The following is a 127,129-nucleotide window of genomic DNA, read 5'->3' as shown; positions in this document are numbered from 1 at the left end:
GAGAAAGCACAGTTACCAAGTTTGCCTGCCAGTTTATGCCAAAGCCTGCTGGAGCCAGTTTATGCCAAAGCCTAAATGTAAGAAAAGCCTGAATATTGTCTGGAATCAAGTTTACCCAAGTAAAGCTGCTGTTAAAGTTTACCAAGGTCTGGACTTAAGTTATTCTTCATCCCTCAACTATCCCCCCTTTTAATGCTTCGGACCCTAGGCTTGGAGTCCCGCCGTATCCAGGTAGGAGCACGATGACACATACAGGCTGCACCAAACCACTCAGCATTCCACTAAACCTGGGATGCGATAGGGCCCTGGGGAGCGGCGCGTTGCAGATGCACTCTGAGCTCCTACCTGTCTTCATTCCTGTGAAGCATCAATAATATTAAGGACTAATAACAGTTACCCCATCCAAACATGAGATTTATTTGTGAGACAGACATCAGCTCATACAACCCTGGTCTGGGATAGAGTGAGTGGCTCCACTGCGAGCCGTCAGATACACATATTTATCTCATTATCTGACATTCTAGCACATAACAGTGTACTATTGATTAGCATAAGTTGTCTTTTCTGCCTCATTTTACATCATAAAGTGAATGATTTTTTTTACAGTCAGTGTGTGCCATGATTTAAGACACCGCTGTATTTGATGTCTCTATGTGGTTTTGTGTTGTTTTGTCCACTCTGCCCTCGTGCCTATATTTATAGGTAGTCTTTTACATGGATTGCCCTCTGATGAATCTGGTATAAGAGGAAACGCGTCAGGTCGTTCTCAGGAATTAGTGAGGGGTAACGGTAATTAGTCCTTTATATTATTGATGCTTCAAAGGCCGTCTCAGGGACAATTGAGGACAGGGTTTAGGATGAGGGATAGATATATACAAACCCTTTCTCCCTCCCCCACCCTGCCCAGCTCTTTATTCTTTTATCACCATTTTAGTTTTTGATATCTTTGGGCCTAATGTTTGTTAATACTTTGACTCATATTTTAGAAAAGGTTCATTTTTATGGCACTATCAGTGAATCCAGTAAAATTTAGCAGTGTCTAAACTTGGATCAGCATATTAGCTATACTTCAGTGCTTTGTAGCTGGATAGACAGAGATAGCTCCTGGTCTCCGACATCATTGTATATACCGTAGCATGGAGTCTCAGTGCATGCGCTCTACTTACAGAGATCTTATGTAGCAAAAGAGCTGGTGGTCCCCCAGATAAAGGGTCCGGAGTGATTATGAGCTCTTCAGCCCCTATTGCTACTCTATTAGAGGTGGGGATTTAACTACATGAAACATCTGCACCCATCAAACTTTTTTTCCAGCAGAACTGCAGGACATTGGTGTGTGCAGTGTAACATTTTCTCTCTGTGTACCCCCTCCTCGCTCCTTACCTGTCTCTGGGGGAACCAGGGATGTGGTCATACTTCATGTGTATGTAGTAGATGTATCCACAGTAAAGAAGGAAACAGAGGACAACCAGGATCAGGAGCAGAATAAGAGCCCCGGTTAAAAAGGTCCACAGCCCCATATCTTCTTCTATCAGCACAGGTCAGAGGATGCAGCTTGTGACATCTACTGTAAAGCAAAAGGCAGACTACACAAAAAGTCACAGGGTTCCTCCTCCAGGAGCACAATGAGGCGTTTCCTAAATTCTTGGGCTGATGTCCTATGCATGAAGGCGGTTAAATACTAAGGATGGGCACCTGCTGGAGGAAGATTCCACCAATTTACATCGTCCACTGCTCATCATAATTTCTCTTTGAACATTTGTAGTTACAGCTGGTATTTTTACCACTGACCAGCCGCAAGAAAATCTGAAGGGAATCTGCAATTCATAAAATGCGGATCCCCAAAAATATTTAAAATGTCTGCATTCCAGGATTTAACTTTAAAACAGGTAAAACATGGGGACTGAACTCAGTGAACATAAATGATCTTTACTGGAGCTGATGGAGGTGATGAGCAGTGGGGGAGCAGAAAAAGGGCAGACATAGGGGCAGGAACAGGGAGTAGTGAGGAGGCTCAGGGAATCTTTAGACATGTGGGAACTACAGCACAGAAGGCATAGAGGAAGAGAGAGGACAGCGTAAAGGAGAGTCAAGGAGAAGAGTCATGGGTGCTGGAGCATACTTTAGAAAGAAAGGTTAGATGGAAGTGAGCCGGGAGGGCCACAATATATCTGCGGGATACAAAGGGTCATGATAAAATTGCTCAATCCCCTATTCTTATCAGTGACTGACAGGTACAATTCACCTGAGACACTGAATCTCTTGCGTACCCTGCAGGTCTTTAGAGTTGTAGAGGGCAAAGTAAAATGTATTGGTGGATGGTGATGTGCCCCTAGTCCAGGGATGGCCAAACTCCTGAGGCTCTCCAGCTGTTGCAAAACTACAACTCCCATCATGCCCAGACTGCCAGCAGCTTACAGCAGGGCATTGGGGGAGTTGTAGTTTTACAACAGCTGGAGAGCTGCAGGTTGGCCATGCCTGCCCTAGTCCATTAGATTTGACATATTTGGGCCATATTACCTAGTGTTTTTTATGCAGTATAGTAGGCCGGTCCTGGGATGGTTGTATCACCCGTTCACTGGTGCTCAGTATCTTCAGTGTTTGTGTCAGTACATAATTAGGAAGGTACTCTCCTCACTCCTTTGCTTTCTGTCTCCTTTAAATACATTTTCTGCCCATTTCTCATAGAAGTCTGGTTTTCTAAACCTCTTTGACAAAAGCCTGCTTCCATGGAATATACTTCATATCACACAAAAATAGAAGATAATGGCTGTGGTGTGTTAACTAACTAAATCACTGCCTGGTAGAACATATTAAACAAAAATAACAAAAGTTTTTAATAAATATTCAAATATAAACAACGGGGCAAGCATGCCCTATGAGATCTGGGCAGGCAAGAGAGGTGCTATAAATGTGAGTAAAACCATATATACCTTACACAACTAGTGCACATCCTCAAAAATCAAAGCCTGGGGATCACATCCTCATGAGGCGCGGACCTGTGGTAGCTATACGCTGCCAAGACCAACAGACCTTAATCCCTGCCTGACACACTGGTAGCACTAAGGATGTCTAATGTGCTGACCAGTAGTAAAGAAATTGCCTTCTCGACGTGTTTCCACGTGGGTGAGACCCCACGCTTCATCAGGAGCAGAACTACATTAGGTGGCTAAAAATGTAGATTTTTCCACCACTGATAATGTGCAGGACGCCCTAGCCCTGGCGTTGTGATGGATGTGCATTGACGGCTGATGCCGGGCAATTGGCAGCGTAATTGGTCTTGGCAGCGTATAGCTACCACTGGTGATCCCCAGGCAGCAGTATATTATTAAGGTCCCACTGAAACATGAGTGTGGACACTGCGATGGTATACCTGGCAGAAATGTTCTCATATGGTGCCTTCCAGACCTAAACTAACATGTGATTATACATTGATAAGGTCATCATTCCTGGTGTCCTCTGCTTAAATGATGATGTCTTCATTCCAGAGATCTGGTTCTCCAATTTGTTCTATCCAAAATGCGTCTGGAGCCTTAGACTTTCTGATGGCACTGTTTTCATAAAGTCTAAACATGTCCTCCTCCACTGTCCAGGGATGAACCCATGCTGATGCCTGCAGCGGAAGACACAGATTTAATGGACACAGCGCTGATATCATCGACATCAGTTCATCCAAAGGCAGTGGACTTAGTTAGAACAGCTCCATTGGGAAGCCTAAGACTCTGGCGGTGAGTCTACATAGAAGCTATTTTTACCCACATTTAGTTATTACTGGGGACTTCCATAGGGTGGGAAACCCCCTTTAATACTACACAATTCCATGAATACAATGCAAAATATGATTCCTTCAGTAGTATTAATACAGTCCATGGATTTAAAAGAGCAGAAGTCAATTTTAGGAACCAAACTTTGTGATAGTGTGTTTACAGTGCAATACCGATGCTAATTTTAACCTGGGGTGGGGTTTATAAAATTATGTGTGTACCTGCTGTTCCACTCCCTGTAATTTTGACTTGCAAAAGAGACTGTCAAGAGAAAATTTCTTGCTGCCAATGTCTATTTCCTAATATTCTGAAATATAAACCTTATCACACCACAAATACACACACAGACAGCATGACATGCACAGAATATACATAAAAATTATATATCAGATATGAAGGGTGCAGTGCCCGGAGAGGTGACAACCAGCCACTCTGCCAAGGTATTAAAGTACAGGCCTGGCGCTCTTAAGGCTAAGGTCAAATGTGGCAGATCATTTTCTGTGCAGAATCAGCGGCAAATCCATGTCAATTCCACAAAGAATCCATGAAATATGCTTGTGCTACACGCAGATGCTGTCACTGATTTAGTCGTGTATTCACAGCTGATCTCACTCCACTGTTTTGCAAAATATGAAGTCCATGGGAAGATCTGCAGCTTTTCTGCACAGGACTGAACATGCTCTGATCTTCATGCATAATTTTTCTATTGCACGAGGATGCAGCAAATTCTCAATCCAACCATTCCCCACTCAGCCTTCCTGCTAAAGACATATGTGGATGAACACACGTGTAAACACATATAAACTACATTTACATTTATGATTTGTAGCTATTAAAAGCTTTAAAAAAAAAACTAAAAGGTATGTTCATTAGTCATAACATTTACATATTGTAAAATAGTCAAACAGGGCGGCGGTGACAGATTTCTTGTCAGACAACAGAATCAAAGTCCAAACTGATGCTTTATTTTATGACACTCCGGCAATTTACAGGCAACTCCAGTTATAATTCACTGGGTACGGTGTAGATCCAGCATCACAAAACAGAAAATCAAAGAAAATCAACTCCGGCGTCTCTAGCCAGCAAGGCAGCCAGCTTCCCAGACGTCTTCCAGGCATAGCTCCCCCTGACTGACAGCCTGGGATGTACCTTTATTTCCCCCCTAACGATCCTACAACTGAGGATCCCTCAAGTTAGGGGAAAACCTGCCCTGGAATGGCGGTGGACTGGGACGGTCCCACTACCAAACCTACCTTCATAGTCCAAATAAAATCCAGCCCTTCAACATTTAACAAAACTGTCTCAGCAACCTACACCTTGCTGAAACTACTTTATCTTTTCTGGATTTGCTTACCTCACCCAGTTGAGGAACCTGGGTGAGATATACAACCATTCCAAGACTTTTCCATACACTTTACAACAATATATTTCTGTTAAAGTCGCTTTTAATTAAAGCATTTAAGATACACTCTGGTGCTCTAAATCGAGGTACCCCAAGGGGTTAATATCCACGCGTGTTAGAGACATACGCTGACACAAAAGCAGACAAGGTCTTTTTTACAATTAGTAAGGCAGTTTATACATATTCGGGGGGGGGGGGGGGGGGCTTTCCCCTCTGAAGCTCAGGCCATTATTTAAGAAGGAAATGAAAATAAGATAAGACTTGGGTTCTGCTCAGTATGCACTTACTTTGGTATGTGAACTTAATGTAAACATCTGTGTGTTAGTGCCATCTTGCAATGGCGTCTAAGACCTGTCCTAGGTTTCTAATATAGCTTGTGTGTTTATACAGCTAGACCTGCCAATAACCTTAATACAGTTCCTATGTTTGTGTGTTAAAGACAAAAGCAGAGTTATTTACAGTGACTTCATGTTTGAATGTCATGTAATAGTTATATTTTGTGTCCACAGAAGCAGAAAAAGATAATGTGCCTTTAAGTTTCATTATGTAATGTAAGGTAAGCTCAATGACACAGCAGACACAACAGAAAGCATAGAGTTAAACTTTTGTTGCTAATCAGGAGTCTTGACCAATCCTAGCTAGCCTCACACAGCCCAGGAGTTTTGACCAAACACAGCCAGTCTCACACACATCCTGTGTGGGAAATCCCCCTCGCAGGAGCTGCTGGAATCATTATTCACCAGAGAGAGGAGCTGAACAGATACACACTCCACTAAGAGCTGTGTTTTATGGAAGCAAGAGTCCAAAATAGGTATTTAAAACAGTTATATAATGTTCCTACTGTTAATATAGTGATTAGAACTGTATACTGAACTGTTTATATGTATGTTTACTTACAGTTCCACCAATTGCATAAAAACAAACTATTGAGCCATAAAATCATACAATCCAAACAAATTGCATACAAATGCGAACTGCTCATACCAGATCATAAGCAATTGTATAGAGCAAACTGCAAACCAAGTACAGCAAGTGAACTATTGTTTAACCTCAGATATACCTCTCAGAGATATCATAAAGTGCTTAAATAACTTAAATTGAGAGTACAGATACTCGAGAGAAATATATCCAACATTTTATGTTGAATGACAAGATTGAACAGTTGAACCACCATCTTATGCCTACCGCCATTTTATGAATCTTTATTCAACACGAGTTTTGTACATGGACTATCTGCTGCAGAGGCGGCAGTGTTATATGAAGAAAAGTTGAAGTTATTTCAAGCATTTGGTGTGCTCTTTAAACCTACTGTTTCCATAGAATGGTGCTAGAGGAATTACAGAGTAACAGACAGTCTGGTTAGACAAAAAAAAAAAAAAGTAGGTGCTCTCTTATAGGCAATAAGTTTACATGGGTATCATCTAACTACGTAATTGGCTTAAGCATTGTTATACAGTCCATACATCATATTGACACATCTTCATCATTGTTTAAACAGGCAGACTGAAGCAAAGGGAGGAGGGGAAGCGCTTGAAATAAGGAACAAGCAGGTTAAAGCAGCTACTTAAAAAAAATCATCTAGTTACACAGTCCTAAAGATACAAAATATAGAATGATATTCACATCTCTATCATTACCATACCTACATTCAGTATTTCTTTAGACCTTGGAATCTATACAATATGAACAACTTGCTGATTGGGTTTTTACTCATATAAAGTCGTAATACACTTTTATAGGCTCAAAAGTTAAAAACTATATATTTTTTTCCAGGCGGTGATCCTTTGCTCCATATTTAGAGCGGTCATATAATAAAGAACAAATCTAATGTCTGACTTCTGATGTCTTCATTTTTATTTTTATTTTCTGGATTTGTGCTCTGCTCGGGGTCTCAGTCTGCAGATCACACCATCCATAGGGCGCAGGGTCCCAGTGTCCAAGATCCTGAAGCTCTGTCCTTCCACCAGCTCAAACTCAAATCTTTGCAGGAGCTTGGCCATGACAACCTTTGCCTCCATCTGTACAGAGAGAACACAGACATGACATGGGGCAGGTTTTCACATTTGCACATCACTAGATTATAAAATGCATTTCTTCCCAATGATAATGCTTTGGTGACCTCCGCCCTCTGAGATTCTAGATGTGGAGTCTCCGCTATTTGTGGTACTTAGGATCTTGTCCTAACATAATGATATAAATCCCCAAATATTATTTGTGTTGAGCTCCAGGATATCATTCCCTTTTCCTGATACAGATCCCTCAAAAAGGATTACTTTTATAAAAATAGATAAATGGGTTAGAAGATGCCATTGGTGAATGTCCATGGGCTCCATAGAGCTCTTAGCCCTCATCTTTTTACTTGCCACTATCATTGGAAAATTCGAAAGCAATATCTGAAAAGAGCCCGGTATAGGACAGCGGTCAGAGACCAGCACTCCTGCGGAAGAAACTACCACTCCCAGCATGCAACTTGCTCGGCTGTTCTCATAACTCTCATAGAAGTGAATGGAGCGTGTTTGGAATTTCACAACAGGTGCAGTGCTGGAGGTTGCTTATCCCGGCATAGGAGATTTCATATATTGTGTATATGGTGTTTGTGTGCCCAGAGCATTCTTTTTATTCTTTGGTTGTGCCAGCATTACATGTTATTTTAATATAATTCAGTGTGAGAAATGAGTAACTTTTGTCATTTATTTTTTGCAATAAAAATTCTCCAATTGTGAGATATTCTCTTTAATCCATGGCAGAACGAGGGGTTTTAAATATAGCGCCCATTTGCGAGCTCAGCAGGCACCATAGCCGCTGGGTATTTGCTGATTGATCACAGACATGTAACTCTCTAGATGTTGTGGTCAAACGTGTCATAAATGTTGTCAGGGATTGGCCCCCCCATGCGGTGATCGGGGGAGCCATTCCTTCGCTGTGATGCACTGGGTCTCTCTGAAGAGACCCAGTGTATTAAAGCTATAGTTTATATGGACCTGGATTACTGGCCCTTCCCGAGGGTTGCGCTGTGTGTGCACCGCTACTCTGCCTGTGGACTACTCTCCATGGTGCTGGTGTTCCCCTCTCAAGACCTGAGGATTAGCTGGACATACTTACCTACATCCTAGTTGTGTGTCCTTGTAGCCTCCAAGGCAGTTGTTTGTGCCATTTTTGTTTCCAACAGGCTGGATGGCTGGCCGGAGATCACCACAGTGCCAGCTGGCATCCCTTCTCTACCTGGAGGCTGAAGGGGCGCACCGATGGGCAGGTCCTTTACATAGTGAAGCAGGGAGCCGTTCTCCCCCTGCTTCACCACTCAGCTGATCTTCATCACTACCCTACAGGCCTCACATTACGCAGCAGTGCCATGTGTGTGTGAGTGCGTCGGTCGTGCCGCTGCTGGGAACGACCAGATGGATGTGCCAATCATCGGGGAAGCAGGTAAGTATTTGTGTTTTGTTTTTTTCATGGACCTGGAGAGGACACTAGTGGCGAAAGGGGCACACAGAGAGAACATAACTACTGTGAGGGGCCATAAGGAGGACATAACTACTGTGAAGGGGCCACAATGTGGGCTTTAGTACTGTGTGGTAGCACTAAAGGGAAATGCCCTAGATTACCCTGTTATACATTGGCATGGCTCAGTCTTACAGGGCCAGCACAGTGCCCCCCTTCCTTATGAGATTATTTTTTTTGCTCTATCACCACATCGACCTTGTTCCGGATCCAGCGGACATCACGCCGAGTCCAGCAACACCCTGGATGAAGTAGGGCCAGTTGGTTCTTTCATTTATTGCAAGGTGTATTGGTACCACTGTGTACCCTATGATAGATTTTATTAGGGACTGGGTGAGTATAGTTATGCATTGGGCAGAGTTAGCGGAGTGGCTTAGTGTACAAAGAAATTTGGCGTCGCTGAGCTTTTCCCTCTATGTGAATTTGAGTGGCAATTGTACAGAACGAAGGGGGCACAATGCTGAATCCTTGCCGCGGGTGCAGGAAAGCCTAGCTACACTTCTGACTATATTATGTCTGATCTTCCTTTTTGTAAACAACCAAAGCATAACCCTTAAATTATTCCTTATGTTGCACTTACCTGAGCAAATACTTGCCCAATACATGATCGTGGTCCAAGAGAAAATGGAAAGTAGGCATAGCTAGGCCTGTATGTATAAAAGAAATAGTGATATATTCACAGGATTATATGACAGTGTGGATTATATTACGGTATGTATTATGTAACAGTATAGACGCTGCACTTACTTAGGAGCATCAGGGTGAAATCTGTCAGGATTGAAGACCAAGGGATCTTGATAATATTTCTCCATCCGACCCATGATGTAAGTATTTAACTGCAGGTAGAAGAAATCCTGGACATTATGAGAAGTCCTAATACTTTGTATGAAATCAGAAGTTCTTTATATTTCTTGAGCTTCGGTATAACAAAGACATTATTTTTTAGCTATTTAGCACAATTTGCAATTTTTTTTTCAATGAGATGAATTATCTATGTGACCCCTCCACCACTACTATCAGAAAGGCATGAAGAATTGTAATATTAGATCCTCAGTAAAATTAAGGAAACCTTGTCACTCCTTGATGACGTCATGTCAGTCCACCACCTACCATAAGAGTTGTTCCAGGAGGAATCCTCACCCCTTCGATGACCATTTCCTTCTCTAGGACTCTTGATGTCCCAGGGGCTATTGGGTACAACCTTAAGGTTTCCTTTAAGACCTGTAGGAAAAAGAAAATTCAGTTTTGTTTGAAATATATAAAGTAGGTTTGGTCTTCATTCTTGTTAGTGAGAACTTGACAGCAGTTGCATGCTGGACAAAACCCAGTCAGGCAACTCGAAGGAATTTGTGTTCTTCCTGGGATTTGTGTGCTAATTGTGTTCCAAGGAAACTAGATGGTACTTTGTGTAGAGCAGCCATAAATCTATAAAAGCTATTCTATTGTTAGCAGGACCTGGGACAGATACTGTAGTTTTCCAAGATCTTCATATTCAATGTCTCTTTTGGAGCCAAGAACTTCATCCACTTCAGTCTGGACTCTGAGGAATGAGGAATATTATCAGAATGGCTATTAATATAATGGTAGAAATATAAGGGTCTGGATTGATAAATGAAGTTGTTTTACCTTGTCAGGATCTCCGGGTTTCGTGCTAATTCCATCACAGCGAAGGATAACTGGTTGGCCGTTGTTTCTTGACCTGAAACAATTTGCAGATAGAGGTAAGAGAGGGACAGACAGACGCAGGCAGACAGACGGACAGAGATAGATTACTAACCTGCAACAAAGAATGTGACAAAATTATCTATTAAATTCTCTAGACTGCAGCCATCTTCTATCTCTGGAAACAAAAATGGAAAGAGATGATGAGACTCTAGAAAAAATTCACATTGGATGTATGTCAGCCAAACCCAAGACAAGCTGGCCATCTAGTGTGAATGGGGCTACCAGATTTCAACAGCCCCCCACATGTGCACACAGAACAGAGTCACGAATGAATGTGTATAAGGGGATCTGGAATAATAAAGGTCGGCTGAACGCTTGTGTCTGGCCAGCCTTAGAACGTTCTTCTTTATACAGTATTTGTCTATCTTGCTAGTGCAGCATCACTGTATTCTGAGGCTCCCAACAGCTGGAGTCTCCTGCATGATCAGTAAGAACTTATGGGGTCATTTATTGAGACTGGTGTTTTAGATGCCGGTCTTAAGACCCCTTGCGCTGGCGCATAATGTGTCTAAGTTATGTAGAGGTGCCGGCTTCTACATAAGTCAGGCGCATCCACCGCCAGCCTAAATCTACCCCCTTGATTTAGATAAATTTCTATGCCTAAAACAGGCATAGAAAATGATAAATGAGACGGGCCAGCTGAGCCGCCCCCTTCTCTGACCCTTTTTTTAGACCAGTTGCAGATTCGGTCGAAAATCCCCTTTGTGACAGAATCTACGACAGACATACACGCACAATCCTTAATTTCTACACAACCGTCTTCATATAGTGGACATACCGGCTCCTTTAAGGATCTGTGTGAGGATATCCATAGGAATGTCTTCTCCATCCTGAATCGCCTTCCTTCTTTGTAAAATACATTCTCGTCCGGTTTCCCTGAGGAGTTTGACACTCTCTTTGACTTCTCTGATAAAAGCCTGCTTTCCTGGCATATACTATAAAAAGGACCACAAGTAACTAAGCGTGTGGTCTGCACAAAGTATCGTCAGCTGGAGTATGGTTATATCTGTTCATCATATCATCCTCGATTCCAATTATACATGCTTATTACACCCCAGGAGGTGTCCCCCTGCAATCAATCTGTGGCTGAATCTGCAGATGTTTAATTTCTCTGCAGCGCCACCACAGGGGAAAGTAAGTATTACACATTGAGTATTGAATTCAGTGGGCTGACTATGTAAAGCGCATACACACTGGGTCCCGCAGAGTGCGAAACGCTCTTGGTATTAACAAATAAGAGTCCTGAACAAGGACCCACTCTATTAACCCTTTGTTTTAATATGGGTCTTTTAAATAAGGCAACCCCTTTAATGACCATATATGTTTGTCTCCTCACTGACCTTTGCAGTAGTGACACTGGAGAATACATACCTGCACTAAAGGATTCCGTGTCTCAACCATTCCTCTCATTACAGTTGTGATGGCTTTGGTGAATGGTGTCTGATCATCGTGAAGGGAGTTCAGCTCCATCCCAAAAGCAGCCTGGTCAATGCAATAATAATCAATCATATTAAACATTTCCAAAGATCCATGTGTATTACGAGAGGTTTCCCGCTTTTATATAAGTAACTGTAATTCACAATAGTGTATAATGAAAGGGTCAATGCACGTGGTGCCTGTAGGGTGCACTGCCTATTACCTTGGCTATGACGTCCAGTGTGACCCTACCCATCATATCGTGCATCCCAACCTGACATTTTCCATCTGCCTTATCTCCCAGTATGTCCATCAGGTCTTCTGCTGTTTCATTGAACGTTCCCATTAATCCGATCAGATAGCTGCAAAATAGAGGAACATCATTGAATTCTGAAGTCATTGAAACTTTAGACCCTGATGAGTTACTTAAGGGGAATGTGTCACCTATATTTTATTCTTACCAGTTACCAGATGGTGATAAATATTCCTATTTTTTTATTTATTCTGTTGTTATTTTCAAATTTTTTAGTCTGAGGTCTGGAGATGACTTTGTTGACTTCTACGAGAGAATGTTGTGGACATGCTCTGTGACCTGTGCAGAGGTCATTGTGCAGGGAGGGAGAGAAGGTTAGCTGTGACATCACCTACTGTGAAATGTAAAAACAATATCAGATATGAAGGGTGCAGTGCCCGGAGAGGTGACAACCAGCCACTCTGCCAAGGTATTAAAGTACAGGCCTGGCGCTCTTAAGGCTAAGGTCAAATGTGGCAGATCATTTTCTGTGCAGAATCAGCGGCAAATCCATGTCAATTCCACAAAGAATCCATGAAATATGCTTGTGCTACACGCAGATGCTGTCACTGATTTAGTCGTGTATTCACAGCTGATCTCACTCCACTGTTTTGCAAAATATGAAGTCCATGGGAAGATCTGCAGCTTTTCTGCACAGGACTGAACATGCTCTGATCTTCATGCATAATTTTTCTATTGCACGAGGATGCAGCAAATTCTCAATCCAACCATTCCCCACTCAGCCTTCCTGCTAAAGACATATGTGGATGAACACACGTGTAAACACATATAAACTACATTTACATTTATGATTTGTAGCTATTAAAAGCTTTAAAAAAAAAACTAAAAGGTATGTTCATTAGTCATAACATTTACATATTGTAAAATAGTCAAACAGGGCGGCGGTGACAGATTTCTTGTCAGACAACAGAATCAAAGTCCAAACTGATGCTTTATTTTATGACACTCCGGCAATTTACAGGCAACTCCAGTTATAATTCACTGGGTACGGTGTAGATCCAGCATCACAAAACAGAAAATCAAAGAAAATCAACTCCGGCGTCTCTAGCCAGCAAGGCAGCCAGCTTCCCAGACGTCTTCCAGGCATAGCTCCCCCTGACTGACAGCCTGGGATGTACCTTTATTTCCCCCCTAACGATCCTACAACTGAGGATCCCTCAAGTTAGGGGAAAACCTGCCCTGGAATGGCGGTGGACTGGGACGGTCCCACTACCAAACCTACCTTCATAGTCCAAATAAAATCCAGCCCTTCAACATTTAACAAAACTGTCTCAGCAACCTACACCTTGCTGAAACTACTTTATCTTTTCTGGATTTGCTTACCTCACCCAGTTGAGGAACCTGGGTGAGATATACAACCATTCCAAGACTTTTCCATACACTTTACAACAATATATTTCTGTTAAAGTCGCTTTTAATTAAAGCATTTAAGATACACTCTGGTGCTCTAAATCGAGGTACCCCAAGGGGTTAATATCCACGCGTGTTAGAGACATACGCTGACACAAAAGCAGACAAGGTCTTTTTTACAATTAGTAAGGCAGTTTATACATATTCGGGGGGGGGGGGGGGGGCTTTCCCCCCTGAAGCTCAGGCCATTATTTAAGAAGGAAATGAAAAAAAGATAAGACTTGGGTTCTGCTCAGTATGCACTTACTTTGGTATGTGAACTTAATGTAAACATCTGTGTGTTAGTGCCATCTTGCAATGGCGTCTAAGACCTGTCCTAGGTTTCTAATATAGCTTGTGTGTTTATACAGCTAGACCTGCCAATAACCTTAATACAGTTCCTATGTTTGTGTGTTAAAGACAAAAGCAGAGTTATTTACAGTGACTTCATGTTTGAATGTCATGTAATAGTTATATTTTGTGTCCACAGAAGCAGAAAAAGATAATGTGCCTTTAAGTTTCATTATGTAATGTAAGGTAAGCTCAATGACACAGCAGACACAACAGAAAGCATAGAGTTAAACTTTTGTTGCTAATCAGGAGTCTTGACCAATCCTAGCTAGCCTCACACAGCCCAGGAGTTTTGACCAAACACAGCCAGTCTCACACACATCCTGTGTGGGAAATCCCCCTCGCAGGAGCTGCTGGAATCATTATTCACCAGAGAGAGGAGCTGAACAGATACACACTCCACTAAGAGCTGTGTTTTATGGAAGCAAGAGTCCAAAATAGGTATTTAAAACAGTTATATAATGTTCCTACTGTTAATATAGTGATTAGAACTGTATACTGAACTGTTTATATGTATGTTTACTTACAGTTCCACCAATTGCATAAAAACAAACTATTGAGCCATAAAATCATACAATCCAAACAAATTGCATACAAATGCGAACTGCTCATACCAGATCATAAGCAATTGTATAGAGCAAACTGCAAACCAAGTACAGCAAGTGAACTATTGTTTAACCTCAGATATACCTCTCAGAGATATCATAAAGTGCTTAAATAACTTAAATTGAGAGTACAGATACTCGAGAGAAATATATCCAACATTTTATGTTGAATGACAAGATTGAACAGTTGAACCACCATCTTATGCCTACCGCCATTTTATGAATCTTTATTCAACACGAGTTTTGTACATGGACTATCTGCTGCAGAGGCGGCAGTGTTATATGAAGAAAAGTTGAAGTTATTTCAAGCATTTGGTGTGCTCTTTAAACCTACTGTTTCCATAGAATGGTGCTAGAGGAATTACAGAGTAACAGACAGTCTGGTTAGACAAAAAAAAAAAAAAGTAGGTGCTCTCTTATAGGCAATAAGTTTACATGGGTATCATCTAACTACGTAATTGGCTTAAGCATTGTTATACAGTCCATACATCATATTGACACATCTTCATCATTGTTTAAACAGGCAGACTGAAGCAAAGGGAGGAGGGGAAGCGCTTGAAATAAGGAACAAGCAGGTTAAAGCAGCTACTTAAAAAAAATCATCTAGTTACACAGTCCTAAAGATACAAAATATAGAATGATATTCACATCTCTATCATTACCATACCTACATTCAGTATTTCTTTAGACCTTGGAATCTATACAATATGAACAACTTGCTGATTGGGTTTTTACTCATATAAAGTCGTAATACACTTTTATAGGCTCAAAAGTTAAAAACTATATATTTTTTTCCAGGCGGTGATCCTTTGCTCCATATTTAGAGCGGTCATATAATAAAGAACAAATCTAATGTCTGACTTCTGATGTCTTCATTTTTATTTTTATTTTCTGGATTTGTGCTCTGCTCGGGGTCTCAGTCTGCAGATCACACCATCCATAGGGCGCAGGGTCCCAGTGTCCAAGATCCTGAAGCTCTGTCCTTCCACCAGCTCAAACTCAAATCTTTGCAGGAGCTTGGCCATGACAACCTTTGCCTCCATCTGTACAGAGAGAACACAGACATGACATGGGGCAGGTTTTCACATTTGCACATCACTAGATTATAAAATGCATTTCTTCCCAATGATAATGCTTTGGTGACCTCCGCCCTCTGAGATTCTAGATGTGGAGTCTCCGCTATTTGTGGTACTTAGGATCTTGTCCTAACATAATGATATAAATCCCCAAATATTATTTGTGTTGAGCTCCAGGATATCATTCCCTTTTCCTGATACAGATCCCTCAAAAAGGATTACTTTTATAAAAATAGATAAATGGGTTAGAAGATGCCATTGGTGAATGTCCATGGGCTCCATAGAGCTCTTAGCCCTCATCTTTTTACTTGCCACTATCATTGGAAAATTCGAAAGCAATATCTGAAAAGAGCCCGGTATAGGACAGCGGTCAGAGACCAGCACTCCTGCGGAAGAAACTACCACTCCCAGCATGCAACTTGCTCGGCTGTTCTCATAACTCTCATAGAAGTGAATGGAGCGTGTTTGGAATTTCACAACAGGTGCAGTGCTGGAGGTTGCTTATCCCGGCATAGGAGATTTCATATATTGTGTATATGGTGTTTGTGTGCCCAGAGCATTCTTTTTATTCTTTGGTTGTGCCAGCATTACATGTTATTTTAATATAATTCAGTGTGAGAAATGAGTAACTTTTGTCATTTATTTTTTGCAATAAAAATTCTCCAATTGTGAGATATTCTCTTTAATCCATGGCAGAACGAGGGGTTTTAAATATAGCGCCCATTTGCGAGCTCAGCAGGCACCATAGCCGCTGGGTATTTGCTGATTGATCACAGACATGTAACTCTCTAGATGTTGTGGTCAAACGTGTCATAAATGTTGTCAGGGATTGGCCCCCCCATGCGGTGATCGGGGGAGCCATTCCTTCGCTGTGATGCACTGGGTCTCTCTGAAGAGACCCAGTGTATTAAAGCTATAGTTTATATGGACCTGGATTACTGGCCCTTCCCGAGGGTTGCGCTGTGTGTGCACCGCTACTCTGCCTGTGGACTACTCTCCATGGTGCTGGTGTTCCCCTCTCAAGACCTGAGGATTAGCTGGACATACTTACCTACATCCTAGTTGTGTGTCCTTGTAGCCTCCAAGGCAGTTGTTTGTGCCATTTTTGTTTCCAACAGGCTGGATGGCTGGCCGGAGATCACCACAGTGCCAGCTGGCATCCCTTCTCTACCTGGAGGCTGAAGGGGCGCACCGATGGGCAGGTCCTTTACATAGTGAAGCAGGGAGCCGTTCTCCCCCTGCTTCACCACTCAGCTGATCTTCATCACTACCCTACAGGCCTCACATTACGCAGCAGTGCCATGTGTGTGTGAGTGCGTCGGTCGTGCCGCTGCTGGGAACGACCAGATGGATGTGCCAATCATCGGGGAAGCAGGTAAGTATTTGTGTTTTGTTTTTTTCATGGACCTGGAGAGGACACTAGTGGCGAAAGGGGCACACAGAGAGAACATAACTACTGTGAGGGGCCATAAGGAGGACATAACTACTGTGAAGGGGCCACAATGTGGGCTTTAGTACTGTGTGGTAGCACTAAAGGGAAATGCCCTAGATTACCCTGTTATACATTGGCATGGCTCAGTCTTACAGGGCCAGCACAGTGCCCCCCTTCCTTATGAGATTATTTTTTTTGCTCTATCACCACATCGACCTTGTTCCGGATCCAGCGGACATCACGCCGAGTCCAGCAACACCCTGGATGAAGTAGGGCCAGTTGGTTCTTTCATTTATTGCAAGGTGTATTGGTACCACTGTGTACCCTATGATAGATTTTATTAGGGACTGGGTGAGTATAGTTATGCATTGGGCAGAGTTAGCGGAGTGGCTTAGTGTACAAAGAAATTTGGCGTCGCTGAGCTTTTCCCTCTATGTGAATTTGAGTGGCAATTGTACAGAACGAAGGGGGCACAATGCTGAATCCTTGCCGCGGGTGCAGGAAAGCCTAGCTACACTTCTGACTATATTATGTCTGATCTTCCTTTTTGTAAACAACCAAAGCATAACCCTTAAATTATTCCTTATGTTGCACTTACCTGAGCAAATACTTGCCCAATACATGATCGTGGTCCAAGAGAAAATGGAAAGTAGGCATAGCTAGGCCTGTATGTATAAAAGAAATAGTGATATATTCACAGGATTATATGACAGTGTGGATTATATTACGGTATGTATTATGTAACAGTATAGACGCTGCACTTACTTAGGAGCATCAGGGTGAAATCTGTCAGGATTGAAGACCAAGGGATCTTGATAATATTTCTCCATCCGACCCATGATGTAAGTATTTAACTGCAGGTAGAAGAAATCCTGGACATTATGAGAAGTCCTAATACTTTGTATGAAATCAGAAGTTCTTTATATTTCTTGAGCTTCGGTATAACAAAGACATTATTTTTTAGCTATTTAGCACAATTTGCAATTTTTTTTTCAATGAGATGAATTATCTATGTGACCCCTCCACCACTACTATCAGAAAGGCATGAAGAATTGTAATATTAGATCCTCAGTAAAATTAAGGAAACCTTGTCACTCCTTGATGACGTCATGTCAGTCCACCACCTACCATAAGAGTTGTTCCAGGAGGAATCCTCACCCCTTCGATGACCATTTCCTTCTCTAGGACTCTTGATGTCCCAGGGGCTATTGGGTACAACCTTAAGGTTTCCTTTAAGACCTGTAGGAAAAAGAAAATTCAGTTTTGTTTGAAATATATAAAGTAGGTTTGGTCTTCATTCTTGTTAGTGAGAACTTGACAGCAGTTGCATGCTGGACAAAACCCAGTCAGGCAACTCGAAGGAATTTGTGTTCTTCCTGGGATTTGTGTGCTAATTGTGTTCCAAGGAAACTAGATGGTACTTTGTGTAGAGCAGCCATAAATCTATAAAAGCTATTCTATTGTTAGCAGGACCTGGGACAGATACTGTAGTTTTCCAAGATCTTCATATTCAATGTCTCTTTTGGAGCCAAGAACTTCATCCACTTCAGTCTGGACTCTGAGGAATGAGGAATATTATCAGAATGGCTATTAATATAATGGTAGAAATATAAGGGTCTGGATTGATAAATGAAGTTGTTTTACCTTGTCAGGATCTCCGGGTTTCGTGCTAATTCCATCACAGCGAAGGATAACTGGTTGGCCGTTGTTTCTTGACCTGAAACAATTTGCAGATAGAGGTAAGAGAGGGACAGACAGACGCAGGCAGACAGACGGACAGAGATAGATTACTAACCTGCAACAAAGAATGTGACAAAATTATCTATTAAATTCTCTAGACTGCAGCCATCTTCTATCTCTGGAAACAAAAATGGAAAGAGATGATGAGACTCTAGAAAAAATTCACATTGGATGTATGTCAGCCAAACCCAAGACAAGCTGGCCATCTAGTGTGAATGGGGCTACCAGATTTCAACAGCCCCCCACATGTGCACACAGAACAGAGTCACGAATGAATGTGTATAAGGGGATCTGGAATAATAAAGGTCGGCTGAACGCTTGTGTCTGGCCAGCCTTAGAACGTTCTTCTTTATACAGTATTTGTCTATCTTGCTAGTGCAGCATCACTGTATTCTGAGGCTCCCAACAGCTGGAGTCTCCTGCATGATCAGTAAGAACTTATGGGGTCATTTATTGAGACTGGTGTTTTAGATGCCGGTCTTAAGACCCCTTGCGCTGGCGCATAATGTGTCTAAGTTATGTAGAGGTGCCGGCTTCTACATAAGTCAGGCGCATCCACCGCCAGCCTAAATCTACCCCCTTGATTTAGATAAATTTCTATGCCTAAAACAGGCATAGAAAATGATAAATGAGACGGGCCAGCTGAGCCGCCCCCTTCTCTGACCCTTTTTTTAGACCAGTTGCAGATTCGGTCGAAAATCCCCTTTGTGACAGAATCTACGACAGACATACACGCACAATCCTTAATTTCTACACAACCGTCTTCATATAGTGGACATACCGGCTCCTTTAAGGATCTGTGTGAGGATATCCATAGGAATGTCTTCTCCATCCTGAATCGCCTTCCTTCTTTGTAAAATACATTCTCGTCCGGTTTCCCTGAGGAGTTTGACACTCTCTTTGACTTCTCTGATAAAAGCCTGCTTTCCTGGCATATACTATAAAAAGGACCACAAGTAACTAAGCGTGTGGTCTGCACAAAGTATCGTCAGCTGGAGTATGGTTATATCTGTTCATCATATCATCCTCGATTCCAATTATACATGCTTATTACACCCCAGGAGGTGTCCCCCTGCAATCAATCTGTGGCTGAATCTGCAGATGTTTAATTTCTCTGCAGCGCCACCACAGGGGAAAGTAAGTATTACACATTGAGTATTGAATTCAGTGGGCTGACTATGTAAAGCGCATACACACTGGGTCCCGCAGAGTGCGAAACGCTCTTGGTATTAACAAATAAGAGTCCTGAACAAGGACCCACTCTATTAACCCTTTGTTTTAATATGGGTCTTTTAAATAAGGCAACCCCTTTAATGACCATATATGTTTGTCTCCTCACTGACCTTTGCAGTAGTGACACTGGAGAATACATACCTGCACTAAAGGATTCCGTGTCTCAACCATTCCTCTCATTACAGTTGTGATGGCTTTGGTGAATGGTGTCTGATCATCGTGAAGGGAGTTCAGCTCCATCCCAAAAGCAGCCTGGTCAATGCAATAATAATCAATCATATTAAACATTTCCAAAGATCCATGTGTATTACGAGAGGTTTCCCGCTTTTATATAAGTAACTGTAATTCACAATAGTGTATAATGAAAGGGTCAATGCACGTGGTGCCTGTAGGGTGCACTGCCTATTACCTTGGCTATGACGTCCAGTGTGACCCTACCCATCATATCGTGCATCCCAACCTGACATTTTCCATCTGCCTTATCTCCCAGTATGTCCATCAGGTCTTCTGCTGTTTCATTGAACGTTCCCATTAATCCGATCAGATAGCTGCAAAATAGAGGAACATCATTGAATTCTGAAGTCATTGAAACTTTAGACCCTGATGAGTTACTTAAGGGGAATGTGTCACCTATATTTTATTCTTACCAGTTACCAGATGGTGATAAATATTCCTATTTTTTTATTTATTCTGTTGTTATTTTCAAATTTTTTAGTCTGAGGTCTGGAGATGACTTTGTTGACTTCTACGAGAGAATGTTGTGGACATGCTCTGTGACCTGTGCAGAGGTCATTGTGCAGGGAGGGAGAGAAGGTTAGCTGTGACATCACCTACTGTGAAATGTAAAAACAATATCAGATATGAAGGGTGCAGTGCCCGGAGAGGTGACAACCAGCCACTCTGCCAAGGTATTAAAGTACAGGCCTGGCGCTCTTAAGGCTAAGGTCAAATGTGGCAGATCATTTTCTGTGCAGAATCAGCGGCAAATCCATGTCAATTCCACAAAGAATCCATGAAATATGCTTGTGCTACACGCAGATGCTGTCACTGATTTAGTCGTGTATTCACAGCTGATCTCACTCCACTGTTTTGCAAAATATGAAGTCCATGGGAAGATCTGCAGCTTTTCTGCACAGGACTGAACATGCTCTGATCTTCATGCATAATTTTTCTATTGCACGAGGATGCAGCAAATTCTCAATCCAACCATTCCCCACTCAGCCTTCCTGCTAAAGACATATGTGGATGAACACACGTGTAAACACATATAAACTACATTTACATTTATGATTTGTAGCTATTAAAAGCTTTAAAAAAAAAACTAAAAGGTATGTTCATTAGTCATAACATTTACATATTGTAAAATAGTCAAACAGGGCGGCGGTGACAGATTTCTTGTCAGACAACAGAATCAAAGTCCAAACTGATGCTTTATTTTATGACACTCCGGCAATTTACAGGCAACTCCAGTTATAATTCACTGGGTACGGTGTAGATCCAGCATCACAAAACAGAAAATCAAAGAAAATCAACTCCGGCGTCTCTAGCCAGCAAGGCAGCCAGCTTCCCAGACGTCTTCCAGGCATAGCTCCCCCTGACTGACAGCCTGGGATGTACCTTTATTTCCCCCCTAACGATCCTACAACTGAGGATCCCTCAAGTTAGGGGAAAACCTGCCCTGGAATGGCGGTGGACTGGGACGGTCCCACTACCAAACCTACCTTCATAGTCCAAATAAAATCCAGCCCTTCAACATTTAACAAAACTGTCTCAGCAACCTACACCTTGCTGAAACTACTTTATCTTTTCTGGATTTGCTTACCTCACCCAGTTGAGGAACCTGGGTGAGATATACAACCATTCCAAGACTTTTCCATACACTTTACAACAATATATTTCTGTTAAAGTCGCTTTTAATTAAAGCATTTAAGATACACTCTGGTGCTCTAAATCGAGGTACCCCAAGGGGTTAATATCCACGCGTGTTAGAGACATACGCTGACACAAAAGCAGACAAGGTCTTTTTTACAATTAGTAAGGCAGTTTATACATATTCGGGGGGGGGGGGGGGCTTTCCCCTCTGAAGCTCAGGCCATTATTTAAGAAGGAAATGAAAATAAGATAAGACTTGGGTTCTGCTCAGTATGCACTTACTTTGGTATGTGAACTTAATGTAAACATCTGTGTGTTAGTGCCATCTTGCAATGGCGTCTAAGACCTGTCCTAGGTTTCTAATATAGCTTGTGTGTTTATACAGCTAGACCTGCCAATAACCTTAATACAGTTCCTATGTTTGTGTGTTAAAGACAAAAGCAGAGTTATTTACAGTGACTTCATGTTTGAATGTCATGTAATAGTTATATTTTGTGTCCACAGAAGCAGAAAAAGATAATGTGCCTTTAAGTTTCATTATGTAATGTAAGGTAAGCTCAATGACACAGCAGACACAACAGAAAGCATAGAGTTAAACTTTTGTTGCTAATCAGGAGTCTTGACCAATCCTAGCTAGCCTCACACAGCCCAGGAGTTTTGACCAAACACAGCCAGTCTCACACACATCCTGTGTGGGAAATCCCCCTCGCAGGAGCTGCTGGAATCATTATTCACCAGAGAGAGGAGCTGAACAGATACACACTCCACTAAGAGCTGTGTTTTATGGAAGCAAGAGTCCAAAATAGGTATTTAAAACAGTTATATAATGTTCCTACTGTTAATATAGTGATTAGAACTGTATACTGAACTGTTTATATGTATGTTTACTTACAGTTCCACCAATTGCATAAAAACAAACTATTGAGCCATAAAATCATACAATCCAAACAAATTGCATACAAATGCGAACTGCTCATACCAGATCATAAGCAATTGTATAGAGCAAACTGCAAACCAAGTACAGCAAGTGAACTATTGTTTAACCTCAGATATACCTCTCAGAGATATCATAAAGTGCTTAAATAACTTAAATTGAGAGTACAGATACTCGAGAGAAATATATCCAACATTTTATGTTGAATGACAAGATTGAACAGTTGAACCACCATCTTATGCCTACCGCCATTTTATGAATCTTTATTCAACACGAGTTTTGTACATGGACTATCTGCTGCAGAGGCGGCAGTGTTATATGAAGAAAAGTTGAAGTTATTTCAAGCATTTGGTGTGCTCTTTAAACCTACTGTTTCCATAGAATGGTGCTAGAGGAATTACAGAGTAACAGACAGTCTGGTTAGACAAAAAAAAAAAAAAGTAGGTGCTCTCTTATAGGCAATAAGTTTACATGGGTATCATCTAACTACGTAATTGGCTTAAGCATTGTTATACAGTCCATACATCATATTGACACATCTTCATCATTGTTTAAACAGGCAGACTGAAGCAAAGGGAGGAGGGGAAGCGCTTGAAATAAGGAACAAGCAGGTTAAAGCAGCTACTTAAAAAAAATCATCTAGTTACACAGTCCTAAAGATACAAAATATAGAATGATATTCACATCTCTATCATTACCATACCTACATTCAGTATTTCTTTAGACCTTGGAATCTATACAATATGAACAACTTGCTGATTGGGTTTTTACTCATATAAAGTCGTAATACACTTTTATAGGCTCAAAAGTTAAAAACTATATATTTTTTTCCAGGCGGTGATCCTTTGCTCCATATTTAGAGCGGTCATATAATAAAGAACAAATCTAATGTCTGACTTCTGATGTCTTCATTTTTATTTTTATTTTCTGGATTTGTGCTCTGCTCGGGGTCTCAGTCTGCAGATCACACCATCCATAGGACGCAGGGTCCCAGTGTCCAAGATCCTGAAGCTCTGTCCTTCCACCAGCTCAAACTCAAATCTTTGCAGGAGCTTGGCCATGACAACCTTTGCCTCCATCTGTACAGAGAGAACACAGACATGACATGGGGCAGGTTTTCACATTTGCACATCACTAGATTATAAAATGCATTTCTTCCCAATGATAATGCTTTGGTGACCTCCGCCCTCTGAGATTCTAGATGTGGAGTCTCCGCTATTTGTGGTACTTAGGATCTTGTCCTAACATAATGATATAAATCCCCAAATATTATTTGTGTTGAGCTCCAGGATATCATTCCCTTTTCCTGATACAGATCCCTCAAAAAGGATTACTTTTATAAAAATAGATAAATGGGTTAGAAGATGCCATTGGTGAATGTCCATGGGCTCCATAGAGCTCTTAGCCCTCATCTTTTTACTTGCCACTATCATTGGAAAATTCGAAAGCAATATCTGAAAAGAGCCCGGTATAGGACAGCGGTCAGAGACCAGCACTCCTGCGGAAGAAACTACCACTCCCAGCATGCAACTTGCTCGGCTGTTCTCATAACTCTCATAGAAGTGAATGGAGCGTGTTTGGAATTTCACAACAGGTGCAGTGCTGGAGGTTGCTTATCCCGGCATAGGAGATTTCATATATTGTGTATATGGTGTTTGTGTGCCCAGAGCATTCTTTTTATTCTTTGGTTGTGCCAGCATTACATGTTATTTTAATATAATTCAGTGTGAGAAATGAGTAACTTTTGTCATTTATTTTTTGCAATAAAAATTCTCCAATTGTGAGATATTCTCTTTAATCCATGGCAGAACGAGGGGTTTTAAATATAGCGCCCATTTGCGAGCTCAGCAGGCACCATAGCCGCTGGGTATTTGCTGATTGATCACAGACATGTAACTCTCTAGATGTTGTGGTCAAACGTGTCATAAATGTTGTCAGGGATTGGCCCCCCCATGCGGTGATCGGGGGAGCCATTCCTTCGCTGTGATGCACTGGGTCTCTCTGAAGAGACCCAGTGTATTAAAGCTATAGTTTATATGGACCTGGATTACTGGCCCTTCCCGAGGGTTGCGCTGTGTGTGCACCGCTACTCTGCCTGTGGACTACTCTCCATGGTGCTGGTGTTCCCCTCTCAAGACCTGAGGATTAGCTGGACATACTTACCTACATCCTAGTTGTGTGTCCTTGTAGCCTCCAAGGCAGTTGTTTGTGCCATTTTTGTTTCCAACAGGCTGGATGGCTGGCCGGAGATCACCACAGTGCCAGCTGGCATCCCTTCTCTACCTGGAGGCTGAAGGGGCGCACCGATGGGCAGGTCCTTTACATAGTGAAGCAGGGAGCCGTTCTCCCCCTGCTTCACCACTCAGCTGATCTTCATCACTACCCTACAGGCCTCACATTACGCAGCAGTGCCATGTGTGTGTGAGTGCGTCGGTCGTGCCGCTGCTGGGAACGACCAGATGGATGTGCCAATCATCGGGGAAGCAGGTAAGTATTTGTGTTTTGTTTTTTTCATGGACCTGGAGAGGACACTAGTGGCGAAAGGGGCACACAGAGAGAACATAACTACTGTGAGGGGCCATAAGGAGGACATAACTACTGTGAAGGGGCCACAATGTGGGCTTTAGTACTGTGTGGTAGCACTAAAGGGAAATGCCCTAGATTACCCTGTTATACATTGGCATGGCTCAGTCTTACAGGGCCAGCACAGTGCCCACCTTCCTTATGAGATTATTTTTTTTGCTCTATCACCACATCGACCTTGTTCCGGATCCAGCGGACATCACGCCGAGTCCAGCAACACCCTGGATGAAGTAGGGCCAGTTGGTTCTTTCATTTATTGCAAGGTGTATTGGTACCACTGTGTACCCTATGATAGATTTTATTAGGGACTGGGTGAGTATAGTTATGCATTGGGCAGAGTTAGCGGAGTGGCTTAGTGTACAAAGAAATTTGGCGTCGCTGAGCTTTTCCCTCTATGTGAATTTGAGTGGCAATTGTACAGAACGAAGGGGGCACAATGCTGAATCCTTGCCGCGGGTGCAGGAAAGCCTAGCTACACTTCTGACTATATTATGTCTGATCTTCCTTTTTGTAAACAACCAAAGCATAACCCTTAAATTATTCCTTATGTTGCACTTACCTGAGCAAATACTTGCCCAATACATGATCGTGGTCCAAGAGAAAATGGAAAGTAGGCATAGCTAGGCCTGTATGTATAAAAGAAATAGTGATATATTCACAGGATTATATGACAGTGTGGATTATATTACGGTATGTATTATGTAACAGTATAGACGCTGCACTTACTTAGGAGCATCAGGGTGAAATCTGTCAGGATTGAAGACCAAGGGATCTTGATAATATTTCTCCATCCGACCCATGATGTAAGTATTTAACTGCAGGTAGAAGAAATCCTGGACATTATGAGAAGTCCTAATACTTTGTATGAAATCAGAAGTTCTTTATATTTCTTGAGCTTCGGTATAACAAAGACATTATTTTTTAGCTATTTAGCACAATTTGCAATTTTTTTTTCAATGAGATGAATTATCTATGTGACCCCTCCACCACTACTATCAGAAAGGCATGAAGAATTGTAATATTAGATCCTCAGTAAAATTAAGGAAACCTTGTCACTCCTTGATGACGTCATGTCAGTCCACCACCTACCATAAGAGTTGTTCCAGGAGGAATCCTCACCCCTTCGATGACCATTTCCTTCTCTAGGACTCTTGATGTCCCAGGGGCTATTGGGTACAACCTTAAGGTTTCCTTTAAGACCTGTAGGAAAAAGAAAATTCAGTTTTGTTTGAAATATATAAAGTAGGTTTGGTCTTCATTCTTGTTAGTGAGAACTTGACAGCAGTTGCATGCTGGACAAAACCCAGTCAGGCAACTCGAAGGAATTTGTGTTCTTCCTGGGATTTGTGTGCTAATTGTGTTCCAAGGAAACTAGATGGTACTTTGTGTAGAGCAGCCATAAATCTATAAAAGCTATTCTATTGTTAGCAGGACCTGGGACAGATACTGTAGTTTTCCAAGATCTTCATATTCAATGTCTCTTTTGGAGCCAAGAACTTCATCCACTTCAGTCTGGACTCTGAGGAATGAGGAATATTATCAGAATGGCTATTAATATAATGGTAGAAATATAAGGGTCTGGATTGATAAATGAAGTTGTTTTACCTTGTCAGGATCTCCGGGTTTCGTGCTAATTCCATCACAGCGAAGGATAACTGGTTGGCCGTTGTTTCTTGACCTGAAACAATTTGCAGATAGAGGTAAGAGAGGGACAGACAGACGCAGGCAGACAGACGGACAGAGATAGATTACTAACCTGCAACAAAGAATGTGACAAAATTATCTATTAAATTCTCTAGACTGCAGCCATCTTCTATCTCTGGAAACAAAAATGGAAAGAGATGATGAGACTCTAGAAAAAATTCACATTGGATGTATGTCAGCCAAACCCAAGACAAGCTGGCCATCTAGTGTGAATGGGGCTACCAGATTTCAACAGCCCCCCACATGTGCACACAGAACAGAGTCACGAATGAATGTGTATAAGGGGATCTGGAATAATAAAGGTCGGCTGAACGCTTGTGTCTGGCCAGCCTTAGAACGTTCTTCTTTATACAGTATTTGTCTATCTTGCTAGTGCAGCATCACTGTATTCTGAGGCTCCCAACAGCTGGAGTCTCCTGCATGATCAGTAAGAACTTATGGGGTCATTTATTGAGACTGGTGTTTTAGATGCCGGTCTTAAGACCCCTTGCGCTGGCGCATAATGTGTCTAAGTTATGTAGAGGTGCCGGCTTCTACATAAGTCAGGCGCATCCACCGCCAGCCTAAATCTACCCCCTTGATTTAGATAAATTTCTATGCCTAAAACAGGCATAGAAAATGATAAATGAGACGGGCCAGCTGAGCCGCCCCCTTCTCTGACCCTTTTTTTAGACCAGTTGCAGATTCGGTCGAAAATCCCCTTTGTGACAGAATCTACGACAGACATACACGCACAATCCTTAATTTCTACACAACCGTCTTCATATAGTGGACATACCGGCTCCTTTAAGGATCTGTGTGAGGATATCCATAGGAATGTCTTCTCCATCCTGAATCGCCTTCCTTCTTTGTAAAATACATTCTCGTCCGGTTTCCCTGAGGAGTTTGACACTCTCTTTGACTTCTCTGATAAAAGCCTGCTTTCCTGGCATATACTATAAAAAGGACCACAAGTAACTAAGCGTGTGGTCTGCACAAAGTATCGTCAGCTGGAGTATGGTTATATCTGTTCATCATATCATCCTCGATTCCAATTATACATGCTTATTACACCCCAGGAGGTGTCCCCCTGCAATCAATCTGTGGCTGAATCTGCAGATGTTTAATTTCTCTGCAGCGCCACCACAGGGGAAAGTAAGTATTACACATTGAGTATTGAATTCAGTGGGCTGACTATGTAAAGCGCATACACACTGGGTCCCGCAGAGTGCGAAACGCTCTTGGTATTAACAAATAAGAGTCCTGAACAAGGACCCACTCTATTAACCCTTTGTTTTAATATGGGTCTTTTAAATAAGGCAACCCCTTTAATGACCATATATGTTTGTCTCCTCACTGACCTTTGCAGTAGTGACACTGGAGAATACATACCTGCACTAAAGGATTCCGTGTCTCAACCATTCCTCTCATTACAGTTGTGATGGCTTTGGTGAATGGTGTCTGATCATCGTGAAGGGAGTTCAGCTCCATCCCAAAAGCAGCCTGGTCAATGCAATAATAATCAATCATATTAAACATTTCCAAAGATCCATGTGTATTACGAGAGGTTTCCCGCTTTTATATAAGTAACTGTAATTCACAATAGTGTATAATGAAAGGGTCAATGCACGTGGTGCCTGTAGGGTGCACTGCCTATTACCTTGGCTATGACGTCCAGTGTGACCCTACCCATCATATCGTGCATCCCAACCTGACATTTTCCATCTGCCTTATCTCCCAGTATGTCCATCAGGTCTTCTGCTGTTTCATTGAACGTTCCCATTAATCCGATCAGATAGCTGCAAAATAGAGGAACATCATTGAATTCTGAAGTCATTGAAACTTTAGACCCTGATGAGTTACTTAAGGGGAATGTGTCACCTATATTTTATTCTTACCAGTTACCAGATGGTGATAAATATTCCTATTTTTTTATTTATTCTGTTGTTATTTTCAAATTTTTTAGTCTGAGGTCTGGAGATGACTTTGTTGACTTCTACGAGAGAATGTTGTGGACATGCTCTGTGACCTGTGCAGAGGTCATTGTGCAGGGAGGGAGAGAAGGTTAGCTGTGACATCACCTACTGTGAAATGTAAAAACAAAGCAAAAAAAGAACCAGTATTCCAGCACTGTCAGTAGGGACATCGATCATAGTAAGTATAGTAGAAATATATTTATTAATGTCAACGCTTTTCGAGGGCTAAAAGTCCTGAAGAAGAGGGCTTTTTGCCCTCGAAACGCGTTGACATTAATAAATATATTTCTACTATACTTACTACGATCATTGTCCCTACTGACAGTGCTGAATTAGTGCTTCCTTTTTTGCTTCTTCTTCACGTTTGATGTTACCCCGGTATTCGTTCTATCAGTGCGGGCAGGAACCCAGGCAGCAGTGCAGTAACCCGGTCTGCTGGTCAGACAAACCAGCGAAGTTCTTATGGTTGTTGTGACTCCTCACAACAACTTCTGGTAAGCGTAATATATTACTGAAATATCATATACTCTGAGACAACACCACACATGAGGCGCTGCCTCTTGTCTCTTTCTTTCTTTTGTGCGTCACCTACTCTAAATGATCCTGTGTTATCTGTACAGAGCTGTCCCCTGTCGTTATAATCCTGCCTGTGATGATAATGAGATGATTGATGAGAAGTGATCTTAAAGGGCTTCTGTCACCCCATTAAACCGTTTTTTTTTTTCTTTACTAATAATCCCTACACTGCGATCTCATCATACATAAGCTAATTAATGATTTTCGTTCAGTAGAATTTGTTAAAAATCGATTTTTATAATATGTAAATTACCTTGCTACCAGCAAGTAGGGTGGCTACTTGCTGGTAGCAGCCGCATCCTCCGATGGTAATGACGCCCCCTCTGCTTGTTGATTGACAGGGCCAGGGAACGGAATAGTTCTCTGCTGGCCCTGCCTGTTTTGATTCAATATCTGGCGCCTGCGCCGCGGCCGTACCGCTCTTCAATCTGCGCAGGCGCACTGAGAGGCGGCCACTCGCTCGGCCGCTCCATCCTCAATGCGCCTGCGCCGATGACGTCACATCTACACCCGGCGCAGGCGCATTGAGGAGCGAGCGCCGAGTGAGTGGCCGCCTCTCAGTGCACGTGCGCAGATTGAAGAGAGGTACGGCCGCGGCGCAGGCGCCAGATATTGAATCAAAACAGGCAGGGCCAGCAGAGAACGATTCCGTTCCCTGGCCCTGTCAATCAACAAGCAGAGGGGGCGTCATTACCATCGGAGGATGCGGCTGCTACCAGCAAGTAGCCTCCCTACTTGCTGGTAGCAAGGTAATTTACATATTATAAAAATCGATTTTTAACAAATTCTACTGAGCGAAAATCATTAATTAGCTTATGTATGCTGAGATCGCAGTGTAGGGATTATTAGTAAAGAAAAAAAAAAAACGGTTTAATGGGGTGACAGAAGCCCTTTAACAAAACAGGAAGAGTCAGACTATTATGAGGCGCAGTGGGAAAAAGGCAGGATTTCAGGATTTAAAAAAAAAATAAAAAATGCTGTAAATAGTAACATGGAAAATTAAAAATAAATACTTAAAATTCTTTAAAGAAATATGTTTAGAAAGGTTGATTTAAACAATCGGTCATTTTCCAATTATACCTACTCTTTAAATGGGTATTCTGATTTAGGGAACCCATTTTCCTTGATTAGGGGCCCTCATTTGCTATTATTTTCCAGAGTGAAAAATGGCTATACAAAAACGTCTCTCACTCCGGAAGGGATGCAAGGTAATTGAACACTTGCTGATAGTTTCCCAATTAATCACAGCTGATTACTGCCAGACCCAGCAGCAGAATGTCCTATGAGGGTCCCCTGCAACAATAATTGTCCAAAAAGTACAAACCCTTTAAGTAACCAAACACCACATAATCTTTATTGAAGGGTATTAGAAGTTATCTTAGCTTTTCAAAATGTTTTGCCAATAGTACAAATGCTTAACCCTCTGCCATATATACAGTCATATTTTTATTTGTCCTTTCTTCTCCCTATCCTGGTTCTCCCATTTTATACAGGACCCTGCACCATCTTGTCACTTGATTAGTTACACAGCTTCTTACGTTCTGCTGAATGCTGGATCCATCATCCTCCTCTGTTTGTGCCAGTGGTCATAGTCTCGATCTGTCACTAAACCCTTTCCCAGGAACCTATAAAGGGAATAAAAATACTAAAAAACCTGTAAATCTCTGCACCAAATACTATTACAGTTCAGAAACAAATTGTAAAATCGATTTACAGCCATATACAATGTATTCAGAAAGTCTGCAGAATCTTTGACAAAGAGACTTAATTTTTTTTTTTACTTAAGTACAAGCAGGAACATGAAAAAAAAATTGACAAAAAGTGAAAGGCTCTGAAGACTTACTAAATGCGCTGTATCTAGAGAGATATTGTAGAATTCTAAAGTCTTAGAGATTCTCTTAGCAAAAAGTTAATAGGTGGCACCAATGACTGTCCACAGCATCCCATACCTCCTCCACAGCTTTCAGCTGAATGCTTATTTGTGTTTTTTGTTTGTTTTTTGGCTACATTGAAGCCGCTGGTTTTCTCAGATATTTTAATGGAGGATCAATAAAGGTGAACATTTTATCAAGAAAAGACAGCTTCAGAGCTGGATCTTTGTTTGTTGTACTAAATATAAAAAATGGTTGCAAAGGTGAGCATCCCCTTTAAGCCATTGTTACCTTGTTCCAAACAAAGTTTCAACACGTTCATAGAATTTATCTTTGGCATATTTTGGTGACATCAAGAATTCCTGTGGAAAAAAGCCAAAAAATAAAATGAACGTGATTAAAAGATGAGAGAAGAAAAATATCAAGTCAGATCTGTTCTGTGTGATGATTCTCTATTATGAGGATCAGGCCCTGCTAGTCATAAAGGAGCAAAACATACCGTATCCAGTTCTTGTGCCCTAGGTACAGTGGTGCAGAGAGAACTAGCTGTGTATATATTTACAGTCAGGTCCATAAATATCGGGACATGGACACAATTCTAACATTTTTGGCTCTATACACCACCACAATGGATTTGAAATAAAACAAACAAGATGTGCTTTACCTGCAGACTGTCAGCTGTAATTTGAGGGTATTTACATGCAAATCAGGTGAACGGTGTAGGAATTACAGCAGTTTCCATATGTGCCTCCCACTTGTTAAGGGACCAAATGTAATGGGACATAATAATAATCATAAATCAAACTTTAACTTTTTAATACTTGGTTGCAAATCCTTTGCAGTCAATTACAGCCTGAAGTCTGGAACGCATAGACATCACCAGACGTTGGGTCTCATCCCTGGTGATGCTCTGCCAGGCCTCTACTGCAACTGTCTTCAGTTCCTGCTTGTTCTTGGGGCATTTTCCCTTCAGTTTTGTCTTCAGCAAGTGAAATGCAGCTCAATCGGATTCAGGTCCGGTGAGTGATTTGGCCATTGCAGAACATTTCACTTCTTTCCCTTAAAAATCTCTTTGGTTGCTTTTGCAGTATGCTTTGGGTCATTGTCCATCTGCACTGTGAAGCGCCGTCCAATGAGTTCTGAAGCATTTGGCTGAATATGAGCAGATAATATTGCCCGAAACACTTCAGAATTCATCCTGCTGCTTTTGTCAGCAGTCACATCATCAATAAATACAAGAGAAGCAGTTCCATTGGCAGCCATACATGCCCACGCCATGACACTACCACCACCATGCTTCACTGATGAGGTGGTATGCTTAGGATCATGAGCAGCTCCTTTCCTTCTCCATACTCTTCTCTTCCCATCGCTCTGGTACAAGTTGATCTTGGTCTCATCTGTCCATAGGATGTTGTTCCAGAACTGTGAAGGCTTTTTTAGATGTCGTTTGGCAAACTCTAATCTGGCCTTCCTGTGTTTGAGGCTCACCAATGGTTTCCATCTTGTGGTGAACCCTCTGTATTCACTCTGGTGAAGTCTTCTCTTGATTGTTGACTTTGACACACGGACACCTACCTCCTGGAGAGTGTTCTTGATCTGGGAAGGGTGTTTTCTTCACCAGGGAAAGAATTCTTCTGCATCCACCACAGGTGTTTTCTGTGGTCTTCCGGGTCTTTTGGTGTTGCTGAGCTCACCGATGCATTCCTTCTTTTTAAGAATGTTCCAAACAGTTGTTTTGGCCACACCTTATGTTTTTGCTATCTCTCTGATGGGTTTGTTGTGTTTTTCAGCCCAATGATGGCTTCACTGATAGTGACAGCTCTTTGGATCTCATCTTGGGAGTTGACAGCAACAGATTCCAAATGCAGATAGCAGACTGGAAATTAACTCCGGACCTTTTATCTGCTCATTGTAATTGGGATAATGAGGGATGAACACACACCCGGCCATGGAACAGCTGAGAAGCCAATTGTCCCATTACTTCTGGTCCCTTAACAAGTTGGAGGCACATATGCAAACTGTTGTAATTCCTGCACCGTTCACCTGATTTGGATGTAAATGCCCTCTAATTAAAGCTGACAGTCTGCAGGTAAAGCACATCTTGTTCGTTTCATTTCAAATCCATTGTGATGGTGTATAAAGCCAAAAATGTCTGAATTGTGTCCATGTCCCAATATTTATGGACCTGACTGTATGTATACATTTGTGTATATACAGTGCCTTGAAAAAGTATTCATACCGCTTGAACTTTTCCACATTATTTCAAGTTGCACCCACAAACTTAAATGTACAATTATGTGTGAAGAGAAAAGAAAATTATACATGGTTTTCAAAATTGTTAATAAATAAAAATCTGAAAAATGTGGCGTGCATTTGTATTCAGCCCCCTGTACTCTGATACCCCTAAATATAATCCAGTGTGACCAACTGCCTTCAGAAGTCACTTAAAGGGGTTCTCGGGGAATTAAGAAAATGAAAATACTTAAATATTACTTTAGTGTAAACATATACTAAACAAATACATTGCATTAGCTATAATGATTCATTTTGTCTAGGGATCAATCATTAGGAGAAATAAAATGGCCGCCGTCCTATTAGTTCACACAAAACCTGTTCTAATTACACAGCAGGACAAGTTACTTTACAACACTGAGCTAAAGAGCTGCCTCATCCTGCTCACTGCTCTGCCTGTCAGGGATTATGATCCTGAATACAGCTAATAAGATCTTCAGCTGAATCTCTGTAGGAATGGAGTTAATGAGGAGACATGAAGTGCAGAGAGGACGGACAGGACAGGTAATGTGGGACTGTGGTAATGGAGACTGCATACAAGAGCTGCTGCTACACCCCCACTATACTCTCTGTGCTTCATGTCTCCTAATGAACTCCATTCCTACAGAGATTCATCTGAAGATCATATTAAACTATATTCAGGATCATAATCCCTGACAAGAGAGGAAGATGGTGCAGCTCTTTAACTTATCCTCACATGTAATTAGGACAGGTTTTGTGTGGACTACTAGAATGGCGGCCATTTTATTTTTCCTAATGACTACTCCCCTGACAAAACGAGCCATTATAACTAATGAAAGGTATTTGGTAATATACACTGCTCAAAAAAATAAAGGGAACACTTAAACAACACAATGTAACTCCAAGTCAATCACACTTCTGTGAAATCAAACTGTCCACTTAGGAAGCAACACTGAGTGACAATCAATTTCACATGTTGTTGTGCAAATGGGATAGACAACAGGTGTAAATTATAGGCAATTAGCAAGACACCCCCAATAAAGGAGTGGTTCTGCAGGTGGTGACCACAGACCACTTCTCAGTTCCTATGCTTCCTGGCTGATGTTTTGGTCACTTTTGAATGCTGGCGGTGCTTTCACTCTAGTAGTAGCATGAGACGGAGTCTACAACCCACACAAATGGCTCAGGTAGTGCAGCTTATCCAGGATGGCACATCAATGCGAGCTGTGGCAAGAAGGTTTGCTGTGTCTATCAGCGTAGTGTCCAGAACATGGAGGCGCTTCCAGGAGACAGGCCAGTACATCAGGAGACGTGGAGGAGGCCGTAGGAGGGCAACAACCCAGCAGCAGGACCGCTACCTCCGCCTTTGTGCAAGGAGGAACAGGAGGAGCACTGCCAGAGCCCTGCAAAATGACCTCCAGCAGGCCACAAATTCGCATGTGTCTGCTCAAACGGTCAGAAACAGACTCCATGAGGGTGATATGGGGGCCCGAAGTCCACAGGTGGGGGTTGTGCTTACAGCCCAACACCGTGCAGGACGTTTGGCATTTTCCAGAGAACACCAATATTGGCAAATTCGCCACTGGCGCCCTGTGCTCTTCACAGATGAAAGCAGGTTCACACTGAGCACATGTGACAGACGTGACAGAGTCTTGAGACGCCGTGGAGAACGTTCTGCTGCCTGCAACATCCTCCAGCATGACCGGTTTGGCATTGGGTCAGTAATGGTGTGGGGTGGCATTTCTTTGGAGGGCCGCACAGCCCTCCATGTGCTCGCCAGAGGTAGCCTGACTGCCATTTGGTACCGAGATGAGATCCTCAGACCCCTTGTGAGACCATATGCTGGTGCGGTTGGCCCTGGGTTCCTTCTAATGCAAGACAATGCTAGACCTCATGTGGCTGGAGTGTGTCAGCAGTTCCTGCAAGACGAAGGCATTGATGCTATGGACTGGCCCGCCCGTTCCCCAGACCTGAATCCAATTGAGCACATCTGGGACATCATGTCTCGCTCTATCCACCAACGTCACATTGCACCACAGACTGTCCAGGAGTTGGCAGATGCTTTAGTCCAGGTCTGGGAAGAGATCCCTCAGGAGACCGTCCGCCACCTCATCAGGAGCATGCACAGGCGTTGTAGGGAGGTCATACAGGCACGTGGAGGCCACACACACTACTGAGCCTCATTTTGACTTGTTTTAAGGACATTACATCAAAGTTGGATCAGCCTGTAGTGTGTTTTTCCACTTTAATTTTGAGGGTGACTGCAAATCCAGACCTCCATGGGTTGAAAAATTTGATTTCCATTTTTTAATTTTTGTGTGATTTTGTTGTCAGCACATTCAACTATGTAAAGAACAAAGTATTTCAGAAGAATATTTAATTAATTCAGATCTAGGATGTGTTATTTTTGTGTTCCCTTTATTTTTTTGAGCAGTGTATTTATAATGAAGTAATATTTGAGTATTTTCATTTTCTTAATTCCCGGAGAACCCCTTAGTAAATAGAGTCCATCTATGTGTAATGTATTCTTGGTATAAGTCCAGCTGCTCTGTGAAGGGCTCAGAGGTTTGTTAGAGAACATTAGTGATCAAACAGCATCATGAAAACCAAGGAACACAACAGACAGGTTAGGGAAAAAGTTGTGGAGAAGAGTAAAGCAGAGTTAGGTTATAAAAAGAATATCCCAAGCTTTGAACATCTTATGGAGCACACGGAGCACCTAAACTGACAGCCCAGGCAAGGAGAGCATTAATTAGTAGCCAAGAAGCCTATGGTCACTCTGGAGGTGCTGCAGAGATCCACAGCTTAGGTGGGAGAATCTGTCCACTAGACCAGTGTTTCCCAACCAGTGTGCCTCCAGCTGTTGCAAAACTACAACTCCCAGCATGCCCGCACAGCCAAAGGCTGTCCGGGAATGCTGGGAGTTGTAGTTTTGCAACAGCTGGAGGCACACTGGTTGGGAAACACTGCACTAGACAACTATTAGTTGTGGACTCCACAAATCTGGCCTTTATGGAACAGTGGCAAGAAGAAAGCCATTTATGAAAGCAAGCCATAAGAAGTCATGTGGAAAAAAGGTGCTCTGGTCAGATGAGACCAAAGTGGAACTTGGCCAAAATATAAAATGCTATGTGTGGCGAAAAACTCACCCTACACATCACCCTGAACACACCATCCCCACTGTGAAACATGGTGGTGGCAGCATCATGCTGTGGGGAGGCTTTTCTTCAGCAGGGACAGGAAAGCTGGTCAGAGTTGATGGAAAGATGGATGGAGCTAAATACAGGGCAATCTGTAAGAACAACCTGGCTCCAAAAGACTTGAGACTAGGATGGAGGTTCATCGTCCAGCAGGACAACAACCCCAAACATCCAGCCAGAGCTACAATGGAATGGTCAAGCATATTTATGTGCTAGAATGGACCAGTCACAGTCCAGACCTAAATCCCATTGAGAATCTGTAGCAAGACTTGAAAATTGCTGTTCACAGATGCTCTCCATCCAATCTGACCCAGGTTTTTTGCAAAGAAGAATGAGCAAAAAGTTCAGCCTGTAGATGTGAAAAGCTGGTAAAGACAGACCCTAAAAGACTTGCCACTGTAATTGAAAGTGAAAGGTGGCCCTACAATGTATTTACTCAGAGGGGTTGAATACACTTCCCAGTTAAATTTTTCTTCACACATACTTAATACTTTGTGTTGGTCTATCACATAAAATACCAATAAAATACATTTAAGTTTGTGGATGTAACATGAAAAAATGTAGAAAAGTTCAAGGTGAATGGATGCTTTTTCAAGGCACTGTATTTCTGTATATATTTGTGCATGTGATGCATTTCTGATATATTGTTGCCTTGTTAATTGCACACTCAGTATATGTAGATCAGGAGAATTCAAGAATATAGAGGAATCTGACTAAATAGATATACAGTATGATTGGTTACTTGCCTTAACCCATTCTGGACTGATAACAATGACAAATGTACCGTGTAACATATTAACACGTACCACTGGACCGTACTTCTCAACCCTAGAAAATAAATGTTATCATGACAATACAGAAACCTTAGTGGATAACGACCCCTCCCCCTGATCAGCTGTTTGAAGAGAAGGCAGCGCTCATATATGAGAGTTGCTTTCTCTGCTCTGTTTACCTGCTCATTTGCAGTGGTGAGCAGAGTAACTACAAGTATAGTGTTGTCATGGACGTTCCCGTGACAGGTGGCAGGAGATCGGTGAGACTGGCAAAACGTGGTTTGGTCTGACATGTTTTCCGTTTTGGATCAAATGACGTCTGTGTTGTTTCTGGTGCTTGCCGCACCTTCTTTCCCCAGATGTGGCTATTATGGTAATTTAACCTTCTCTATTTATTGTTGTTTCTCCCACAATGCTGTGCGGTTTATAACTTCTGAGTTGTGGATTGCTGGTGTGTGGATCTCAGCTGAGTTCCTGGTGCTGCCATAGCCACTTGAAGGTAAGTGTTTTCTTTCCCTTTTGTATTTTGTTTGGGTTATTTTGTGTGTTGCATTTCCCTGTCATTTGTATTAAGGCCTGAGGGAGACTCCTGTTCGTCCTTCCTTTTGGAGGAACAGGTTGTCTCAGTCCTGACATTAGTACCAGGGTCCTTTAGGGTGAGTTAGGACACTAGGTATTCCTGTGTATGAACTCACCTACCTCTGGGGTCTGTTCATACTGGTAGTCAGGACTTTGATTAGGGGTTTACTAGGAGGTGTCCATCTCCTTTCCCTAGTTTCCAGGCCTTATTCCCTCACCCCTTTCCCTCCTATGTTTGGTGTGGTGTTTCCCTCCCACACCCAAACGTGGCAGGCGTCCCCTTTCACTTCTATGGGACAGCTTAGTCTGGGACGCCATACTTATCATTTCCCTGCTCACCACTGCAATTGCTGCGACAAGCAGGTAAACAGAGCAGAGAAGGCATCGCTCGGTGAGGGTGCCAGGAGGCAGACCGCCGCTGATCTGATATTGATGACCTATACTCAGGATAGGTCATCAACAGTAAAAAGCAGACAACCCCTTTAAATACATACTTGAAAAACATTACATACAGTGCTACAGAACATACAGGGTCATACAGGGTACCTCCTACATCCAGTAACGTCTCCTGATGTAGACGTTCTCTTTCTCCTTTCAGATCAGACCGCCATGATGATTTCTTTTAGCAATCTCTTCTCTCAGAGTTTAACAAACAGAAATCTTAGTTTCCTACTTTTCCATCATCCTCCCACCCCCAATACTGTACCCACTCTGCTCCCCAATATTATACTGCAGAAATAGTTACCCTGAAAATACTGGTACCACACCGATAGTGCCCCCTCAATAATTATTGGCACACAAAAATAACTGCCCCCAGCAAATAGTGTCCAACATTAATTAGACCTCCATGTCAGACCCCCCAATATCAGACCTCAGCTTAGATTCCCTTTAAACCTGCATATCAGACCTCACACCAGACCCCCATTAGTCCTCTCAGACCCCCCTATATCAGAAATTAGATCAGACCACCATTAGGCCTCCATGTCAGGTGCCCCCCATTATCAGACCTCAGATTAGACCCCCATTAGACCTCCAGACCACCCCCATATCAGACAAGACCCTCATTAGACCTCTCAAACCCCCCATATAAGACTTTAGATAAGACTTTAAAATAAATTAATTAATTTAGCTCTCCTGCTCTGCCGCCATTCTCAAGGTCTGGCGGTCTTCCAGGCTCTCTTGTCTTTTTGAGGCCTGACACACCAGAGCGTCCCCAAGAAGAGCAAGTGTAACACCCCAGAGTGGTGTTACCACTTCTGCACCTTGCTACTGTCTTTATTGGTCTAACCTCATGTCATCTTATGCATTTATTCCAGATCCTCCACACTGTGCATATCTGATGTTATGTAACTGTTCATGTGTTGTAATGTGCCTGGTTCACCAGTAGGTGGCAGCAAACATGGCAGAGCTATACTTAGATAGAATGGAACTTACCATTCCATTCTAACACCCCTCTGTGGAGAAGTGGTCTAGTCCCACTTCCTGCAGGAAGGGTGGGGACCAGTTTCTAGATTAGTCTAGCTTACTCCCAGCTAGGGGAAGGGTGTACCGGGGCAAGTCTCTGCTGGACGTGCCAAAGCCAGCCAGAGCACCCTTTGCTGGCCATGGAGGCCAAAGCTTAGAGCCTCAGGAGCCAAGAGAAAGGTTCCCTAGCCTGATCTAGAGATAGACCATACAAAGAGAAGTGCACCATACAAGAAGAAGCAAAGTTATACAGTCAGCCTGTCAGTACAGCAGAGCCAGAGAGAAACAGATATAGCAGAGTGGAGTTTGCCTGCCAGTTTCATGCTAAAGCCTGCTGGGACCAAGACAGAGTCTGTAAACCGTTTTGGAGAACGTTTATGCAAAGTAAAGCTGCTGTTCTACAAGGTCTGGACTCAATCTTTCTTTCAAATCCCTCAATTATTCCCCCTATTTATTGCTTCGGAGCCAAAGCCTGGGGTCCAGAAGTATCCAGGTAGGAGCACCGTGACACACATAAAGGGACATTTTAGGCCGCACTATACCACTAGAAAAATACAACGCCACTGGCAACCTGGTTTAGGGACTCGGTTGCAACTGCAACCACTGCAATCTCTATAGCTACACCAGTGCTATTGGGGTACTATAGGGCTCCTTACTGAAGGGAAACTGAACAATTGCTTTGATCACTGGAGGTCACATAATGAGATTCTGGCATCATCTTTCTATGTAGATCCAATCCCTTCTGCAAAAACTTATGTTCGAATAGCAGTCTCCACAAAAACATTTGCAACAGTAATAGTAAATGATATATTATAGTAGCCAGTGATGACTGGTGACCACTTACCATTCCAGGAAGGTGTCATACATAACCATATTATTCTTCATCAGCTTCATTATTGTTGGTGAGTGTCCAAAGAGAAAACTGCAGAATAAACACAATCTACATTGTATCGAATCTCATTAATTGTTTCCTTGGAGCAGTTATAGGGGTCGATAGGACACGGCTACAGGTAGAATTACATGTGGTGATTTTGTGGCACTTTTGCTTTTCGTGACATGCCATGCTCTAAATGTATGGAGCAGATGAAGGACGTTGTGTAACGCCTCTTCTTCCTAACGTGTGCGGCAGATGGTGAGAGTCGCTGCAACCAGGAGGACGAGTTTAACTGTTGTAAAAACAGGAATAACTGAAAAATAATGACTTTGCAGAAACTGAGCGGACCTGTTACACCCAATGTATATACAATGACAGTACTGGAGCACTATGATCACGAGACAGAGACATACATGTACTGAAAAATCTGAGGGCAAAAGTCTCATTCTTGGTAGCCATTCTGTGTATGGGACATTAGACTGCCAGGACGTACACATTAAAGGGGGCTTCTGTAAGTAGAGTTTAATATTTCTATAATGAAACATTCTGCTACTTTCTAATATACTTTGTAACACAACAAGGTTTCTCCTTGCTCCTGGTCCCCGTCTCACCGGTATGCTGTATCTGATGACATCATTGTATATAGCATGCTATATCAGTGCATGTGCTCCACTTACAGAGATTTTATTTAGCAAAAGAGCTTGTGGTCCCCCAGATAAAGGGTCCGGTGTGATTATGAGCTCTTCACCCCCTATTGCTACTCAATTAAAAGTGGGGATTTAACTAAATGAAACATCTGCACCCCTCAAACTTTCTTTTCCAGCAGAACTGCAAGACATTGTTGTGTGCAGAGTAATATTTTCTCTCTGTCTACCCCCTCCTCGCTCCTTACCTGTCTCTGGGGGAACCAGGGATGTGGTCATACTTCATATGTATGTAGTAGATGTATCCACAGTAAAGAAGGAAACAGAGGACAACCAGGATCAGGAGCAGAATAAGAGCCGCAGTCATAAAAGTCCACAACCCCATGTTTTCTTCTTGTATCAGCACAGGTCAGGGGCTGCAGCTTGTGACATCTACTGAGACACAAAGCAAGAGGCAGGCTGCACAATAAGTCACAGCGTCCCTCCCTCCTCCAGGAGCACAAGGAGGCGCTTATCACATTCTTTGGCTGAGGCCTTATGCATTGGTGAAGTCGGTGTATCATATACTAAAGACTGCCATGTGTAAAGCATCGGACTGGCCCACCAGATACCATATCTGCTAACATAGTGGGCCCCAAAGATCCAGGAGAAAAAAAAAATGATTTGGAGTTGTCTTTGAAAACAGTAACTTGCCACTATGATGTATTTCTTTAAATCAAAACCAATTAGACTTTATTGATGATGATTTCCTCTGGTAGGCCCTAAGAACCCAGTCTTATCCTGAATGTGTAAAAAGCCTGCTGATGGTTAACCTCACCAGTTTACACCATTAACGTGTCATCACAATTTTGTTCATTTGTAGTTAAAGCCGGTATTTATACCACTCTCACCAGCAGTGCGGAAATCCGAGGAGAAGCTGCAATTCACAACAGTCAGCAAACCATAATATATTTAAAATTTCTGTATTCCAGGTGTGGACTGTTCTAGTTACCGTAGCTAACTGGTCTGAGCAAGTCCAATGCTATGGAGACCCAGACATCTTTAAAGGGCTTCTGTCACCCCCAAAACCCTTATTTTTTTTTGGGCTTGTTAAAATCCTTATTTAACTACTATTCCCTATATAGGGATCTTACCTTTGTCTGTGGCTTCTGTTCCTTAAAAAACGATCTTTTAAAATATGCAAATCACTTCACTACCAGCAAGTAGGGCGTCTGCTTGCTGGTAGCCGCCGCAAAAAAACGCCCCCTCCTCCTGTTGATTGACAGGGCCAGCGAGCGCTCTCCTCCTCCGGCAGGCCCTGTCATAATTTTAAATCCCGCGCCTGTCTTCATTCGGCGCAGGCGCTCTGTGAGAAGAAGGCTCGCCTCCTCAGCACTCCCTCAGTGCGCCTACGCCGATGACGTCACCGAAAGAGAAGACGTCATCGGCGCAGGCGCACTGAGGGAGTGCTGAGGAGGCGAGCGTCCTTCTCTCAGAGCGCCTGCGCCGAATGAAGACAGGCGCGGGATTTGAAATGATGACAGGGCCAGCCGGAGGAGGAGAGCGCTCGCTGGCCCTGTCAATCAACAGGAGGAGGGGGCGGGTTTTTTTTACTTCAAAATGTTTTTATTGTTTCATATAAATATGAATATACACCGATAGGCGAGAGAAGATTAACAATGACAAGATCATAGATACAGTACAGACCAAAAGTTTGGACACACCTTCTCATTCAAAGAGTTTTCTTTATTTTCATGACTATGAAGGCATCAAAACTATGAATTAACACATGTGGAATTATATACATAACAAACAAGTGTGAAACAACTGAAAATAGGTCATATTCTAGGTTCTTCAAAGTAGCCACCTTTTGCTTTGATTACTGCTTTGCACACTCTTGGCATTCTCTTGATGAGCTTCAAGAGGTAGTCCCCTGAAATGGTCTTCCAACAGTCTTGAAGGAGTTCCCAGAGATGCTTAGAACTTGTTGGCCCTTTTGCCTTCACTCTGCGGTCAAGCTCACCCCAAACCATCTAGATTGGGTTCAGGTCCGGTGACTGTGGAGGCCAGGTCATCTGGCGCAGCACCCCATCACTCTCCTTCATGGTCAAATAGCCCTTACTTTCAAAGTTTTCCCAATTTTTCGGCTGACTGACTGACTGACCTTCATTTCTTAAAGTAATGATGGCCACTCGTTTTTCTTTACTTAGCTGCTTTTTTCTTGCCATAATACAAATTCTAACAGTCTATTCAGTAGGACTATCAGCTGTGTATCCACCTGACTTCTCCTCAACGCAACTGATGGTCCCAACACCATTTATAAGGCAAGAAATCCCACTTATTAAACCTGGCAGGGCACACCTGTGAAGTGAAAACCATTTCAGGGGACTACCTCTTGAAGCTCATCAAGAGAATGCCAAGAGTGTGCAAAGCAGTAATCAAAGCAAAAGGTGGCTACTTTGAAGAACCTAGAATATGACATATTTTCAGTTGTTTCACACTTGTTTGTTATGTATATAATTCCACATGCGTTAATTCATAGTTTTGATGCCTTCAGTGTGAATCTACAATTTTCATAGTCATGAAAATAAAGAAAACTCTTTGAATGAGAAGGTGTGTCCAAACTTTTGGTCTGTACTGTATATCGGCATGCTTATACAACAACCAATACATTAGTTATACAGATATTGCTATAATCGGTATATCGCATTGTCTGGTAGAACATGAACTTGGGGAAACATTTCAAAAGGGGGAGAAAGGAGGGGGGGGAGACTAAGGGGATGAGGGTATAGGATATTATGAGTCATGATGTCTTACATTCCCTCTCAACATGAACTATTACTAGAGAACAGAGGGGGGTAGGGCGTTTTTTTGCGGCGGCTACCAGCAAGTAGACGCCCTACTTGCTGGTAGTGAAGCGATTTGCATATTTTAAAAGATCGTTTTTTTAAGGAAAAGAAGCCACAGACAAAGGTAAGATCCCTATATAGGGATTAGTAGTTAAATAAGGATTTTAACAAGCCCAAAATAAAAAAAAAAGGGTTTAAGGGGTGACAGAAGCCCTTTAACCACCTCAGCTCCCCTAACTTAAACCACCTTAATGACCAGACCACTTTTTACAATTCTGCACTACACTACTTTCACGGTTTATTGCTTGGTCATGCAACTTACCACCCAAATGAATTTTACCTCCTTTTCTTCTCACTAATAGAGCTTTCATTTGGTGGTATTTCATTGCTGCTGACATTTTTACTTTTTTTGTTATTAATTGAAATTGACCGAAATTTTAGCAAAAAAATGACATTTTTCACTTTCAGTTGTAAAATTTTTCAAATAAAACTAAATCTCCATATGAATTTTTCTCTAAATTTATTGTTCTACATGTCTTTAATAAAAAAATGCAATAAGTGTATATTTATTGGTTTGCGCAAAAGTTATAGCGTTTACAAACTATGGTACAAAAATGTGAATTTCCGCATTTTGAAGCAGCTCTGACTTTCTGAGCACCTGTCATGTTTCCTGAGGTTTTACAATGCCCAGACAGTAGAAACACCACACAAATGACCCCATTTAGGAAAGTAGACACCCTAAGGTATTCGCTGATGGGAATAGTGAGTTCATGGAAGTTTTTATTTTTTGTCACAAGTTAGCGGAAAATGATTTATTTTTAATTATTTTTATTTTTTTTACAAAGTCTCATATTCCACTAACTTGTGACAAAAAATAAAATTTTACATGAACTCACCATACCCCTAACGGAATACCTTGGGGTGTCTTCTTTCCAAAATGGGGTCACTTGTGGGGTATTTATACTTCCCTTGCATTTTAGGGGCCCTAAAGCGTGAGAAGAAGTCTGGAATCCAAATGCGTAAAAAATGCCCTGTGAAATCCTAAAGGTGCTCTTTGGAATTTGGGCCCCTTTGCCCACCTAGGCTGCAAAAAAGTGTCACACATGTGGTATCGCCGTACTCAGGAGAAGTAGGGCAATGTGTTTTGGGGTGTATTTTTACATATACCCATGCTGGGTGAGAGAAATATCTCTCTAAAAGTCAACTTTTCCCATTTTTTTATACAAAGTTGTCATTTTAGAGAGATATTTATCTCACCCAACATGGGTATATGTAAAAAGACACCCCAAAACACATTGCCCAACTTCTCCTGAGTACGGCGATACCACATGTGTGACACTTTTTTGCAGCCTAGGTGCCCAAAGGGGCCCAAATTCCTTTTAGGAGGGCATTTTTAGACATTTGGATTCCAGGCTTCTTCTCACGCTTTAGGGCCCCTAAAATGCCAGGGCAGTATAAATACCCCACATGTGACCCTATTTTAGAAAAAAGACACCCCAAGGTATTCCGTGAGGGGCATGGCGAGTTCATAGAAGATTATTTTTCTTCGCACAAGTTAGCGGAAATAGATTTTTTTTAGTTTTTTCTCACAAAGTCTCCCTTTCCGCTAACTTGGGACAAAAAGTTCAATCTTTCATGGACTCAATATGCCCCTCAGCGAATACCTTGGGGTGTCTTCTTTCCAAAATGGGGTCATTTGTGGGGTGTTTGTACTGCCCTGGCATTTGAGGGTCTCCGCAATCATTACATGTATGGCCAGCATTAGGAGTTTCTGCTATTCTCCTTATATTGAGCATACGGGTAATGAGATTTTTTTTTTTCATTCAGCCTCTGGGCTGAAAGAAAAAATGAAGGGCACAGATTTCTTCATTCGCATCGATCAATGTGGATGAAAAAAATCTCTGCCAGGACATAGGAGCTCCGCCCCAACATCCAAACCCACTCAGCCCGTATGCCCTGGCAAACCCGATTTCTCCATTCACATCAATCGATGTGGATGAATAAATCATTGCAGGGATTTTTTTTTTTTATATATATATACAAAGTGTTTGCCAAAGCATATGAACACCGCCCCTCAGCTCATAAGCCTCGACAAACGTATCTTTTTTACTGCAGAGGAGAAATCTCATCTTGCAGCGCCGCATACACCAACTTTTGTGTAATCGGACAGCAGCGCAATGCTTCTGTCAGAATGCACATCAGTGCTGCAGCTGGTTCATCGGTTGGTCCACCTAGAAGGTAAAAAAACCAACAAAAAAAAACAGGCCGCAACGCAATAAATTTATTAACATTAACTTTATATAACATTTGAACAGAACATTAACTTTTATAAACTTTATTGAACTTTTGGAACAGAACATTAACTTTTTTGCTTACCAATGATTTTTTATTTTTATTTTTTTTACCTTTATAGGACAAACCTCTCCTTCCCCATGGGACAATGTGCAAAGCGCAAAGCGCCCAGAGATGTGGCGAAGTACATTATGCACTTTGTCCCAGGTGAAAGGAGAGGTTTGCAGCAGCTGTGAGTGAAAGGGCCCTAAGAGCCCTATGTGCCTGTCCTGTGTCACGCAATCCCTATGCTAATAGTGTACCTACTTCCGGAAACACTCACCAAAGCATAGGGCAGGGTGGTCAGAGCAGTCAGGACAGAAATAGCGGGTGTCACGCCTTATTCCACTCCTGCTAAAGACACGACATTTTTTCGGGGTGGCGGTTGGTTTGAAGTACCAGCAAACACATTGTGGAAATGTTGCTCGTGTAGACGGCTCACTACACTGGTGGTTGGGGCCACGGAACCTCCTGGATACAGGAGGTTCTCGATGATCTCCTCCTGAAATTTGAGGAAGGATCCTGTTCTCCCAGCCTTACTGTAGAGAACAAAACTATTATATGCAGCCAATTGAATCAAATACCTTCTTATACCAGCGTCTGGTGCAGCGGGACACTAAATAAGGAGCCAACATCTGGTCATTGAAGTCCACCCCTCCCATGAGCAAATCATAGTTGTGGACACAGAGGGGCTTTTCAATGACACTGGTTGCACGTTCTATTTGTATTGTCGTGTCTGCGTGAATGGTGGAGAGCATGTAAACGTCACGCTTGTCTCTCCATTTCACCGCGAGCAGTTCTTCGTTACACAAGGCAACCCTCTCCCCCCCTTGCAAGACGGGTGGTAACGAGCCGTTGGGGGAAGCCCCGGCGACTAGGTCGCGCGGTGCCACAGCAGCCAATCTGTTCTAAAAACAAATGCCTGAAGAGGGGCACACTTGTATAGAAATTGTCCACATAAAGATGGTACCCCTTGCCAAATAAGTGTGACACCAAGTCCCAGACTGTCTTCCCACTGCTCCCCAGATAGTCAGGACAACCGACCGGCTCCAGGGTCTGATCTTTACCCTCATAGACTCGAAATTTGTGCGTATAGCCTGTGGCCCTTTCACAGAGCTCATACAATTTGACCCCATACCGGGCGCGCTTGCTTGGGATGTATTGTTTGAAGCCAAGGCGCCCGGTAAAATGTATAAGGGACTCGTCTATGCAGATGTTTTGCTCAGGGATATACAAATCTGCAAATTTGGTGTTAAAGTGGTCTATGAGGGACCGAATTTTGTGGAACCGGTCAAAAGCTGGGTGGCCTCTGGGACGAGAGGTGCTGTTGTCACTAAAGTGCAGGAAACGCAGGATGGTCTCAAATCGTGTCCTGGACATAGCAGCAGAGAACATGGGCATGTGATGAATTGAGTTTGTGGACCAATATGACCGCAATTCATGCTTTTTTGTCAGGCCCATGTTGAGGAGAAGGCCCAGAAAAGTTTTAAATTCAGAAACTTGGACGGGTTTCCACCGGAAAAGCTGGGCATAAAAGCTTCCCGGGTTGGCGGCTATAAATTGAGTGGCATATCGGTTTGTTTCTGCCACGACTAAGTCCAAGAGCTCCGCAGTCAAGAACAGCTCAAAAAACCCCAGTGCCGATCCGATCTGAGCTGGCTCAACCCGAACTCCAGACTGGGCGGTGAAAGGGGGAACTACTGGTGCGGCTGAAGTTGGGGGCTGCCAATCAGGGTTTGCCAGCACCTCAGGGACTCTAAGGGCTCTACGGGCCTGTCTGTGCGGTGGCTGCGGCGGGGGAACTAATGCACGTGCCACCGTACCAGATTCAACTGCCCTTCTGGTGCTCGCCACTTCACCATGTTCTACGGCAGTGCTGGTACTAGGTCCAGGATGGGCTGGTGTATGCCTCACCACGTAATACGACAGCGCCAGCCCCACTCTGCTGCCCTTGAAGCGGATCCTGCGCAACCTGTGGTCTAGCAACACGGGACCGGGTACGCCTGGTGGTATCAAGGACCTCAACCTCATCGTCCGAACTTTGGGTCAGACTGCCACTGCTTTCTACAGGTTCGTATTCTGACCCACTGGATTTGTCAGATGAGGGTTCCCATTCCTCATCCGACTGGGTCAGAATCCTGTAGGCCTCTTCAGAAGAATACCCCCTGTTTGACATTTGGACTACTAAATTTAGGGGTATTCCCTGAGACTACCCAAGAAAAAAAGCAAGCCTGTCTTACAAATGGGAGGCTAGCGAAGTACCGGAGGCCGCTGCGATTGATAAAAAATAACAAAACGGATTTTTTTTTTATCGCCGCAGCGCTTGTGAAGTGATTGTGCAGTGATAAAAAAAATATATAATTTTTGTCACTGCGGCGGGGCGGGCGTGGGTGAACGCACGTGTGGGCGACCGATCAGGCCTGATCGGGCAAACACTGCGTTTTGGGTGGAGGGCGAGCTAAGGTGACACTAATACTATTATAGATCTGACTCTGATCAGTTCTGATCACTTACAGATACTATAAAAGTACCAGTGACTGCGGTGCGGTGGGCTGGGCGCTAACCGACGCTAACTACCTACCAAAGGGGCCTAAACTATCCTAAACCTAATAGTCAATACTGGTGGAAAAAAATAGTGACAGTTTACACTGATCACTTTTTTACCTTTCCCTAGTGATTGACAGGGGTGATCAAGGGGTTAATTGGGGTGATGGGGGGTGATCTGGGGCTAAGTGTGAAGTGTTTGGTGTACTCACAGTGATGTGTGCTCCTCTGCTGGGACCAACCGACAAAAAGGGCCCAACAGAGAGCACAGAAGCCATTTAACACACTATATTTATAAATATAATGTGTTATATGGCTTCTGATTCGATTTTTCAAAAGTCACCAGCCTGCCAGCGATGATCATTGGCTGGCAGGCTGGTGACGAACTTCTCCTGCGTCGATTCCCGGCCCGCACTGCGCATGTGCGGGCAGGCTATGCTCGAAATCTCGCGTCTCGCGAGAGGACGCATCAGCGGGTCCAGGAGGAATAACAGGGCCGCCGCCAGGACGCAATCCTGCGTATGGCGGTCCTGAGGTGGTTAAAAAGTGGGTTTTGGAAATTTTCTGAAAAATTTCAAGATTTGCTTCTAAGCCTTCTAACGTCCCCAAAAAATAAAATGGCATTTATAAAATGATCCAAACATGTAGTAGACATATGGGGAATGTAAAGTAACAACTATTTTTGGAGGTATTACCATCTATTAAAAAAGTTGAGAAATTTGAAAATTTGCTAATTTTTCAACATTTTTGGTAAATTTATAAATAAAAATAAATTTTTTTGACTCAATTTTACCACTGTCATGAAGTACAATATGTGATGAGAAAACAATCTCAGAATGACCTGGATAAATAAAAGCGTTTTAAAGTTATCACCACACAAAGTGACACATGTCAGATTTGCAAAAAATGGCCTGGTCCTTAAGTGAAATATGGCAGGGTCCTTAAAGGGTTAATATTTAGCTCATTGTGAACGTGAACATCTACTATAGATGAGTCATCACCCCACTAGATAAAGAATAGGTCCTCTATATATATTTTTATCAAATATGTTTTTATTGAGTTTTCACAAACAAGATATTTCCAAACCAGGTATTGCAAATTTAGTAAATTATTGAACATGGGAAGTAGAATGGTAAGAGCTACTTACGGCTGGAAGGTTAGGATCGCTCCCCTTCGGGTGAAGGGGGGGGGGGTGTAAGTAGGAGATGGACACCTATCCGCAGTTACATATACTTGTAGTTACTCAATTACCAAAATTCAAGGTAACTGTTATGTACCACGTAGTGGAATGTTATGTGGATCAAAGTCGCAAGGGATAAAACATTCGTCTCTTATCACCTGTCGCTCTCGGGATTATTCTGTAATTGTAAACGGCCACACATATGTGGCAACGTAGCTAACACATCATATCAAGTCCAATTACTGCATACCACCTTACTTCATACCATGGCAGTTGATGTTTGACACCTAACGTGTGTTAATTAAGAAATCATAAGGGTGAAGTAGGCAGTATTGTAGTGCATGTTGTCATAGTATATAATGGTGTATTATACTATATTTTGTCGCAGTATGACATGTCAGAGTGTTCCTGAGTAAGTTCATTCCGTGAGGGTCAAGCAGGATAGCCATTTAAGTGCTGGAGCATCTGTAACTTTTCCATGGTGTCCAGATGCGCAGGAAATTGGGATGGGATCTGTTCGCACAGCTCGCCAGCTCCTCCAAAAGGTAAATTTGATCAACTTTCTCATGCCATTGTTCTAAGGTCGGAGGCTCCGGATTGAGCCATTGGAGGGGAATTAGCGATCTGGCGGACTGGACTAGCCATCTAGGAAGATCAAACGCCTTCGGGGTCTAGCCTGGCGTAGGTAGCCACAATAGTACTGAGGTAGGTGAAAGTTTAATGGAGAAACTACAAATGTGGTTTATTTTGCTTTCTATTTGGTCCCAAAATCTTTTAATACTGGGACATGACCAGAATATGTGGCTCAACGAATCCACACCTAGTGAACATCTCCAGCAAGCACTTGTTTCCCGTAGTCCCATTTTATGTAATTTATCTGGACCGTTATACAATCTCAACATAGTCTTATACGAATGTTCTTGATTTCTAACGTATCTGGAGAAACCATGTAATCTTAGGTGTATTTGATCTACTTCAGCAGGAGTGAAAGATAGCCCCAGGTCCTTTTCCCAATGTTTGATGTAGGCAGGAGTACTTCCACAAGACATGGACTGCAAGCTCCTGTATAGTAGAGAAATGACGTGTTTGGGAGTCGATGGATTAGCCATTAGTTTCTCAAACCAGGTCATCTCTGCAGCCATGTCATATTTGGACTGCAATTGTATACAGGCTGATCTGAACTTCATTTGAGCAAGGAAGTTACCCTTTTTATATATAGGGAGCAAATTCTGTCCATGCCAGTGGGGGTTTGAATATTGGATATTAGCTCTTTTATGCTTATTAAATTAAAAAGGCACCAAAAGGATGAAGGAAGGGCGGCTTTATCTGGGTAAAATATATATGGGAGTAAGTGAGAAGGCATGTAACTTGAAGGGCTGGATTTGTAGCAGTTTAAAAGTGGTGTGAACACCTTTTGTTAGACCTTCTGGCGGAGAGTATGATCCGACTCCTACAGCAGAACTAACTAGTAGCCCCTAATAAATATGCAAATAATGTTGTATAAAATATAACAAAATGCTAATTAGTAATATAAATACATACACATAGGTGAAACATGGGGAGGGGGGGGGGGGGAGGCCCGTAGGACCCCTCCACCACAAAACCCCTGGTAATAGAGACCACCCGAGAGCAACTACAGGTCACGACCCATGGGATATATAATAAATAGTGCCAGTAAACAATTCACATATATGCAGCCTGGTTAAATGCAAAGTGTAAACATAATTGGAGGAATGCTGTACTTATAAGCAAAAATATCCTACAATCCTGCATTGTGTAGAGACCATTGAAAAAAGGGAACCAGTGCCCAATATCAAGGATGCATGGTAACAAGTCTACACAGTAGGGCATAGATACACAAACTGCATGGCAAATATAATGACACTGGCAGCTATAACTCATATCGGACAGGTGACCCGAGGCTCCCGGTGTACTGATGCCTCAACACGCGTTTCGCCAACCCACTGGCTTCGTCCTGACTTGGTTTTTATACTTTTTATATATTGGGAATCTTTCTGCTGTTTGATAAGGTGAGTCATTAATTTGTTACCTTTATCCCTGTGAGAGATCTGACAGATATAGATGTTGAAACCGGAGCATGGTCCGAAATCGTTATAGAACCTATAACGGATCTTTTGAGCAGATCTAGGTGATTATCGGAAATGAAAACATAGTCCAGTCTCTGATACGTGTGATGTACTGGTGAATAGAATGTAAAATCTTTAGTGGAGATATTTAAGGTTCTCCATGAGTCTACCAGATGATTTTCCTTTAGTGTTTTTTGGATTTTCCCTATGGATTTTTAAGAAATATTTGAGGTTCCCCTAGATGTGTCTATTTTGGGACCTAGAGAGACATCTCCACCCACCACGCGGATGCCTTCGGCAAAGGCTTAGAATTTGGCTAACGTGCTTTAAATCCAAATGTGCTGGCTACTGTTGGGGGCATAAAGGTTAGCTAGCGAGATCATAACATGTCCAATTTTCCCCTTTACGAAAACATACCTCCCTTCTGGGTCAGCTTGTGTAAGGATGTGTTCGAATGGTATTTGTTTAGCTATAGCTATACTGGTCCCTCTCGCCGCTGATTTGTATGTGGAGTGAAACCAATGCTTATAATGTGTAAGTGGAACCTTAGGGATTCTGCTGTCTTTCAGGTGAGTTTCTTGTAGGAAGCAGATATCAGATTTGTATTTCTTCAGAAGTGTAAATACCTGAGACCTCTTTTGTGGTGTGTTGAAACCTCTGACATTGAATGAAGTAAATGTTAAAGTTGCCATGGCAGTGAAGCAGGATCACGAATGTGTTTCAAGGTGAAGAATTTCCCGAGAACAACCTGTGGAAAGGTATAGAACAAGAACTTAACTTGGAAACTATAAAACAAAAAACATACACTCAGGCAACTGTGAACCAGAAGGCATGGTGAACCAGAAGGCACCCCGTGCCATGGAAAACACGAGATGGAGAATAGCGCTCCTCATGTGAGGCCGAGAAATGTGGAGGCAGAGGGTAGTAAGCAAACCTGCTGATCTGGCACCACAGAGCCATGCCTTTTAGAAAGATGTAGATGCTGCCCTCCAAGATTGTGATTGTATACGAAATAGAGCCCCCAGTAAGGTTTCCCCTCGAGGGGATGCCCCACAGAAAACGTTTGGGGGATGCGTGCTCAGCCCACACACAATTTTTTTTTTTTTTTTTTTTTTTTTATATAATGTGGAGGGAAATACCAGAGTATTAGAGTGCAAAGACTCGAAAGGTGAGTCTGATATAAGTAGAGCATCTTAGTTTAGATACATCACAGTAGCTATTGAGGAGCCCTTTTCTGTACTGTACACAGGTTGATGTGTATTGCAGACCCCTTCTTGTATTATTCAAATACTAGGTGGTTTCAAAGTGGGGTTGATTTTTCAACAGCTTATACAGTAGAGCACATTAGGTTCCTCCAATTAAGGTTACTGAGTTAGTGGAGATAACTGGAAGAGATACTGGTGTAGGAAACTGAGAAAAGAACATAAAGTGAAAAAACGCACATGTGTAAGAACATGAGAGGCATAAAGGACATAGAGAACTAAGGAGAAAAGGAGAGAGAGCAGGCACTTAGTGTCTGTGCTTGATGGTAATGATGGGGTCGATGCTCTCAGTCCTTTCCCCTCCTATAGGTTGGTGACTTGGACTTGGTGACCGCAGACCATGGTTCTGTCTTCGGTAGTGGCGGTAGATTCAGTGTTGCCAAGACTCTATGCGTATCGGGCCAGTCCCAAGATGAGACCTGAGTGTTGGAAGATCTGACAGTGAGTGAATTATGAATCTTCTCCCCCCTTTGCTGAAGGTGAGGCCGAATGGATAACGCCAACGATACATTATTATTTGGTTCCTCTGGAATTCCGTAAGAGGCTTAAGAATGCGTCTTTTGTTTAGCGTAGAGGGGGCTATCTCTTGGTACATGTGGACAGCTACCCCATCATGAAGGAGATCTTTCTTATCCTTTGCAGCTTGAAGCAGAGCTGCAGCGTCTCTGTAGCTAAGTAGGCCGCAGATCACGTCCCACGGTGGTTCACCCTTTCCTGGGACAGAGCACAGTGACCTGTGGATCCTTTCTATAGTGACCAGCAAACACCCAAAAGGGCAGAGAAGATTTGTGAACCTACTTCAGGTAAGACGTTGGGCTAAATAGTTTCTGGGAGGCCCTTCAGTCGTAAATTCTTTCTTCTGCTTCTATTCTCTTGATCCTCAATCAAGAGGAGAGCGTTATTGAAGGAATCAAGCTGGGTCTCCATGTGCTTAGCTATGGCCGCACTGTGTTCTGTGAGCTGTGCCTGTTTGTGTTCTAGAGTTTCTACTCTCTGGCCCATTGATCGCATGTCATGGCGCATATCTCTCACTTCTTTTAGCAGTGGAGCTATTGCTTGTGAGAGTGACTTCTTCAGGAAGGATTTCATGAGTACCTCGCTATCTTCTGTTTGTGGATTCTCTGTCACCTCTTTTCCGCCGCTAGCTCCGGCGTCTCTCTCGTCTTCCTCCGCATCAGATTCAGGCATATGGGAGAGCGGCGCCATCCTGGCCGCGCGCGCTGGTGAGAACGCCAGCTCTTTTTTTATATACTAGTCCATCTCCGTCTGCCCCTTTTTATGTTTGGGAGTTGCAGAGTGTTCCCTCGATCTTTCCCTCCCGATCTTCACCATTTTTACTTGATATGTGGTGTCTTTTTGTCGCTAAGCACAGATCACTGGAGCAGGAGCTCTTTCTCAATGCTCCATCTCGCTCAGCGGTCAGGCTCCGCCCCATCTATATATCTTTTTAAACAATACAATGTTGACATAGAAAAGAGAATTATTTGTAATGTGCATAGACTCAAAGCTGCCCATAAATAAATTGGCATAGGTAGGTGCTACCCGGCTACCCATCACGGTCCCAAGTACCTGATGGTATATCTTATTTCCATTTTGAAAAAAAATATTGTGTGTCAGTAGTAACTTCAAATTGTTCAGTATAAAGATCTTCTGTTCTTGGGACATATGGGAATCAGCTGTTAGAAAGCCGCCCATACACTGGATGCCCAACGTATGCCTAATATTAAAATAGAGTGATGTCACATCCATTGCTACTAACATAAAGTCATCTTCCCAGGTGATATATTGCTAATCACAGGTAAGCTGTCTGGAGTCCGGTAGGTAAACTAGGAAGGCTATGCACATATTTGTAATAGATCAGTGCATGTGAACCAATCTCCTCTGAGGGTGGTCTAAGTGCACCCCTTGTTTTTAACAATACCTCTGATGGTGACGATAGACTTTCCTGAGGAGTACACCAGGTGCTACCTCTGAGATGGATTCGAACATGAGGGAAACGGAACCTGGGTGTGGACCTACTGGAATGACCTCCAGATAGTACGAGACACCCAGAGGAGAGCAGAGGCTGATTTGAAGGGTTGGGACAAGTGTAAGTAAGGCAATGTCTGTGTACAAGGTCTGAGGTCAGGGCTGGTGGCAATATAGCAAAGTCTGTAAACAAGATCCGAGGTAAGGGGCAGGCGGCAAGATGGCAAAGTCCGTTAAACGTAATCTGAGGTCTGGTGCACAGTAATAGCAAGAGCAATGGAACCCATTACACTGGAATTAGATGAGTCAGGGACCAATATTGTTCAGGAGCCTTCCTGGTGAAGAAGGCGCCTATTTATACATACTGATCCTCAGCCATTGGCTGGGAAAGATTGAGGGTGCGCGCGCGCTGCCACAAATAAGGAAGAGAAGGACGCACGCGCGTGCACCCTATACACAGTCAGGAAGCTCTAAGCATGGAGTGCAAGCTCCAGCCAGAGCAGGAAGATGATGCCGGCGGCAGGAACTACATGAGGGCAGGGGCAGGAGCCGCTGTGGATCAGAGGACCAGCATCCATGCCGGCAGGAGAGAAGGGAAGCTGGCACGGTACAGAGGCAGGTGAGAAGCCCAGCATCTGTGCCAGCATGTGGTAGCAGGGGTGCTGTGCTAACAATATTGCTATAGTATTATATCTAGATATTAGGAAAAATTACTGGTGGCAGAGTGTGTATTGGCAAAGATAGGATGACCAGGGAGATTAGTTATACCCTTGTGTGCCTTGGAAAGGTGATAAAAGTAAGGGATGGCTGGGAAGGGCCTTACCATTACCAAAAAAAAGTATTTTGAATCCTTGATAATATTCATGCAGAGTGCTTCATCAACAAGGGTGGTAAGCTTATCCCTAATCTGCAGAAATGGGTTGGTAGTAACAGGCCGGTAGTATAGTTTGATAGTTTGTTGTCGGCAACTTAAAGACAGAGAAGCAATAAAATGTTCTTTCCCTTCTACAAACACAGTGAACACTGCTATTGAGAATTTACTTTTGAAATAATGGAATATTGGTGCCAGTAAGATTTCTGTATTCTGTGATATGTGACTTTAAACACGTAGATTCCAAAAAGACATTGCTAGTGTAAAAAAGATGTTGTTAATCTGGAATGAAATTATTGCCCCCTTCACCCACAACAGCAATATAATGATGCAGTAAAAATAGTAATATTTCTGTCTACGGCATAATTTGCATTTCATTTCACTTGTTTAAAAATGGTGTCATTGCTGTAAAATGATTTTGCTACAATGCAACATATTTAATAACACTGGACAGATATATGCACTGAAAAAAGTGCAATTGCTCAGCAGCAGAATGGTATCAGGGTGCTGGGTGCTGTGCTGGCAATAATAATATGCAAAAACTTGAGGTTTTGGAGGGAAAAACAGCTATCTGTTCAAATAAGAAACAAGTACCGTATGTAGTTTTCTTGACGGTAACTGGCTTTGTAGAGCAGAACAGCAAGAATAAACAGGTGTATTATTAAGCACTTTGGACCTATACTGCCCTTGTTACACTAGAAGAGATGTCAGCTTGTGGTTTGTTATTCTGTCTAAGATCATTTTCTGCCAGACACTATTCTCCTCCCCCACCACCAATATAACGATGCAGGAAAGGTCAACGTAAGATTTGATTACTGTGTTTTTGAGTTACAAAATGTACTTTCAGAAAATACATTTCTCTACTGTAAAACGTACCTTGCAAGCTTGTTATGCGATTATTTCCCTCCCCCACACACACTAACAATATAACGATGCAATAAAGGCAGTAATATTTCTGTCTGTTGTGTAATTTGCATTTAATTTCACTTTTCTAAAAATTGCGTTATTGCTATAAAATGCTTTTGCTATAATAAAACCATTTAATAATGTGATATTGATCAGCAGCAAAATGATATTGGGGTGCTGTACTAGCAATAATAGTAGGTAGAAACTGGAAATTTGGGGGACAAAAACAACTCTCTCAGTTCAAATGGAAAAAATGAATAAATTAACATGAAATATGATAGGAGACCGTACGGAGAGTATAAGGATGGAATGCATGTTAGAAGGTAAATAGAGATGAGTAAGTGCAGGACACTGCATGCCCTTTTCTTATCAGTGACTGACCTTTGCAGGTAAAGTTGACCTCTGACATTGATTCTCTTCCATAATGTGCAGATTTTTACAGTTTTAGAGAGCAAATTAAAATGTATTGGTGGATTGTGATGTGACCTTGGTCCATTAGATTTGGCATTTTCCATTTTTACGTTTAGGTTTTTTACTCCCTGCATTCCTGGAGCCATAACTTTTTTCATTCACATACAGGTGAAACTCGAAAAATTAGAATATCGTGCAAAAGTCCATTTATTTCAGTAATGCAAATTAAAATTAATTGCATTAATGCAGCTTAAAATTAGAGTTTTGTGAAAAGGTTCAATATTCTCGGCTCAAAGTGTCACCCTCTAGTCAGCTAATTAATCCATACCCCCTGAGCAAAGGGGACCTGAGATTGTGACTTTGGGGTTTTCATAAGCTGTAAGCCATAATTATCCAAATTATACCAAATAAAGGCTTGAAATATCTCGCTTTGCATATAATGAGTCTCATATATTAGTTTCATCTTTCAAGTTGCATTACTGAAATAAATGAACTTTGCATGATATTCTAATTTTTCAAGTTTCACCTGTAGCTGAATTAGGACTTGTTTTTTGCAAGTTGCACTTTTTAATGTTACCATTTAATATTGCAAATGATGTAGTGGGAAAGCCGAAAAGAAATTCCAAATGGGGTAAAACTGTATAAAACTCAATAAAAGCACTTTCTCACATTTCTATGTATATTCACTATTAGTATATTGCAAGTTCTCACCTGTCTCTAATGTTCAAAGAACCATTGGTGTTCTGGTGCAGGTAATTTTCTTGTTCCCTCAAAAGTGCTGATGTTAAATCACTTGCTCTTCTTGCTTCCCCTCTCCTGCATGCGCCGCTCTGGCCGGTAGCTGGCGTGCGCGCGGGGAAGCCGGCAAAAGTTAGTCCGAGAACGTTCCCGCAGGACGTCACACTTGTAAGTACGGATACCTCCAAGGGTAAAAAAAAAACATCCAACACGTTTCGGAATACATTCGTCAGGGATAGGTAAGTATCTTAGTCCTCCTGGTTAAATAGGCATCCCGTTCCCATGACAACTCTTGCATATTTCAATGAGAATTAACCATTTACCTGCCTCACTTTATTTGTTATTCCAACCATCTTTCCAACATTCAGTTTTAAGGTTCTTTGCAACAGCTCCTTATGAATGAGTTCTTCATTACCGGAAAGCAAATAATTATTATTGGAAAGCAAATAATTCAATTTCTTCATTTAAGCCTCTGGGTGCCAGGCTATTAACCCTATAGATCCACCTACTTTCACACAGTGACATTTGTTTTATATAGTCACCACCCCTCACCTCCATTTTTACTTTCTCGATCCCTCCAAATGATGAGCCTAGAAATTGTCCTTCATGGTATTCAATGTAGTGACGTGATAGGGGATGGCCATTATATTTTTTCTGTATGTTTTTTATATGTTCTCTTAATTCTTATTTTTAGAGCCCTTTTTGTTTGCCCTACATATATTATCTCACAGGGGCATTTTATATAATATACTACCCCTTTTATATTGCATGTAATATAATCCTCAATTTTATGCAGGTCTGGGCCATCCCTAATTTCTGTAATAAAACTTTTATTCTTCACTAGTCTGCATTTATTACTCATTTTACAGGGAAAAAAGCCTTTTTTATTATTTTTATTTTCATTTTTTGATGTTTGACTTGGCCCTAAAGAGGGGGCTACTAAACTAGCCAGATTACATGCTTTTTTTAAAGTGAAAATTGGATGTATAGTTATTTTTTCCCTTATGATTTTATCCTGTTGGAGGACATCCCAATGTCGTTTGAAGGCCCCTTCTTTTTCACTATATTGTGTTATGATTGGTACTCTAATGGTTCCTCCGTCTTCTTTATGTACTGCTTTTATCTCATGTGTTTTATTCTGCAGTAGAATGTCACGGTTCATTGTCTTTATTTCTTCTTTTATGGGCTCTAATTTGTTAATTTCATATCCCTTTTCCTCAAAGGTTCGCACCCAGGACGCCCTGAGGGTATATCACTAGTTCCTCCCACCTCCCCATATACAGGTTAGTGAAGCTATTTATATTAATAACCAAAATCCCAGAATCCCAATGTTTTATTATCTCCCAAAAATACATAAATGTAAAATTAATCCACCGGGGAGACCAATAATATCAGGGATTGGGGGTCTTTCCTCTAATCTATCAAAATATGTAGATGTATTTCTACAAGACTATGTACAGAAACTTCCAGCGTATCTGAAAGATACAAAACATATCCTACAACTATTAAGTGATATAGAATGGCAGGATGACTACATTCTAGGGACCCTTGTCGTCACTTCTTTATATACTATAATAGAAAACAAGAAAAGGAGAAAAGCTACGGAATTTTTCCTGGAAAAAGAAAATCGGATGCCTAAAGAACAGATACATTTCCTAGGGGAATGTATTACGTTTATTTTAACCCACAATTATTTAAAATATAAAAATGAGTTTTATCTTTAGACGTGGGGGACTGCGATGGGGACTAGGTTCGCACCGAGTTTGGCTAACCTGTATATGGGGAGGTGGGAGGAACTAGTGATATACCCTCAGGGCGTCCTGGGTGCGAACCTGCTCCTCTGGAAAAGATTTATCTACGATGTTGTTTTTATTTGGAAAGGGGACAAGGCCTCACTGACACAATTTTTAACTAATAAAAATAAAAATGACTTTTATTTGCACTTTACTCCAAATTGGAGTCACCAAGAAATACACTTTTTAGATCTCACTATTTTTATTAAGGATGGCCAGATTCAAACTAAAACCTATCATAAACCCACTGACACTAATAGCTTTATTTCATTAAATAGCTGTCATTTACCAATATGGCTGACAAATATTCCTCGCAGTCATTAGACTGCGGAGAAATTGTAGTACAACTGAATAGTTTGAAGAGGAAGCAAATAAATTACACAAGAATTTTGAGGAAAGGGGATATGAAATTAACAAATTAGAGCCCATAAAAGAAGAAATAAAGACAATGAACCGTGACATGCTACTGCAGAATAAAACACATGAGATAAAAGCAGAACATAAAGAGGACGGAGGAACCATTAGAGTACCAATTATAACACAATATAGTGAAAAAAAGGTGCCTTCAAACGAATTGTCAAACGACATTGGGATGTCTTCAAACAGGATAAAATCATAGGGGAAAAAATAACTACACATCCAATTTTCACTTTTTTTTAAAAAGCACGTAATCTGGCTAGTTTAGTAGCCCCCTCTATAGGGCCAAGTCAAACATCAAAAAATGAAAATAAAAATAATAAAAAAGGCTTTTTCCCCAGCAAAATGTGTAATAACTGCAGACTAGTGAAGAATAAAAGTTTTATTACAGAAATTAGGGATGCACCAGACCTGCATAAAATTGAGGATTTTATTACATGCAATGCAAAAGGGGGAGTACATTATATAAAATGTTCGTATGGAGGGCGAACAAAAAGGGCTCTAAAAATAAGAATAAGAGAACATATAAAAAACATGCAGAAAAAATATAATGGCCATCCCCTATCACGTCACTACATTGAATACCATGAAGGACAACTTCTAGGCTCATCATTTGGAGGGATCGAGAAAGTGAAAATGGAGGTGAGGGGTGGTGACTATATAAAACAAATGTCACGGTGTGAAAGTAGGTGGATCTATAGGGTTAATAGCCTGGCACCCAGAGGCTTAAATGAAGAAATTGAATTATTTGCTTTCCAATAATAATTATTTGCTTTCCGGTAATGAAGAATTCATTCAAAAGGAGCTGTTGCAAAGAACCTTAAAACTGAATGTTGGAAAGATGGTGGGAGTAACAAATAAAGTGAGGCAGGTAAATGGTTAATCCTCATTGAAATATGCAAGAGTTGTCATGGGAACGGGACGCCTATTTAACCAGGAGGACTAAGATACTTACCTATCCCTGACGAAGGAATACATGTATTCCAAAATATACTAGTTTTGACTTTATACACAGATAGAAGAAAGTGTCTTTATCAGCGCGGGAACCCAACTAACCTTTGATTATCTGTATTTTTATACTGTTGTAAGTCTGGGCAGGAGACTCTATTTGGAGAACCAGCAGCGACTCCCCTGATTGATATCAGGGAAGAAAGACACAGAAAATAGCGGCAGCGCAGGTGTACATTTACTATTATCATATTTTTTATATTTATGTCTACGTGCAGTGTGGGGCTGATTTTTGCGAGGCAATATTTTGTTTTTAGTGATACCATTTTGGAGTGTTTATAACCTTTTGATAATTTTTCAATGACATTTTTTGTGGGGAGGTGAAGTGACAAAAAAACTGAATATCAGCTTTTTTTTTTTTTTTTTTATTTAACGCAGTTCACCATACAGGATAAATATAGGGGTGATTTGAATTTTTCTATATTAATATTTGTAAAAAAAATAATAATAATATATATATATATATATATATATATTATTTTATCATTCAAAACGTTTATTTTTCCAGAAAAAGTATTGACAAGGTTACAAGGTAAATACAAGATTCTTACTGGTGAGTGTAGAATACATAAGGCAACAATAGTTTTTCAATACAATTGGGAGCCTATCCCAATAACAATAATAACCGCAAAAGAGGAATAGTACCAAAAAAAAATAATAAAAAAAAATAAAAAAATTCAACAATTACAAGGGACGAAAAAACAAGACATGGACAAGAGAGAGAGAAACTACAAGGGAGAAAGGAGGGGAGGAAAGGAGGGAACCCTATACGAACACTTGCTGCAGACACGCTTCCCGGAATTCGTCAGAAGTGCGAAACAGCTCCCAGGGACTCCATACTTTAGTAAAACGAGCAACATCTGGAGGGGTAACACAGATCAGGTCCTCCATTCTTTGGTGGAGAGCAATTTCCTCAAACCACTCCTTGAGTACAGGGGGGGAAGATGACTTCCAATGACGAGGGATGACCGTTCTAGCGGCTTGAAGCATATATTTCAGGAGGGAGGCTTTGTAGGCTGGGATAGTCAGGTCAAATATGGACAGTAAGAGGGATTCAGGCGTATTGGGAATAGGAATCCCTGTCACGCTCCGCGTGACTTTATGCACTGAGTCCCAAAAAGGTCGCAGGAGGGGGCATTGCCACCAGACATGAAGCATGGTGCCTTCTTCCGACAGACATCTCCAACAGTTATTGGAAACAGTCGGGAACCATTTATGTAGGAGAGCAGGAACTCTGTACCATCTAGACAGGACCTTATAATTTGTCTCCTGCGCCCTTGTGGGAATCAGCGCCTTATGAGTCAGGAGGAAGGCTCTCCTCCACTGAGAAGGGGTGAGCTGCACATCCAAGTCACGTTCCCAGGCTGAACAGAAAGGGGGGAGTTGGGTAGAGTGTTGGAGGGTGAGTAGGTTGTAGATGGTGGAAATATCCCTGAACACTGCCGAAGGGGCCAGACACATTTGTTCGAATGACGTTAGGGATCTAGACAGAGCGTGGGTTTTGCGCATGGACGAGTAAAAGTGTTGGAGCTGGAGATATTGAAAAGTGTGACCGGGGCGAGTAGTAGAAGGCTCTATTAGCTGATTAAGAGGTTTCAACGAGGACCCATGTAGGACATGACAGAATCGGAGAGGGCGCAAGCTCGTGCCTGTCAGGAAAGAACGGGCGGAGCTGCCAGGTGGAAAATTAGGATGATCTGTAATTGGGGTTAAAGGGCCCTTGACGTCAATAAGAGAAAGGCTGCTGTGTATGGAGGCAAGTGTTGCAAGGGTGTGGGTAGTCGTGAAGGAGGGGCTAGGGGCAGAGACACTAGATGACCCAATAACCCAAGGGAGAACCAAGAGCGAGGTAGGGGAAGAACCCCGCGCCATATGCACCCATTGCTTTGCTGAGTCCACTCTCAGCAAGTCCAGAAGTCTGGCGTACGCCGTTGAGTAATAGTATAATCTACAATCCGGCAGACCTACTCCCCCTGACTCCTTGGGCTGAGTTAAAATATCATACTTCGTCCGCGGCTTGCCCGGGGCCCACACGAACCGCGTAAAGCAGCGTCTCAACTGTATCCAAAAGGGTGCCGGTATTCGGATAGGGATGGTCTGCAGGAGGTAGAGTAATTTAGGCAGCAAGTTCATTTTCAATATATTGACCCTGCCAAACCAAGAGAAATCTCGGCGATATTAGGAGTCCAGGTCCGCCTGGAACCGCCGAAGAAGCGGAGAAAAGTTTATCTGAAAGAGCTGAGAGAGGTCCGCCGATAATTTTATGCCCAGATATTTTATACCGGTAGATGGCCAAGCGAAAGAGAACGAGGATTTAAGGGAGGAGACTAGGTCCTGAGGTAAAGAGATATTAAGGGCTTCGGACTTGGACGCGTTTATTTTAAAGTTCGACCATTCACCGAATGTAGCAAGTTCGCGGAGCAAGGACGGGAGTGAAATACGCGGATTGGTTATGTATAACAAAAGGTCATCCGCAAAGGCCGCGCATTTATGCTCTACGTCACCTATCCGTACCCCAGTAATATCCGGATTAGCGCGGATAGAGGTGAGGAGATGCTCCATAACCAATACATAAAGGAGGGGGGATAGCGGACAGCCTTGACGCGTGCCATTGCGGATGAGGATATATATATATTATTTTAAAAACTTTTTTAGATATTAATATTTGTAAAAAAAATTATATATTAATATTTTTAAAGACTTTTTTTATATATGAATATATATTTTTTTTAAATCTACTTTTTTCAGCCACCTATAGGGTTTGACTATGCACTACATTGTGAGCCCCATTCATATTTTTTTTCTTATGGAGCCCTTTCACCTGCAGGCCTCCATAGGAACTACAGCTCAAATACAATGGGCTTCTTCAGAGAGACCCAGAGTATTAGGCCTCATGCACACAACCGTATGTATTTTGCATCTGCAACATATGGATGACGTGTGATTTCCACGTCTGTATGTCTGTTACACAAAAGATAGAACATGTTCTATTCCTGGCCGCCAGAGGACAGGCCATCAGTAGGGAATGCTTTACCACAAACCTTCACCAGCGTATTAAACGCTTCCTTCAGACCCTTTATAACCAGCACAAAATATGTAGTATATACATCAGGGATTTAGATATGGGGGGGTCGGGGCCAAGAGAGGTGACATCTAGACATTCTGCCAAGATATTAAAGTACAGGCCAAGGCTTTAAGGCTTTGGACGTACGAGGCAGATCCTTTTCAGTGCGGATTCGGCTACAAATCCTTGGCAATTACACAAACAATCTGTGACAAAATTTTCTTGTGTTACACACAGATGTTGTCACAGATTCACAGCTGATCTCACCCGACTGCATTGCAAGGAGTGAAGTCGGTGGTGAAAATCAGCAGCTTTACTACAAAAGAGTGAGCACGCTCTGATCTTTATGCAGAATTTTTCCGCTTTATGAGGGTTTCTGAAAACCCAATCCACTTGTATTGTGCTGTAAATACCTGCACATTTGCAGTGTGGGATTCACCATGTGTATGCTTACCCCGAGACTATGACAAATATAAAAAAAAAAATCTTTTTTTTAACTTGTTTTTATTAAATTTTCAGGAAAAAAAAACACAAATAGGCACAGAAGTGGTAATGTACAGGTACATGGGATGCATAAGGCTACTTTCACACTGGCGTTTTGGCTTTCCGTTTGTGAGATCTATTCAGGGCTCAGTGGTCCAAAACGGATCAGTTTTGCCCTAATGCATTCTGAATGGATAAGGATCCGCTCAGAAAGCATCAGTTCGCCTCCGATCCGTCTCCATTCCGCTCTGGAGGCGGACACCAAAACGCTGCCTGCAACTGAGCCAAACGGATCCGTCCTGGCACACAATGTAAGTCAATGTTACTGATCATACAAACGGATCCGTCCTGGCACACAATGTAAGTCAATGTTACTGATCATACAAACGGATCCGTCCTGGCACACAATGTAAGTCAATGTTACTGATCATACAAACGGATCCGTCCTGGCACACAATGTAAGTCAATGTTACTGATCATACAAACGGATCCGTCCTGGCACACAATGTAAGTCAATGTTACTGATCATACAAACGGATCCGTTCATGACGGATGCATGCGGTTGCATTATTGTAACGGATCAGTTTTTGCAGATCCATGACGGATCCGTCCAAAACGCGAGTCTGAAAGTAGCCTGATATATGTGTCATAAACATATACATTTAGCAGTTGGTCCAAATCTTTTTGATCATTCTAAGCGATATGTGCCTAGACTCTATAGAGGAGAAAATATAATCCTTAAGAGAATAAACAAAAAAAAAAGACAAATGTAATATTATTATTATACTAGACATTAAGCCCGTTACAATAACGGCGCTAGAACAGTAGTGCATAAACATTAGTAGGAACAGTCTATATTAAATGGCAAGGGAACTTGACCACACTGACTGGTGGCCGAGACTGGTGGCTGTGGCTGAGACTGCTGGCACTGACTGGTGGCTGTGGCTGAGATTGCTGGCACTGACTGGTGGCTGTGGCTGAGATTGCTGGCTGTGGCTTGTGGCTGAGACTGCTGACACTCACTGGTGGCTGCGGCTGAGATTGCTGGCTGTGGCTTGTGGCTGAGACTGCTGACACTCACTGGTGGCTGCGGCTGAGATTGCTGGCTGTGGCTTGTGGCTGAGACTGCTGGCACTGAGTGCTGGCTGTGGCTGAAACTGCTGACTGCGGCTGGTGGCTGAAACTGCTGGCACTGACTGGTGGCTATGACTGCTGGCTGCGGCTTGTGGCTGAGACTGCTGACACTGACTGGTGGCACTGACTGATGGTTGAGATGGCTGGCACTGTGACTGGTGGCTGTATGACTGGCACTGACTGCTGGTGCTGAGACTGCTGGTAGCGACCGGTGGGTCAGACTGCTGACAGCGGCCCCTCTCTATATGGCTGATAGTGCTGTCACTGACGAACAGAAATGGCGGCTGGGACTAACGAACAGACATGGTGGCGCTCCGACCTGCTTGCCGTCATGCAGGTGTGGGCAGTGCAGGCAGCATGTGGAGCACCGTGTCCTGATTGGTTGGCGGCGCGCTGGTGTGAGCGGTGCGGGGGGCGTGTTATTATTAGGGTTATTCCTGCAGTATAGAAATCTTTTGCTAGAGGTAGTTGTGCATTGTGTGTGTGTATATATATATATATATATTACTCTTTTTATGGGGCAAGGTAACCAAAAAATGGCTGATCTGGCACAGTTTTTATTATTATTATTTTTTATAATGTTCACCTGACAGAGTAGATAATGTGATATTTTTATAGAGCAGGTCGTAACGATGCAGCAATACCTAAAAAATCTATTTTTTTTTTATTTTGGATTTACACAATAAAACTTTTTTTGAAAAAAATCATGTTTTTGTGTTTCCATTTTCTGAAAGCCATACATTATATATATTTTTTGAGGCGATTGTCTTAGGTAGGGTCTAATTTTCTGCGAGAGGAGATGATGGTTTGATTGGTACCATTTTGGGGCACATATGAATTTTTGATCGCTTGGTATTACACTTTTTGTGATGTAAGGTGATAAAAAATGTTTTTTTAGAACATTTTTTATTTTATCTTTTTACAACATTAACCAGACGGGTTGGATTACATACTATTTTTATAGAGCAGGTCGTAACGGACACAGCTATGCCTAATATATGCATTTTATTATTTTAGTTTACACAATAAAAGCATTTTTGAGAAAAAAATCATATTTTTGTGTTTCCATTTTCTGAAAGCCATATATTTTTTTTTTCTTGGGCGATTGTCTAAGGTAGGGTCTCATTTTTTGTGGGATGAGGTGACGGTTTGATTGGTACCATTATGGGGCACATATTACTTTTTGATTGCTTGGTATTACACTTTTTGTGATGTAAGGTGATAAAAAATATAGATTTTTTTGGGCACTTTTTTTTATGGTGTTCATCAGATCGGTTGGATCACATGCTATTTGTAGCAGGTCGTTGTAGCAGGTCATTTGTAGCGACCTGCTGTAGCAGGTCGTTGCGGACATGACGATACCTAATATGTGCATTTTTTTTACTTTATTTTATTCAATAAACTAGTACATGGATTGCAGGATAAAACTTACCAGGAAAGATTAAAGGACCTTAACATGTATAGCTTGGAAGAAAGACGAGGCAGAGGGGAGATGAGAGAAACTTTTAAATACATAAAGGGAATCAACAAGGTAAAAGAGGAGAGAATATTTAAAAGAAGAAAAACTGCTACAAGAGGACATAGTTTTAAATTAGAGGGACAAAGGTTTAAAAGTAATATAAGGAAGTATTACTTTACTGAGAGAGTAGTGGATGCATGGAATAGCCTTCCTGCAGAAGTGGTAGCTGCAAATACAGTGAAGGAGTTTAAGCATGCATGGGATAGGCATAAGGCCATCCTTCATATAAGATAGGGACGGGGGCTATCCATAGTACTCAGTATATTGGGCAGACTAGATGGGCCAAATGGTTCTTATCTGCCGACACATTCTATGTTTCTATGTTTCTATGTTTAATAAAAGCATGTTTGAAAAAAAATAGTTTTTGTGTCATTTTCTGAAAGCCATATTTTTATTATTTTTTGAACGATTGGCTTATGTACGGGCTGATTTTTTGTGGGATGAGGTCACAATTTAATTGGTGCTAATTTTGGATACATATGACATTTTTGATCACTTTTTATACCATTTTTTGGGAAGTGCGGGGGCAAAATTGCAATTCCATCATACAGTATTTTTTTTTTTTATAGTGTTCACCATGCGGTAAAAGTAACATGATCCTTTTATAGATCAGGTCCTTACGGACACGGCGATACCTAACATGTTTATTATTATATTTTTACCAATTATGTGTGGATATAGGAAGGTTTTCTTCTTATTTTTTTTTTACATTTTTTTTTACATTTTTTGGACCCTGACCCACTTGGGTTTTGAAGATCCACTGGGTCGGATGGCTTACAATACACTGCAGTACACTTTATAGTGTACTGCAGTGTATTGAACTCACACTAACGGTCCATTCACACGTCCGCAGAATGGGTCCGCATCCGTTCCGCAAATTCATTCTCTATGGGCAGGAATGGATGCGGACAGCACACAGTGTGTTGTCTGCATCCGCATTTCCGGAGCACGCCCCCGATCATCCGGTCCGCGGCTCTGGAAAAAAATAGAACATGTCCTATTCTTGTCCGCAATTCCGGACAAGAATAGGCAGTTCTATAGGGGTGTCGGTCGGGTGTATTGCAGATCCGTAATACACTATGAACGTGTATATGGACCCTAAGGCCTCTTGCACACGAACGTTTTTTTTTACGTTCCGTTTTTTGCGTTCCGTATACGGTCTGTATACGGAACCATTCATTTCAATGGGTCCGCAAAAAAAACGGAATGTACTTCTTATGCATTCCATTTCCGTATTTCCGTTCCGTTCAAAGATAGAACATTTCCTATTATTGTCCGCATAACAGACAAAGATAGTACTATTGTATCAGGGGCCAGCTGTTCTGTTCCGCAAAAAACGGAAATCACATGGACGTCATCCATATTTTTTGCGGATTCGTTTTTTGCGGACCGCAAAATACTGAAAAAGCCATACGGTAGTGTGCAATAGGCCTAAGCCTGATCAGGCTCCTGTCTTTAGCAGGAGCCTGATCAGGCTTAGATATACCACAGCAAGCCAGATGCCTGTGAAGGTGTACGGTTGCCATGGTAACCATTGGGACGCTGCCACAGCGCAGCGGCCTGATGGGGGAGAGAGCGAACCCCCTCAGTTTACCCTTCAAGCATCGGGCCGCTGTCGGCCTGTTTTAAGCAGAGTGTAAGCTGGACATTACAGTTAACACTCTGCCCGCTGCCGCTCTGCATCTTGAAAGGGGGGGGCAGGGGTGTTGTGTGCGGGGGGCATTAACCCTTCAAGCATCGGGCCGCTGCCAGAGCAGTGGCCCAATGATTATCCCCTTCCAGACAGCGGTCCCTAAGGACCGCGGCATAGAGGTTAAACAGCCGACATCGGTGCCACCGATGTCGGCCATTTCAAGCAGAGTGTTAGCTGGACATTACAGCTAACACTGCCCACTACCGCTGCAGGGAAACTTGTGAGTAGCGTTGTGTCCTGATTGGACGCCGCGCATGCCCAGTGCAAAACTGGTGACTTACACGCGGACACAGCGCACAGGCACAGGGATTTTATTATTATAGATAATGCTTGGAGCACTTTTGAGTAGAATACTTGTAAATCGCATCCATGACCATTGACTCTATACACATCTCTTAGTTATTAATAATAAATAATACATTTTATATAGCGCTAACATATTCCGCAGTGCTTTACAAACCTTGCCATGCTTCATGTCAGTATAATCCAAAATGAAATTTGTAAAAAATTTATCTATGAAACCATTATATAAAACAACACTGTAGAACTTTTTCCTGCAAACTGCAATTCCCCTCGCTGCCATCAGATGGCGGTCTCTTGCAACACAAAACTGCAATCTATAAATACGTTTCCGAATCTGAATTTTCCGGTTTGCACAGCTGCCCCTGCCATGAGTCCTTCCGAAACCGCCCGGTGGGGTTATACCGCTCCTCCTGAGCTCCCCATGGACGGCGTGTGGAATTTGAAATCCAGAAAACACTATCAGCTCCGACATGCATACGGGGTCACAACTATTCTCCTAATCTAATCATTCACCAGGGAGTCTGCTTAGCAGGTCTGAGGCCGATTTTAGGCCTTCAGGACTGCCCAAGGTTTCAGGGTATGCTTCCGCGTTGCGTCAACGCTGCAGATTTGCTTGTGTCTAATCTGCAGCGTTGTATGGTAGCGGTGAATTATCTTGTCCTGTACCAGAATCCACTGCTATATCGATATATGATGTGGATATCTGCCACGGATTTCATCCTTTCATCTGCAGTAAATCGTGGTGTTTCTGCAGGTAAATCTGCAGCAAAATCCCTAGATAAGTGCTGCCCAGGTTATCATAGATCAGGTATGGAGAGGAGGACGATGTAACATGGAGACTTCACTGATGGCTTTGGTGTGACTAATCCGACGCCGTGATACGAAGGCTGGTAAATGTCTGGGTCGGGGCGCCAATAAAACTGCCTAATTAGGTGCAGAGGGGATTAGATGGCGAGCTGAAAAAAAGCCCCCTATATGTAACAATCAGAGCAGGTATCCGAGGATCTGTCAGGAGCCTCCATTGCAGATTCCGTCAAAAATACCGGACAAATTAGCGCAGCACGCTGCTATATCTTGTCCAGTAAAAGGTCAGGTTTTTCTAATGGAAACCAGATCCCATTAAGTCCGTGCAGACCGTCCGGTGATTTTATCATTTGATGGAAACGCCGTACTTTGTTTGGCTCCTATAAAACAGCAACACGGCGAAGTGTTGCATGTAAGGTTGTCAACCAGAATTTTTCATTTTCCTGGACAATTTATCCAAAAATCACGGACAACCAATATTTTAAATGATAAAGATGAAGAGTAATCCAAGTCTATATCTCTGAGATAAGAACTCATTACCAGCATTTAGCGCTCACGCACACAAGCGTATTTTTGGTTCGCATCCAATCCGCATTTTTTGCGGGTCAGATGCGGACCTATTCATTTCAATAGGGCTACAAAAGATGCGCGTGTGCCGTCCGCATCCGTATGCCTGCTGACCCACAAAAAAGTAGAACATGTCCTGTACGTGTCTGTTTTACGCACAAGGATAGGACAGTTCTATAGAGGCCAGGACGTTCCCTTCAGCAAAATGCAGAACACGTGTTTTGCAAACCGCAATTTGCAGAACGCAAAACAGGCAACGGTCGTGTGTACGAGCCCTTACTGTGAGCTGTAAAATGCTAATTACTACCAAAATAATCTAGTCAAGTGCCACCAGCCTCAAAAAAGTTCCTGGACAAGTCTATTTTTTTTCACAGGAAAAAAAGTTGTCTATTTTTACGGACTGTCCAGAAATTTGTAAAAGTGGAAAAGTCATGTGCGAATTGCAACCTGCAACAGAATCCATCAGGTCTGGATGAAATCTTACAATGTACCGGCATATCGCGGGTGCAATGCGTGATGCGAACGCATTGCGACCGCACGGAATCTGGACCCATTCGTTTCAATGGGTATGTGAACATGAGCGCTGTTTTTCACGCATCACTTGTGCGTTGCGTGAAAATCGCAGCCTGTTCTATATTCTGCGTTTTTCACTCAGCCCTGGCCCCATACAAGTGAATGGGGCTGCGTGAAAAACGCATCGCATCCGCAAGCAAGTGCGGATGCAATGTGTTTTTCACTGATGGTTGCTAAGAGATGTTGTTTGCAAACATTCCGTTTTTTATCACGCGCTTGAAAAACGCATCAATGCGCATTTCACCAGCGCAATAAAAACTGAACTGAATGCAATCGCAGACAAAACTGACCGCAATTGCTTGCGAAATGGTGCGAGTTTTCCTGAACGCACCCGGATCTAATCCGGATCGTTCGTGTGCAAGGGGCCTTAGGGCACCACATAAGGCGGTCCGCAGGGCGAAATCTGCGGGAACAAAATCCACACCAAACACTGGATTTCAGTGCAGATTGGCCTCTGATTTCACCCTCTCCATTGCAAAGGGTGAAATCTGTGACAGAAATACGCTCAGTACGTTGACGGGATGCACATATGCAATCCACACTTTATTCCTTTGGGGGGGAAAAAACTTTCCTGTGTGGTAGACAAGTCAGTTTAAATTGTTTTTTTGGGGTTCACTGCCATCAATAACAATGCAGCCCTCTCAGACGAGTCGTTGGGGTCTGCCAGAGCTCACTGGTATCTGTCTGACCACAGATCTGGCATCGCGTTTAGCACGGTAAAAAGAAGCCATGACGCTCATGTGAAAAGAGCTCTGGAATCAGAAAATATCTTGGGGGCTGATGACCTATGGGAACATTTTATATGACTTTTTTTTTATTTGAATTTCCCTCAGAATTGTGTGAGAAACATTGGTTTTCTAATCAAGTCACAATTTGTGTATTTAGCCAAAATGGCGGCCCCTATCCAATCCTCTTACGGTAACCCACTGCTAAGAATCACTTCAGTCTGAGATTTCTGGACATCGCTAACAATAAGAGATGCCATTTTACTTGTCCTGTTATATCAGTGATTAATTTAACATTTTTACTCAGAATTAACACTTGGAGCTGAAGGTAAGTGGCCAATTTTATTTAATTTCTCTTTATTTGCTGTACGGTTGAATACACCCGATTATCCGCTGTGAGGAGAGGCTGACTCATTTTCAGTAAAGGGATTACTGTCCCCCTGTTTTCTTCAGCACATTTTCATCACTCATTTCTGTGAGCTTTGGAAGACATTTACATTCACTGTGACTGACATTAGACTCTTTCTGTTCTATGTTTTATACTTTGGGTTATAACTTATAACCGCTCTATGCCACTAACACAAGGTGTTTTTGCTAATGGGTCGCATCAGAATTCTGAGGTAACACAGCACTTCCCGCCCAAAGTTGAAGTGACTTTCTCAGGCGCGCGCGTTTATTTTGAATCCAGCACGTCCCGCCCCGCCTCAGACGCGCCGCCGTCACGTGACCTCCCTCCCTCGTTTGAAGCCTGGGCGTGTCGCCTCGACGACTGCGCCTGCGTCTAAGGCAGCCTCTGCCGGGCAACAGCGCAGGCGCCAGTGGGCGGAGCCGGCACCGGCTCATTCGAGTGACTCGGAAGCGGCCCCTCCTAGCCAGTGGCGGCCGCCGGGATTCAGGCCCCTCCTTTTACCCGCCGCCCGTCCTCCTCCACCTCGTCAGTCCAGCACCGGAAGCTAGTGACTGGCGATATCCGGCCGGAGTGAGAGCGCTGAGGGACCGGCCTGCTCGTCCCGGGCACCTTCTCATGTGGTAACTGCCCTCCCCAGAGCGGTGCTGTAAGTCTCAGCATTACCTCAGTGCCCGCCTAACGGACTGTCCGGTGTGGTGAGACCGAGGAAACTTGGGACTGAGGCGGCGCAGAGGGATATCCTGACTTTCCAGGACCCCCAACCTGACAGAGGGGTAACCAGAGGTCTCCAGCACCCTCACCTCACACAAGGGTCCGACACCATTCAGGACTGTGCCTCACCCTCTGGAATCGAGGACCTCACCCAGGGCACCCAACATATTCTGGGACATCCAGGGTTCACTCACAAATCTGTGTGACTGGGACCATCTGCAAGGGGCACCCAGCACCCTCTAAGCCCCAGGATCTCAAACAGGGGGCACCCTCTAAGCCCCAGAATCTCCTACAAGGGGCACCCTCTTGGACTCTGCACCTTTACCAGAGGGCATTTACCTTTTTTTTTGATTTCCTTAAAGGGTTAATTACGAACCCAACCCTGATCCCCCTCTAGAAGCTGCTGTTGCTGAGCCTTCTGTGCCCACCACCCGATCCAGAGTCCATCCAGACAAGTGACCTTCTTTACCTCCGGGACGATCTGCCCGGCACCCCTGGTATATCTGCCTGTGATAATGGACTTTTTGGGCTGCAGAACATAACATCTGGGACTTGTACCTCTAATAAAGCAGAAGGACCGCGCACCTTGTGTTTTATTCTTGGCGCGGACACATCTTTTCCGGAGGACACTTGACAATCCAAGGATCTTGTGCCGATATCGGATACACCCAGTTCCTTATTTCCATACAGCCGTATTTAATGCTCCACCATGGGCAAGGTGCTTTCCAAGATTTTCGGCAACAAGGAGATGCGGATTCTGATGCTGGGACTGGACGCGGCCGGTAAAACCACCATTCTGTACAAACTAAAGCTGGGCCAGTCGGTCACCACCATCCCCACCGTGGGGTTCAACGTGGAGACGGTCACTTACAAGAATGTTAAATTCAACGTGTGGGATGTTGGAGGCCAGGACAAGATCCGACCTCTATGGAGGCACTATTACACCGGGACCCAAGGGCTCATCTTCGTGGTGGATTGCGCCGACCGGGACCGCATTGACGAGGCTAGACAGGAACTTCATCGTATTATTAATGACAGGGAAATGAGGGACGCCATCATCCTAATATTTGCCAATAAGCAAGACCTCCCGGATGCCATGAAACCACACGAGATCCAGGAGAAACTTGGCTTGACCCGGATCAGGGATAGAAATTGGTATGTGCAGCCGTCCTGTGCGACCAGCGGGGACGGTCTCTACGAAGGACTCACGTGGTTAACCTCCAACTACAAATCCTAATGACTAGTAGAAGATCTATTACAGTTTTACGATATTGCTTCTCCGAAGAGTATATTGGAAGAAAGTGATGTCCCGGGATTATGCTGATCTAAGCGATCATCACCTTAAATTACAAAGAATGGGCTGGAATATGTTATATATGAATATATACCTTTTTTTTTTTTCCCCTCTCCTTGCTTTGCTTTAGGTTTCCGACCTCCCAAAATTTTCCAAATATGAAATTAAACGTGACTTCAAAAATCGAGCTGCAAAGAAGTGGGAAATTTCTTCTCCGCTGAGCCCCAAAGTTGAGGGTTAAACGTGAAATTCTCTGCTCTTTCCTTTCTCCATTTTATGTTGTCGTTTCTGCATTCATACACAGGGTATGTCGCTAGGTTTCTCTCCACTAGTAAACTTTACAAATTCTTCTTTAAAAATCACCCAGCGTTTTTGTCTTTTCTACCGAGACAATTATTATTATTATTATTTTTTATAGTTCTGCTAGCTAGCATTTAACAAATTACCTCCTAAATTGTTTTTCTTGAAAATATATCCTCAAATATTTAATTAACACTTAAGTGATTATGAGACCTGCAAAATCGGTTGCTGATTATCGGCGGAAAATTAAGTATTTAGTGTTAAATTTGCGGTGATGAAATGCAGGTGTTGGTGATGAGAATGTCACGACGCATGCATGAGTAAGCCGAATGCAAAAAAATTCTTCTAATTGATTTTGAGCAAGACCTAGCAGGAAGACTGTGGCGTTGACAAGTATCGGCGTACGACGTCTCCTTTACCTATTGTGTACTTCAATCGACAAAATGTCTGGGTTTTGTACATAGAGCTCCATTCACATGTAGCAATACTTTCAAATTATGCAAAGCACAAGTTTGTAATTCAATGCAAATTGCAAAGCTTTCTTAGACGCTTGATAATCAGCCTCCTGCCTGATTTCTGTGTTATAAGGTACTTTACTCCAAAGCGTCTGAATCTATATGCATTTATTAATAAATACACATATTATTTCTCTACCTCCTTAGTGTACAGTACACTTCTTTCCATGTCCGAGTCATGTATGGTGGGAACAGCACAGGTGTTAGAAGTCCTCAACGTGGACATTTCGATAGTTGCCTTAACAATATCGGCCTGTGTAAAAGGGCCTGAGCTCATGAGAAATCATACAGAAAAAGGTATGGGCCCATATCTGTGCCAAAAATCTGTTTAAAAAGTGGCAATTTAGGGCATAGGTAGTCAACCTCCGGCACTCCAGCTGTTGTGAAACTAAAGGTTGATTTAGATGGGCCGACTAAGCGTTCCTTCCCGACGGAGACCGCGCATTTCCACGTAGCGATCTCCTTCACTGTAGAGCGATCCCTCGTCCTCATACAGAATCAAGTCTTCTCTGCACAGATGTGCTACTCAGAAGCCATGATCGGTGGTGCCTGCGCAAGCGATAGGAACACTCGTTAATTGGGTGATTGGTGGCACATTTAGACAGCAAGATCGGGTCGTTTCTGATAATCCAGACTATTATTGGTGCGTCTAAATGCACCCTAAAATTCCCACCATGCATAGTTGCTCTTCTCTTTTAAGAACTCTCATAGAAATGATTGGAGCATGCTGGGAATTGTAGTTTCACAACAGGTGGAGTACCGGAGGCTGCTGATCCCCCGATCTAGGGTCTTTACAGATTGTTGTCTCTGACACGTTAGTAGGTCTGGGCCACAGAGTTACCACTGATCGAGGTTATTCTGGTGTCCAGGACTCATCGTCTTGATTCTGTATTTAGCGCCTTTTACTTTATTGCAGGTATCTTTATTGCATGTTCCTTTAACCCCATCCTCTCACTATTAAATCATACCATGTTTCTGTGCCGCACTATAACGTGAACGTCACTGTAATGGCTGAAAAAGTTCTGTATGTCATAATGAGGGCTAACTGGCAAAAAAGCAAAACTTGATGCACTTGCTTAAGGGTACATCCACATGTTCAAGATTTTTATGCAGTTTTTTAATACAAAACTAGGAGTGGATAAAAACAAAAAAGCGGAGTAATCGTACCTAATGTCTCCTCCTGATAATGGCTTCAATAACTGCATAAAAAACCTGCCTGTGTGGCCATACTTTGAAGCTTTATATGGAGAGGATCGGCCGTAAATGCGATGGTCCCTATTCAATGTGCATTTGTCACCAGCACTCCTCCCCGTGTAAAAGATGTGATCAGTCAGCAAACAAGCGTTTGCTGGTTCGTCAGGTGATCGTCAGGATGTTGACACGGGACAGTGATCATGAACATATGTTAGTAGGAATGGTTTTTTTCACCCGATCATTGGCCGATGTAACAGGTCCCTTAATGGGGTTTTCCAGTAATAATAATATTTGATGTCATTCCTCCAGCCTGCCTCCTGAAAAAGAAGATTCATACTTACCTGCTCCACGCCGCTCTGTTCCTCCGCTATCTCCATCTTCCGGTCCCCACACGGTTTACTTCCGGCCATTGGTATGGTCAAATGCACCGCCCCAGTCATGACGTGCTGCATGTGGACACATCACTGCTGAAGCCAGTCATTGGCTGGAGCGGTGCATGTGACCATGTCCATGGAAAATAGAGACAGCGGAGGATCGGAGCGGTGTGGAGCAGGTATGAATCTTCTTCAGGAGGCAGGCTGTTTCCTGCATTGCATAAAATATAATTATTGCCGGAAAACCCTTTTTAAGGTTAACCCCTGTGAAATTTCATTGCTGCAGCTTTTCTTTGTACTTAGGTAATGGTGAGGACATCCATAGACCTTTAGAGGGTTCACCATTTTGGGAGGTTCCTACTTGTTGGAAGAGGCCTTTGACCCTAATCTAATTGCAAAGTATCTCTTTGGTGGTACCCCCAACAATCATCTGTAATTGATGGGGAAACCTGGCAGTGGGTGTTTAAATTGTCTTTTGCGCCCCTACAGGAGAAATAAAGTATTACACCATGTCCATTCACATGAGTGGGTAATAGCGAGAGACGCTCTTTATAATCCTCTCTGCCCAAGAGATGAGGATTCCGAACAGCGGACCCCCTTTTATTAACTCTGAGTTCATTAATGGGGTATACGGAAATGGGTTTTCTGAACTGGACAATCATTTCACAGCCAGGACTCGAGACAAGTTCTTGATTACCATTTATAAGCCAGGTTGGATGATGTGAGCCGGTGGACAAGGAACTGCCAGCTGTGGAAAAGCAATGGTAAAAACTGTGCATGCGCTAATTTCAGGTGAAACTTTATAAAACATCATAGGCCGATATGTTTTTTGGGGGATGTAGACTGCGCTAGAAACCCCTCGAATATCTAGGACTTGCAGTTTAGCTGCTCTGGTCCTGTATAACAAGGAGCTGCGCTTGTATTGAGTCTCTTAGTGCGGAGATATAACGTCTTGCTTTGTCTTATTCGGGCCGGTGACCTCTCTGCGTGTCTCCCACCCTCCTGCTTGGTCTTATTGATCGGTCTTGTGTGAATTCTCAAGCTGCATGGATCAGTTTGCCTATGAACATCCTGACCCGAGATTGCTGCATGAATGGAGGAGGGCGAGGACTTTTTTTTGTTCCTATGTACAGTTCGTCACGCGTGACAATTCTGACTCCCTAATACCTCTGATGCTGAGAGCTGCTGTCAGGGCCGAGCTGTCACACCCTCCTAATGTCAGTCTCGGAGAGGCCTCTGTAGTTTCCTGCTGAACTAGATGACTAATAAGAGGAGCTGCACACGCCGGTCACATTACAGACTCTGCATTTGGTTCTGCTTGAACCTTAATTCTTCTTAATCCAGAAGGGAAGATGACTGCCCTCGTGGGCAAACTTTAATGTTAAGGCTTTTTTTTTTTTAAGTGATTTTGCTTAATGCTGTTAATGCATATTTTAATTGAGAACTAGAAACTATACGTACTATTCTGTACGTTCATGAGACCAAGGCCTCCTATGCTCACATAGAATTTGAATCCCAAGAGACTGTATGGATAGTTTAGGGCAGGGTGGATTTAATTTAAATCAAACTGATTTAAATCACTAGTCGGTAAGGCTTGATTTAAATCCTAGTTTTCTACATAAAGACTAATTCCTGCTGGTATAAAACTTATAATATGCAAGTAGATGAAGATTTTTAGAATAACAACTTTTCATACTAGTTTGATTAGGTTGATTCTGTATTCATAGGTTTGTAGACGTTAGGATTAAGGTCTTTTTCTCAACTCTGTTCATGTTATAACATTTTTGCTGTGAAGAAGAGGCATGTGATCTCTGCTGAGTCAAATTCAGTTTTGAGAACTGCAAAAGTAAACCAAGCATCTGTGATAATAATCTTGACCAAGCATCTGACCAATAATCTTGCAAAAACCTCTGGAAGAGACATTGTGAACAGTGATGGCCAGTTCGCATTGTTCGCCCGCGAACACATGCGGGCTGCCATCTTTTTTCACAAGTCCGGGGATGCACAGGTAAGCCCTTACCTGTGCGAGAGCCGGTCTGAAATCAAATGCGGTCAGCGGGAGCAGGCAGTTCCAGGAACAGCCCGATGAAGGCCCCCGGCGGCTGTTCTCGGAACTGCCTGCTCCCGCTGACCGCATTAGATTTCAGACCGGCTCGTGCACAGGCACAGGTAAGAACTTACCTGTGCATCGCCGGACTTGTGAAAAAAGATGGCAGCCCGCATGTGTTCGTGGGCGAACAATGCGAACTGGCTATCTCTGATTGGTAAATAAATTTCATTAATCCATTCACAAACAAATTAAACATATACAGCCTTATTCTACATGATTAAAAAACGAATCTTCATTTCATGATGGTAATATATTTTCCTCAAAAAGCATTTTATATAAAAAAAAAATCAGATTTAAAAAAAAAAAAAATCTTTTTTTTTTTTTTTTTTTTTTTTTTTTTTTAAATCATAGATTTTTATCCACCCTGGTTTAGGGTACAATCCCAAGAAGACTGTATGTATAGTTTAGTTAGACCTGCTTGTGTTGGAGCTCAAATCCCGCAGCTCTAGCTGGCAGATGCTTAGACCTCCAGCTTGTGCAGCTGATTGGTCCCTGTCTGATACCTGCATGCTAATTCATGAACCTGCACTAAACGGGTCCCTGTACGAGCATCTCGGGGCCAGTTCAGTGCTAGCCTGCTGATCGGGACGCACAGTTACTGTCATACAAGTCATTCCTCATCTGAACTGCCATCTTTTACTAGCAGCTGCATTTATTTAGACATGCTGATATGTAGTTACTTTACCCCCAAGTGTCTCTGGTGCTTATAAGCAAAGTAAAAGCAGAGCAGAGAGTTAAAGGGGTTGTCTCATCTGAGACACTGTGGGCATATGGGCATATCACTAGGATATGCACCCATTGTCTGATAGGTGTGGGTCCCGCAACTGGGACCCGCACCTATATCGAGAACTGAGCGGGCCAAAGTGATGGCTGGAGGACTCTGGTCTGGCCATGTCCAAGCGCTCTGCCCATAGAAGTGAATAGTAGCGCACAGCGCGTGACCGGCCACCGTTCCCATTCACTTCTATGGGCCTGACAGAAATAGCCAAGCCAGTGCTCCGCTATTTTTGGGGGCCCCATACAAATGAATGGAGGGTGGCTGCTAGGGCTGCAGCTAACGATTATTTGTCGATAATTTCATCGATTAATCGGGAAAACCGCCAAAATTACAAAATAAAAGGAGTTTATATGATTTTACTTGAAAAATTATGTTCAAAGGCCATATTAAAACAAATTGTGTATGACACTGTTATGGGGGATCAGTGGATGACACACTGTTATGGGGGATCTGTGGATGACACACTGTTATGGGGAGGGGGATCTGTGGGTGGCGCAGTTATGGGGAGGGGGATCTGTGGGTGGCGCAGTTATGGGAGGGGGATCTGTGGATGGCGCAGTTATGGGGAGGGGGATCTGTGGATGGCGCAGTTATGGTGTCATGGTCTTACCTGCTTGCTGCTCTCCTTCGTTTGACATGTGCTGGCGGCCATCTTGGGTCCTGGGTTTCTTGTAGCCTTCCACCCTGCGGCTCCTCCTTCCCCTGGGAGGAGCTGGATGCCTAGCTCATATATATAGGAGGTCTGTGGCTTCAGTTCCTTGCTTGGTCCTCTTGTGTTCACATGCTTCTAAGACTGCTGCTGCTTCTGGTTCCTGATCCTGGCTTCGTCTGACTACCCTGCTGGTTCCTGATCCTGGCTTCGTCTGACTACCCTGCTGGTTCCTGATCCTGGCTTCGTCTGACTACCCTGCTGGTTCCTGATCCTGGCTTCGTCTGACTACTCTTCTGGTTCCTGACCTCTGGCTTCGCAAAGACTCTGCTCGGTTTCACCATCCATTTGGACTTTTGCTTTACAGCTTTATTTTCAATAAAGCCTTCTTATTTTCATTTATCTCTTGTTGTACGTCTGGTTCATGGTTCCGTGACATTAGGACCAAGCCATGAATTCTGACGGTACAGGGCCATCCTCGCTACCCACGCTGGTTGCCAGACTTGATCAGCAGGATCACCTGTTGGGTCGGTTCGCTGTGGCGTTGCAAACCCTGCTTGAACGCACGGCTCATTTCGCTCCCGTTGCCGATGGGTCGGTTGTCGCTCCTGGGCTCGCTCCTACTGCCGCTCCGGTTGTTGCGCCAGAGTCTACCCCGACACCTGTTGTTGCGCCTGCGGTGTTTCGGGGTATGACCGGTTCTGCCCCTCTTCCACAGCGCTTTGGGGGAGAGCCAACTCAGTGCCGAGGTTTCCTTAACCAGGTGGGCATTTATTTCGAGTTGCTGCCACATGCCTTTCCTACTGAGAGATCAAAGGTGGGCTTCTTGATCTCGCTGCTCTCGGACAAGGCCTTGGCCTGGGCCAGCCCTTTATGGGAGAACAACAATCCGGTGGTTGCCGAGTTTTCCGGTTTTGTTGCTTCTCTTCGGAAGGTATTCGATGTGCCGGCTCGTGCTGCCTCTGCTGCGAAGCTCCTTATGTCCATCAGACAGGGTTCACGATCCGTAGCTGAATACGCCATTGAGTTTCGTACCCTGGCAGCAGAGGTGGGCTGGAATAATGAGGCTCTGGTCGCTGCTTTCTCTCATGGTCTCTCGGATGCCTTGAAGGATGAGGTTGCAGCTAAGGACCTACCAGTTGAGCTCGAGTCTCTTATTTCTTTCCTGATTTTGATTGACACCAGACTCAGGGAGAGACCTTCCTTTAAGGAGAACCTGCGGAGGTCTTCTAACAGATTGGTGCCTACGTTTGCTGTCCCACCCGTGCCTCCCTCTCCTCCCACGCCTCCTGGGGATGACTTGTCTGGGGGTGAACCCATGCAGCTGGGGTTTGCTCGCCTGTCAGAGGGGGAGAGGGCACTCCGGAGACGCGAGGGCCGATGCATGTACTGTGGTCTCGGTGGGCATTTTCGGTTGGCATGTCCGAACCGTCCGGGAAACGCTCGTACCCTGAGATCCTGTCGGGGGCAGATCTTGGGTGGAGTCTCCTCGTCCCCGGTTTCCCGTGTTGACAAACCACTGATCACTGTTGTCCTCTCCTGGGTCGGGGGCTCGGTGACGACCCAGGCGTTGGTGGACTCTGGTGCTGGTGGTTTGTTCATTGATAGTGTGTTCGCTGCCGCCAATTCCATTCCTCTGCAGGCTCGAGGTTCCCCACTGGCTCTTGAGGCGATAGACGGCAGACCCCTTCTGCCGCCACACGTGACTCATGAGACCCTTCCAGTGGGGATAGCCATTGGTGCCGTTCACAGAGAGTCGGTCTGCCTCCAGGTTATTTCGTCTCCACACTACTCGGTGGTCTTGGGGTACCCCTGGCTCCAGAAGCATAATCCGACTTTCGATTGGAGATCGGTCGAGATCCTCTCGTGGTCACCGCAGTGTGGGGCTAGTTGCATCCATGGGTCTGTCAAGTTGCTGTGTACTTCCTCGGACTCTCTGTTGCCTCCTGAATACGAGGAGTACCGGGATGTATTCGATAAGGTGCGCGCGGTTGCCCTACCTCCGCACCGCCCATACGATTGTGCCATAGAGTTACAATCTGGTGCCGTTCCTCCTCGTGGCAAAGTCTATCCACTGTCGGTAGCGGAGAATGAGGCCATGGAGGAGTACGTGAGGGAGGCGCTTTCACGCGGACACATTCGCAAATCTTCGTCCCCGGCAGGGGCTGGATTTTTCTTTGTGAAAAAGAAGGGCGGTGAGTTGAGGCCTTGCATCGATTACAGGGGTCTCAATCGCATCACGATCAAGAACGCTTACCCGATACCCTTGATTTCCGAGCTGTTCGATCGCCTTAAAGGGGCCACGGTCTTTACCAAACTCGACCTGAGGGCGGCATATAACCTGGTAAGGATCAAGGCGGGCGATGAGTGGAAGACCGCGTTTAACACCAGGACCGGTCATTACGAATCCTTGGTTATGCCCTTTGGGTTGTGCAATGCGCCCGCAGTCTTTCAGGAATTCATCAACGATGTTTTCCGTGACCTGTTGCAGCAGTGTGTGGTAGTCTATTTGGATGACATCTTGGTATATTCTGAATCCATGGAGGCCCACATTCTGGATGTCAGACGAGTGTTGCAACGGTTACGAGAGAACAAGCTGTTCGGTAAGCTTGAGAAATGCGAATTTCACCGATCCCAGGTAACCTTCTTAGGTTACATCATTTCCGCTGAGGGGTTCTCCATGGATCCTGAGAAGGTTTCGGCTGTCTTACAGTGGCCCCAGCCCAGTGGTCTTCGTTCCCTGCAGCGCTTTTTGGGCTTCGCCAATTATTATCGGAAGTTCATCAGGGACTTTTCCATGCTGGCCAAGCCTCTCACGGATCTGACCAGGAAGGGCAGTAATTCCCAGGTCTGGCCGCTCGAGGCCATCCGAGCTTTTGAGGCCCTAAAGTCCGCCTTTGTGTCGGCTCCGATTCTGTCGCATCCCAACCCTGGGTTGCCCTTTGTCCTCGAGGTGGACGCGTCTGAGACGGGAGTAGGCGCCCTTCTGTCTCAGCGTAGAACACCAGAGGGTCCTCTGCTTCCTTGTGGGTTTTACTCCCGGAAACTGTCTTCCGCGGAGTGCAACTATCAGATTGGTGACAGGGAGTTATTGGCCATCGTGCAGGCCCTTAAAGAATGGAGGCACTTGCTCGAGGGTTCGGTGGTTCCGGTTCTCATCCTGACGGACCACAAGAATCTGACCTACCTTTCTGAGGCCAAGAGATTGACACCACGTCAGGCCAGATGGGCTCTGTTCTTGTCACGTTTTAATTACGTGGTCTCCTACCTACCCGGTTCCAAGAACATCAGGGCGGATGCCTTATCACGGCAGTACTCCGAGCTGTCCAGGGAGGAGTCGATTCCGACTTCGGTCATACCTCCGAATCAGATCCTGGCCGCCATTCGCACCAGCCTGACCTCTCCCCTGGGTGAGCAGATTTTGGCGGCTCAATCTGGTGCTCCCTCTGGGAGACCCAACGGCAGATGTTTTGTGCCTGAGGAGTTGCGCACTCGGTTGTTGCGAACCTACCATAACTCCAAGACCGCGGGGCATCCTGGAAAGAATCAGCTGTCCTGGGCTGTTTCACGTCTGTTCTGGTGGCCTTCCCTACGTTCCGACATCGCCGCATATGTAGCGGCATGCTCCGTTTGTGCCCAGAGTAAGTCCCCTCGGCACCTTCCGTTGGGCCTTCTGCAACCCATAGCCACCGGGGAGCGCCCATGGTCACACCTGGGGATGGATTTCATTGTGGACCTCCCTGCATCCCGAGGCCATACGGTCATTCTCATGATTGTGGATCGGTTTTCCAAAATGTGCCACTGTGTTCCTCTCAAGAAGTTACCCTCTGCACAAGAGTTGGCCACGATTTTTGCCAGGGAGGTCTTCCGGTTGCACGGTTTGCCTAAGGAGATTGTGTCGGATCGGGGGAGTCAGTTTGTGTCCAGGTTCTGGCGCGCCTTTTGCTCCCAGTTGGGGATTCATCTCTCCTTCTCCTCGGCCTACCACCCTCAGTCCAATGGGGCCGCAGAACGATCCAATCAGGCCTTGGAGCAATTCCTTCGTTGCTATGTCTCCGATCACCAAGACAATTGGGTTGACCTCCTGCCTTGGGCTGAGTTTGCCAGGAACACGGCGGTGAACTCTTCCTCTGGGACGTCTCCCTTCATGGCCAATTATGGGTTCCAACCTGCCGTGTTACCGGAGGTATTCTCTCCCCAGGATATTCCGGCTGTGGAGGATCACCTTTCCGTCCTACGTGCTTCTTGGGTACAGATCCAGAAGTCCCTTGAGGTCTCTGCGCAGCGCCAGAGATTCCAGGCTGATCGCAGACGAGCGCCTGCTCCTTCCTACCAGGTCGGAGACCGTGTATGGTTGTCCACCCGCAACCTCAACCTTCGAGTGCCCACTCCCAAGCTGGCGCCTCGCTTTGTTGGTCCCTTCCGAGTGCTTCGCAGGGTAAACCCGGTAGCCTATGCCCTTGCGCTTCCTCCTGGCATGCGGATCTCCAACGTGTTTCATGTCTCCCTGTTGAAGCCACTGGTGTGTAATCGTTTCACTTCCTCGGTTCCTCGGCCTCGTCCGGTCCAAGTGGGCAATCGTGAGGAATATGAGGTGAGCAATATCCTGGACTCACGCCTGGTCCGCGGTCGGTTGCAGTTTTTGGTCCATTGGCGTGGTTATGGTCCAGAGGAGCGTTCCTGGGTTCCCTCCGCAGATGTCCATGCTCCTGCCTTGCTCCGAGCCTTCCACGCACGCTTCCCTCAGAAACCGTTTTGTGCTCCGCGGAGGAGGGGCCCTTGAGGGGGAGGTACTGTCATGGTCTTACCTGCTTGCTGCTCTCCTTCGTTTGACATGTGCTGGCGGCCATCTTGGGTCCTGGGTTTCTTGTAGCCTTCCACCCTGCGGCTCCTCCTTCCCCTGGGAGGAGCTGGATGCCTAGCTCATATATATAGGAGGTCTGTGGCTTCAGTTCCTTGCTTGGTCCTCTTGTGTTCACATGCTTCTAAGACTGCTGCTGCTTCTGGTTCCTGATCCTGGCTTCGTCTGACTACCCTGCTGGTTCCTGATCCTGGCTTCGTCTGACTACCCTGCTGGTTCCTGATCCTGGCTTCGTCTGACTACCCTGCTGGTTCCTGATCCTGGCTTCGTCTGACTACTCTTCTGGTTCCTGACCTCTGGCTTCGCAAAGACTCTGCTCGGTTTCACCATCCATTTGGACTTTTGCTTTACAGCTTTATTTTCAATAAAGCCTTCTTATTTTCATTTATCTCTTGTTGTACGTCTGGTTCATGGTTCCGTGACATATGGGGAGGGGGGGATCTGTGGATGGCGCTGTTATGGGGGATCTGTGGATGGCGTTGTTATGGGGGATCTGTGGATGGCGCTGTTATGGGGAGGGGGATCTGTGGATGGCGCTGTTATGGGGAGGGGGATCTGTGGATGGCACTGTTGTGGGGAGGGGGATCTGTGGATGACCATGCTATGGGGGGGGGGGGATCTATGGATGACACTATATAGCATCTTATGCTATTTGTGTCATCCACAGATCCCCCACCCATAACAGTGTCATTCACAGATCCCCCTCCCCATAACAGCCCTGGCCCCGCCGCTCACAGCAGTAGACTCAGTAGAGTATTCCTTAACCGGCAGTAACTTTTACTTTAACTTTAAATCAGCACATCTTTATTACCTTACAATGAAGTTCCAGTAATAGGCAGAGCGGGCGGCGGCGTAACGTCACTCACTCACATGATGCGCCTGCTCTGCCCACTTTATGAATGAAGAAGGCTCGTCACGTGAGTAAGTGACGTTACGCCGCCTCCCGCTCTGCCTGTAACTGGAACTTCATTGTAAGGTAATAAAGATGTGCTGATTTAAAGTTACTGCCGGTTAAGGACCCCAGGCATAGCGCCCGCATACACCCGTATCAATAGTCCGTTCCTGAAGCTAGAAACTCAAATCAGTTTCTGGCACATGGTGGTCGTCTTCCGAAAAGAAGTGGTCATCTTCGGTGCCGCTGTCGGGTTGTTTTTCTCATGGGCGTGTAGTCATGTACGCTACAGGAGAAGAAGAGTGCACAATCCATTTAATCAGCATAATTTACAAAGTAATAGGACGCCTCTACTGCAGTCTTATGGAGTCCGTGGACATGGAGTGTTTTTGCAGAAGTTGGCCTAAACATGGAGCAGTCGTCAATGGTATGCGTTTTCTCATGTGTTCCAACCCCAAATAGTAATCATGCTCTGATACTGGGGGGAGAGGGGCCATCGATATTGTACAGGGAGTGCAGAATTATTAGGCAAGTTGTATTTTTGAGGATTAATTTTATTATTGAACAACAACCATGTTCTCAATGAACCCAAAAAACTCATTAATATCAAAGCTGAATATTTTTGGAAGTAGTTTTTAGTTTGTTTTTAGTTTTAGCTATTTTAGGGGGATATCTGTGTGTGCAGGTGACTATTACTGTGCATAATTATTAGGCAACTTAACAAAAAACAAATATATACCCATTTCAATTATTTATTTTTACCAGTGAAACCAATATAACATCTCAACATTCACAAATATACATTTCTGACATTCAAAAACAAAACAAAAACAAATCAGTGACCAATATAGCCACCTTTCTTTGCAAGGACACTCAAAAGCCTGCCATCCATGGATTCTGTCAGTGTTTTGATCTGTTCACCATCAACATTGCGTGCAGCAGCAACCACAGCCTCCCAGACACTGTTCAGAGAGGTGTACTGTTTTCCCTCCTTGTAAATCTCACATTTGATGATGGACCACAGGTTCTCAATGGGGTTCAGATCAGGTGAACAAGGAGGCCATGTCATTAGATTTTCTTCTTTTATACCCTTTCTTGCCAGCCACGCTGTGGAGTACTTGGACGCGTGTGATGGAGCATTGTCCTGCATGAAAATCATGTTTTTCTTGAAGGATGCAGACTTCTTCCTGTACCACTGCTTGAAGAAGGTGTCTTCCAGAAACTGGCAGTAGGACTGGGAGTTGAGCTTGACTCCATCCTCAACCCGAAAAGGCCCCACAAGCTCATCTTTGATGATACCAGCCCAAACCAGTACTCCACCTCCACCTTGCTGGCGTCTGAGTCGGACTGGAGCTCTCTGCCCTTTACCAATCCAGCCACGGGCCCATCCATCTGGCCCATCAAGACTCACTCTCATTTCATCAGTCCATAAAACCTTAGAAAAATCAGTCTTGAGATATTTTTTGGCCCAGTCTTGACGTTTCAGCTTGTGTGTCTTGTTCAGTGGTGGTCGTCTTTCAGCCTTTCTTACCTTGGCCATGTCTCTGAGTATTGCACACCTTGTGCTTTTGGGCACTCCAGTGATGTTGCAGCTCTGAAATATGGCCAAACTGGTGGCAAGTGGCATCTTGGCAGCTGCACGCTTGACTTTTCTCAGTTCATGGGCAGTTATTTTGCTCCTTGGTTTTTCCACACGCTTCTTGCGACCCTGTTGACTATTTTGAATGAAACGCTTGATTGTTCGATGATCACGCTTCAGAAGCTTTGCAATTTTAAGAGTGCTGCATCCCTCTGCAAGATATCTCACTATTTTTGACTTTTCTGAGCCTGTCAAATCCTTCTTTTGAGCCATTTTTCCAAAGGAAAGGAAGTTGCCTAATAATTATGCACACCTAATATAGGGTGTTGATGTCATTAGACCACACCCCTTCTCATTACAGAGATGCACATCACCTAATATGCTTAATTGGTAGTAGGCTTTCGAGCCTATACAGCTTGGAGTAAGACAACATGCATAAAGAGGATGATGTGGTCAAAATACTCATTTGCCTAATAATTCTGCACGCAGTGTATTGAACTTTTTGGCAGGGGAGATCGGGCTACCTGCATATAGATTCCTGCAAAGTGATTCACTCAGAGGAAGTTTAGGTTTTAAGGGCTCTTTGTGGTTAGGAGCGTCTCTTTCCATTCATCAACAAGATGGCTTCTTATAAACCAGCTCTTCGGATTTACTTGCTTTTCTATGTTTCCTTTAACTAAGGGGAATCTTCTGAAGGGCTGGGAGATTCCTGGTGACTGAATCAGACAGGTGGAGTCACTTGATTTTTACTATTTTACTGCAGCTTTTTGCCTTTTCAGCTATAATTGTTCACCCAAAAATGTTTGGATCCCTTCCTGTTTTTGCCAAACTATAAAGCTGGCTGTATAGCTGACACCTGAACGATCCTACAGCGGATGTCTGTCTTCAAACGCCCTCATGTACATGCATGCTCAGCCGATCATACATGTATTCTCAGAGGGGAGTAGACCTCTGCCCGACTACCTTGGTTGTGACTTATCTCCCCCAAGAACAAAAGGATCAGAATGTTGAAATCCAAATGTCTGTTCCTCAGGATAGGTCATCAGTATCTGATTGGTGGGGTCTGACACCTGGGACCCCCGCCGATAAGCTGTTTGAGAAGGCACTAGCACTCCTGTGATCACCACTGCCTTCTCACAGCTTACCAAGGACAGCACTGTGTCAAGTCAGGGGGGCTGCCGGGGTGAAAATGGAGGTATGTCCAGGTTGAGCTCTGAACCCGACAACCCCTTTAAGACATGGTTTTATGTTATTCATGTTTACTTGGTGGATGTCATTAAAGAATAATGTTATTTCCCATTGCAATTTACTGTTACATGTTGATATGTAACCCAAACCATGTACTGTCTGTACATATATTATTACAGGGGGCAGTTATCTGTGTCATGTCCAAAAAGATGAGGCAGTATGATCTCTGCGCATCATTACAGGGGGACATCACCATGAGGAGGCTGTACGATCTCTGCACATCATTACAGGGGGACATCACCAAGAGGAGGCTGTACGATCTCTGCACATCATTACAGGGGGACATCACCAAGAGGAGGCTGTACGATCTCTGCACATCATTACATGGGGACATCATCATGAGGAGGCTCTTGCGATCGCTGCACATCATTACAGGGGGACATCACCATGAGGAGGCTGTACGATCTCTGCACATCATTACAGGGGGACATCACCATGAGGAGGCTGTACGATCGCTGCACATCATTACAGGGGGACATCACCATGAGGAGGCAGTACGATCTCTGCACATCATTACAGGGGGACATCACCATGAGGAGGCTGTACGATCGCTGCACATCATTACAGGGGGACATCACCATGAGGAGGCTGTACGATCGCTGCACATCATTACAGGGGGACATCACCATGAGGAGGCTGTACGATCTCTGCACATCATTACAGGGGGACATCACCATGAGGAGGCTGTACGATCGCTGCACATCATTACAGGGGGACATCACCATGAGGAGGCTGTACGATCTCTGCACAACATTACAGGGGGACATCACCATGAGGAGGCTGTACGATCGCTGCACATCATTACAGGGGGACATCACCATGAGGAGGCTGTACGATCTCTGCACATCATTACAGGGGGACATCACCATGAGGAGGCTGTACGATCTCTGCACAACATTACAGGGGGACATCACCATGAGGAGGCTGTACGATCACTGCGCATCATTACAGGGGGACGTGTTTTAACATCACTTAGGCTACTTTCACACTCGCGTTTGGTGTGGATCCGCACCGATAATACAACCGCATGCATCCGTTCAGAATGGATCCGTCTTGAGCACTATTGAAAGTCAATGGGGGGTAGATCAGTTTTCTATTGTGTCAGTGAAAACGCATCCGTCCCAATTGACTTACATTGGGGGTTTGCCTCCACATCGTCAGGCGGACACCAAAACACTGCAAGCAGCCTCCAGAGCGTAACGGAGGCGAACTGATGCATTCTGAGCGCATCCTTATCCATTCAGAATGCATTAGGTCTAAACTGATCCGTTTTGGACCGCTTGTGAGAGCCCTGAACAGATCTCACAAACGGAAAGCCAAAACGCCCGTGTGAAAGTAGCCTTACACATCTAATTATCTATAATGCTGCAGGAGGATTTGGGTTTTTTCCAGATTGTGTCAGCCATGTGAAATTATATGTTTTCTTAGACGAGAATGGGTTAAAGCACAACTACTCCAAATGTATGTAAATGTCAGATGTGGTTAATGAAATAGAGGAAGTGTTTAGTTTCTGCCCGAATGACATTCGTCACACTGTGAATTTCTCATGCATTCATTATCCTCTCCTGATATTGCTGGGGGGGGATACATTTCCCATAATTCATACTGCGGCCTCTTCAAGCAGCTGATCTGCAGGGTTGCATGTAGTGATGTATCCTTAGGATAGGTCATCATTTTAAAACACTCAGACAACCCCTTTAATAGAAAAATGTCTGCCTACATGTTAATAAGCAGGTAAGCCCTTGTGGCCCCTCTCTGTGGCATCTTCCTTTATCAGAATTCAAGGCATAGAAGAATTTGGGCATCAGACAGTTTAGGGTGGTTCCTCTTTGTTGGTATTTGACCTTCATAGAAATTGACTGACTTACCCATGGAAGGAGATAAGGCCCCCATAGCCGGTCGTTAACTAGAGGCCATCGTCAACATGCACCTTCTGCAGCTCTACAGAATAGTTGGTAGCATCTAAAAAAGCATGGAGAATGCACTGTGCTTTTAGCTATGAGGATTGTTGCCCATTAAGGACTATCTTCACGTCACTGGTTTTTGGAAAGTAATGGTTGTGGGTGATTTAGAGAGGGATGGAAAAGCGCTGGAGCCTTGGTGTCTGCTGCTGGGGCCCATAGCTGCCCTGAATTAATTTATAGACAGGGGTGCACCACCAATGAGGCCAGCACCAGGAAGGGGCAAGAGGGGGGGCAGCAGAAGGGTCATGGGCAATGAGCTCTTTCATTGTGGCAAAGGGGCTAGGTTAAGAAATTAGCGTGGGGGGGGGGGGGGGGGCACCACTTCAGTTTTCACCTCAGGCAGCAGAAAGGCTAGGTGCACCCCTGTCTGTAACCTACTGTAACACCTTTATATCTCCCTACCTAAACGGCCTCCATATTTCATGGCCCCAAGTGATCCCACATTTTGATTTTTCACTTGATAAAGCGTCTCATAGACAACAGTGACGCCAGTACTTTTCCATCTTGTCTCCGCACGCTGACATTCCTCCAGCTCCTGTTGTCACTCCCCTGGTTTCCAACAGCAAACAAATCCTGACCCTTCCTGTAAAACGAGTCTGGTTAGGCGCACGTCAAGGCTGGGAAGCCGGGAATGAATCAGTGGAATCAGTGTGTGACGCCCGCTGTGGAGAAGGAGATGAATGAATGGACAGAGGACGTGATGGGAGGATGCTACAATCACAGCTTCTTATCACTAAATGAGGGTTATGTGGCCATGCACAGCAGGTAAACAGACTCCAGCAAGATGGAGAATATTCCTCCAAAACCTGACCGTATGAATCTGCGTAATACCAGGTGTCCACAGCAATCTGGCTCCCACCCGCTCCCCTCCCCGGGCTCCCAGTATATTCACATGTGGCATAGCTGAAAATCACTCCCTTTCATCAGAACAGAGATGCTTCGGTGCTATGCATATTTTTGCAAGCCTTCTTCAGATTAGACGTTTCAGCAAGAAATCTGCCATCGCTATAGAGAAATCTCTATGTGAATTGTCCCCTTAGGCCTGTTTCACATGACCGATACGGATTCTCTCAGAATGCGTTCAGTGCAACTCGCACCATTTCTCAAACAAGTTCGGTCAGTTTTGTCTGCGATTGCGTTCAGTGTTTCAGTTTTTTCCGTGCGGGTGCAATCAGTTTTGATGCGTTTATTAATGCGCGTGAAAAAAATGTGAAGTTTTACAAGTAACATCTCCTATCTTCCAAATGCAATATGTTTTTCATGGGAGCCCCATTCACTTCTATGGGGCCAGGGCTGCGTGAAAAATGCTGCGATTCTCATGCAACGCAGAAATGATGTGTGAAAAACAACGCTCATGTGCACAGACCCACTGAAATAAATGGGTCAGGATTCAGTGCGGGTGCTTCGCGTTCAGTTCACGCATCGCACCCGCGCAGAAAAATCGCTCGCGTGAAAGAGGCCTTATCCTCCTTTTGTAACAGCTAGTCCTCCATGACGGCTTAGGTTTCTTTCAGACCTGCAGCCGTGTGTTCCGGTCGGCACGTCCAGCGGACAATGCCGGGAATCTGTCATATTTGCCAGGCAGCAGCCAGATCTCCGTGGTCCCAATTATATTCAATAGGACCGACGGGCATTCTAGTGCCATCCGGCAGGGTGTTGTCTAGGCCACTTGGACAAGTAACAGATCAGGATTGCCACCCAGCTATAGGTTCCCAGTGGGTATAATGCCACTTCGTGTGGCACTAGGGATAAACAGAAGAACAGTGTGGGTCCATAGAATGGGGTGGGTGCAGCATTATAGACTTCTGCCATGAAGGGAGTACTTGTCTGTACAATGGTTAGATAGGTGGTACGTGTCACATCCACGTGATGCCAGGAGCCAAGGTTTCCGTCAGAACATCACTCTGCCTTGGCCGGCTAGTGCACCTGGTGCCATTTCTTCCCCAGCTGGGTACCCATGGCTGTCCACGTGGTGTAACGTGATTCATCAGACCAGGCCGTCTTCTTCCATGGCTCCAGTTCTTATGCTCATGTGTCCATTATAGTCACTTTCGGCAGTGGACGGTGGTCAGCGTGGGCGCTTTGAGTGGTCTGTGGCTCCACATCCCCATACATAGAGAGTTGCAATGTCCTCTGTGTCCTGTCTCTTTTCTATCCTCACCAGCAGGAACGTTTTCAGCAATTTGCTCTACAGTAGCTCCTGTGTGGGATCAGACCAGATTGGCTAGCCTTCGCTCCCAACACATAGCAATGATGTTGCAAAACTTTTGGAAAGAACACCCCACAAGACCGCCTATTGTGGAGATGCTCAAACCCACATCACTGCTTGTCCGTTGACGCTCGGATCCTTACACCAGCCCATTCTTCCTGCTTTATACACATCACCTTTAAGAGCGGACTGCTCACTTACCGCCTAATATCTCTCGCGACAGGTGCCATAGTCATGGTATCTGCGCTGCACGGACCTCTGTGAAGGCAGAGACAGTCGCTTATTACTTACGACCTCCTCTGTACATAAAGCTCCATGTGCGGCTGCAGTTTATGGGCCTCTTGGAATAGCTCTTAACCGGTAGCAGGGACATCGCTCGCACGCGGCCTCTCTGCTAAACACTTATAACTCAAGTCTCGTCTACATTGAAAGAATGCATTATTTCACTGACATAGGCCTCTTGGAAGAATGCAGCCGCTTCCTATAATGAAATACCAGCTTAGTAAGTAAACATTACCTTTAAAAGGGAGGAAAATGAGCGCTGGAAGACGTATAACGTCCAGGACGCAGGATGCATCTTACTTCCAGTCTTGGTATTATGAACGTATAGTTTACAGCCTCATATTATTCTTATAGATATCAGTCTCCATATTTTTCCTAATCAGAGCTATGGCTTAAATGTGCACTTTATTATAAAATCATAGGAAACATATCAGTATTAGGGGTCATGCACACGACCGTTGGCTGCTTTGCTGGATACCGGAGGTGTACATTCCGCATTTTGCGGAACGGAAGGGCCGGCCCCGAATAGAACAGTCCTATCCTTGTCAGTAATGCGGACAATAATAGGACACGTTCTATTTTTTTCACAGAGTCATTTCCGTTTTTTTTGCAGCCCCATTGAAGTGAATGGTTTGTCATACGCGCTGCAAAAAATAAAAGTAAATGAACGGACACAGAAAGAAAATATGTTTCGGCAGATATTGCCTGTCTTGGATACGGGCAGACTTTATCACCACATATTTGCAGTGAGTCCACAACAAAATTGTGGTTAAATTCACAGTTGACATGCCGTGGATTTAAAAATCTGCAACCTCAGGTCACTTTCCATGCAGATAAATAATACAGTTAAAATCTCGTCCACGTATCGCACTGTATTCCATTGCAGATTTTACCTGTGCAAAAATGCAGGTGGAATCGGCCACATTCCTGTCCAATATGGATGGAAATCTGATTGACATCTCTGCTGCAGTTTTGCAGAAGGCACAGAAATGTGACCACCCGCCGCTGCTTCCATGCAGGAACCACTTCAACAGCGGACGTGTCAGTTCTGTGCAGGGATGAGCGAATTGATTCTAACACATACATTTGTCTCATTAGCAAGAGCTCTTCACCGGCGCGAAGCTGTCCCTACAGTTGAGAAAGCTCCCATCTGCCTGTTGATTGACAAGGCCGACATCTTGCCCAGCTCTGACAATCTTGCGCCAGCGCCATTGTTTTAAATAGCGTTGAAAGCGCAGCGGCCCTGCTTTCGGGAGCAGCAACAGTTCATGCACCGCTAACCGGGAGTGTAGCAGCTCATGTGCAGTTGCTGCAGCAGTAGCGGAAGCAGACTATGTGCGCTTGCGCAGCTGCTCGAAGCTACTCAAGATTTTCAGGGCCGGCCTGCAGAATGTAGAAGTGCATGTCAAGCGCATGCACTTCTACATTCTTGGGTACTGGCACATGAACTATTGCTGCTCACAAAATGGAAGCAGAGCCTCTGCTCTTGCACTGCTACTCCGAGCGGTGGCACAGGTGCGAGATTGTCAGGGCTGGTGAGATGTCCAGCCCTGTTAATCAACAGGCAGGTGGGCGCTTCTTGACCTGTAGGGACAGCATCTTACGGGTGAAGAACTCTTGCCAATGAGACAAATCGATCCTAACGAATCCCTGGTGCCTTGTGCAGGATCCTGCTGCCGCATAGCACCGCATATGGGCAAACTAAAAGGGGTTTTGTTGAGTCACCAGTGTCATCTCCCCCTGGAAAACCCCTTTAAGCTCTGGTCTTTACAGTATGGGGTTTCCCTTTTCATTCTTCTCCAGTTTACAGCAGATGAATCCGCGATGGCTGATACACCTCTACTTCCAAAATACCGCCCCGCCACTGTTGAACAGCTATGGCGGTTTTGTCGGTCATGCTGCAAATAAAAGGATTTCTATGACTTCACCTTATTTATTCTCTTGCCGATGAAGTGATTGTGAAAGGATTGTGAGGCAGCCAAGCTGTACCTGCCGGCAGCATTGACGAGCAGTCGTGAGTTACGATGGGTGTGTACCGCTAAAGAACTGGAGCTGAACAATCAAGACTTTGACTATAATGACCCCATTCAGCGTAACACACCTCGACATGCCCTGCGGTGTGCTAACGCTCGGCTCACTGGGAAGCGAAGAAGAGGCTGATCCCAGCAGAGCACAGATTACAGGACAAGGGCATGACTCAGTGCGACTTATTAGCACGCCTTTGTTAAACTGCAGCGTACAAAGGGCGTGATTACACGACTAGTCACTGTAACTTCAGCAGATTTAGAGGAATGTGACCGGTTACCCATTAACTTCAAAGCTAATATTGATTTAGGTTTTTGGGGACAGCGGTTGTATCCCTGAACCCTGGCAGTGCGCGCACGCTGGTGTATCGATTCGTTTCCCTATTGGGATATCGTACTCTGCAGCTATAGGGCAGTTTTCTAAGAGATCTTTGCCTTAACTTCTTAGGCACATAGGGGTCATTTAAGAAGGTCGCCTGACGTAAAAATAGTTGCAAAGGGCATTTTTGCAACTATATTAATATTTTGTCGCTTAGGTGTTTTTACGCCAAGTACGATAGATGCGGGCAGAGTACGTCCAGGCTGGGGCCAAAACTCTAGCCCTGGCAAATTGATTTGTTTTTCACCTGAAAAAAAAATTCTAAGACGGGCACACAGACTGCCATACATGCACATAATTTATGACAAGGGGCACGCCTATAGGCATATACTATGGCAGCGCAGGGAGGACAACTAAGACCGGCGTAAAAAGTTGTCTTAGTAAGTGTCCCCCATTATATGGATCCAAGTCACCATCTACATCAATGCCCACAGCCTAACTATGGAATAGCAGTGGACATTGATGTAGACAGTGTTTTTCATGCATGGAATGTCCCTATGACAACACTGCAGCAGCATAGGATAGGAAGTGTTGTCATAGGGTAACTTCCGTATACAGGCCCGTAAAGGTTGGCCACTTTCCTCAAATGTCTAGCGCATGGACCACTTCATCCCCAAATAGGGCAGGTACAGTAGACACCCCTTTAAAGAGCAACCATAACCAGGATCAACCGTATTCAACCAGACATGCTACATGGTAGGGTTGATCCTGCTGGTTACAACGATACCTGTCTTGTGGAAATCGGTTGCAGCGTTCCCAAGATAAAAGACTTTTTATTCTTTGTGCAAATAATGTCTTCAGTGCACTGAGGGGCGGGGCCAGCACTGGAAAGCTGAGGGGCTGGGCCCCGCCCCTCAGTGCACTGAAGATCAACCCTACTGGACACTATTGCTGATGTAATAGGGTGGATCCTGCTGCCAGGTGCTCTTTAAATACATAGTAACAACAAAAAAACAATGCATAAAGTTCTGGCCTTGTGCCCTTATTTTTAGCACAGAAGGCCTGCTTTGTTTGGTAACGCTCCCTCCTGCACTTGTGTCATTTGAGTCATCCTTGCAGAAATGAAAGATAATTTACAGGGCAAGAGCCTTTTACATGGGCCGAGTATCGGGGCAATTATGGGGAGGGCGAATGTTCTTACAAAAGCTCATTACTCATAATTGCCCCCATGTTAAAGGGGTTCTCCTGGAATTAAGAAAATAAAAATACTTAAATATTACTTTATTATAAATTTATTCCCATATACCTTTCATTAGTTATAATGCCTCGTTTTGTTTAGGGAGGAATCATCAGGAGGAATAAAATGGCCACCGTCCTATTAGTACACACAAAACCTGACCTAATCACACAGGAGGACAAGTGACTTCACAACACTGAACTAAAGAGCTGCCTCATCCTCCTTTCTGCTCTGCTTGTCAGGGATTATGATCCTGAATACAGCTGATAAGTTATTCAATTGAATCTCTGTAGGAATGGAGTTCATGAGAAGACATGAAGTACAAAGAGGATGGGCAGGCCAGACTGTGGAAATGGAGACTGGATACAAGAGCTGCTGCTCATTACCCCCACTCTCCTCTCTGTACTTCATGTCTCCTCATGGACTCCATTCCTACAGAGATTCAGCTGAAGATCTTATCAACTGCATTCAGGATTATAATCCCTGACAAGCAGAGCAGAGAGGAGGATGAGGCAGCTCTTTAGCTCAGTGCTCTGAAGTAACTTGTGTGATTAGGACAGGTTTTGTGTGTACTAATAGGACGGTGGCCATTTTATTTCTTCTAATGATCGCTCCCTAGACAAAACAAGTCATAACTAATGAAAGGTATTGGAATACATTTATAATAAATTTAAGTATTTTCAGTGATTTTATTTTCTTAATTCCCGGAGAACCCCTTTAAGGTGGCACCAATCACCCGACAAATAAGCAAACGCTTATTCGTCAGGTGATCGCATCTTTCCTTTGTAGGCAGCACGTCGCCTTGTGTAAACACAGATGTGCTGTTGACCAACAACCTGTATAGGGATGAACAATCATAGTAGTGATCATTCATCTCCATACGGAGGAGATCATTGCTGCATGTAAATGCAGCTGAAGGAAATGGCACTGATTGGGAATGAGCGGTTCGTTGCCAATCATTGCCCTGCACATCAACCATGTAAATGGGCCCTAATGCAATCTATTGTTCCCTGTTATCGGCCTGACTGCAGATATGCAGATTGCATGAATTGGGTGCACCTAGATTCCTAACCTCAGTGCTTCAGTGCATTCGTCGTCCAATGATTGTCCCGATCCTCAGCCCATGTAAAAGGGCCCTAAAAGTTTAGAACCCGCCATGGTCCAAATTTAACGACCCGAGACCCCTCGGTGCTATCCTCTGCTCGTGTGAATCCATTAGAATAAATACAGGGTTTGGTGTAAGGGAAGGGATTAGCTGGAGACACAGGCCGTCAGGTCACCCTCTCAGGTCCCCAACAGACAACTGCAGAGCAAAAAGTAGTCCCCATTGTCCCCAGAGCCAGTCAGCTGTCACTCAGCTTTTTATATGGTGCAGCCCAGGCCTTGTGACGGGTTTACCAAGCTGAATAAACAACGTATACATTATTCCATGGCGTCCACGCTGACAGTCTTCTCCCTAGAGACGCAGACGACCCGGGGATCTCCTTCCAAGGATGGAAATGTCAGAGACCTGTCTATGATTAGGCATCAAACACCCTAATGATGCTGATTTATAGACTGTTGCCTGTTCACCGGATGGGATAAACCATATGTAATACAGATACAGCCCGCCGCCGTCTGATGGTCATTACAAGTAATATGTCCGCCATATGCAGAGAAGTATGGAGCAGACAGGTACTGTCTGTAATTATCTGCCAAATTCAGGGTTAAAATGTGTGGGGCTTATGTGAGCCCCCCCAAGGAGTTGGTAGTTCCAGTTGGGTTGGGGTCATCCTCAGGAGCTGGTTTAAATATCCCAAATTTTCCAAGAAGAATGTTGGTAAGTATGAGGCCCTGCAAGCCAAGCCTTGTAAGAGAGAAGCATGGCGTGGTGCCTGTAGACCCCTGCCGGGTTCTCACCACCTACTGTGCGAAGGGATCGCGTCCCTCCAAAATTAGTGCTTTGCGGGAAAAAGTACAGTAACAAAAACTATGTTTTTGTGTATAGGAATGACATAAAAATATATGCTGCAGCCCCACTTTTCCATGGGCTGTGTCTGGTATGGCAGCTTTTAAAGGGGTTTTCTGAGGTATTGAGGGTCTGTCCATAGGATAGGTCATCCATGTAGGTCTGGTGGGGGTCTGACTCTTAGTACCCCCAAGGATCAGTACGGCCACTTCCACGGCACTTGTGGAAGCGCTGCAGCCTCCTCGTTGTGTCCATCCACGCCGTCTACATAGTAGCGCTGGTGCAGAGTATTGCAGCTGAAGCAGAACGAAGCCGCAATATTCTGCACCGCTGCTCCTTGTGACGTTATAAAAACAAAAAAAAATAGTACTATTTTTTTGCGGTGCGGAGGCACGGAGAGAAACCCCACAGAAGCTCTCTGCAGTGCTTTCGTTCCGTGCCCGTATATTGTAGACCGGATGTTTGCGGGCAACACGTGCATGAGCTCTCATTGTGAATTTCAGGTGCTGAGTCTGACCCAAAATAAGGCACACTTTATTTTCAGCCCACCGAAAAAAATGTGCATTAGGCCTCATGCACACGACCGTTGTTGTGTTCCGTGTCCGTTGCTCCGTTTTCCATGATTTTCTGCGGACCCATTGACTTTCAATGGGTCCGTTGAAAACTCGGCTAATGCACCGCTTGTCATCCGCGTCTGTGATCCGTGGTTTCAGTCCATCAAAAAAATATAACCTGTCCTATTTTTTTCACGGAAAACCCATTCAAGTCAATGGGACCGTGAAAAAACGCGGAGGCACACAAGATTGTCATCCGTGTCCGTTTTTTTCCTATCATTTGCATGACAAACTTGACTTAGACTTTTTTTTTACTTTCCTTCATGTCTGGTGATCCTTCAAAACTAAAGGAAGACACACGGAAACAAAAACGGAAACGGATCACGGAACAACAGAACCCCATTTTGCGGAACGGAACACAACAATGGTCGTGTGCATGAGGCCTTAGATGCCGGTTGAAATCATTGGGAGGCAGATCTGAGCCGTTTTCATGCTGATTTCAATGTGAAAAACAGAAAAAAAACTGTGTGAACATACCCTCAGGCCTCTTGCACACGAACGTTGTGTGCCCGTGGCCGTATGGATGCGGACCCGTTCGCTTGAATGGGTCCGCAATCACGGAGATGCGGAACGGAAGCACAGATAGGAACCCCACGGAAGCAACTTGTTCTATTTTTTTGCGCTGCGGACGGATCCATGCACGGAATGGATGCACAACGTTCGTGTGCAAGAGGCCTAAGAGTGGAGCTGTCTTTGCTGTCTGTAGCAACCAATCAGAGCTCAGCTTTCATTTCTTTAACAGCTCTAGAAAAATAAAAGCTGCGCTGTGATTGGTTGCTACGGGCAACAAAGGAAATGAGGCCTAGTGTGTGGCCCGACTGAGTTCAATGTGAGTGGAGCAGAGTATTTACAGGGTTACTGAGGATTTTCTGCAGGTTTTCTCTCTGGTAGACAATAGAACAATGGTAGAAGAATGCCCCTATCACTTTCCATTGTCGTTTCCTTTCTCATATGTGCAGGAGGTGCCTAAGAGGATAGAGGAGGAATGACTGCCAGGGTATTTCTATAGATTTCTGAGCGGTGTAATCTGGTGTAATTATCTGTAACCTTTCTCCTGTATTTGTACAGTACAGGCCTCCCGCCCGCCCCGGCCTCAGGAGCTCTGATATCGGCCGCCGTGCGTCAGGGAAGGAGTTTCTCCTTGAATTTATTACATTTGTGCATGGAAGTTATAATCCAGGAATTTGTCTGTCGTGTTCCCGGAGCCTGAGGCTTTCGCACCGCTGCCGTACATATGTCGCCCACCTGGCGTTGTCCATCTCTTGCAAGAATTTGCATTTCTCTGTCGGAAAGTTGAGCAATAGATCAATGACCTCCAAATGTGCACAGTCCCCGATAAGCTGTACTGCAACCCGACCCCGGACTGGGGTGGGTGTAATACCTGGGCGACCCAAGGTCAAATGGGCCCACGAATATAGTGTCTGGTGTTTTTGACGGATTTTGCCGTTTTTGGTTTTGTTTGCTGCTGTATTTTGCTGAATTTTTGAGGGAAAAAACTCCAGCTCCAGATGTTGCTAGGAGGTGTATGGGAAATATTAAAGGGAAACGGTCTCCGGACATGTCTCTTTTAGGGCTCATGCACACAACCATTGGGTGTTTTGCGTCTGCAAATTGCGGATCAGCAAAACACGGATACTGGCTGTGTGCATTCCACATTTTGCGGAATAGAACAGTCCTATCTTTGTCTGTTATTCGGACAATAATAGGACATGTTCTATTTTGTTTGCGGAACGGCCATGCAGACATACGGACACAGAACGCACACAGGGTCAGTTTTGATTTTTTGCGGCCCCATTGAAGTGAATGGTTCCGCATACAGGCCGCAAAAAATGAAACGGACACAAAAAAAAAAAAAAAATGAGCATGAGCAGCCCTTAGTAAGAACTTGCTTTCCCCATGTAATAACAGTCCTGGAGCATCTAATATGATTTTGTGCCGTTCCTCTATTATTCCTTCTAGAGCAGGCATGTCCAAACGGCAGCCCTCCAGCTGTTGCAAAACTACAACTCCCAGCATGCCCTAACAGCTGTAAGCTATCCAGGCATGCTGGGAGTTGTAGTTTTGCAGCAGCTGGAGGGCCGCAGTTTGGAAATGCCCGTTCTAGAGGTTAGAAATGAACTGCAAGCAGTTTGGTCTAGACCAGGGATCAGGACCCTCCGGCACTCCAGCTGCTCAGAAACTACAACTTCCAGAATGCTTCATTCACTTCTGTAGGAGTTAGGCTACATGCACACGAACGTATTTTGTTTCCGTTCCGTTTTTTTTTTGTGGATAGGATGCGGACCCATTCATTTCAATGGGTCTGCAAAAAATGTGGACAGCACACCGTGTCCTGTCCGCATCAGTATGTCAATTCCGTAGCCCCGCAAAAAAAAAATAGAACATGTCCTATTCTTGTCCATTTTAGGCATTGTTACAATGGATCCGCAAATAAAAACGTATGGCATACGGATGTCATCCGTTTTTTTTTTGCGGACCGCAAAACACATACGGTCGTGTGCATGTAGCCTTAGAAGAACAGCCGAGCATGTTTGCATGCTGGGAGTTGTAGTCTCACAGCAGCTGGCGTGCTGAAGGTTGCCGATCCCTGGTCTAGAGGGATGTTTCCAGTTAGGGCCGTGTCCCTGCACAAACTGACACTATCTAATCAGTGCTACCAGTATCAGGGACTCACCCACAACTAGCAACACCCAGTTAGACTTGGAAACTGATGGCAATTCATTCATAAACTTTTAGTAGGAATAATAGAGGAACAGCTCAACACAAAGTCATAAGAATAGATGTACCAGAACTGTTATTACATGGGGAATGCTTTAAAAAGGGTCATCCAGCGCTGGTCCCCGGCTCTGTTTACTGCTAGGCAGCGGTGAGATGCTCTGTAAGCACGTGACTGCTGCAGCCCATATCCCGTATCGTGGGTGAGGCCGCCACGGTGGTCACATGACTAGTCGATGCGTCATCGCTGCCCACAAGTAACCAGAGACTGGTGGGGACGGAAGTGTCGGCGGGTGAATTTATTGTTTGATTATTTCAAAACACTTTATCTCCTCTGTTATCGCTGTATTATAAAAAGTTCTGCAGCTTTCAAATTCCTCGCCATTTAAGAGCCCTGCTTCTTGTCAGTGAATGGAAGCATTTTTATTTACTCCCAGTGGCTTGTAACATAGCATAACCATGTCCAACTTACACAGGTGCAGGGCTCGTTACAAGAGCATGTATGTTTACCTCGAGGTCAAACCGCTGCGGTTTTGTCAAAATGGTGCGGTTTTACCAAAATGCTGCCAAAGTCGCCGCAAAAAAACAGGATTTAAACTTGACAAATGAACAGATCCTGTCACACTGTAACGAGATGCTGTGGCATTACAAGCGACAGTTCATTGGGAAATTCAGCAATCCCGAGCAAATTCCCTGCCGTGTGAAAAGACATCTTTCAACTCACTCAGGTCTGGGCGCTCCTATAGCAGAGGGAGTGCTGTAGCCGGGGTTATACTTTATATTTACGGTTGAATTTGTATATGATAAAAGGCTTCATAAAAGGTACCGGGTATAATACTTCACGCTAGTAAACCGTGTCTGTATAAAGCAGGATTAGGGCCGCCTGTAATAAGTGTCATTCACAGATCCTTCTTTAGCTCTTAAGATCTTAAAGGGGTTGTCCCATTATAACACAGGATAGGGGATACTGTAAGGCGTCATTCACATTTCCGTGTCAGTGTCACGTCCATGAAACAAGTGTACGTGTTTCATCCGTGAAGATGTCTGTGAAGGATCCGTGGTTGGTCCGCGTGTCCATGTTTACCGTCCATAATTCACGGAAGTTGCTCAGCTGAAAATCTTCTATTAGGGTAAATGCACACTATCAGGATTTATGTGCGGACAATCCGCATGTGTTTGCAGGGAAATCCGTGCGGTCAATCGGCATCAATTGGTGCGGATTTTCGTGCGGATCTGGTGCAGATTTTCCTCTCCCCATGGAAGTGAATAGCGAAAATCGATTCAGGAAAAAATCAAATAAATTGACAGCTGCGGATTTTAAAATCCGCAGAAAAGATCAAAATCCGCCCGGGAAAAATCCATATCGTGTACGTGAGAATTTCAAATTCTCATACAATACAATGTACATGACCTACGGTGCAGATTTTCCGCACACAGCACCCCCACGGTAAATCAGCACGCAATCCTGATCGTGTGCATTTACACTTAGTCTTCAGTGAAAAACGGCCGCAGCACGGCCACAGTGATTTTCATGGACCCATAGACTTCAATGGGCGTGCTTGGTCCGCATCACGGATCTGCTGTAAAATCCATTCCAAATCCACACATAAGTCATGCAGATTTTGCCGCGGTTTTGTTGTGGATTGCCACTGAGGATATGGCCACACTCGGTGGAGTTTCCAATGAAGATTTTGCCGCTGGGTATTTGTTTAATTTCAGGCCCTATGCACACGACTCCGTGTCTGATCCGCATTTTTTGGGATTGCATACGGACCAATTCATTTCTATGGATCTGCAAAAAAAATGGAGAGCCCACGGATGTCATCTCTGTGCTGTCCGCGTCCGTCTGTCCGTTCCACAATGGACAAATAGGAAACATGTCCTAATCTTGTCCACAAAATGTGGACCCCAAAAAAAAAGGATGCAGCATGGACGTCAGACGTACGTCATCTATCTTTTGCAGACCGCAAAACAGATACGGTCATGTGCGTGAGGCCTGGGCGGGGATGTGGTCTGGAGTAACCCTTTAATTATACCTCTGCAACTAAGGCCTCTTTCCCACGGGTGTGTGCGCCCCGTTGCCGTATTGCGGACCGCATTTGCAGATCCGCAACACACGGGCACCTTTCCGTGTGCATTTCGCATCACGGATGTGGACCCATTCACTTCAATGGGTCCGCAAATCCGGAGATGCGGAATGGTGCGGAACAGAACCACGGAACGGAAGCACTACGGAGTGCTTCTGTGGGGTTTCGTCCCGTACTTCCGTTCCGCAAAAAGATAGAACATGTCCTATCTTTTTGCGGAACGGCCGGATCGCGGACCCATTCATGTGAATGGGTCCGCGATCCGCTGCGGCTGCCCCACAGACTTTACACACGCACATGCCCGTGGGAAGGAGGCCTTACACTACCTATCTATATGACAGCACAGATGTGTCTGGCTTAATGCAGTCTTTTTTTTGGTGACCTGAAACATTGAGAAATATGATATTCGCTTCTCATACGACTTTTATCTGCTTATTCTGTGGTTCGTGTGGTTGGACACATGATTCAGATGCGGCCGACTGAGTCACGGGTGTAATTACATATAGAAACACCTATATCCTCCTGTCTAACCTGCGGACTAGTGGCCTGTGATGACGGCACATACAGCATTGCAGAAGAGTAAGGGTGGGTTCACATCAGCGTTATGTATTCCCTTATGGCTTTCCGTTATATCATGGTTATAACGGGAAAAAAAAGGGGGGTTAGTCAGCACATCCCAATGCGCAGGTGCACGCTGCCACGGCTATAAACATAGAGAAAAAAGACAAAGCAGCAGCAATCTGCAAACCAGATAAAGTACAATGATGCCATAGTCACAAGAAACATTCAAGTGCACTATGGCATTATTGTACTTGATCTGGTTTGCAGAGCGCTGCTGCATTGTCTTTTATCTCTAGGAAAATAACGGAATCCATAAGACGGAAGTCAAAATGGAAGCCTTTAAGAGGCATTCCGTTTTTATCTGTCATAATATAAGTCTATGGGAATCATAACGGATCCGTCTGGTTCCCGTTATGCAAGACGGAAAACAAAGTCCTGTCGACAGGAAACCAGACGGATCCGTTATGATTCCCATAGACTTCTATTATGACGGAAAGCAAAACGGAATGCCTTTTACAGGCTTCCGTTTTGCATTCCGTCATAATACGAGTCTGTGGGCAGCATAATGGATCTGTTATGCTGCCCATAGAATTGTATTATGAAGAATCAAAACAGAATGCCTCTTAAAGGCTTCCTTCTTTACTTCCGTCTTAAGGATTCCGTTATTTTCCTAACAGGATACATAACGCTGATGTGAACCCACCCTAAATTACACAGTGAACGCTCCCCGCTCAAGAGGTTCTGCTCGTTAATTGGCAAATGCAATCTGACTAAGGGCTCGTTCACATGAACGTATTTTGCGTTACGTATACAGGCCGTTTTCTGCGTTCCGCATACTGTCCATATACGTCCGTATACGGAACCATTCATTTTAATGGGTCCACAAAAGATGTGGCACATGATGGGGGGCTTATTACAGGCACATTAGGGGGGCTTATTACTGGCACATGATGGGGGGCTTATTACTGGCACATGATGGGGGGCTTATTATAGGCACATTAGGGGGGCTCTTGTTACTGGCACATTGGGGGGCTTATTACTGGCACATTGGGGGGCTTATTACTGGCACATGATGGGGGGGCTTATTACTGGCACATGATGGGGGGCTTATTACTGGCACATGATGGGGGGCTTATTACAGGCACATTAGGGGGGCTCTTGTTACTGGCACATGATGGGGGGGCTTATTACTGGCACATGATTGTCAATGCAACCCTCTTCTCCCACTCTTCACACACTGATAGCAACACCGCAGGAGAAATGCTAGCACAGGCTTCCAGTATCCGTAGTTTCAGGTGCTGCACATCTCGTATCTTCACAGCATAGACAATTGCCTTCAGATGACCCCAAAGATAAAAGTCTAAGGTCCCTTTCACACGAGCGAGTTTTCCGCGCGGGTGCAATGCGTGACGTGAACGCATAGCACCCGCACTGAATCCTGACCCATTCATTTCAATGGGTCTGTGTACATGAGCGTTGTTTTTCATGCATCAGTTCTGCGTTGCGTGAAAATCGCAGCATGTTCTATATTCTGCGTTTTTCACGCAGCCCTGGCCCCATAGAAGTGAATGGGGCTGCGTGAAAAAACGCATTGCATGCTCAAGCAAGTGCGGGTGCGATGCGTTTTTCACTGATGGTTGCTAAGAGATGTTGTTTGTAAACATTCAGTTTTTTATCACGCGCGTGAAAAACGCATCAAAACGCATTGCACCCGCGCGGAAAAAACTGAACAAGTAAACGCAACCGCAGACAAAACTGACTGAACTTGCTTGCAAAATAGTGCGAGTTTCACTGAACGCACTCTGAACGCATCCGGCCCCAATCCGCAACGCCCGTGTGAAACCAGCCTAAGGGGGTCAGATCGGGAGACCTTGGGGGCCATTCAACTGGCCCACGACAACCAATCCACTTTCCAGGAAACTGTTCATCTAGGACTGCTCGGACCTGACACCCATAATGTGGTGGTGCACCATCTTGCTGGAAAAGCTCAGGGAACGTGCCAGCTTCAGTGCATAAAGAGGGAAACACATCATCATGTAGCAATTCCGCATATCCAGTGGCCTTGAGGTTTCCATTGATGAAGAATGGCCCCACTATCTTTGTACCCCATATACCACACCATACCAGTCTTGGAGGGATCTATCCAATGTGGGTTAGTGTCAGACCCATAGCGGTGGTTTTGTTTGTTAACTTCACCATTCACATAAAAGTTTGCCTCATCACTGAACAAAATCTTCTGCGTAAACTGAGGGTCCTGTTCCAATTTTTGTTTTGCCCATTCTGCAAATTCAGTGCGCCGATCTGGGTCATCCTCGTTGAGATGCGGCAGTAGCTGGAGTTTGTAAGGGGGCCATTTGTGAGTAGCTAATATCCACCGAAGGGATGTCCGACTAATGCCGCTCTCCAGTGACATGCGGCGAGTGCTACGCTGTGGGCTCTTGCTGAATGAAGCTAGGACAGCCACTGACGTTTCTTCATTAGAGACAGATTTCATGCCTCCACATTTTGGCAAATCCAACACTGAACCAGTTTCACGAAACTTAGCAAGCAGTTTGCTAACTGTAGCATGGGAGATGGGTGGTCTCGTAGGGTGTCTTGCATTGAAATCTGCTGCAATGACCCGGTAACTGCGTTCACCAGACATCAACACAATTTCTATCCGCTCCTCACGTGTTAACCTCGGCGACATGTCAATGGCTGTAAACAAAGAGAAACTTGTAAATAACTCATGAAAGAATAAAGTTACGTTAAAACCAAGCACACCATTGTTTTTCGTGTGAAATTCCCAATAAGTTTGATGTGTCACATGACCCTCTTCCTATTGAAAAAACAAAAGTTGGATTCAAAATGGCCGACTTCAAAATGGCCGCCATGTCACCACCTATCTTGAAAAGTTTCCCCCCTCACATATACTAATGTGCCATAAACAGGAAGTTAATATCACCAACCATTCCCATTTTATTAAGGTGTATCCATATAAATGGCCCACCCTGTAGTACATTATGGGGGGCACTAGGAGGAAGGGGGGAGAGGAGCACTATGGGGGCATTTACTGCGGGCACTATATAGGGGTATTTTATACTGGCACATTATGGGGGCATTAGCTCAACTGGAAGCATTACAAGGGGGAATTTTTTGCATTGTCACATTATAAGGAGAATTATTTCTACGGGGGGGGGGGGGCATTATGGTGGGCTTTATTACTCCCCCATGGTAAGACCCCCTAGTAGCAGCACCAGCCTCTCCCTGCTCTGCTATCCCTCTGCCCCTTCTCCAAATCCTTATTATGAAATCTTTCTCATTAGGATAAACACAACATCAGCTCCGCCGAGCCCCCGACCAAGTGTTAGTGGTGTCCGAGATCCCCAAGGGCCAAGCCAAGTAATTGTAAGTTTTCATGTGAAATATGTTTGTTATACACATATAGGATACACTGTGCCACACAATATACAGTATACCTCTACACTGTGCCACACAATATACAGTATACCTCTACACTGTGCCACACAATATACAGTATACCTCTACACTGTGCCACACAATATACAGTACACCGCTACACTGTGCCACACAATATATAGTATACCTCTACACTGTGTCACACAATATACAGTATACCTCTACACTGTGCCACACAATATACAGTATACCTCTACACTGTGTCACACAATATACAGTATACCTCTACACTGTGCCACACAATATACAGTATACCTCTACACTGTGCCACACAATATACAGTATACCTCTACACTGTGCCACACAATATACAGTACACCGCTACACTGTGCCACACAATATACAGTATACCTCTACACTGTGCCCCACAATATACAGTATACCTCTACACTGTGCCCCACAATATACAGTATACCTCGACACTGTGCCACACAATATACAGTATACCTCTACACTGTGTAGTCTGTTCTATAAGCACCCTTGTTCTATGGCGGCGGACAGAAAATAATCTGGAAGTGCCCCTCCCGAGACCAGGCTCTGGATCCGCCACTGGTCTGGACCGCTCACAGGAGTGTACATTTCTTCTAAACTGTAATCTGTATCCTCTGACCTGCAGAAATCAGCGCTCGCTGGGTAACAACTAACAGGCAGTGCCTATAGGCTGTAGCCTGGCCCTGTTACCAAAGCTAGCTGAGTGGTGTAAGGTTAAGGTACTAGCGGAGATGAGCGGCCGCTGAATCCTGATTTAAAGTTAAAGTTACTGCAGGATATGGATTACAGTTTAGAAATGTCAAATGTACACTCCTGTGAGCGGTGGGGAGGGAGATCTGTGGATGACACTGTTATAGGGAGGGGGATCTGTGGATGACACTGTTATAGGGAGGAGGATCTGTGGATGACACTGTTATAGGGAGGGGGATCTGTGGATGACACTGTTATACGGAGGGGGATCTGTGGATGACACTGTTATAGGGAGGGGGATCTGTGGATGACACTGTTATAGGGAGGGGGATCTGTGGATGACACTGTTATAGGGAGGGGGATCTGTGGATGACACTGTTATAGGGAGGGGGATCTGTGGATGACACTGTTATAGGGAGGGGGATCTGTGGATGACACTGTTGTAGGGAGGGGGATCTGTGGATGACATTGTTATAGGGAGGGGGATCTGTGGATGACACTGTTATAGGGAGTGGGATCTGTGGATGACACTGTTATAGGGAGGGGGATCTGTGGATGACACTGTTATGGAGGGGGAAATGGGGATGACACTGCTATGGGGTGGATCTGTGGATGACACATATAGCATAAGATGCTATATACGGTATGTGTCATCCACAGACCCCCCCCCCCCATAGCAGTGTCATTCACAGATCCCCCTCCCTATAAAAGTGTCATCCACAGGCAACTAGGACATGTTGAAATCTGAGTGATTGTTGTTTTTTTTTAAACCACAGACAGCAGGACTTTTCTTCCCTGTTTTGCGGTTTTAGGTATTGGGTAAAGTATCGCAGCATTTCTAAGCATACTTGTGTAAATGTATCGTTGTTATAGCTGCCCCCCCCTCCCTACTTTTGTCCTGGCCCCCCAGTGTGCCCCCCCAAAATATGAAAGCTAAAGACGCTACTGGGCTTCACACAGTCGTGTGAACAAGCCCTTAGAGTGATATTCCGGAGGGATCATTTTAATTAAAACTGAGGTAGAAGAGGGTTAAAACAACAAACCATCAGTACTCGCCAAAGCCCCTCTACCCTCCTCTCCACTTCCTGGACACTCCGGAAATGGCTTGGACCCCCGTACAGCCAATCACCATGCGTTTTTATCCAACCTGAAAGTGTAAAATATATAAAAATATAATAATTTGCATGTTATTTCCTGATCAGGGCAGATCAGAGGATAATCAATATCCTTTTTCTTAAGCTCAATGGGTTTTCCAGTGTTTAAATACTGATACCCTTTCCTCAGGATCAGTTCAATGTCAGATCTGTGAGCGTCCAACTCCCAGAACCCCGCCGATCCAGGATTTGAAGGGTTTGGGGCCTCTTCTTGGTATTCCAGGCACAGTGCCATACATTGTATAGTGGCGGTGCTTGGTACTGAAGCTCAATCCTATTCACATTGATCTGACTGAGCTGCAGAAAGGTGATATTACCGACGGAGTGGACATCAAAGACTGAGGAAGGGGCTGCAGCACCCCCCTTACTGCTGTGGTGCATTCTAAAAGCTGATCAGGGGGTGATGGGAGCCAATCCCTACAAATCTGATATTGATAACCTACCCTAGCAAAGCATAGCAACTTTCCTGCTGGTGGTCCTGGGAGATTAGGGTGTGCGGCACAAGCAGAGCGTCACCGCAAATTTGTAGGGGCCAGCCCCACGCCTTTCCACTAATGTTCACTCCATTCTTTCTGATCACCAGCCACATGGCACCACCACCACCCCTCCTTTTTTTGGGCTGCCATGGCTGTGTCTGACGGTGCATCCTGGGCACTGTACACAACTAGTGGCTCAGCTATTTTCAGAAGTCCCATAGTGGTGACCGGAGGGTGGCTGTACATGTACTGCTTGCTCTCCATTGACTTCAGGGTCCGTTCTGGCGATAGAAGAGGGGCCCATAATTGTCCCAGATGATGATAACCCAAAAAAGGTGAAGGCATCGAAAAGGAATCTGCTGTTGCTTCCGAACTGTGGTAGAAAAGCACCAAAAGGTAAAAAAACTTAAATGAAAATAAATACAGTAAATAAATACAAATTTAAATGAAATGAAAATAAATACATTAAAAATGTATAAAAAAAATAAAAAATTGTATAAATTTAAAGGAATAACATTTATAATCGGATTTTTGAAAACAAACAAAAAAATTGGAGGCTATTAATATTTTCTTCTTAACTTTCCTCCTTTGTGTTCCTTTATATTACGAAGCTGAGCTGATCTCACAATTAATTCATTTCCAAGTCTCCCGTCTCCCTCAAGGTTTCACCGAGAGAGTCTCCAGGGCCCATTATTATTAATTTACCAATTGAAGGAAATTCTTCCAGGGAATGCTGGTATTCTGGTTTTAGGCTAAGCCGGTCTTGTCGTGTATCCCAAGGCTGAGGGAGAAGAGAACGTGTCCAGCTGTCCACATTTCAGGGGGAGTTTACATGATTAAAATACTGTCATTCAGACGCTGAGCGACTGTTTAGTCTGAAAACTCCCAGAAATCAGGAATTCTAATTAGACCCCGTGAGGGTCATGTGGAAAATTTCAATCATAGGCTGAAGCTGACATGGGAAATTGTCTGATGAGCTGCTGGTGCCCTCTCAGATCCAGTAAGCACCAGTAGAAAAAAGATCACATGATCAGTCATGTAACTGGGGACATACATTGAGTGGGTTGTCTCCTCCATACGTGTAATCGCTCTTAATATTGGGCCACCCCCTCACACTTTTGTCCTGCAGTTACTTCAGTTGGAACTTCATGTGACTTGTAGGCAACTTTTTCACTCTTCTTCTTGAGATTTTACCGGTCAGCAGCTGCAAGAACGACACAGGGAGCTTGCACGCGTATGTTTGTCGTCTGACCTGTGAAACCCTATGCAATGCAGAAGTCTGTGAGGAGCTCAGATCACGTAGAGAAAGACATTCTGCTTCACTCCCTGGAATATGTTGGTGCTTAGTAAGGAAAAAGCACAATGGTTCTGGTTTATTGAGTGGTTTGCACCAGTTTTCAGCATAAACTGTGCCAGAAATTGAAGAAAATCATGCCATGTACCAACACTGGGAAAAAGTTAAGGTTTCATGTGCAGCAGCCCACTGCAGAGCAGTTGTACACTGCAAAATGCAACAAAGGGGTTAACCTTGTGTGGTATATGCATTTACTGTATTTTGCATGCATATGGTATTAATAGGCCAAATCTTACTGTGTGGAGGGCACTAGGGGGCATCACTCATGTGAGGGGGCACTAGGACACCTTTACTGTGTGGAGGGCACTAGGGGGCATCACTCATGTGAGGGGGCACTAGGACACCTTTACTGTGTGGAGGGCACTAAGGCGGCATCACTCATGTGAGGGGGCACTAGGACACCTTTACTGTGTGGAGGGCACTAGGGGGAATCACTCATGTGAGGGGGCACTAGGACACCTTTACTGTGTGGAGGTCACTAGGGGGCATCACTCATGTGAGGGGGCACTAGGACACCTTTACTGTGTGGAGGGCACTAGGGGGAATCACTCATGTGAGGGGGCACTAGGACACCTTTACTGTGTGGAGGGCACTGAGGGGACATCACTCGTGTGAGGGGGCACTAGGACACCTTTACTGTGTGGAGGGCACTAAGGCGGCGGCATCACTCATGTGAGGGGGCACTAGGACACCTTTACTGTGTGGAGGTCACTAGGGGGCATCACTCATGTGAGGGGGCACTAGGACACCTTTACTGTGTGGAGGGCACTAGGGGGCATCACTCATGTGAGGGGGCACTAGGACACCTTTACTGTGTGGAGGTCACTAGGGAGCATCACTCATGTGAGGGGGCACTAGGACACCTTTACTGTGTGGAGGGCACTAAGGAGCATCACTCATGTGAGGGGGCACTAGGACACCTTTACTGTGTGGAGGGCACTAGGGGGAATCACTCATGTGAGGGGGCACTAGGACACCTTTACTGTGTGGAGGTCACTAGGGGGCATCACTCATGTGAGGGGGCACTAGGACACCTTTACTGTGTGGAGGGCACTAGGGGGAATCACTCATGTGAGGGGGCACTAGGAAACCTTTACTGTGTGGAGGGCACTAGGGGGAATCACTCATGTGAGGGGGCATTAGGACACCTTTACTGTGTGGAGGGCACTAGGGGACATCACTCGTGTGAGGGGGCACTAGGACACCTTTACTGTGTGGAGGGCACTAAGGCGGCGGCATCACTCATGTGAGGGGGCACTAGGACACCTTTACTGTGTGGAGGGCACTAGGGGGCATCACTCATGTGAGGGGGCACTAGGAAACCTTTACTATGTGGAGGGCACTAAGGCGGCGGCATCACTCATGTGAGGGGGCACTAGGACACCTTTACTATGTGGAGGGCACTAGGGGGCATCACTCATGTGAGGGGGCACTAGGACACCTTTACTGTGTGGTGGGCACTAGGGGGCATCACTCATGTGAGGGGGCACTAGGACACCTTTACTATGTGGAGGGCACTAGGGGGCATCACTCATGTGAGGGGGCACTAGGACACCTTTACTGTGTGGAGGGCACTAAGGGGACATCCTTGACATTGTCACTGTGGGGACACTATTACTCTGTGCCTTACAGAGGACACTATGAAAGTGTGTGGGACACAAAGTGGCACCGTTACCGTGTATAACAGGGCTCTGGCGGTAGTGGGTATGTATGGACAGTTATTAGGCGGGTCTAGAGGAATGTCTTAGCTGCGCCACAGGGGTCGTCCATCCCTCTATTATTTTAAGTTGGAAGGTGTGGACACAGCCCATGGACACAAGTGCCACTATTTCTGAAAAAACATACCTGCGCCATGCTTGTCTCAGCAGGCCCCATGACAATTAATCAGCCACTTACATCTACTACAGGGCTACATACAACCGCCATATGAGGCTCGTTACTCGTAGACATTGAATTTGTCATCAGAAACGAGTCTTTGTTGCACTTCATTGGCAGAAAATGAAGCGAGGATTTCTCCGGGAGCCGCCACACTTTGGACTCTTATCCCAGAGAACTTTGATATGGTGAAGATGAGTTCAGTCTCGTCTTGGCTGAATCACTAGATCCGGGCCAAGTGCACGATTGTGCTGAGCTTGCTTCTGAAGCCACGAGGAATGCTGCAGCTCTGCAGGGAGGCGCCATGCCGGGGCCCAAACCACATGAGTAATCGCTAGCAGCTCCCATAGGAGATCTGACACAGCAAATCCGCCGAGCGATGCACGAGACGGGGGAGTCAGTGATGAGTCCGACAGGAGCGGCGGTGGCAGCCATTGGTCACCTTCACTTATATATAAATACTACTTAAAGGGGTATTCCAGTAACAACAAGTTATCCCTCGTCCACTAAACAGTGGATGACCTAGATCTGTGGAGGTGCGACCACTGGGACCCCCTGCTGGGACCACTGGAGATTGCCAAGTACAATGCTCATCTAGCTTCACGTAGTCCCATTGAGTGATGGAGTTCGACCACCTATCCATTCAAATGGGGGAACCGATCCCGAGGATAGATCCTCAAATTTAAGTCCCGGAAAACCCCTTTAACTCTATGTGACGTGTCACTGACATATAGTAAATGGGCTTCCTGGGAAAACCCCCAAGACTCCCTATCTGCCATTCAGTTCAGATCCTTAGGCCTCGTGCACACGACTGTATTTTGTTTCCGTGTCCGATCCGTTTTTTTTGCGGATAGGATGCGGACCCATTCATTTCAATGGGTCCGCAAAAACACGGACAGCACACTGTGTGCTGTCCGCATCAGTATGTCCGTTCCGTTGCTCCGCAAAAAAAATACTGCTTGTCCTATTTTTTTCTAGTTTGCGGACAAGGATAGGCATTATTACAATGGATCCGCAAATTGCGGACCGCAAAACACATACGGTCGTGTGCATGTAGCCTAGGCCTAGTTCACACGAACGTATGGCTTTTATAGTTTTTTGCGGACCGTTTTTCACGGATCCGTTGTTCCGTTTTTGAGTTCCGTTGTGTTTCCGTTTCTGTTCCGTTTTTCCGTATGGCATATACAGTAATTACATAGAAAAAATTGGGCTGGGCATAACATTTTCAATAGATGGTTCAGCAAAAACGGAAGAGATACGGAAGACATACGGATGCATTTCTGTATGTGTTCCGTTTTTTTTGCGGAACCATTGACTTTAATGGAGCCACGGAACGTGATTTGCGGCCAAATATAGGACATGTTCTATCTTTCAACGGAACGGAAAAACGGAAACGGAATGCATAAGGAACACATTCCTTTTTTTTTGCGGAACCATTGAAATGAATGGTTCCGTATACGGACCACAAAAAAACGGCCCGTACACCCGCAAAAAAAACGTTTGTGTGAACTAGGCCTTATTAGTATGGAGGTATTATTAATGCAGAAGACGGCTATAGTTAACCCTTCAGTTACCAGAGAGGATTAGCAGTCACGTTAGCGTCTGTGAACCGCAGGCTGCTCATGCGCTCGGTGTCAGCCGGATCGTCCTGTCCCCCGGGGTCTAATTATAAGACGCTTATTTTAGAACCTGTTTACAACGAAGAGCCGGTGTCAGAAGCGCGTCACAGGCTGTAATCCTGAGACGTACACGAAGAATCATCTTTTCGCAGCCTCTCATCATGTGGATACCTCAGCAGCCGTCATCATGGCGCAGTGACTGGGAAGAACGGACTGGGATTGTCTGGGATTACTGCCTATAGGCCGCGCTAAGCCTCGTGTTAGCCGGTCAGCACATAGAATACAGGCTGCCAAAAACAGCACGGCAATAGCAGGACCCAGTACCGTAAAGTCCGAACTGCTAATATTACATTAGGGAATTGCCGGTTATTTATTTCTACGCTCCAGTAACCTCCATACATTTCTATATAAACGTCTCCCGTGGTATTCGGGGCGGACAGGCCATAAAACTAGGTGAAAACCAATTTAAAGAGGAGCTCTACCCTCTCCTGACCGGTCTCTTTTAGTGACTACTTACATTCCCCATGTGGTAATAATTCGGAAGCATCTATTCCTGTGACTCTATGTTGTATCATTCCTCTATTATTCCTACTAGAACAGGGGCCAGCAACCTCCGGCTGTTCTGAAACCACAACTCCCAGTATGCTCCATTCACTTTTATAGGAGTTAGAAGGACAGCCAAGCATGTTTGCATGCTGGGAGTTGTAGTTTCACAGCAGCTGGAGTGCCAAAGTTGGTGATCCCTGTACTAGAAGTTAAAGGGGTTATCCGACACTAAGAAATGCCCCTCCATATGCAGGGCTCATGCACACGAAAGTATTTTCTTTCCGTGTCCGTCCTGTTTTTTTTGCGTACCGTATACGGATCCATTCATTTCAATGCATTCCGTTTCCGTATTTCCATTCCGCAAAAAATTAGAACATGTCCTATTATTGTCTGCATTACGGACAAGGATAGGACTGTTCTATTAGGGGCCAGATGTTACGTTCCGCAAAATACGGAATGCACACGGACGTCATCCATATTTTTTTCGGATCCAGTTTTTGCAGACCACAAAATACATACGGTCGTGCCCTAATTCTACTTACCTGGCTCCCTGCGTCGCTCCAGATCCCCGCACTGCCGCTGCTTGTCCCCGTGCGCGGATGAAAACATCCTGTGTCGGAGCAGCCAATGGCAGACGAGGACGAGCCTCACTAGCGTCACCCGCGATGCTAGGGAGGCTCGTCCCCATCCCCGCTTACTATTGGCTGCCCCCAACCCCCCCCGATACCAGAAGTTTTTATCCACACATGGGGAGAAGCAGCAGCGGCGGTGCCGGGATCAGGAGTGGCGTAGGGAGCGGGGAGCCAAGTAAGTAGAATTAGGCCTCTTGCACATGAATGTGTGCGCCCCGTGGCCGTGCTGCGGCCCGCAATGCACGAATACCCACGTGGGGCAGCGGAATGCGGACCCATTCACTTTAATGGGTCCGCGATCAGGCCGTTCCGCAAAAAGATAGGACATGTTCTATCTTTTTGCGGAATGTAAGTACGGGACGAAACCCCACGGAAGCACTCCGTAGTGCTTCCGTAGGGTTCCGTTCCGTGCTTCCACGGAGTGCACCCTAAGGCCTCATGCACACGACCGTTGTTCGGGTCCGCATCCGCATCCGAGCCGCATTTTTTGTGGTTCGGGCCCATTCACTTCAATGGGGCCGCAAAAGATGCTGACAGCACTTCGTGTGCTATCCGCATCCGTTGCCCCGTTCCGTAGCCCCGCAAAAAAAATATAGCATGTCCTATTCTTGTCTGTTTTGCGGAAGGCACACGGGCGGCTTCCGTTTTTTGCGGATCCATGGTTTGCGGACTGCAAAAAACGGAACGGTCGTGTGCATGAGGCCTTAGGCTGAGTTCACATGGGCGAGTATTCCGCGCAGGTGCAATGCGGGAGGTGAACGCATCTACAGAACACCGATCCCAAGCCCGAACTTCTGTGAAGAAGTTCGGGTTTGGGTACCAAACATGCAGATTTTTCTCACTAACAAATGCCCCCCCCCCTATATCCTGGGCCCCTCACACTAAGGCTGAGTTCACACGGGCGTTGCGGGAAAAGGTGCGGGTGCGTTGCGGGAACATGCGCGATTTTTCCGCGCGAGTGCAAAATATTGTAATGCGTTTTGCACTCGCGCGGAAAAATCGCGCATGTTCCCGCAACGCACCCGCACCTTTTCCCGCAACGCCCGTGTGAACTCAGCCTTAGTGTGAGGGGCCCAGGATATAGGGGGGGGGGGGGGGGGCATTTGTTAGTGTTGGATAACCCCTTTAAAGCCTCTTTCACACGGGCGTTGCGGGAACATGCGCGATTTTTCCGCGCGAGTGTAAAACATTGTAATGCGTTTTGCACGCGCGTGAGAAAAATCTGCATGTTTGGTACCCAAACCCGAACTTCTTCACAGAAGTTCGGGCTTGGGATTGGTGTTCTGTAGATTGTATTATTTCCCCTTATAACATGGTGATAAGGGAAAATAATAGCATTCTGAATACAGAATGCATAGTACAATAGCGCTGGAGGGGTTAAAAAAAAATAATAAAAAATTAAACTCGCCTTAATCCACTTGCTCGCGCAGCCGCCATCTCTTCTGTCTTCTTTTTTGCTGTGTGCAGTAAAAGGACCTGTGGTGACGTCACTCCGGTCATCACATGATCCATCACCATGGGAAAAGGTCCTGCACACAGCAAAAAAGAAGACAGAAGAGATGGCGGCTGCGCGAGCAAGTGGATTAAGGCGAGTTTAAGTATTATTATTTTTTTAACCCCTCCAGCACTATTTTACTATGCATTCTGTATTCAGAATGCTATTATTTTCCCTTATAACCATGTTATAAGGGAAAATAATAATGATCGGGTCTCCATCCCGATCATCTCCTAGCAACCGTGCGTGAAAATTGCACCGCATCCGCACTTGCTTGTGGATGCTTGCGATTTTCACACAGCCCCATTCACTTCTATGGGGCCTGCGTTACGTGAAAAACGCACAATATAGAGCATTCTGCGAATTTCATGCAACGCACAAGTGATGCGTGAAAATCACCGCTCATGTGAACAGCCCCATAGAAATGAATGGGTCAGGATTCAGTGCGGGTGCAATGCGTTCACCTCACGCATCGCATCCGCGCGGAATACTCGCCCGTGTGAAAGGGGCCTAAGAATGACTTGCCAGCAGTCTGCAATAAAGGTCTATCTGGGTGTTACCACTTGGGGGGGTGTCCCTGCTCAGTCTTACATTGGCAGCTCTGATTGCATAGTGTCAGACTGTGCAGGGACCCCCCCATCCAAACTGGTAACACCCAGATGGACCTTTATTGCAGACTGAGGAATAATAGAGGAATGACACAACAGAATATCACATGGGGAATGCGAGTAGTCACTAAAACTGACATTTCAGGAGGGGGTGGGGCTACTCTATAAAAATGGCTCCAAACTCAATGTCACTTTAAGAAGGCTCAAGGACCTAGTGTCCCAAAAGCTTTTGTACGAGCACATAAATAATATATTGGAGATTACAGAAGAGATGGCAGCAGGAGGAGGAGGATGTGGTGTAACCGTTTCACTGCAGAGGATGCGTTATGGGATGCAGGTGTCAGCGATAGAGATGAGGTTGTGTTCGCGCGGCCAGATGCAGCATCAGAGTCTTTGAAGGGATGGGGAGATTAAGGAGAATGACCCTTCACTTAAAGGGGTTGTACAGGATTAGAAAAACATGGCGGCATTTATCCAATAACAGCACCACACCTGTCCACAGGTCGTTTTTGGTATTGCAACTCAGCCCCATTCACTACAATAGAGCCAAGCTGCCATTCCTGATGCAACCCATGGACAGGTGGGGGTCATGTATAATCCTGTACAAGTCCTTTGAAGGGGTACTCCGATTATACAAAGATATGATCGGGGAGGTCTGACCCCGAGAATGAAGAGAACACACTGCTTACGTAGCACTACTGTCCACCCATCACTTACCCCAAATAGTTGACATGCTTCCACACATGATGTTTCTCAAACATATACCACCATGTTTAAAGAGCAACTGTCAGCAGCATCAACCCCATTAAACCTGGTATTCTGCCTGGTGGGGCTGATACTGCTGATTATAATGATTGTGAAAATTACTGTGAAAAAATACTTTTATTCCTAAGGCAAATGAGGGCTTCAGTGCCACAAGGGGAGGGGCCGTGGTGAACTGAGAAGTTAGGCCCCACCCCTTGGTGCACTAAAGCCCTCATTTGCATAAAGGGTAAAAAAAATTCTCAGGAACAGGTATCATATTGATCAGTAAAATCAACCCTATCATACTACATATCAGGTTTACTGGGGTTGATCCTGCTGTCAGGCACTTTTTAAGCTGTGTATGTTTTAGACAATGCACTAATTCCAATTTTGCACACCCTTTGGTTCTATCCGTTATATTCTGTAGGGGTTTTGGACTGTCATAGGTCAGATTTATAGAGTTTTGCAGTTTGTTACTGAGGAGGACGAATAAGAACTTGTCGATTCTGTATCTAAAGGCAAATAACCTCTCACGTCTGGAATCCCTCTCGTCTCTTCCCCTTCATACTGAAGCCTGATAAAGTCTGGGATAAATGATGCAGCAGCCATATTTACAGACGACGTCTCCGCTCCTCAAGACGTCATGTCTGGCTGAGGATAAATGTTGTTCATGGGCCAAACCCTTTAAATTGTATCTGCACCTTTCAACATCATAGTCTTTTTAGGTTCGATAACTTGTGCTTTTATTTTTTAGATATATCTTTATCCATTTTTCTTATACAGAGCTCCAAACCTGCTGCAGAGAGATAGAGAAAAAATTCTGAATACTTACAGCCACCACTAGAGGGAGCTCCTGAGTATACTGTATACACAGCATGCAGTGGGCTCCCTCTGGTGGATACCGATGGCAACCAGAACATGATTGTGTCTATGCAGGGGATTCAGAGCAGGTGTGGGAGCTCTAATAGGAGTTTCAAGAATTCAAGGACATGCAGTGATTTATTTTTACTAGAGGACCGAACGTTAAACCTGCCATAATCCATACTGCGTCCTATTCTTTGCACAGTTGTGTTTATTTTCAGTTTTATAGTGCACTGTCTCCTTTTGCAGTGAATGAAAATGCCTTTTTCCAGCCGTAGATCAGCGCTGGTTTTCGATGCCCTTGTTCTCGGAGTCACATTCTCCAGTGTGTAATCTTCTTTGTGTGCAGATGAGTAATATTTCCTTCCTGAGGCCACATCTGGACAAATAACCACGTGGTCGCTTTAAGGCTTAATAACCTTGTGTTATGAAAAAAAAAAAAAAAAGATGCAAGAAATCCTCATTCTTCCTGTAGCCTTTTGAATAATTCAATATTACATTTATGTTGTTACATTCTGTAACTATGTAGCAGTTTTACCCTTTGCAATGCAGCAGAATCTGCCTGCGGATTTGGACATGGGTTTTTTCACCGATTTTGATATGGATCTGACAATGGATTTTTGACAAGGATTTCAGTGTGTTTTTAGCACTGAAATCCACGTAAAAAAAAAAATACAACAGAAGCCTCCCACTGTTTATTTATTTATTTTCCGCACTTATATAGCGCTGCTATATTCCGCAGCGCTTTACAGACATTAGCGTCATACGGCGCAGGTTTGCACTCCGCATTGGCGTAGGTTCACATGGAGCATTTTCTCCGCAACAAAATCCTCCTCGTCTCCCACGGCAGAGATTGCTGCACTGTTCTGCGGTTGTGATTTCTGTCGCGGGTTTTCACGCGGACCCGCTGTTAGTTCAGCTCTATTGCATTGAGCTAAACCGCGAGCGAAGGGTCTGTGCGGTAACTGCACCAAGAATGGACAATAGTTGAAAACAATGGGAGGCGGTTTCAGCACAGATTCTGCACAGTTTTCGGCACCGAAAGAAGAGCTGAAACTTGGCTCGAACTGCACCACAGAACCGGATTTCACGGCAGTGCAAACTGCAAACCATGGCAGAAGCACAAGGGTCAGCCTCAGATCTCTGGTGTGTTCCAAAAGAAAAGTATGCACAGATTTGAAATCTGCTGATGGAAAAATCTGCATAGTGTGAACTATGGCTCGAATGCACACAATAAAAGAGTGGGAAACGAATGCACTTTTTGATGAGGATTTTGGCCTGGAGATCCTATTGCCTTGCAACCTTGCAAAATCTGCCATGTCTTTGCCCTTAAAATGCAATAGACTTATGTGCCCATGCAGTAAATAAAGTCTTTGTTGTCATTTATCATGTAGCAGCTAATACAAGGCACTTACTAATGTATTGTGATTGGCCATATTGCTTCCTTTGCTGGCTTCATTCATTTTTCCATCACATTATACATGGCTCATATCCAGGGGTTACGGCCACCGCTGCGGCTGGGATGTGAGCTGCTGCGCATGAGTGCCTACGTGTTCTCCCATGGTCCCTCCACCATAGAGGCCGGTGCTTTTTCCTATAGTGCAGGCATCCTCAAACTGCGGCCCTCCAGCTGTTGTAAAACTACAACTCCCACAATGCCCTGCTGTAGGCTGTTCGGGCATGCTGGGAGTTGTAGTTTTGCAACAACTGGAGGGCCGCAGGTTGAGCATGCCTGCTGTAGGCTCTTCGGGCATGCTGGGAGTTGTAGTTTTGCAACAGCTGGAGGGCCGCAGTTTGAGGATGCCTGCTATAGCGTGCAAGCACGACCACCGCTGGTGGATTGCAGGATGGCCGTAACTCCCTTTCTTTCCAATTATGATCCATTTCTGATTTTGGCTTCCAAAACTGCATGCAGAAACCTGACCGCGTGGCCGTACCCTTAATCTCCCTATGACAAGGGTCAACCTTCAAAATACAGGACATGGTGAGGACCTCAGAGCAGAGGAGCTGCAGGTACAGATACTATGACCAACTGTAAGAAGTGAGGCTGAAGGTCAGGACGATTTTGGATGAGGTGCGGTTGTGAACAGTGTCTGGACTCGGATAGTACTTTGTACCCTATAACCTGCACAGGATTTTCTATGCAGAAGACGAGCGGCTGTAAACCCTGGAAGCTCCGATGACTGACACAAGTTGTGTAGTTTGAGTTATTTCACGTGGGCCAATGCCTGGCTATAACAAACCGATCGGGGCTCACTTAAAGGGCTTTTTACACTGCTCGGTGCGGACTGTATGGGGATTAAAGAGATCGAGCACCCACGTGCCGTATATTATCAGCAGGACAACCTCTGTATGCACGGTGATGATTATTGACCTTTGTAAGGGCGCCTTCACACGCGGCAGATTTTGTGGCAGAAAATTCTGTGACTGAAAATCAGTTCCATTCACATTAATGGGGCCTTGCAGAAATCCATGTGCTTGCCGCCCCATTCAAATGAATGCAACTGATTTTCATAAAAGGTCAATAAGGGCCTTGTCAGGGCCACGTGTCCGATCCTCATCTCCCCCAACATCTCCCAGGAGTCAGGAGGCCCCATTAGATGGTCAGCTAGTCCCGCCATAATCAGCGTGTGTGACTGTTTTAGGCATCAGCCCTCTAGGAACGGGTCTGGACCCTTTTCTTTTCCTTAGGTTGAAAGATTCTGGACCCAGGAGCTTGTAGGAAAAAAATAGGAAAGGAAAAGAGAATTCAGGCCGTTTCCTTGAAGAAACAATCGGGAAAAGATAACCTATTGGCACCTCTTAAGGATCCCGATGTGGTGAACGACACCGGACACAAGGGCCTATATTTGCGACATGTTGCGGGTCCTCAAGCATCACCGATAGGAGTTGTCCTTCTACATTTCTGTCCATAGACCGGAATATTCAAACGATTGTAGTGGATCAATAGTCGCACGTGCACAGATTTTGGATCATCTAACCCGTCGTTATTGTGACATTACGCAGCAGGGGCATCGCGTTTCGTGCAGGATGTAAATGTGGTTATAATATTCCTGGCAGATTGAATTTCCGTCTTGGGGGGGGGGGGGGGGGGGCTATGGTCTTAAGAATGGGCACAAACTGCAGAGATTGTAAAAGTAAAACTTCTCTGTCCACGATGGGAGTAGTCATGGTGAATCACGCTGTGGTCATTACTAGGAACCCGCTACTATCATCCCCAACCAGCAGACCTTTATTTAAAGGGCAAGGTGCACATTTTTTGCCCAGCTGTATGGTTCCCTTTATTCTGCAGCATGGTAAATTAGTGGGCACTTGTGTAGGTAAGTACCGAGTGGGAGGCCAGAAAAAGCTGTAAGTGAGAGCATTTACAACCCAGCCGATCAGTACTTTGGGAGACAGTTTGGGCTTCTGTAAGCACAGAGGCGACCTGTCCTGATTGCATATCACGGCAACTTCATAGAGCATCCAAAGCAGATGTGGATCCCGCCTTATGGATAGTTGCAGCAGGTAACCTTGTGAACATATACAGGTGACAATGTGAAAAAGCAGAGATGCAGTGTAAAACATGGGCGGAAAAGAGCAGGAACTTGATCCGGTAAGGATTTTAGACCACCTTACTTCCAATGGACAATGCGGCTAAGCTGGAGTCGCTGACCCCCAGACCGCAGGTCTACATCACCCGTAGTTTACATCTCATTTGTGGATTTCAAGTGCGTTTTCTTTAAATTGTTAAATGTCTGGACCCGGGATCTGCAGGTAAAGCGTGCGGACTGTCGTATTCCTCCGCGGCATTATGTTTCCTGGCCACTTGACAGGTTATAATTAGGCCCATCCCTATGTTCCCCGGAGCCAGTTCGGAACACACAGTCATCGCTTATTCACACACTGGGGATAGCCAGCCAAGAGCTTCACCGACGGCAGAGCAAATATTCACTAATTTACATATAAGACCTGGCGCATTTCCCCCCAAAATGCGTCAGCTCCAGCGGCCGGCAGTCTAGGTACAGCGCCGTGCGTCAGGTCCGTCTACCTGCAGCGAGCAGAGCGGCGTCTAGTAATGTTACGTGTAAAGGGTGAGGTTTCTCTGCTGCTTGTTTTGTGACAACAGTAAAAATCATATAAAAGCGCACAGTAACATTTTATGCTTTCCTTGCAGTGACAGAACCAGACGACACCACCTGGTACCGGCTACTGCCGGAATATCTCAGACCTGAACGCACGTCCTTAGGGATGTTTTTATTTTAGCAAAAGTTTAGGAAGTTACAGACAGTGATGGTCAGTTCGCCAGCGAACACATGCGGGCTGCCATCTTTAGTAAGGTAGACTCACCCGTCCGGCGATGCACAGGTAAGCCCTTACCTGTGTCGGGAGCCGGTCTGAAATCAAATGCAGTCACCGGGAGCAGGCAGTTCCGAGAACAGCCGCCGGGGGCCTTCATCTGCCTGCTCCCGGTGACTGCATTTGATTTCAGACCGGCTACCTGTGCATCGCCGGACGGGTGAGTCTACCTTACTAAAGATGGCAGCCCGCATGTGTTCGCTGGCGAACTGACCATCACTGGTTACAGATACTGGCCCCATCAATATCAGATCGGCGCGGTTCGGCTCCTGGCAGAGGCCGCAGCGTTCTAAAGGCTGTGCCTGGGACTAAGCTGCAGTGATCTGCAATACTAATCACCGCCACTAGAGCGCTGTGGCGCCTTTAGGGTCCGTTCACACGTCCGCAAAATGAGTTCGCATCCGTTCCGCAATTTTGCGGAGCAGGCGCGGACTCATACATTTTAAAATGGGGCCGGAATGTGCTGTCCGCATCCGCACTTCTGGATCCGCACTTCCGTTCCGCCAAAAAATAGAACATGTCCTATTCTTGTCCGCAATTGTGGACAAGAAAAGGCATTTTCTATGAGAATGCCGGCGATGTGCGGTCCGCAAAATGTGGAACGCACATTGCTGGTGTCTGTGTTTTGCGGATCCACAATTTGCGGATCCGAAAAACACATACGTATGTGTGAATGGACCCTTAGTCAGCTGATCAGCGAGAGTGCCAGAAGCCCGAACCCCCCCCCCGTCGATCTGATTCTTTCTGCCATCAGAGGAGAGTCCGGACGTCCCCATACTCATAGACGGTAGGCTGGTCGACCAACATCTATGTCTGTCCAGCTCCCAGGGCAGTACTGGCTGTTTACAGGCTCGAATGCAAACACTGCACATGTTTATCATGTCAGGCTGGATTACTGGTTGAACTGGTTGAACTGGTTTATAATTTCACATTCACATGTATTTATTGCAAAATTAATTGGTCATACTGTAATTCCTACCCTGCCGAACCTGAGCACGTGACATGAGTGTCCACTGAAATGAATGGGAGACGTGGAAAAAGCTGTGAGCCCAGGACTGGGATCTGAGGGGTCCGCAGTCAGCCCCCCACCGATCACGCTTCTATTGTGGAAATACCACTTCAAATAACTGACTGAACTACAATACACTTCCAGCTATTTGTCTTTATAATCCATGTATTTTGTGTTTCTCCGCTGGATTTCTATGGTATGGGGATAATTATTAGATCAGTGGGGGTCCTACCGCTGGGAGCAGGGTGTAACGATCGCGGTGGCAGGGGGTAAGGGGCCCGCTGCCCTCACATGTAACAGGGCCCGACACTGTCACTTGTCTTCATGCCGGGCCCCGTCAGAGCGCCGCTCACCACAGCAGCATCACATGCGGTCCGTCCGGCATCTATTGGCCCCCAGCGCTGCCCTACTAGTACAGTCGTGGCCAAAAGTTTTGAGAATGACACAAATATTAGTTTTCACAAAGTTTGCTGCTAAACTGCTTTTAGATCTTTGTTTCAGTTGCTTCTGTGATGTAGTGAAATATAATTACACGCACTTCATACGTTTCAAAGGCTTTTATCTACAATTCCATGACATTTATGCAAAGAGTCAGTATTTGCAGTGTTGGCCCTTCTTTTTCAGGACCTCTGCAATCCGACTGCGCATGCTCTCAATCACCTTCTGGGCCAATTCCTGACTGATACAACCCATTCTGTCATCATCACTTCTTGGAGTTTGTCAGAATTAGTGGGTTTTTGTTTGTCCACCCGCCTCTTGAGGATTGACCACAAGTTCTCAATGGGATTAAGATCTGGGGAGTTTCCAGGCCATGGACCCAAAATGTCAACGTTTTGGTCCCCGAGCCACTTAGTCATCACTTTTGCCTTATGGCACGGTGCTCCATCGTGCTGGAAAATGCATTGTTCTTCACCAAACTGTTGTTGGATTGTTGGAAGAAGTTGCTGTTGGAGGGTGTTTTGGTAGCAT

At 44.7% G+C, this 127,129-nt stretch overlaps 4 protein-coding genes across 5 annotated transcripts; 1 reads left to right on the top strand and 3 right to left on the bottom strand.

Annotated features, from left to right (window-relative positions):
• Positions 1-6,481: 6,481 nt before the first annotated feature.
• On the bottom strand, positions 6,482-12,343 carry LOC120982407 (cholesterol 24-hydroxylase-like). Its single transcript, XM_040412526.1, has 11 exons — positions 12,267-12,343; positions 12,029-12,167; positions 11,761-11,871; positions 11,168-11,324; positions 10,442-10,504; positions 10,291-10,363; positions 10,120-10,204; positions 9,775-9,885; positions 9,412-9,500; positions 9,245-9,311; positions 6,482-7,181 (listed from the first exon to the last, which is right to left on the bottom strand). Exons 2-11 carry the CDS (start codon positions 12,149-12,151, stop codon positions 7,023-7,025), a joined length of 1,038 nt encoding a protein of 345 aa, XP_040268460.1. The 5' UTR covers positions 12,152-12,167; positions 12,267-12,343; the 3' UTR covers positions 6,482-7,022.
• A 2,463-nt stretch (positions 12,344-14,806) lies between these two features.
• On the bottom strand, positions 14,807-20,668 carry LOC120982403 (cholesterol 24-hydroxylase-like). Its single transcript, XM_040412523.1, has 11 exons — positions 20,592-20,668; positions 20,354-20,492; positions 20,086-20,196; positions 19,493-19,649; positions 18,767-18,829; positions 18,616-18,688; positions 18,445-18,529; positions 18,100-18,210; positions 17,737-17,825; positions 17,570-17,636; positions 14,807-15,506 (listed from the first exon to the last, which is right to left on the bottom strand). Exons 2-11 carry the CDS (start codon positions 20,474-20,476, stop codon positions 15,348-15,350), a joined length of 1,038 nt encoding a protein of 345 aa, XP_040268457.1. The 5' UTR covers positions 20,477-20,492; positions 20,592-20,668; the 3' UTR covers positions 14,807-15,347.
• A 3,000-nt stretch (positions 20,669-23,668) lies between these two features.
• LOC120982402 (cholesterol 24-hydroxylase-like) lies at positions 23,669-77,370 on the bottom strand. Of its 2 annotated transcripts, none has more exons than XM_040412522.1 (15): positions 77,200-77,370; positions 40,553-40,630; positions 37,639-37,720; positions 31,731-31,801; positions 31,107-31,193; positions 28,677-28,815; positions 28,409-28,519; positions 27,816-27,972; positions 27,090-27,152; positions 26,939-27,011; positions 26,768-26,852; positions 26,423-26,533; positions 26,060-26,148; positions 25,893-25,959; positions 23,669-23,829 (listed from the first exon to the last, which is right to left on the bottom strand). In XM_040412522.1, exons 2-15 carry the CDS (start codon positions 40,600-40,602, stop codon positions 23,671-23,673), a joined length of 1,344 nt encoding a protein of 447 aa, XP_040268456.1. In that variant the 5' UTR covers positions 40,603-40,630; positions 77,200-77,370; the 3' UTR covers positions 23,669-23,670. The 2 variants fall into 2 exon arrangements, with proteins under 2 accessions (XP_040268456.1, XP_040268455.1); XM_040412521.1 differs by lacking the exon at positions 77,200-77,370 and adding an exon at positions 41,475-42,238.
• On the top strand, positions 73,669-75,719 carry ARF6 (ADP ribosylation factor 6). Its single transcript, XM_040412524.1, has one exon. It carries the CDS (start codon positions 74,265-74,267, stop codon positions 74,790-74,792), a length of 528 nt encoding a protein of 175 aa, XP_040268458.1. The 5' UTR covers positions 73,669-74,264; the 3' UTR covers positions 74,793-75,719.
• Positions 77,371-127,129: the final 49,759 nt, after the last annotated feature.

Source organism: Bufo bufo, chromosome 11 (genome assembly GCF_905171765.1).
Source record: "Bufo bufo chromosome 11, aBufBuf1.1, whole genome shotgun sequence".
Lineage (NCBI taxonomy): Eukaryota > Metazoa > Chordata > Amphibia > Anura > Bufonidae > Bufo > Bufo bufo.
The sequence above is the reverse complement of the archived record's forward strand: the minus strand, read 5'-3'. Positions and strand labels throughout refer to the sequence as shown.

Excerpts from the sequence above, each read along its gene's own strand:
- LOC120982407 (XM_040412526.1), bottom strand. The coding sequence starts at position 12,151 with ATGGGAACGTTCAATGAAACAGCAGAAGACCTGATGGACATACTGGGA. Across the intron at positions 10,505-11,167 it reads ACAGATCCTTAAAGGAGCCG|AGATAGAAGATGGCTGCAGT; the intron begins GTATGTCCACTA and ends TTTTGTTTCCAG. Across the intron at positions 9,886-10,119 it reads AACTACAGTATCTGTCCCAG|GTCTTAAAGGAAACCTTAAG; the intron begins GTCCTGCTAACA and ends TTTTTCCTACAG.
- LOC120982402 (XM_040412521.1), bottom strand. The coding sequence starts at position 41,611 with ATGGGGTTGTGGACTTTTATGACTGCGGCTCTTATTCTGCTCCTGATC. Across the intron at positions 40,631-41,474 it reads CCTGGTTCCCCCAGAGACAG|TTTTCTCTTTGGACACTCAC; the intron begins GTAAGGAGCGAG and ends TTTATTCTGCAG. Across the intron at positions 23,830-25,892 it reads TTGGGCAAGTATTTGCTCAG|ATGGAGGCAAAGGTTGTCAT; the intron begins GTAAGTGCAACA and ends CTCTCTGTACAG.
- ARF6 (XM_040412524.1), top strand. The coding sequence starts at position 74,265 with ATGGGCAAGGTGCTTTCCAAGATTTTCGGCAACAAGGAGATGCGGATT.
- LOC120982403 (XM_040412523.1), bottom strand. The coding sequence starts at position 20,476 with ATGGGAACGTTCAATGAAACAGCAGAAGACCTGATGGACATACTGGGA. Across the intron at positions 20,197-20,353 it reads CACTGGACGTCATAGCCAAG|GCTGCTTTTGGGATGGAGCT; the intron begins GTAATAGGCAGT and ends TGCATTGACCAG. Across the intron at positions 18,689-18,766 it reads TGTCACATTCTTTGTTGCAG|GTCAAGAAACAACGGCCAAC; the intron begins GTTAGTAATCTA and ends AAATTGTTTCAG.